Source organism: Astatotilapia calliptera, chromosome 2 (assembly GCF_900246225.1).
Source record: "Astatotilapia calliptera chromosome 2, fAstCal1.2, whole genome shotgun sequence".
Classification (NCBI taxonomy): Eukaryota; Metazoa; Chordata; class Actinopteri; order Cichliformes; family Cichlidae; genus Astatotilapia; species Astatotilapia calliptera.
Genome location: NC_039303.1, coordinates 36,796,624 through 36,940,802, shown reverse-complemented (window position 1 = coordinate 36,940,802; position 144,179 = coordinate 36,796,624). Strand labels below are relative to the sequence as shown.

Sequence of the window (144,179 nt, the reverse complement as noted above, 5' to 3'; positions counted from 1 at the left end):
TGAGCTAAACACCCAAACACCACCCAGTAAGCCCAGGATGTCCTCTGTTTAGCACGTCCTGTCTTAGTAAGGTAGCTCAAATAAGTTGAAAGGTACAGACCAAAAAAAAATTAATTAATTTTTTAAATTCCTAATCTTGCCAGAGTTTATCCGGATGCACTGTGCTTCAAACCCAGACTGGTGGATGCCCTCTGAGGAGCAGATCAACAAAGTGTTCAGCGATGCCGTCGGTCACGCTCGTCAGGGCCGAGCAGTCGGCACCTTTTTGGGCAGCAGCGGCAGCAGCACCAGCAGCCTGTACATGGACGGCTTTGACGGACATCTTTCACAGGATGAACTGTATTTAAAAAGCTGCCAGAACGGTCAGTCGGATTGAAGTTTAAGGAGAAGTTAAAGACAAATGCCTGAAATGTAGCTGTACAACAACATATCCCAAAACTCTGACCTTGTCACTTTACACAGTGAAGAAAACATTCCAGAAGACGTTTAACATATAGACTACAGTCCTCCTTTTCAAATAGTTTTATAGTTTTCCCCATTTTTATACCTAAACCCTTTGTTTAGTGAAAATTGGACTCTTGGAGGTTTTAAATTGAACAGGTTGAGTCTTCCATATGCTCCTTTTTTAAAGTTTGAGCAGTTACATCACTGCCAGTGGAAAGAAGTCACTTCAAGGAGGCTGATTTCTTTTTCTTTTCTTTGTTTTTACTTGTTTTTTTACAATCTACATGTGCATTTAGAGTTCATATGGAAGTTATTTATGTTAATGACCCAGTTAGAGACTTGTATGTATGTATCATTGACACCACTTATAAACTTTACCATGGAAAGTAGCACTTAATATATATTTTTTGTCACTGGTGAAGCACCTTTACTTGCAGCCCTTCAACAGGAGTGCCTCTGAGAAAATCATGTTTTGTTATTTGTAGTTTTGCACTTTGAATCTCTTTATTTTTCCCTCATTTAATGGAAGGAAAAGTGCATTTAAAAAGAGAAAAGTTTGTGAAATGACTTTGAATCCAGCCTCCTTTGGCTGGAAAATGTTTCAGTCAATGCTGCGTTGCTCCTAATCTTCATGTTAGGAAGAATATCGCAAGTTAATCAAAAGCACTATATTGGAAATTGCTAAAATGTAAAAAGTCAGTTTGGTTTTGACCCAACTTCCATTTTTGGCTTGTAAGAATTCCTCACGTCTGCAGAGGACACATGACATTTCTTGTTTGAATTACTGTGTGTAGCAGTGATATAATACTGATGTTTTTTCCACATAATAAACAAAAATTGCAGATTTAAGGAAAAAATGGAAGCCTGGGAAATGTTAATCAGGCTGTATCTTTTTATTTGAATGTTTGCATTTTTTACATCAATGTTTTTTTTCCTTTGCATTCTGAAAATTTGGAATTCAGCTAAAAGAGAATTTGCGGTATTTCGCGAGCATTCCCTTATTACAGTGTTGCCGTACTCGAGCATTTCATGTCGGCATTGATCAAGACATCTGGTTTAAGGCAGCTGCCATATAATAATGCCTTAAACTCGTTTGGAGACCACCACAGTGTAAAGTGTTAAAGATGTGTGTCAGAAATCCTGTAATGTGTTTCGTTTGTGTGTCGGTCTAAAGTTTCTTTAAACGTCAATCCAAGTGGAAAAAATGTGATCACTTCATCGTTTTCCTGCAACTTCTCCAATTTGCACCTTTAAGTGTCTTACTGTAGGCAAGGCAATCCTAAAGTGAGAAGTCCACGTGCAGGATTCAACCACTTTTATTCTTTTGTGCTTATTTGACGCTCATTGACTTCACCTCATGACACTGTTTTCTGCGTTTGAATGTACCAGATTTCTTAGGTCAGTCCGCCAAGTTGACAGTGCTGTGTAAATGTGTAATATAAAGTACAGTTATTGTGTGAGGTGTCTTTGAAATACCACTTCTCCCTCTTTAAAAAGCCAAGTAGAAAAGTGCCACAGAAACCTTAAACCAGTCGGATTCTGTTGTTGTGTTGCTGTTCTGAATGTGAGCGTTGGTTTGTATTTACTCCTTTACCCTCAAAGTGGCTGTTATCAACACTGTGAAACATCAGTTGGGTTTTTACAGATATAGTTTCTGTTGTTTTTTATTTATAATAAATAAAATAATACCTGAATCCTATCTCTCTATGAAACAGTATTATCTTTGTGACATTAAAGTTTGTCAAATCCATTTTCTAATAGAGTGATCCATCTGCTGGATTAATACTGTATGTACTTGTTAAAGACGGCCTTTTGTGCCGGCTGGGATCTTGGCAAGAAAAGCAAACATTATACATTTAATCCAATCACAGGTCATTTCACTATACCAAAGCAACAAAGAAGGAGACTAAGAGCATTCATCTTCAGTATTAACTTCTTATGTTCTGCCAATCAGAGATCTATCATTGACAAATACAGCTATTGTTAACAAATGTTAATGTTTACCACATAACTAATAATAAACCAGCTGGTACATAATTTAAATACATAAATTATCCTAAAAAATGTTGAAAGCATTATAAATGTTTGACATTAGTATTTTTCATATGTGGGTCGGAGACTGTAAAATTTCTTAGGCAGGCTGCTTTTTACTTGTTTAAAAAAAAGACTGAATGAATAATAGAAACACCTGTTACTGTCCCGCTCCTTAAGCTATAACACTACATCATATTTTATATCTTAATTTTATGAATCGGCAGTGTAATTAGCTGTAATATATGTGTAGTAGAAGAAAAGGTGCATAATTCAGACGAGGGATGAAATAGAAGTCTTGTAAAATGGAAATGTTTAAACAAGCCACAAAATCCTGTGGGAGATACTACAGAAATACAAAACTGCAGGGACTTCATGAAAATGATTTGGCTGAAAGGGAGTCGCTTAAAAAAATACAAAAAACAAACAGTACGTGTGCACAATAGAGTGGTAAGCTTAAAAACATCATCATAGCTAATCTGAAGAAAAAGAGAGGATGACAGGATGTGTTGTGTGCTTGTGCACAGCAAAACCAATGTGTGGGGCGATCGTGGCTCAAGAGTTAGGAGTTCGCCTTGTAATCAGAAGGTTGCCGGTTCGAGCCCCGGCTCGGACAGTCTCGGTCGTTGTGTCCTTGGGCAAGACACTTCACCCGTTGCCTACTGGTGGTGGTCAGAGGGCCCGGTGGCGCCAGTGTCCGGCAGCCTCGCCTCTGTCAGTGCGCCCCAGGGTGGCTGTGGCTACAATGTAGCTGCCATCACCAGTGTGTGAATGTGTGTGTGAATGGGTGGATGACTGGATATGTAAAGCGCTTTGGAGTCCTTAGGGACTAGTAAAAGCGCTATATAAATACAGGCCATTTACCATTAATTAATAATCTAGGTAGGGAATGAAGGCAGGGTGGGCAGGTCATTTTTCCAAAGTGTCAGGTGAGAATCTAGGGAACCACGTCAGCTGTCATTGACTGTATGGCAGAAATGTCCTTTTAGTCCGTTTAGGTGTTTGCCAGGTGACTTCATATCATCTTATTACACCAGATATATCATAACATTCATGTTTTGTTTTAAATTTCTTTGCTGTCAAATTAAAATATCCTTTCCTAAGGTGGGGGACGTTGAAGTTCATAAACTTCAGACTTACTCAGCAAGGAAGCAAAAAAACCTCCTTGGACAGTCACGAACATTTGGCTATTGTTAAACAGCCTATATGTTAATATTTAAATCAGTCATTTGTGATTCAATGGTTTATTGTAGCTTAAGGGACATGATCACCTAACGTAATATTATATTAACTTTTTTCTAGGCACAGTAAGCCAGGTAAACTTCAGCTGCATAAATATGAGAGCATTTTTACAACAATGAAATAATGTAACCGAGATATCAAGGAATCCGTTTGTGGTAAACAGCGCATAAAATTAGAAAGTCTACAGCGTCTGAGTTGTGTAAACTGCATGTATGACTGACCTGTCTCTGAAGTCCACTAGATGGCGCTGCAGCTCCAGGATAATGTCCTCGGGAAAGGATTTTTTATCCCAACTAATATCATTTTTTTTAATTATTGTTGTTGTTTTTTATTTTTGATATTAGGAAGTAGAGCTCTCACAGGAAAAGCAGCTAGCAATATATTTTCATACATTAAAAAATGTTTGATCACTTTTAGGAGTATAAATAGTTAAAATTATACGGATCAGTTTTCATTTGCCATTTACAAAACCCGAGTAATTTGTGACCTGGAGGCCCATATAACTGATTTTACATTCAGCTTGCACTCAAATTAGACCTGAAGTCTGGTTGGAAACAACAGGCGAACACACTAAAAGACAGAAAAACAGGATGAGCTGCAGAATATTTGGCTTTGACAGAAGGTTCCGCCCAGAAACTTCAGTAAATCCATTTCCCGCATATTAAGCGAAGCTGCTGAAGCTGGTCTTTCTGGCTCAAACGCACTGACGTCGGCTCTGAGCAGAGCTTCTGCGCGTCGGTGGATCTGATGAAGCTTTGTTGGGTGTTCCTCTTTAATTCTGCGGCATCTCTCTGGTTGTCTGCGGGCCCGTGGAGGAGGGCGGGCCGTAAACGCTGGGCAGATCTGTGGACTGTAAACTAACTGATGCGACGTGAGCCGAGCATGGATGATTTGAGCACGCAGCTCACCTAACGGGATTTGCATTTATTGAGTCATGGTAGTATGCGAAGCTGGAAGTTGAGGAGAAGCCGAGTCTGCTGTCTGGAAAGTGACCTCGGATAAACCCTCGGAGGCTTGGCCGACTTTGGACATTTTCTGCAGAGGGTTTTTTTGCGCAGCGCGGAAACTCCAGCACAGCGTGAAGGGGGATGATCTCCTAATCGACTGATAAAACACGCCACTAAGTAAATTAACGACTGCTGTCGCACACGCAGGGCCCCTTTGTAGCGGTGCAAGATGATGTCACTGATAGATCTGGACGATGATCAGAGATGGGTGCCCACTCATGTGAATGTCACCGTCCTCCGCGCAAAGGGACTGCGAACCAAGGGCAAGCATGGCAGCCGCTACCTCTACACCATCATCCAGGTGGGGAAGGAGAAGTACACCACCGGCCTCGTGGAGAAGGCGGAGGTGCCCGTGTGGAACGAGGAGTGCTGCTTCGAGCTGCTTCCCGGGATCCTAGAGGATGGCGGCCGGAGCGCCTACCCCCCGGGGAGCGGGGACCTGGTCCTCACGGTCATGCACCGAGTGCTTATCGGGCTGGATGTGTTTCTCGGTCAAACCATTATACCTCTTGATAAGATATTTCATGATGGAGTGTGTCCAAGAGATGAGTAGGTTGGCTTTTTATTAGTGCAACTTGCCTGCCAAACGTGTTGTTGTTTTCAGTTTAGTGCCACAAAGAAGTGATGTGTCTTTTTCTTTTTTTGTCAGACTATGACAAGATTATGTTAAATATGTTTTCCAGGAGAATGATGTGCAACTTTCAGGTCTTCATTAAAAGCATGTAGTTCATGAAAGCTCTTGGGAATAGTTCCCATCTCACGCAGCAGTGATTATCAGTCATGTGCAACATTACAGCCCAAAAGGCAGCAGCTCCTTCCACGGGAGACTTTAGCAGTGGAATCAAATGTGCTGTTTTTGCAGGATGACGAAGAGGTTAGAAAGCTGCCAAGCCTTTAAAACTCGTTACACGCTGGCTCTTTGGCCCCCTGTCCCGATACAGAGATACTCCAGCAGCAGTTCCCACAATGCACCGCAGAAATATGAGATGAGATGCAGTTTTCACTGAGATCCATTGTAGCCAGAAGACCTCCATCTTTATCCCACATCATTTCAAAGGAGACATTTTCTCCAACTTGTAGGAGAATAAAAACATGACCTGTAAATAGGTTCCCATTAAAGAAACCCATTAATGCTTATATTCAGGATAAGATAAGAACCAGTTGAAGTAAAAGGCCAAAATATTGGCCAAACAAGACTACAGTTGCTCTAAATGAAGTGTATCGCACTAAGCGCATTTGTTATAATCAAACCCACTGTCTTTCCTGGCCAAGCTGGAGAATCTCTGCAGGACTTCTGCATCCAGTTGTTGGCTGTCAAGTTGTCACAAAAGCTCCAGTATTATTTTATTTTAATGCTTTTTGCAGATTATTAACTCTGGCTTCCTTTTTTAAAACAAAAGCTGTTTATCTTTACTTTTTGTTTTTCAGTAATACAGTTGAAGAAAAGACACCAACAAAATGTTACAGGCTAGATTCTCCTCCCAATCCAAAGGGCTCTGGTTTTACTTTAAATTTAACCATGTGAGCAGAAGAAGGTTCTTATCTTTAGGTGTTACCCACCTTCATCTTTATATTCCGTCATTCGAGAGCTCGGCTGTGGCACAGGTGGCATAACTGGATGCATGACATTGGTGTGATACTCTTCCACTATTAACACTGAAGAGCAGAATGGAGTAAAGCAATACAGCACATCTGGCTTTAATTGTGGCTTCTCCGCCCTCTCGCCTCTCTCTCTCTACGCTCTGTGAAACTCATGCTGGATTCCTGCTGTTAGTTTTGGCTCTGTAACATCTTCTCTGGTCAAGTCTCAAGACTTTAGGAGGCATGAACAGAGGAAGGATTTTATTAGTTGACCTCTCATGTTGTCCATGTCTTTTTGTCCATACGTGCATACCAGGTGTAGGTGGGTAGATCTGGAGGAATTTGAGTGGTGATCTGCTGTCTGAGGCTTACAAAACAGTTTTTCCCAGGCAGTTTGACACAATCCCTGAACCAGTATTTTCAGGTTATGTAATATTTCGAAGGGCTTGCCAAAAGGAAATGGTTGTTTTTGTTTTGTTTTTTTGTTGTTGTTGCTAAAGTTCTGATTTCACCTTTAACCAGATATGGTAACAGTATCCTGCTCACGTGCTGTATTGTATTTCTGTTTCTTTTACTTCTGCAGGTGGTTCAAGCTCAACTCGAAGGCAGGAAGAAAGGAGAAGGAACGTGGCCAGCTCCAGATAACAGTCCAGTTCACCCGCAACAACATGACAGCCAGCATGTTCGACCTCACCATGAAGGACAAACCTCGCTCTGCGTTTGGAAAGCTCAAGGATCGTGTCACAGGGAGGAAGAGGGGGGACGTGGAGTCTTCATCGGCCATCGTGCCGGGCCGTTACGCCGCCCTTTCGGGATCCCTGGGGCAGCCGTTTGGAGAACAGAGCGTAGGGGTGGTGGAATCGCGTGATGTGGAGGTAGCAGAGGAGAAGAGGAGCAAGATGAAGGATTTCTTCAAAGGCAAGCTGCGGAAGTCGTCGGACACCAGGTCGTGTTCGTCTCTGGCTTCAGAGAGTAGTTTGTCTTCCATGGCCAGTGATAACCTTGGCCCTCCACCCAGTCTGGATCTGCTGTCAGACCCTCCCAGTTCCCCCATCTACACTAGCAAAGTGAGGGTTGACTCTCACTATGGGGAGACAGATTTAGCAAAAAAAGGTAGGCTTTGAAATAGTTCAAGTGCATAACGCAGAGTTAAAGAAAAAACCAAACCTTTTTTTCTGTTTTCTAGCAGCCATGCTACACAAATTCCACCTACTCTAACATCACAAACATTTTATTTTTATTGAATAAAAGTCAGATGAAAAAAATCACATTTATATGAAATATACAGCATATTTAGCAAACACGGATTTTCTTTAGATTTGTGTGCAGCGGCTGTACTGATCAGGACATAGGAGACATCAGGATCTGAAAATAGTTTTGTTTTGAATGACCTCCATATCTCATCATGCATCTTAGTAATCTTTATCTCTCCTCATAAACGCGGCTGTTTCTTTGATAAAAAAGCACAAAAAAGGGAACAGACAGTTATCTCTATGCCATCGCTACTTAGAAGCTACACAGCCCAAAGTTTCCCTGAATAATGGTGCAAACGCAAAACTTAAGATATTTGTTGACTGGCTTCAAAGGCAACTCCAACTATGTATGGACCATCGTCTAGATATGAGCAATGCCCGATATCAGCATATGATTAAATACAAATAAGTATTTGATACATTTTTTGTATTTTTCAGTCTGGATTGTGAAAAACAATCTAGCTGTCATTAAAATGCAACCTTAAAATTAATTGAAAACCTGACTGAATTTTAAATATAACAGTTATTTTTAATAAGTGGAAATAGTGCAAATAGTGACCCCCTTAAGTCCAATACCAACTGATGTCACTAAGTGCTGCGTTTCCTCCCTTGAAAGGCTCTGCTGGGCCTTTACTGGAGCTGCCTTTAATCACTGCTGGTTTGTGGGTCTGTCTGCATTCAGCTCTGCATTTGTTTATCAAACTGTATTCAAGAAATATTCAGTTTCTTTGCCTTGAGAAACTCTTGGGCTCCTGCTCTTCTATCAGCAGTCACATCATCAATAAACAACAGTGACACAGTCCCAGTGGCCAAAATACATGCCTGTTTAACAGGTGATGGTATGCTTCAGATCACGAGTCCTCTCCATATTTTTCTCTGTCCTTGGGTTTTCTTTTCACTCTCTCTGATAGGTTTATTTAAGTTTTTCAACCAAATGATCATTTCCTTCGCATTCATCAATATCTCAATCGAATTCATGATGAGAGTTCCAGTTGAAATTATACCAAATGCACTTTCAACACTTGGAATTAACTCCGGATTTCTTATCTGCTCAATTTATGATAAAATAACAAGAGAACAGGCCTCAATCGGTCATGTAACTGCTTGTCAATCAACTGTCCAATTACTTTTAGGCCTCAGCTGTATCAGGAAGTAAGAAGGCATTTACCATTCTGCTTACAGTTTTTTCTGATTGCTTAAGCACATTTTTTGTAACTATTGGCTAATTTTGCAAAACTCTTCACACAAATAAGAAAACCTGTCACCCAATCATCAAAACATTTTAGTTCTCTTGCAAAAGCAAACACAGCCAGATTAACTCTCCACACCTTCGTAAAAATGGTGTTTCCGTATCAAACAGTACACACAAGCCATCATCTACTAAGCACACAATGCGCCAACTGCACACTGATGGTATGAATACAAAACACATCTGGCTTTTGCTTTCTCTGTGCACAAGGTAGGCTATGTCAGTGTGAGCTCATACTTCTGTCATAGATCCATAAGCATAGAGGGATCCAAACTTCAAGTACATCAAAACAAACACAAGTGTTTATTTCCAAGTATAGGATTATTTGCAGTCGCCATAATGACTCTATGGGTTACTTGGTCTGCAGTGAACATGCTTCCTCTGCCCCCAGCATCTGGTCATCTAGCAATTCTGTAAAGTAACAATTTCAGTATTTTTACATCAATGGTATTGGTGTGTTTCTCATTGGCATATGGCAGTGCTACAAATCTTTGTGCGAAGTGACTGTACTCACCGATTCTCATTTCAAGATGTCCTTATGGTGCTTGATACAGTGTAGCGGCTCGAGTTAGGCTGGACCCGTTGGCCAGCTACCCTCAGGGTCATTCCACGGTTGATTACATGGTCCACTATTGTAGCTCTGATGTCATCAGCAATTCTATTTCTTACTCTTCCTACCCTTCCTCTCCCCCCTCCTCATCTTCCTCTCCCCCCTCCTCGTCTTCCTCTTGCTCCTCCTTGTCCTTGTCGTCCTCTTCATCCTACTTCTTCACCTCCACGTCCTCTTCCTCGGCCTCCTCTACTTCTCACTCTTCCTGCTCCCTCCATTGTACTCCGCACACGCAGCTTACCTGTATTATAGTGCTTAGGCTGATTGCAAAGTGAACTAATTATCTAAAAAAGTTTTCACATGTGAAAGTGTGCCAGACAGTTGGCAAGTTAGTGTTAATGATAGCCATACATGTGTGTACTTTTGCTAGGAGTGTGTTGGAAATTTGGTAATTGAGTGTTGTGCAGTGAATTGTGCCTACAGTTTTGCAAAGTGTGTGTTACAAAATTGCAAACTGAGTGCAAAGCAGTTTTTGTGCTTTTAGTTTTGCAAACTCAGTGAGTGGTTTTGCTATAAGTCTGAATAGTTTTAGAGATTGTGCTACAGGAATCACAGTTAGGGTTTAAGCATCCAGAAAAAACTGTAAATGTTCAGAAATAGTGTGATCTTTGCTGCCCCTAGTGGCAAAAACTCAAACATTACCGCTTCAAACCAAAAAAGAAAAAAAAAGAACCAAGGATCCTCCTCAAAATACAGATTCAGATACATAGCCTTATACAGACACAAAGCTTTGTTTGTCTTCAAATAAAAACAAAGATGTATGAAAGAAGTCCTTATTTAGTTTTATTAACCTGTTTTTCCCATCTTTTCAACAGTGCTCACCAGTCAGCACACCACAAAAGTTCTCACTCACAAGCGCGCCTTCAGCGATGAAGCTAGTAAGATCACAACGGCCTTCCCTCGAGCCAATCCTGCAGTCGAGTCACTCAAGGGACAGACCATGACTCAGTCCCAGTCATCCTTGTGTATAAATGGAAGCCATGTCTATGACTCTGAGCCATCGACCCCAAAGGGTTCTGGAGCGCTCTCGTCCAAACTGGTTCTGCTGGAAAAATGCTCCCCGCTCTCTCGCTCGCTGCAGAATCTCACCAAAAGAAGTGAGGACAAAGCTTCCTTTGCAGAGGGCCGACGCTGGTCCTTTGACAAACTGAAGAAAGAGGAAAAAGAGGAAGAAAAGGATGCTCAGGCATCGTCTACTTCTATTCAAGAAGCTCAGATAGGGGGTTGCCCTGTGCAGGCAATGACGGTCTCGTCAGCTGCTGAATCAGCTGACAAAGGAAAGAAGCTAAGAAAGACGTTCTTTTCTGGAGGGAGGAGTGATTCTCTCCCATCTAAGTCAGAACTCAGCCATGCTGGTTCCACATCAGAGGGGAGGCTCAGAGGCTGGTTTGGCTCTAGTGAATCCCAGAACAAACCAAGGTGAGTTGGGCTCATTTACGACCTCGTGTCTGCGCTTCAGACACTTTGATGATCCAGGCGCAACAGAGGCCTGTGCTCAGTTGGGTGTCCTGGGTTCAGCCTTCACTCTTCTGCCTGCTCATTTGAAAATGGAATTGATTTAAATCATAATTTTTTCCATCTTACAACCATGCTGTGCCATCACCTCATGCTATATTTTCCACAAACAGCACTCCTGCATTGCCAGTTTTTCTACCCAGAGTGTGTTTCTTTCTGTGAGTGGTTTTGAAAAAGGATGTGAAGAATATCATTCCATGTTGACACGAGCTCACCCAACAGAATAGCTGCCAGTGCAGTTGGTGCTTGAATGGCTAAGTGCGATAGTTACTTTTCGTTGCTTGATTATTTTGCAGATGTGCTTTGCTTCTTTGTTTTATTTTACGTTACTCTTTCCATAAGTCTGTCATGAACCTCGTGAAGTTTAAAGACTGACGTTAAGCGGGAATATCCCTCTTTTGTTGAGGAATATCAGCTTGTATTCTGGTTATCTTTTCTGTTTTTGTACCAACAATGTTCCCCATCTGGTTACCTGGCACATCATTAACTAAGAGGACTATTGTGCCCTATTTCCTTCACAGGCTGGAAGTTTCTCCTAAGGTAGAACGCAGCTCAGATGTACCCCCTCCCCTCCCTCCTCGTTCCCCTGTTCCTCCTCAGTGCTCCTCTCCCTCTGCCTCTCTCTCCGGTCATGTCTCACCCGATGACTGCAGTCACATCAATGTCTTCACCCCTTCTTCCTCTCCCTCCTCAACCCCCATCTCCCCTTCCAATCCTTTCCTCCCACGTATGCAGCGCAATCCCTTTTTTGAGGAGCTCATAGCAGGAGAGTTGCAGAAGTCTCCTCCTTTTGAACCTTGCTCCTCTGCTGGCTCATCCCCCTTTCATTACACCACTCTACCTGCCCAGCCCCACACACCCACTGCTCCTCATGAAGTTAGCGCCACAAATATGGCTTCCATAAAGCGGGAGCGCCCAAGGGCAGTAGCTAGGCAGATATCACTTCCTGCATTATCGCCCAAAGTGGCCTCACCAAATTCTCCTAATCACTCCGCCCCTTGCTCCAGGTCAGAGAGTACAGGAGAATGGGAGGACTCATTTGATGCCTTTGCCTCTAGCAGGCTCAATTCCCCAAAAGTTTGTCCTCCCCAAAAAAAGCTGACAACCTGCCCGGGTTCATCTCGTAAACGTAGTTATCCCCTGGCCAATAACAGTAACTATGCACAAGAACTGCAAACATGTAATGAGGAGCCTCCACCTTTGCCTCCAAGGAGACTTTTAAGAACATCAGTGAATGAGATTTATTCTGATGGCTGGCTGCATAGAGGTCAGGAGCTAGCTGTCCATAAAGAAGCCTACCTCCTCTCTCAGACCGGTGTGGCCTCACTACAGCGTGGAAGAGAAGGAGAATGTAAAAGAAACAACATATCTCCTGACCCGCACACGAGCAGCGAGACCAGCGAGTCCCTCAGCCTGAACTCCCAGTCGCACACAAACGTTACTTCTCCGGGGCTCACGCCAGAAGACAAGCTCAAAAAGTTCAAATATGAACCTCTGGAAGACGAGACTGATTGCTGGGGGGGGATGTTGTTCGAGCAAGACTTGTACGGACGTGTGTGTAGAAGAAATTATGGACAATGCAAAGTAAACAGTCATCGTTTATCGCTGAACGCCGAGGAAACTACTGGAATTGAGATCACGTCTAAGAGCTCAGGGCCTAAAATGCTTCTTGATAGTGAGATATCCGTTGCAGAGCTTTTGAAAATGTCGCCCACTACTCTCTCACATGCAGATGCCAAGGCGCTAGGTATTTCTCCCACTCCAGGAGAAGACATACTGGAAACGAACCTAGCAGAAACTCCCTGCACCAACAATAACATCTCTTTCTCGCTAACTTTAGGAGATCTGAACATGAATGTGAATAATACAGACTTTGGTTTTATTGATTCTGATGGGTCTTCGCACTCGGAGGTTGGCGATAAAAGTGGGACTTTACAGCAACCGCTTGAAAATTCACAGGTGGCCGTGTACCATTTGGAAACCAAACCTGAGGAAATATTTACTTTGAAGGACACTTACATCCCCGAGATGAATTCGTCATTTGAAATATCTTCCAATAAGCTGTGCAAAGTAGCTCCAGTCAGCCAAGACAATTGCCGTGATTATCGAAACGAACTGAACAATGTAGCACCGCTTGGTCACTCCAGGGTAACAAGCCGAGAAATGACTGCTTTGATGTCTCAAAATCAGACCAGTGTTTCACCAGCTGCTGAATGCAGAGAAGAAAGAAGAAATGACTATGATGATTTTAACCAGACGCAGAAGGACTTTGATGAAAATTGCAATATTCAAGCAGAGATGGGTAAACCTAACCAGCCGGAGTCATTTTCAGGGGTAGTTAGTGCACGTTTTAGACCAAAGGCAGTGTCCCGACAGAGCAGCAGCGACAGCCCGAACAGCCAAAGCAAAAGTGGAGACAGAGAGTTTGAACAGTTTTTATGTCTTGTGCAAAACATTTCAGAAATCAGTGAAGGACCGTCATCATATCAGCCCTCTAAATCAATTCTTTCTTCCTCGTTTGATTTCGATAAACAGGCAGGTTTGCTTGAATGTAGCAACAATGAGCAAACGTGTCACAGAGACTCAAACACAACATCGGCTCTATCTCTAAAAGGAAAAACAGCAGCGTGTCTTAAAGAAAACAGCGTTACAGGAAAACCTTCTGAGATCAGTTTTGAAGACCTCCACGCAAAAGTAGCGCCAAACTCGAGAAACCCTTGTGAGGCAAAGATTGGGCAATCTTTGCACGAACCCCCTTTTTCTCCCTCCATCTTGTCTGCACTCTCCCTGTCAGCTGATACACCTGTCTGCTGTCCGTCCATACATCCCTCAAGCATGGGGCCAAGTGCTGGAGCCAGCACTACGCTGGCCGTGGCCCCCTACACCTCCTCCTACTCTACCACCTTCACCACTGACCAGCCCCTGGTCGCTGCACGGCACTCACTTTTGCCTGAGGAGACACAGACAGCTAGCAACCTGCCCCGTCAGGAGAGCAGGTGAGAATCCTCACACTAGGACATCACCTGTGTAGCTATTTACAAGCTGTACTAAATTAGAAGACCTGACAATAGCCATGATTTGCACATATGTAACTGGGATGTGTTGTTGTTTTTAACTCTTTGGTTGCTGTGATAGTTTTGTTTCCTGCTGGTCCGGCTTGCTTCTCGTTGAATGCACTTGCATATATAAGTTCTGCCTTCTCATCCAAAGCGATTGGATGATTACTGCTGTAGTGCTCTTGGCTTTGCTGCACATTTATGTTATTCATCTCATGTTTCAGTTTGTGGTTGCCTATTGTATTTCTTTATTTCTTTATTCTCTTTTTGCTTTCTCACACTTTGCTGTGCCTAAATTTAGCCAGTTTTTCTGCTAAAGAGTCACATATGTAAACAGCACCAAAAAAGTGGTAAAATATGCATTTTTTCTAACCTTATTCACAAAAGTATTACATTTTTGTACTTTTGTCATGTACAAAAGTAAGGCAGGCAGCCAGAATCGTCATTGGTGTTGAGCATTAAACGTTTATGAGACTCAGAAATCAAAAGTCTGTTTTGTGTCCCAGCTGTTTTGGGGGTGAGGTTAGAATTTTCAGCGGGACTCAATGGAGCTCAAAGAAATTACACTGAAACTCGATCTGGACAGCTGCAGCTTTTCATGCTGTGCTCCAACCTTTATGTTAAATGTTCACATGCTGCATATCTTTCCTTCAAAGAGTGAGGTCTCAGATGTGTTAAACCTCTCTAGGAAATGCCAAGCTATCATTTGACTTGGACTTGGAAAACAGTTAGAAGCAGTTATGCTGAACCGGTGTGGAAATGCTAGTGCTCACCCCTTTGTTTTTCAGGCCTCACCCAGTGAAGCCAATAACCTCTAGCCAATCAGAGAAGAAGGAGGGTCGTTCAGTTCTGGAGAAGCTCAAGTCGACTATTAACCCTGGACGCAGCACTCATCAAGTGACAGCTGAACCTGAGAAGAGTCAGGTACTGTGAAAAATACTTTGTAATCTTACTTTGTCCAGTGATGATTATTAATTAAATAAATTCTCTGTCATATTGGGATGAGGAACTCTAGAGCAGCGGTCTCCAACCTTTTTTCCGCCACGGACCGGTTTATGCCCGACAATATTTTCCTGGACCGGCCTTTAAGGTGTTGCGGATAAATACAACAAAATAAAACCAGTACCGATACCAAAAAAAAGATTATTCATAACACACGGGAAAAGACCCAGGGAAACCGAATTAAAGATAAAAACGATAAAAAATAATGCTAAAAATTGATAAAACCCCTAAAAACCATAAATTTCACACCTGAGCCTCAACTCTCGCGGCCCGGTACCAAACGACTCACGGACCGGTACCGGTCCGAGGCCCGGGGGTTGGGGACCGCTGCTCTAGACCGTTTGAATAACACATCAGGGCAACACAGGAACAGTGCACCAGCTGCTTCCTAACACCCCCCTGTTAAACTGAAATCGCCTTCAACACTAGGAGAGAAATACTGATCCCATTACGCCTTCTAGGTGTGGCATAATTCTTTGACCTAGATAAGCATAAGTGTGGAATTAATTTCATATCTGTAACTACTTACACGAGCATATTATTTGTTTCTGCAGGAGAGCTGTTCTCTTTTACATTTCTGCATCCTGTTTAAGTAAATATGAAATGTTTCAAACTGCAGAGGATTTAAAATCACAGTTGTACTCAAGCATTTCTCGCATCGGTGAAACTTAACTAGCAAATCAGCAATATTGTTTTTCTTTTTTAATATAACACTGGATAATGTCGCCCCATGTGTGGTCAGTTGTTGGTCAGAACTTGGCTCATAACAGTTACATTAGTTTCTAATTCACCATTTCAATTTTCAAAACACTGCACGAGTCTGACTTTGTGCAAACAGTGGAAGAATTAAGTCATTAACCTGCCATAGTAAATCACAGAAAGCCATTAGGTTTGTGACTGTTTAACGCTTCCATGAGCATTTATTGGCACCAGCAGTGCACGTGGTGCTAATAACTGCACTGCAGGACTGTTGTGATGACCTCACTGTTTCCTGTGACTCATGTCATTTTTTTTAACCACCTGCAAATGAAAATGTCCCCACTTTAACTTTTTAACGCAGGGATCTGTCAATCATCAATCGTTTCAATCACATTTGGCACAGAAAGAATAGTTCGACTTTCTTTCTGAGATGCTTAGAGAGCGCTGCCTGGAAATGTTTAGGTTAACGTAAACACAGTGAATCGAGTTCAGACTCTGACTTTCACTCTTTATGCTAAGCTAAGGTAAACACATTTGCTGTCACGCCCAGAAAGAATGTGAATTAATATAGTTATTTCCTCTAAATATGATTGTTTACAGGTATTTTTCACATATGAAACCTTATTTTCCTTTGACCTGTCTTGCAGGAGGTGATGGTGGACAGGTCAGCCCAGTACCAGCACCTGACTAACATGGAGCTGATCTCCTTGCTGCTGCAGCAGGAGATGGACATGCAGAAGCAGCAAGCAGCCTCGGAGCAGCAGGAGGCGCAGCTGGAGAAATGCGAGGCCGAGCTGAAGAAGGTCAAGTCACAGGTTCGAGACCTGGAGGACTACATTGATAATCTGTTACTGCGGATCATGGAGCAGACGCCAACGCTGCTCCAAGTGCGTGCTAGGCACAAGTGAGGACAGTGCTAGTGTGTGATTGGTGTGTTTCAGGCCTCTAGGATATTGCATTATTGAAAGTTGTTATTTATGGATGAGAGTACGTAACTGTTCTGGAGGCAGATCTCCACCAAATCCGATCTCACAAACATCCAGGTCTTCTCACTGCTGATACTGCCCTGTTGATGTAGACACGATATTACCCAACATGCATGCTGGTTACTATCTCAATTTGGTACAAACAGAAAGCAGACAAAGCAGAAAAAAAGCTTTTATCAAAGCAGAAGCAAAAAATTCTTTTACTCATGCTTATGCATTAATGTAGTCACCTGTTGTAAATTTAATCTTAAAGTCACTGCTTTCACATGTGCTTAAAATAAAAGAAAATAGGATACAGAAAAAAATTCTGGAAATGTTTTTGATGTGCTCTGGTCAAATATGATGTTAGCTTAAGTAACACTTTAAAAATGTAGGATTTACAGCCAATTCAATTTTGACACAAGGCTGTTTTATCAGTCCCGTGAAAAAAATGCATCCACAGAGGCTAACTTGAGCTAACACCATATTTTTAGATTGTATTTAAGAATAAAGATTGTAGCAACACATAAACTGCTGCTTCGCAAAGTGGATTATATTAAAAAAATGACTGTTTCTGCATTAACATTGCTGTATGATGACCAAAAAAACAGCATTTATGTTTGTGTCAGAAAAGACTGAAGAGGATAAAGACTTACAGTTTGCATTTGCAATAAAATACTCTGTTTCTTCAGTGCTCTCCCCCTCTCCTGGAATTTTACAGGCTAAAATAGTCAGAATGTTTTAATATATTTTTAAGCTTTTGTTGTCTGTTTATGTTGAAATTATAACATTTTACTGTAGGGATAACAGAGTAAACATTCAGTAAATAAGAGTATTATAAGTTATTTCTATCAAATAAAGTTTGTCATAATAACATCATACCTAATGCCACTCTAGTGTGACTGTAGCTACTTGCAATGCTTTACACGACCGCAGTACTGTAATATAATAAAATAAAGTGCACATGAGCCGAACCTTCCACACTACTTATGTTGTTTTTGCTACTGATCAAACTGCAGTAGGTCTGCAGAGTGACAAATCAATGCCGTCCTGCAAACTGTGCTGTATGTGGTAAGTCATGCAGCAATGCTTTTAATCTCCGCTAGAGGGCACTCCTGACTTTACAGCTTTGGTGGAAACCTGCTGGTTCAACAGGGACCTCTGCTCTGCAACTTCATTAGAAAATTGCATCCATGACTCCACAGACCAGGCAAACACATCCCTTTGCAGGAGTGACGACGTAATTGTGCTTCTGGAAGTGTTGGTTTCAGGTGGCTGGATTATAGTAAAATAAGAAAGCAAAGACTTTATCAGGTTTGGCACAGTTCCCGTTTAGAAGGAACAGATCTGTACACACAGAAAGGGGCTCACAAAATTTAGCAGATAAAATGTAATTGCAGTCAGAGAAGGGGTATCCTTATCTTGTCCTTATGTAATAGTAGAAGATAGCATTTAAAATCTTATTTTGGGGGGTATCTGATGCATATTAACAGTGTTCATAATTAAGTAACCCCAAAGTAACACTATAGGGGAAAAAAATGAATGCTTTGAAAGTGACGCTGGAAGTGTCATTTATCCGAATTTATCATGCACATTTCGCTCCATATGCCACAGTTGGCTTATTTATTATTTTTTCTCAGTTTCCTCTTATTTTTCTTCATATGTATCAGCGTTATAAGAGGAGAAAAAACAAAATCTCTTGTCTTTTTTCTTGGTGTTTTGAGATGGAAGTAATTTCCTAAGCGGCAGTGTCTTGCTTCTCTCCACAGAATGATAAGAGGTAATGAAAGTGTCCAATGCGCTGACTGATAACATAGATTGTCGCTGCTGGTTCTTTATTAAGTCGCTCCAGGCCGACCATTACTCCTTGCAGACATCCGGCCACGCCCCCTCACATTATGAGTAATTGGGTCTATCTGACACCTATGGTGGCATCAGCGGTTATCTCTCCCCAAGATCAATCCGAACAGTTATGCAATAGCGTTCACCTAATCGATTATTTGGGATGTGTAGTCATGCGCTTCAACTTTGCCAGCGTTAAAGCAAATGAGAAAACTACATCTCCCGGCAGGCTTAGCGGCACATTGCTTCACTAGTTACACATTGAATGTAGTTCGCTGTACTTGGAAATCCGTTCATGATCCAGTTCATTAATAAATAAATAGTTGAGTGTCATGGCGGAATCCGCAGCGTGTCCTGCATTCCAGCTCGGGAGACCCCGATACGACCAGGTAAGCCCCCCCTCTACCCTCCGCTAACCATCCGTTAATGGGATTTTGTTTTCAGGCTTTTCGGTGGAAAACAGCTCCATCCTCCGCCCTGCAGCCGCTCCGTTCCGGATGCTGAGGCAGTTTGTGGGCACAAAGTTGGCTTTGATTTGTGATCCGATTCTTCGTTGCCTTTATTTAAACCGCAGTAACTTCCAGCTGCTAGTGAACTTGGTAGAGATGGATGAGTTTTGACTTTATTGCGGTTTTTATAGTGGAAATGATTTCTCGTCGGCAGTGCCATATCAGTGTTTTATGAGATTCCACGCCTCTTCGACGCACGGTTATATCACTGTTCGGATCTGCAGTCAACACACTGAGAGCTCGCCGTCGGTCGTTTTCTCTCAAATCTTCAACTGGCTGTCTGAGTTTGGCTTTTCCTATTTTCACTTTTAATCTAGGCTTCAAAATCTGTTGGAACATCTTGTTCAATAATCCAGTCCAACCAAACTTTCTTTTTACCCCCAGGATGCTTCCTGCAGACTGCTGTTGCTCCCACTTTGTTTGACGTTACTGGACTTCCACGAATGTCTGAAGCTCATTACTGAATTTTCCCTCCGTTAGTTAATTTGCAGTGGTCAGGCCTGACAGATAACGTGTCCTTCACGTTGACTCCGATGGCACGTTGAGGACAAGTTAAACTCGCATCTAATTATTCTGTGGTCATTCCCATTTAACGAACAGCAGTATTAAGGGAGTTATTTACGCTGTAATGTCAATGCACAGAGTAAAGTCTTCATGCCTGGAGTGTAAATTAAAGTCACACTAAACTGCTTTAAATCTGATGTTCTCTCAACTCACACGAGCGACCAATACAGTTGTTATTATGCCACCATGACAGCAGAAAAAAATATTGGAAAATATGAAAATTTTCCCACAACTACTGAAGTGTTTTTGGGTCAAGTACATTTGATGTGACAGATCTTTACTGAAGAAATGCACAAAGAGACACAGAAATCATTCAAATATTATTCAGATATTATTCTATTATTCCATTCTATTTCTTAACTTGCTGTTCAGTTTAACCAAGAGGCACTGTGTTTTGCAGGAGTGACCTAACCTGGAGTGTTTTTCAGTACAGGCAGGAGCTGGCACTCTGACAGAGCACAAACACGAGGGGAACATGCAAACTCCACACCCAGTGGCCCTAAAACCAGGTTTAACCCCAGGACCCTCTTTCAGTGGTTCAGAAGTGCTATCGCTGCAAAAATTGTAACCCCCCCCCCCCCCCCCCCACCCAAAAAAAAAACAAAAAAAACAAAAAAAAGAAAACCCTGCAAAAATGACCACAAAAAGATATAAAGCAGCAAGTAAGAGTTACAAAAGGATAAGGAAGGGATGCAGCATTACACAAAATGACTACGGTGAGATGTAGAACAACACAAAGAGACACAAGATGACGTCAAAGAGACAAAAAGACCAAAAGAGACACAAATGAATGTTGTCTCTCGCAATCTGTCTCTCTTGATCTAATTTAGGAGGATTGAAGCACTGCATGCATGAGTGTGCCTCCAGATCTGTTTCATAATTCATTCATGGACGCACCAATTAGTACAGGATATTGCATTGTTCACAGACTGCCCAAGTGACAGCTTATTAACAGTCTTTGTCTCAGGATATTTATCTTTTTTTTTAACTGATTACCATCACCAAGGCTCCCCAGCTCGGCTCGCCATTAGTTTTTCATTGCTCTTTCCCCTCTGGTCCTCAAAAAGACGTTCGTTTTTCATCAGTAACCTGCAGTTCATGTTGGGCTGTTCAAGGTGCTGCAATACTTTTAGTTCTTTGCATCAAAGCATTAAAAATTAGGGCAGTCCTTGAATCAGCATGAATCTTGTTTGGTTTGTCTGTGCTCTGTGCCGCGCTCCATCTCTGCTAGCCTTGTTGTGTGTTCTCCAGGGAGCTGAAACTCATGCATAATTAACGCGGGCTCCTCACACAGATCCTCCCTTCGCCCCACTCTTACAAAACAGCACTGCAGCACATATGGCCTGTCAGAGGAGGAGACATGCGATGAGGGAACGAGGCAGTGACAGAAAACCCAGAGCAGTGATACGGATAGATTTATACACCTACGGTCTTTATAAGGACAGAAGGTTGTTTCCAGTCATTTCAATTTGAAACTGGTGCTAGAGAGGTAATGAAAATAGAGACGTGTCAGTTCCACTGTCATTCTGCTGTGTTTCCCTCCCTTCATCTCTGATAAATGTCTCTGACGGATTCTGATTGAAGCTGCCATGTTTTCACCCGTCTGGTTTGCCAAAGAGACTCTTGGCACAGGCTCCTGTTGGGCCTTTTCAGATTGCTGGCACACATACTTAGCAATTGGCATGCTGATGTAGAAACAGTGAAGGGAACAGAAAACAGGGCGCTTGACCAGCAGCTTCAAGTCTCACTTGGGAGGAACTTTTACTGGAGTAAATGTGCAGATTGCTGGTGCATTTCCCCCAAACTTTAATCTTAAAATACATAATTTGCTTTTACATCTCAGCATTATTTCCTTCCATATGATTATAAGAAAACTGCTACACAAAGAAGTTGTGAATTACATTTTGAAGTAGATTAACGTGATCATGTGTATTCATTTCAGTGTTTCTGAACCTTGGTTTTGACCTTGCAAATATTCTTCCGTCAATATAAAACAACAGGATGCAGACATGTGATGTTATGAAGCTATTGCTGACTCAGTGTAACTGTGAGGCAGATAAAACTGTTTATTATGATCACGAACAAGTCGAATGGAATTGGTTCTGTGTATTTGAGTGAAAACATGTTTTCCTGCTATTTTTAAGGATTAACTCTGTCATGCTGTCTTTCCCAGGGTTCGTTCTTTGGTCGACTGAGACACTTTGTAGACATCATTGACCCGAGCACTCTGTTTGTCTCAGAGGTAACGTTTTCTCTAAAACATCTAGATGTACAGACAGGTGTCAAACTAAAGGAAAAACACAACAAAGTCTCTTTGTAAGATGCTCAGCCATCTCGGGCTGCCAGGACTGCTTCAGTGCAACTCTAGTCTCTAGTAGTGAATCTCCTTTTTATGTTCTACTGTATTGAGAGCGGATGATGGTGAAGATCATGTCATACGATTCACATCATTTTCGTACCCATCAGCCAATTCAGGGTAGACTTGCAGTCAAGACCGCCTAAACCAAGACCAAGACAATACCAAGACCAGAGGGTATCGAGACCAAGACAAAGACGAGATGAGACCGAGAACGAGACAAAAAAGTCTTTAAACTGCAGCCGGATGCTGCTTCGTTTACAGGTGTCGGGCATATTTATGTGTTCTTGCAATGCACTCGCACAGCCCTCCTCACCGCCGTCTACTGTCTCACTCACTCACTGAGAGGACAGACGGATGCTCCACTTGACTGTCGCGTCTCTCACCCTCTCTGTTTTTCACATAATGATATTATCCTATATCCTCGCATGTGATTATGGGATTGGAGCATAGCTGAGCCACTGTGTGAGAGCTGAAAGGAAATTAAGTGAGGAGCGGCTCTCGCTCAATGGGAGTCGACTCTTCTGATTCACTACAAAGCGCTCTGTAAGCACGGCTCGTAGAGCTGATGCTTTTGTGCATGACACATTATTGAACGTTACGCTGTGCGTCGTGGATACTGTTGACTCCAAATCTCCCGACCACTATGTCGATCTGAGACAGGAAGACCAAGACAAGACCGAGACCAAATCCGTCAAGGCCAAGACAAGACCAAGACCACGTAAAAGTGGTCTCGAGACCAAGACCGGTCTCGAGACATCCAACTCTAATTCAGGGACCCCTCGTGTTCTTTGGATGGTGACCCTGGTATCCTGAGACGCCACTCCCACGAGGACAGAAACATTTTATTAGAGGATAAAGTTGAACATGGGACAAGTGGATTTAAACCATTCCAGGAAAACCCCCCTTCCACATCATAACTGAGCCACCAGGTCCCCTCACTGTGTGGGCAAGGGGCTCAGGGTTTTTCTGCAATTTCTCACCCTCAGTTTGTACAATAAATAAAACTCCATATATCTGTATCTGTGTGTCATATTTCACAGTGATATTCCTGATTCATGAAAACATTTTGTATTTGAACATCTTAAAAGGTGTCACAGTGGAGTAATAAAAACCCAAGAATTCAACTATCAACTTGCTAAACATGCCATGTGCACATGATGGATAGGTTTCTCATAACTCTACAACAAATAATTGTTAAAATGCCAAATTAATTACAAGGTAAAGCTTTTTTTGCAGTCTTAAATATTTTCCTGTCAAATGCAAAGTGATGTTCAAGTGTATTTTCAGATGGAAAGGTGCTGTATTGTGGATAAATTTGTTTATATATGTTCAGGTACAGCGCCGCAGTAATACAGAATTCTATATTCTACACAATCTTGTTCCTGCAAAAGGATAATTTCATTCTTGTTCCAATTTTGACAGAAACGGCTAAACGAATGCATCAAACTCCTCGATGACTACAAACATGGCTCACTCCCACCTGGAGTGTCTGACGTTCAGGTGAATGTTACGACATAATATTACACAATCTGTTCCTGAGAGAAATCACAACATCCTGGCTACAGCAAAATGTACATTTTCACAATATAGAAAAGGCAAACTCAATAACATCTTCCATCCATTTAAGGAAAATTATAATAATACTTCATATTTAATTATAGTTCTTTTGTTTTATTGCATTGCTCACATGTTCAGCTGTGGGAAGCACAGAAGATCAAACAGGTAAGTATTATATCGGACGTAAGTCGGCCCACGTTTACTGCCCTTTCATACATTCAAGTCTCTGGGCTGCTGGCGGCATGAGGAAGCTTTCATGCTCTCTGCACGCAGGCCATCATTCATCCTGACACAGGAGAGAAGATCTTCATGCCATTTCGAATGTCAGGTACGGCCTCAGATGAAGATCTTTGCTGAACTTGTTTGAGTTGATCCATTGTATCATCATTGTCTACACTGAAAATCATGTTTTCACTGTGCAGGTTATGTACCATTTGGAACACCAATTGTAAGTCACATATGAAAGCCATGCATTTCATAGAACACGGTCAAATTTGGGGACAGATGAAAGGAGATTTTGAACTTATTTTGTCCAAAAATAAGCTCCTATTCCCTGATTTCATCTAGGTCATTGGCCTTCTTCTCCCAAATCAGACTGTGGTGTCTACCATTATATGGCAGGTACTGTAAATAACATGCTTATTGTAAATCATTGCATTTATTGTCCATTTTGAACATCTGGTAAGTGCACTTTTACTGGGTACATGCAAAGCTTTACCACCTGTTATACACTGGGACATTGTAAAATAAAGTGCTGCTGCTCTGTTTAACACTACTCGCTCATCCTTTAAGCCCGGCTCTTCCCTCATGTCCTCCCTTCCTTTTTTCTTCAGTGGTTGAACCAGAGTCACAATGCCTGTGTGAACTATGCGAATCGTAATGCGACAAAGGTAAAAATGCAAATAAATACAAACTAAACTAAAAAAACCAACTATACAAATGTTGTGACACTGTTTGTTTTTCTTCAGCCTACACCAACATCCAAGTTTATTCAAGGCTACGCAGGAGCTGTGACGAGTGCTGTATCTATTGCAGTGAGTGGGTTTAAGATTAATACAGTTCGTCTTGTGGAATAACTTTTATCATGTTGCAGATGTTTAACTGCAGCACTGTGGAGCTGTATAAAAAGCTGGTTTTACTTGGAATTACGAGATTTAACAGATATTTATTCCATATTTTATAGGTGGGACTGAATGTGCTGATTCAGAAGGCCAATAAATTGAGTCCTGCCACCAGAATGATAATACAGAGACTTGTCCCCTTTCCAGCTGTAGGTAGGTTTTCAAAGGAGCCTTTGTTATGATGAGGGTGGGTTTCATGTGGCCCTCTGCTGGTTGATCTTACATCTTGTTTAAAAATGATTTCAGAGTTTTGTAATTGTGCTAGGATATTTTATGTATTCCTTTTATTATTGAACTTGTTATTCTCATGAACATCAGCAGTTCTACAGATTAATCCACGACATGCTTCTATTTTCTTCTTCTTTGTCAGCTTCATGTCTGACTGAACACCCTGGTACTTTGTACAAATTGGTTAACATCATTTCAACATTTTAATATCAGGTCATGTTTAATTTTTGTATGTTTCCTGAATGTTTCTAGCTCTGAATAAAGCTGTATGGGAAAGGTTTCTCATAACTAAAAGACCAAAAAGTGCTGCATTAATTCATTTTATATCCTAGAATATTAGCTAGAAACTAACAATCACACTACCCGCTACAAGCAAGCACTTGACAACAGTGGGAACGAAAAACCCTCCTTTTAACAGAAAGAAACCAGATTCAGGGAGGGGCAGCCATCCGCCATGATTGATGAAGAAACAGTGCATCATTAGAAGCTCCCAGCAACCGGACATTTTTGCAGTATAACTAAAGGCTGGTGAAGGGTCATCTACACGAGTATGAACTGCAAGCTTAATCAAAAATGCACATTTTAGGTGTAATCTTAGCTGGCTCCATAGCAGAGAGACCTGATAGCTGAAGGTTGTATCTGATATTCTGCTTTTGATAATGCTGGGAACCACTCTGTACATTCACTCAATTCTATTCTTGTAATTTAACCAATCCGGAAAAAGTAACCGGAAATACATAAGAGGAATGAACAGTGCTGAATAGGCCAATCACAATAGGTGCAAGCTGCATCAACCTGAAATGTAGTTACATTTCCAAGGAAGTGCAGGTTGGGTTATGCCGTAGGTGTGGGGTTTCAAAGAGGTTTGCAGTTATGACATGCCAATGGTGTAGATTTCCCACTGAAGCATAAATCCCTGGTAAACCTTCAGTCACAGAGCGATGCTCTGTTAGGATAATACGGTACTATGTGGTCTTTAAATGGCCTGGTAAAATGGCCTGCATTTGTATAGCGCTTTTCTAGTCCATAGGACCCCAAAGCGCTTCACACTACATTCAGTCATCCACCCATTCACACACACATTCACACACAGGCGATGGCAAGCTACATTGTAGCCACAGCTGCCCTGGGGCGCACTGACAGAGGCGAGGCTGCCGGACACTGGCGCCACCGGGCCCTCTGACCACCTCCAGTAGGCAAACACGGGGTTAGTATCTTGCCCAAGGATATTTGACATGCAGCCAGGAGGCAGCCTGGGATCGAACCACCGACCTTCTGATTAGTGGCTGACCTGCTCTGCCACCTGAGCTACAGCCACCCCATAGTCTTTAAGATAAGATGGAGGCTGATTATGTCTTTTATGAGAATTAAATTCTGATAACACGGAGCCAGTGAAGAGAAACTGAAAATGAAGAAATGTGATTTCTCTTTTAGTTTTAGTTAGCGCTCTCGCTGCAGTGTTCTGGATCAACTGAAAGTGTTTCAGGGACATTTAAAGTGACCTAATAATGCATTACAATAGTCATGCCTGGAATTGATACGTGCACGATCTTTTCAGCATCGTCATCACTCTGAGACAGGATTTGACAGTGATGGTAATGGAGAAAGTAATGGTAGTGTCCTGGTTTGGGCCACAGTGTTGTGGCTGCACAGACTACAGTCACAACGTCTGTGGCTGCAGTCGTTGTTTGTCAGTCTCTGCACAGATTCTGGTTAAAATGCATTATAATTTCTGAGCTGTCTCCCTCTCCCTTTCCAGCTAGTGCAAACATCTGTAACGTGGGCCTGATGAGACACAATGAGCTGTCCGAGGGCATCGATGTGCTTGACAACAACGGGAACATTGTGGGATCCTCCAGAATTGCTGCGAGACATGTGAGGGCTCTTTCATTTTTGCATGCATGATTCTCGTTTGAAATCCAAACGCCATCTGATTTCCTGAAAAATAAATAAATAAACTCAGTGTTTGAAATGGAGCATGTGCACAATGTTCTCTATCCCCAGGCAATCATGGAAACTGCCTTTACACGTGTGGTCCTCCCAATGCCAATCTTTGTCCTGCCCCCCATCATTATGTCCTACCTCGAGAGGTTTGTGCAGAAATACATTGTTAAGATTTTTTTCCTGTTAGGGTTGCAACTAGTGACTTACTTTTGTTGCTGTTAGTTGTTGTTAGTTGTTGGCCAGTTGGTCTAGAAAAGTACATAAAGCTGCTGCCAAAAGTTCCTAGAGCGATGTGGCACAGTTAAAACAGTAACAGCACAAACCTCAAACATGTAAAATGATCAGAATGTAAAATATAATGCAGTAAGTTTTCCAACAAAGCAAATCAAACAAAAAAGAAAAGCAAATGAAAAGAAACAAATGTACTCATATAGAATAATTACGTTTATGAATGCTGTTGTGGGTAATGATGCTTTTTATTCAACCTATAATACAAGAAAATGCAGCGACCACCCATTTAGTCAAAACTGAAGTAACACTAGTACTTAAGTATGACTGTGACTAAATCAAATCATGGCAAAAGAACAGTTGAAGCCTAAGTTAGCCTTTGAATTAAAGTACAATTTAATAATCTGGCAGGTGCAGGGCTTTGTATTATCAGCTTTGATGTTTTTGCCTCCTGATGGTTATCCAAAGTCAGACTCTAACACAATCAGCAATCAATAAATCCATTACAGTAGTTTGCTTTGTGTCATTGTGCAGCAAACTGGGACTGCTTTACCATTGCTTTAATTGTGCTCTTTTTTAGTATTGGCTGCTTGAATTTGTTCTAAAAATGCACAGCAAATACTACAAGTACTACTTTGTGTGTACTGAACCAAAGCTGGCATGTGTTGTGCCCCGAAGTGTTTACTAAACTATTCATTCAGTCAAAGGTCACAAGAGTAAAGGACAGACAATATAAGAAGAAATAGAAAAGTAAAGCAGATTTTGTGCCTTTAAAGAAGAATCTGCAGTCAGATTTATGATATTCTCTCACACACACATAAATCTCACACCCTCTAATCGTGCAGAAATAGCTCCCCTAAATCTGCACATGATGTTTTTCTCCAGATCCAAAAATAACTCATAGCTTTGCAGGAGTCATCTGGGATCGATCCACACAGCACGCTCACGTTTCTTTTTTATCTCTGCCTTGACTTGTGTAGGCTGCGATTTCTGCAGAGCAACCGCAGGCTGTTGCTGCCCATCCACAGCGTTGTGTGCCTGGTTACCTTTGGCCTCTCCTTACCCGTGGCCATCAGTCTGTTCCCCCAGATGTCTCAGGTACAGTACATACACTGTTAGACGGGCTGCTGCCTTCAAGGCCAGATGGCACAGGGAGCAGCTGTGCAAAAATTCAAATTACATGTGCACAGCTTGACATGCAGAGCCCCGACCCACATCCTTTTATTCCAGCGTCTAATTAAAACTCTAAATGACTTTCAAGGCTAAAGGAAGGAGAGAAGAGCTCAATTCTTACATTTGGTTTCATGGTCTTTGTTTTGCTTTCTTTCACTCTCTTTTTTTTGTTGGCAGATCGAGGTGTCTTGCCTTGAGCCGGAGATTGCCATGGCAACAGATTGCAAGGTGGTGACCTACAACAAAGGTTTATGATGGATGGTGGTGGAGTGGGAGAGGAGAGCAAAGGGAGCCAGGAGGAAAAGGAGGCTGCAGTGTGAATAGCTGTCAGGGAGTCTCAGCTGTAGGGTTCCTCCTGTCGACAGGTTTGGGAACTATGTGCTGCATTTTTATCACAGGAAAGACTGCTTTTTAAACTGGTTTCTGCATTTATCAAGATCCCAGCAGTTATTAAATCATAGTTTTCTGAGAGGTTTTTTATTCTGTCGTCTCCTTTTAAGAGCTCTTTGTATAGAAATGCTGATTTATTCTCTGTAAAGTCAGATTTAGCATCAGTTCATTATTTAATGCTGTATAAATAAGTGTTCCCTACAGATATGCTATTCTTTGTTGGTCCGACCGAGTACAGTTCTTCTCACTGCGTCATCCCTAACTTTGTCCGTCTGTGACTGGGGGACTGTGTATGCCGTGCAGAGCCAGTTTGTTTGAGCTTTTTGGTTTGAAACTGCTGCAAATGAACCAAAACAGTAAAAATATTCCTTCACTCTGTTTTGAATCTTGGGACAAACATTTGTAAAATATATTGAAAGCAAATGCAGTATTGATTATATGAGAGGAAATCAGCCCAAGGAGAGATGAACGTGTATAAGCTTATGAATCCAAAAATCGTTGGACAAACAGCGACGTGTATGTCCAGAGACTGTTCTGTGCACTGCTATTAAGCTGTAGCCACTTAATAGCAGTACAAAGACCAGTGTGCACAATTTCCACAGCCATTAATAAAGAAGAGCACACAGGTACCTAACTTCTTTAGTGGTGCATGCATGCATAAAGAGCAGCACCATAATCCAATAAAGTTAAAAAAGTTAAAGAAATGTTGCAGATGAAAGGTTTTCCCTGCCTGAAAGGAGGAATTAGATTTATTTCTAAAAAAGGAACCTTAATTTAAGTTGAGTGATGTTTATTCACAGTCCTGAGTTGCTTGCGCTGTGATCAGATTTTAGTTAGATTTTTAAGAGATTTGCTGCAGCAACCTCCTAATTACAGCCCTCATATGGGAAACACAGTTCTCACAGTGCCCATGCTGAGCCACATATATTTAAAACATTTTCTTATTGTTTACTGACAGTAAGGAATATGGCCATGCAGAATAAGTCTTTTATATTGGATAAGACAAAACCCGATACCAATATATTAGGATCATTATGAGCCTCTTAATATAAAAATGTATTTATTTTTCCTTGTACTGGCTCCTATCCATCTGATGACTCTGTGGAGGTAGAGGCAAATATAAAATTATATATATATAAAATATAAAACTACAAGTAGTAAGTATTTTTCATCAGGTTCATTAAAGACATAAATCTACTGTATTGTGGCTGTGACATGTAGTGAGTGAGATGAAAACATCTTCTGAACTGCAGCTGATAATAATCTGATTATGGAGATGGAAAGGAGTCAGCTGCATGCAAACTAAGTTGTTGAGTGAGACTCACTCGGACGAGGGAAACTTTCACTATGAAACAATGTAAAAACGTGAAGCTCCTGTTAAGTAGCTGCACTCTCGATGTCTTATTGTTTATACAAGTTTTAAACTGGCAGTTGATACATGCCAGTGATTTTAACCCACACAATGTGAAAGAACTGCTAAAACATGGCATTACATTTTCTTGTATGAAGGTCATTTTGCTCCATTACTGACTGTTGTCAAGTTACTGTTTTATTATTAAAGAATTGCTTCTTTTGTACACAATTTGAAATAGAACCATAACATATACTACACAACTGACTGTTTTTAATTCTTTGTGTAAAACTTCCACTGATACTATTGCAAATGTTTGCCAGTCAAACAATGTAAACCTGATATTATTTTACTATATAGCCTGTAATAAATACTCTTACTGTATGTAAAGTGTCTGCACTCTTTACTTCATGTTGCTACAGGATGCTTTTCCACCCTTTACAGTAAGGCTTCTGTATTATGTTGGTTTCCCTGGTGAAAAAGTAATTGGCTGTTATAATATGAATGAACTCTGATTAACCATAACTTTTTGGAAACCTGAGTTCAGTTTCACTAGCTGTGCCCCAGCCTGATTATTGCCTGTTGAAGCAAGAAATCACTTAAATAGAACCTGTCTGACTAAGTGAAGTAGGCTAAAATGCCACAATCTAAAGAAACTCAAGAACGGATGAGAAACACGTTAATTTGCATCTGTCCGTCTGGAAAGGGTTACACAGCCATTTCTAAAGCTTTGGGACTCCAGCAAACCACGGTGAGAGTCATTATCTATACATAAAGAAAAGTTGGCATAGTGGTGGACCTTCCCAGGAGGGCCAACCGACCAGAATTACCCAACGACGGGCGCTTTCCCGCGTCAACGAGGGTCGTTCAGGTTAACCCACTATGAGATCTTGCCTCACTCTATCATGTAATCTATTGGGGTCACCTGAAGCAAGAGGCGAGTGGGTGTTAAGGTTCCTGGGAAGGGATCCTAAGACTGCATTGTAGGTGGCAGACGGTGCTGCAAGCCATCCCCTCTGTTCAACATGGCCTTTTGTAGTGGACATAGATGGTTTCTTTCACTCCTCTTTCAAACCATCTGTCTTCTCAGTCCAAAACGTGGTAAGTGAGGAACAAGCCTGTCACTGGGGAAAGTACTACAGCTGTGGAAGACCTCCTGCGTGGTACCAGTACCAAAGACCTCCCATCCTAAGGACGCAAGCAGCTACAGTCCAGTAGCCCTGACATCACATCTGATGAAGACCCTCGAGAGGTTGGTTCTAAACCATCTGCGCCCCCTGGTGAGGTCTTCATTGGATCCGCTACAGTTTGCCTACCAGCCTGGCATCGGGGTGGAGGATGCCATCATCTACCTCCTGCACCGAGCTCTGACTCACCTGGAGAAGCCTGGAAGCTCTGTGAGGATCACGTTCTTTGATTTCTCCAGTGCTTTCAACACCATCCAGCCACGACTTCTGAGGGACAAGCTGGAGCTATCAGGAGTGGACGACCACATGTCCCAGTGGATACTGGACTACCTCACAGGACGCCCACAGTATGTGAGGACACAGAGCTGTGTCTCTGACACGCTGGTCTGCAGTACGGGGGCCCCACACTGTGCTGGCACCGTTCCTCTTCACCCTCTACACCGCAGACTTCTCCATCAACTGCCCACGCTGCCACCTACAGAAGTTCTCTGACGACTCTGCCATAGTCACCTCATCACAGGTGAGGACGACTCAGAGTGCAGACAGTGGACTCTGGACTTTGTATACTGGTGTCAGCAGAACCACCTGCTGATCAACGCCAGGAAAACCAAGAAGCTGGTGGTGAACTTCCGGAGACGCTGACCCACCACACTGACACCGGTGAACATCCAGGGAGTGGACATTGAGATAGTGGACTCCTATAGGTACCTGGGTGTTCACCTGAATAATAAACTGGACGGGAGCCACAACACTGATGCTCTTTACAGGAAGGGTCAGAGCAGACGCTACCTGCTGAGGCGGCTGAGGTCATTTGGAGTCCAGGGAGCGCTTTTAAAGACCTTCTATGACTCTGGTGGCATCTGTCATTTTTTACAGTGTGGTGTGTTGGAGCAGCAGTTTATTGACAGCTGAGAGGAAGGACTGTGGCCAAAATAACATCTCTGATGGACAGAGTCTCCCACCCCATGCATGTAAATGTTGCTGAACTGCAGAGCTGCTTCAGTGACAGACTGCTGCATCCTCGATGCATGAAGGAGCGTTTCTGCAGGTCCTTCCTCCCTGCAGCTGTCAGACTGTACAATCAGAACTGCTCCCAACAAACGTGGATGTTTACATCTGTGCTGTAACAACTTCTACTGTTATAACTTGCACATTACTTTTTTCAGTTTATATACACACTAACTTATTGAAAGTTACATATCTACTTTTTAATGCACAGGTACAATCACACAATCTGCACTTTTCTAATTATTCTAAATATTCTCAACTATTTAAACATCTTTCAGTATCCTGCTCTGTTTGCACACTACAACCTGGGTTTGCCACGTATCTGTAATTTAATTTTAATAACTGTACAGTGCTCTGCTTTCGTAACTGTTGTCCATGATGTAAATATGTAAAAATTGTGTTTCTGTTCTGTGTCCTGCTCTGTTTGTATATGTGTGTTTTTTTTGTTTTGCTGCTGATACAACCAAATTTCCCCTTGTGGGAAAATTAAAGGATTATTCTATTCTATTCTATTCTATTCTATTCTATTCTATTCACTTGACTAATTTGTCCTTATGTCATCCGGGGGAAGGGTGGATTTAAAAAAAAAAAAAGTATTTATTTGAAGTTGCATGTTTTGCTGTGTTCCCATGTTGAGTGTTTTATCTTTGCAGTATTGCATGCTTTTATTATATTTACTGTGGACTTGTCCCGGGGACACTTCTCCCCTCCCCCTCCTGATCACTAATTGGACACACTCGCTTTTTTTCGCTTCTAAAAAGTCGACACTTTAATTTTTTTTGCTTTTAGTGGCATCCAAAGTCCCCTCCATAAATCAAGAAGACAAAAAGGTTTTTGTCCGAATCAGTCTGCGCATCTAAGCTAACTTCATGGCCAGATATCATCAGTCCCAAACACCGTTAAAAACGTCCGTCTGTGTCAAGACTGCGTATTGTATCTGCTTAATTTCGACTGTTTTCAGATTATTTAATAAACAAAAACAAAAACTCCCGTTCATTTCAAAGCGCATGATCTGAGCATGCGCGGAATGTCTTACAACAGCTACCCAATCGCAGACCCTTCTCAACATTTATGCAACTTTCTGTTCACCACCAGAGGTCGCTGCCGCCTGTCTCACAAATAAAACGTCAACGTCAGAGTTGAAAGGTCGTCTGAAACATGGCTGCTCCCGTGGATGACATGTTTTCCTTCTGCGTGGACCCCGGCAAAGTGTCCAGCTGTGTGGAAGTCAGATTTATCGACAATGTCAAGGTCAGAGTTGTCCGTGATTTTCATATTAAATGGATTTAGAAGAAATCTGCGGCTGAACACAGATTTAAAGCGGCGGTGCTGTAGTCGCATGTCGGCTGTCAGTGCGGATCACAGCCAGGCACGACTGGCTGATGTATGACACACAGTGGAGATTGAATGATTGTCTAAATCCTCCATGAAGGGTTTGATTTCTATGTTGCCTTCAGGAAAATTTAGGACAGCAGCTTCCAGAGACCAAAGCTTAGCTCGCTAATATCACAGTATAAGAACTACTAGCTGAAAATTACCCCTACTATTCATGTCCACTAATAATAATAACTGTGATAGAGTGCTAACAAGTTCACGTCTTTAACTTGGTCTTTCTGTGCGTGAGTGTTTTTTTTTTTCTCCTCTTCTTCTTCTATTAAGGAAATTCTTAAATAGACAAATGTAATCAGTTCTCTTGACACGTGATGTTGCAGGCATCATGACGTTTTCCACAGCTTTCAGGTCACATCATCTGTGAATGAGAATGGAGCCCCTGGTGGACCTGCCTTCTCTGGTGTTCTCTGGAGGATGACAGCCTGTGAGCACAGGTCCCGCTAAACCATGTTGGGTTCTCATGGAGTCTTTTTATGGCACTTTAGTCAGTAACATGCACAGAATAGCCCTTGGGGGTCATTTTGTAGGCCTCTTCCATCGCTCCTCCTGTCCCTCCTTGCACAAAGAAGCAGTTTCTGGTCCGCTTTTCATTTGATGACCTTCTACGCCCTGTCCAGCTCACCTACTGTAACAGCCAGATATCTATCTATCTATCTATCTATCTATCTATCTATCTATCTATCTATCTATCTATCTATCTATCTATCTATCTAGAGATATCTCTCAGACACACAAAATTGAATGAATTTCTGTAGGACAAGCTAGAAAGGGCACTTCTGCCATCTCTTCTTTACTTTGTTACTCTTCATTAATCAGCTGTTATAAATGCAAATACCAGTGGATTGTTAATATAGTCGCATTAATAAACTGAGTGGACTCTAAATGGTGGTGCTTGTTTTTTAAGTGGTCTGTCTGGACTGAATGCAGCAGTATGTTATTCCTCCTCCTTACAGTTTTTACTCATGTTGATTGGTTGATGTGTGATTGGTGGATGAAAAAATGAAAACAACAACTTACAATTTCTGGGGAAAAACATGTTTGGGCTGCAGCAAGTTATGAGTTTTCTTAAACATAGTGATTAAGAAATGAATCATTTTAGGTCCCACTGTGATTTACATTTTAATTTCTTGTAAAATGTTCATAGTCTATAACTTTTCTGTAGTGACTGAAGGCTGCAGTAACAGTTAGTTATTCATGTTACAGGGCAAGGGTCTCTTTGCCAAAAGGAGCATAAAGAAGGGAGAAACCATTTTCATTGAGCGGCCTCTCGTCTCTGCCCAATTCCTGTGGAACACTTTGTATAAATATAAAGGTGAGATGTTTGATGCACATATAGAGAAGCACTTATAAGACTTATAATTGCATCTTTTCATTGATTATTGAGGTTTTGGACTAACTGGACAAAATAATCTGCATGTATACTGCATGTGGATCTACAATGAAACTTATCATCTCAATGCTGCCCTGCTGTGATGTCATCTCTGTTCACCGGCTCTACCATCATGCCCCCTACAGCCTGTGAATACTGCTTACGTGCTTTGGAGACTGCAGAGGGGAATGCGAGAAGACTTAGCGGCATCCCTGGACTCAGCCTTCCTCATCCTGAGCTGTGCCGTGTACGCCCAGAACAGCATCAAGCATGCCCTCAGTGCCAGGTAAATCTATTTTAGTACAGTCCACTACCAAAAAGTATAACTTGCAATTTTTTGTGAAAGTAAAACCCTCACAGCAACTGGTGAGGTCAATATAAGATACAAAACATTGATTTTAACCTGGCAGTGGTTAAGGAAGAGCTTCAGCTACATCAATGGTGGTTGCTTGCTAATCAATCTTTAGAGGCCACTACTAACACCCAGTCAATAAGCCAAGCTAAGGTCACATGAAAATGTAAATACATGCCCCCCCCCCATTACTAGAAGAGCATACATTTAATCCTCTTTTGCAGTAGAGGATCAATGCCTGTTCGAGAAAGGGCTTGGTTATTATTTGGATGCGAGAATTTGACCACAAAAACTAAAAATTCACCAAAGGATGAGTCAAAAATACAAAAATGGAGGGTTTTTGAATGGTGTAGTTGGAGCACAGATTTGAATCTCTTAAGCGATAGAGCTGAGGAGTCCCGAGCACTTAATGCTGATCATGTCATTAATCTGTATGGGGGTGGTCACCTTGGAGGACAGAAGACAGATTGTAGTAACGTCACTTTTATATGACTTTGAATGTGGAAAGGTTTTTGGTGGCAGGTGGGTTGGTCTATTTCAGAAAGTGCTGATCTACTGGAATTTGCCCAGACAACCTTCTCTAGGCTTTACAGAGACTGGAAGCAAATGGGCTTCGGCAGCAGAAGACCACACCGGGTACCACTCGGGAAACTAAAGTTACAGTTTGAACAACAGAAGATTAGTCTGAGTCTCGGTTTCTGTTGAGGCATACAGATTGTAGCGTCACAATTTGGTATAAATGACATGAAAGCACGGATGCATCCGTATTACATTTAACAATTTAGGCTGCTGGTGAGGGTGTAATGGTGTTGGTGGTATGTTATGGCATTCCTTGAGCCCCTGAGTGTTGTTGCTGACCATGTCCAACCCCCTGTATGACCACAGTGCACCTTTTTAATCTTTACCACAAAGAGTTCAGGCAGTTTTGAGGCAAAAGGGAGTCTATCCCAGTACTAGCAAGGCGTACCTAATAAAGTGGCAAATGAGCCTGTACAGTACCTGCAACAAGCAAACAGGCAGGCAACGCTTAGACTATATTAAAGTGAACTAAACATAATTTCATGCCGTTCTGCTTTGGGGCTTTTGAAGCGCTACACCTTCACTTTTAATGCTCACTGCTTTCTCAGTATAACCGAGTGCTGGATGCAGATTTATCAGATCTGCTTTTCAGAATGGATGATGATGATGTTCCAGAAATGCTTTATGTCCTTTATTAACTTCAAAACTGGCTCCAGTAAATTTCATTCTCCAGAAAGTCATAACTTTCCTGATTTCTCCAAAGGAAACTTAAACTCATAAATGGGGATTAAAGAGTTCGGTGATGAATTTATCCCCGGAGTCACTGCGAACTTGGTAAAAGCAGTGATTTAAAAACACGAAGCCATAGTGCTTTACTCAGCCCCGCAGATTCAAGAAATTATAAACCATAAACCCAGTTTCCTCATTAGTTTAACATTTCGAATGTTTTTGTTTGGGGTCAATCCCCCGGCCTCTGCTCCCTCTGTAGGTGATGTACTGCAGCAGCGAGTGTCGACAGGCAGCGGCAGATCAGTACCATCAGGCTCTGTGTCTGGGTCCTTCTGAAGAAGATCCTGATCACCCCATCAACAAGCTCAAAGATGCATGGAGGTGAGGAAGCATTTTAAAAACGTTCATCTTCTGGGAGCGCTGACTTTCTAATTCACCCCAATAACCTACTGGTGCTTTCTTTCAGGAGTATGCATTATCCCCCTGAGACCTCCAGCATCATGCTTATGGCCAAAATGGTAGCTATGGTAAAACAGGTGAGACTTTTGATTTACAGCTTTGAAAATATTCAAGTGTTTGTACTTATGCTCAGTATTAGAGATGTAATACAAACGCTTCTCTGTAAAGGAACATGATATGCTGCACCTGATTAGATTTTCCTTTTTTTTAAAAAAAACTCTGTGTTGCTAATGTTTCACTTTTAAATGAAACTATATGAAATTATTGCTGGCTTGAAATGAACTTTGCTGCGATTCAGGTGCTGTAAACAAGAAAAGCTACATGTTAACTTTTGAAAGGTCACAGGGTCACTAGACTAATGTTTGCAGACTTTCCTCTTTTCACCAGACTGACAGAAAACAAATCACAGTGTGATGTATGTATTCATTTTAAAAGTCCTGGTTATTAGTTTCTGAAAACTCTAAAAAGTGTTGACTTCTGTTATAGGATGTTAAGATTACTCGTGCAGGTTTGAATGAGTACTATCGTTTAACCCTTTCAAAAAACACCCCCAAAAACAAACCATGCAAAACACAAGTAGGTGTGTGGGAGATATTCAGTAAGTCACAAAACATTATTTATGTTTTCCAGGCCAAAGATAAAGCACACTTGCAGAAGCTGTTTACTCACTTCTGCAGCCGGACAGCCAACGAGGAAGAGGAGATCGCCCATAAGCTCCTAGGAGAACAGTTCAGAGTGAGTTACCTTCTTCTTATTTCTGCCTGACGTGTGAATTCATTGAGGTACAAAAAGTCCAAAGTTCAAATTCAAACACAGTGTCATGCTGTTATGGTGATCTTAGCTCTTCACAGCTCGAGTAAGCAACACACGCCAGGCGTCAAACATACAAGTGATGTGTATTTTCTGTTATGTAAAATATTACATGAAGTTATTTCAACGTCTTTTTGTAGGGGCAGTTGGCCTTGCTGCACAGCCTTTTTACAGAAGCACTTTATGACGACCGTCTCGGCCGGGTAAGTATGTTCTGTGAAGCCACAGCACACGTTGTTTCCTCTTGTTTTCAATCCAGCGTTCATTCATTTTTTTAGAGAATGCTGCCAAAAATATCACAGAAAGCGGTTGTTGCTCGAGACAGCTAATTAAAGCTGCTCACTGGTGGAATTAGAGCTGACAGCTCTGATTTATTTGGCCGCCTTTGCCTCCTTAATATTGTTCGACCTATTAAATCATTTTTACAGGTTATTTATTTAATTATTTTTTTGAACACATGAAAACCTAGTGCCCAGTGACTGTAATCATTATTATCTCACTTGGCAATCACAGGAAAATTGAGAAAAATGCCCTCACATGCTCCCAGAGCCCAGTATTGGTCCAGATGATGATGCTGGACAATACTTCAGCTGCTTAAGATATATGGATATTTTATTTAAGCTATAGGACAAGAAAATACTATTTATATCCTTGTAGTCTGATGTGGCACAAACACTTTCACCATAATACGATGCCAGTGTGCAGTACTGCCCGCCTTCATACTTGGCGAGACAATCCCATTCGCTTACAAGTTTTCCTGCAACACTGAGACACAACAGTGGTCCAACATTAAATAATAATAGTACATTAATTTGTGGAAACGACAAAAAGAGAAAGTAATGAACTATAAATACCTGCCTGTGTTTTTGGGTTCAAAATGTCTCAAAAGAACATGACAACAGTTTCAGCATGAAACGGCTCGTTTTCTGTTTAGACTTCATAATGAAATGCATAAAATAGTTTTGATACGTTTCCTCACGATTGACCTTTTTGCAGCTTTCCTTCTTGGCTTTAGCCAGAGCAGATTTGTTCCTTTCAACCAGCTTATTTGTCACAAATCTTCAATGACCATAGCATGGATAATCCTCCTGATGATTTACAGAATAGAATCAACTCTTTTATTGAATATGACCTGAAATGATAAAGCCCAACGTGTTTGCAGAGGTAGAAACAGAATGCTGTTTTTCACTTCTACAGGATCAGAAGTCCTTTTTTTGCAACCACAGCTGTCGCCATCTGTTAGCTTTGAGATAGAATGCAGGTTCAAGGCGCTTCCTGGGTTTGGCTTAACTTTTGCACCTTGAAGCTACCTTCATGTCTTTATACCGTCTTTGTTTGCGGCCTTTGTAAGAACTGTGAAGCTCCATGTTCACTATTGGTCATATGGAGCAAACCCTTCCCTGTACAGGTAAATAATGCCATAGCAACAGAGTTAGGCTGGAAGAAAAGAACGTACTACTTGGTTTAGCAAGTTGATGGTTGAACTTTATCAAAAACAAGTAAATAAAACCATGTCCTTCACCCTACTTGTATGATATGAGTCAGTTTGCTTAGTTTAAAGAAAAAGACTTAAATTATGATTACGTCATAATTTCTGAGTAATCAAAATCTGGTTTATTCCAACGGACGCTCAGACTTTTTCTGGGAATTCTGTTCTTTGATCGCAGCTTGTCAAATGTGAGGGGTTTCTTCTTCTCCTCATTATAATTGTTTGTATTAGTTACCTTGGGCTTGAAGTGAAAATCTGACTGCTCTATTTTCTTACAGTTTCTTTGATTTGTATAATCAAAGAGGAAAAAAATGTATTAATTACCAAAAGAGTTACTAATTTGCCAGCTCCCTGCGTGGATGATTAACGGTGTGACTGTATTGCAGTGGTTTGTCCCTGAGGGTTTCCGTTCTCTGTTTGCTTTGGTGGGGACCAACGGACAAGGCATTGGCACCAGGTAAATATCACTGCAACCTTTAACCAGCTTAACACTGGGGCTCAATATGGTTCTAACACTCCACTGTCTTTATGTTCTGTTATCCAAACGTAGCTCTCTGAGCCAGTGGGTTCATGCCTGCGATGCACTTGAGCTTCCTGCCCAGCAGAGGGAGCATTTGGACTCTTTTATTGACCAGCTGTACAAGGACATTGAAAAAGGTCAGTTTTATCTCAGTATTGCAGTATTTTCTACAATAAATTCTTTTTGTCTCAACTGAGCAGATTTGCGACGGCTGAATTGTCTGAGTTAGTTTGTATATGTGTGTTGACCAATGCTGTGGTTGTTACATAAACCCGTGCGTATCCAAGCAAAGGTCAGAAATATGCATAATTTGTCTGTTCTGTGCAGAAACCGGAGACTTTCTAAACTGCGAGGGGTCTGGACTCTTTCTGCTTCAAAGCTCATGTAAGTGCTGATGATGTCTCTCTTATGAAAACTGTTACTTCAGATTAAAGATGCTGTTGGTCTGGGCTAAAAGGCCGTATGATAACCTCCCCTGACACACACACACACAACCATATGCTTCTTTGACCTCTGCAGGTAACCACAGCTGCATACCCAACGCAGAGGTGTCGTTCCCCGACAACAATTTCCTCCTTCACCTCAGTGCCCTCTGTGACATCAACCAGGGAGAGGTGAGCTGACACGTCTGGGTTTTGAGTGATAAATTCTGGCCTGAAATAGACTGCACAGAACACTTGTGTGCCCCCTTGTCAGGGGGCATTAGAAGGCTGAGACTTTAAGGATTGGAGCGGGTTAGTCAAGCTGTCAGAAAGATTGAGAAGCCTTGCATCCGCGCGGCACAGTAATGTCACAGCGGCCGTGCTACTTTCACAGCAAAGATCTCCTTTGAATGCTGGCGAAGACTGAAGCGTTTTGTACAAGGAGAGCGAGAGAGCAGGGCAGAGCGACCTCCTGCATGATGAAGCGACGGCATTTTGGGAAAATGTTTTGTGCAAAATCTGGAAAAATTGCAATACGAGTAGTTTGTAACTGTTATGGTACAGTAATATTATATTGATGTTGGGATTCTTCAGCCAGTTCAGGAGCGTGTATGTGTGTGTGTCTTTTCCATCTTCAGGAGATTTGCATCAGTTATTTGGACTGCTGTCAGCGGGACCGAAGCCGACATAGCAGACATAAGATTCTGAGGTAAACATCTGTAATCCCTGGGATACTTCACTTGAACGGGGTCATACTCTTATGAATTCCATCAGGATCAATAAAAAGCCTTCCAGGCAATAATAGGATGTCTCGAAGCAGATAGGCTAGTGGGTCTGATGGTTACTCCTGTGCTCACTCTGCTCATTGATTAGCATGATGGTGTTAGAGCATCCTGTGTTAATTCTCAGTCTCGAGAAGGTGTCGTTTCATTACAGGATGGTGTTGTGGTCCGGAAGTATTAATTACAGTGTTGAACAGTCGGTTGCTTTTGTGCACAGAAGCCACTTAAAAAGCCAAGATTTTCTTAACAGCAAAGTGCAGAATGGTTCTAATTAAAAAGAGCTGTTATCAGAGGTGCAAACAATGTGACCAGTGGGACACTTTCTTCACAGGGAGAACTACCTGTTTGTCTGCTCGTGTCCAAAGTGCGTTTCCCAGATGGATGAATTGGATGTGACATCCGAGGAGGAAGAGGAAGAAGAAGGTGTGGCAGAAGGTGAAACAGAGGGAGATGAGATGGAAGATGAGATGACAGATGTCTGATGAAAGACTTGACCATATTGTTCTCAGCCGCCTCCCATTCCTGCCACCACGCTCAGCACCCATGAAGCCCGGAAGATTTAACGACCAGTCCAGACTATGATCTGCATTTCACTGGTGTCTCAATGTGTGTCGAAAATGGCCTGTTGGCACACAGCGCTTATTTTAGAGATCAGTCACAGAAATTGTGTGATGTACGCCTGTGTGTGTGTAAGACTGAGGTTTGTTCTTTTTTTCACTTCAGCACACTGGTGGTTTACAGTGGAACAAAGAAAGTGCGTGCCATTCAAACACACGGGGACTTAAAACTGTCAAATTGATGTTTTGGAGCTCCTTTTAAAATTATTTGAACTGCACGGTGATGGCTTTTTATTAAGTGTTGAGTGAATAATGCTTGGCTAATTGTGCAAGCAGCAGTAGTGTAACATGAATATTTCCTGGATTTCTGGTTGTCCACAGGGAGGCAGAGAGAGAAGCCAGCGAGGGAACTCTCTCAAGCTATTTTATATGGACAACTTGTAAAAATACTACTACTCTCCAAGGATAACTATACCCAATCCCAAATATTCGTTCTACTTGAAGAAAAACGAGTAAAGATTGAAACCTTTTAGTTTTCTGGCATCACTCCAAATCAATACAAAGTTTTTCTGGGTGGTCACCTTTGTCCTTGGATTGCAATCCTGAAGTAGGTGATCTATTCCAAGGTGAAAATCTACCATCCTCAGGATGCAAGAGGCACATATTGCTGCCCTCACAATCAGCAGGTCTACACACACACACACACACACACACACACACACACACACACACACACACACACTGGAGAGTTAGAGAGCACTTGTAAAACCATCATCAAAACACCAAATGATGGGATGCCGTTTGGAAGAATGGCTTATTTTCCTCCAGCAGATTTCCAGGAAGCTGGAGAATTGAACTGGAGTTCTGGCAAACATTCATTATCTGTTGTTGTCAGCACCGCTGTCACAATAGAAGTTTCATTCACCACCGATGTATACAGTAAGAGGATAAGAGCAGCTTTAGCACAAGGTCAGGTCTATATCCTATAGTGTAGGTATTTTGTCTGTAATCCGTTGTGTTGGGAGTAAAGAGCCAAAGAAAAACTGTTAAAATTGGCGTTTGCAATGTGTTTGACATGTAAGTTCACTTAATGTAACATTTGTTTCTAAAGACTCTTAAAGAAAACAAAGCAGTTCAGCAAAAGTCAGTTGGTTCATAGGTGCTTCTGTTTTACCTAATATATGTTTCTTACATGACTATGCATACAGTGTTGTTCAGGCTTTTTATTTATAGGCCTAATTACAGCCTTGTCATATGGGAGACATCCAGCCGGTGAATATATAGTTTGGTTTCCACCTCTTGATCTATTGGGTTGAGTTAAACCTTACTTAATGCATTATGGAGACCTTGAGTGGAAAATTGCTTTGTCAGTAACTGTTTGCCCTTTGTTGAGAACTGTATTTCAGACCACGGTTCCATATGAGTGAAATCGCTGCTGCTGCTGTACGTGAATCAATATTACAACAATGACTGTAATCACAAATCGCAGTGTTTTCAGCTGCTCAACAAAGATTGGAAATATTGAACGACAATTTTCTCAGTTAGCAATCAGCGCAGTGGCACAGGAGAACATGGCTTTGTAAGTCGCATGTAAAATTTAAATATAACAGGAGCCTAGCAGTTGTCATTTTTACTGCTCTGGCATAAAGCATTGAAATTGGATGTTTGTTGAGTCATTTATTTGTTTTACACGCCTCCTGTCTTTGCTGCTGAAAATTGTACTTGTAAAATATTTGTTCAGTCCTTTTGCATTAACTTAGTCAAATTGTCTTTCTCAAAGAGGTTAGGTCTTCAGCAGTTGTCTTTTTTTTATTTTTAATTTTTATTTTGGGCCCTTTTATCCTCGACAAATTCCATTAAAGGTCCAAAAGCAATGAATTGATCCTTCTGCAAAGTATCTGCTATGTGTCTAACACCACATTTATCTTATTTCACCGTGGTTAGAGCTCTATTCTTGTCTAAAAACTATTGAAAACACATCAGTGAGCCACAGCAGCTCCAAAGACTAATAATGGCAATCGCTGTTACTGCCACTTGGAGATTTTTTTTAAAGGATTTTTTGACAATGAGAGAAATATAGCAAATGTTGTAGCAAATTATGTTCTCAAATTATCCTTCAATTAGTAGTAAAAACAAGCACAAAAACCCCCAGCAGTCAATTATGGTAATCTACTGCTGACTGCCTGTCACTCCATCACTATGAATATGGGCACTAAGAATCTAAGATGCTAAATAACAATGAATTTATTTGAAGTGTGTAGTTCTAAAGTTGACTATATTCTGTTCTTTCCTCTGTTGGTTGTACATGGTTGACATTTCTCCATTAACAGCCTGTGTTTACTCCAGTATCTGCTCTTTGCTGCACTTACATCAAGCGCTTATTCACTACGGATGCATGTAAGAGAAATGGAAAATAATAGAACGCATTATGTCTGTGAAACGATGCACACCTGGGACCTAGCACCGTATGAAGTCGGACCTCTGGTCACATCCTTCAGTTGAAGCTCCCACACCATCAGCTGTCACCCTGTGAAGCGATTCCAGAAACGCTGCAGGAGCTTTGTAGCTGTGAAATGTCGTCTTTGCTGTGGCAGCCCGCTGCAACGGTCAATCCCGCGCAGCCAGGCATGTAGTTGTAGGCCTCCACATCACAGAGCCTGGCTGTTTCAAGTAAAGAAAGCAGAGAGGTCACAGTCTGCTGTGACAGAAGTTGGGCAGATAGAGGCTCATTTCAGGACTGAAGGAGTGGGAAGTGACAAAAGTGTTTGAGGAAAGGAAAAAAGGAAGTGGGAAAAGCTTTATGAAAGGCAATTGTTACTATTCAGAGAATGAGTCTCTTATTCTGACAAGTACAAAAAGCCCCTTCAAACTAAAGACTACAATGATATAAAAGCAGCACATTTCTTTATCCTGCCTTTGCCATATTATGCAGATACAAGAGGGAGAGTACTTGACTTTATTTAAAGAGATAAAAGATGGTACATTTTACTGTTAATGTTATGTGTAGGGAACATTCAGTCTTACTTGAAATGGCTCCACATTTGTACTGCAGAGGTTTCTTTTCTCTCAGCCTGAGAGGCCATGCAGGTTTGTACTGCTGCAGTCTTACACAGAGGTGCATAAATTACAAATCTGGACAAAAGAATACAGAATAACTCAAATGGTTTTGGAGATAAAGGTATACCCCAGTGGCACTTACTGTGATTTAGATGTAACGTGTTGAAATGACTATGACTGAGTTATTTGCTATTCTATTAGCTGCAGTTTTGCCTAATTTCATACAAAGTATCTTAATTCTTATTTGGCTCAGTCTGGGATGTTTCTGTAAAAAAATCTGATTAAGTTTTATAATTTAATTTCTCTGCCTTATTTTGCTACTTGTGTTCCTTAAATCAATATTTTTATATTGATTTATGGAACACAGCTGTCATAATTTTACATTATTTTTCTTAAGTAATGTATTATTCAGCTTTGAAAGTAAAGGGTTAGGTAGTTAAAACCTTAACATTGTGAAATGTTTTGGCTACCTGTCCGTGATTTATACGCTAAGGTTAAAGGTCGACTGTTTTGTTTATGACTGGTAGTGCGAAAGTTGTTTCACATCGCCTGCTTGAAGTGGTCAAACTATGAAATGAAGCTGATTTTTAGACCCCGTCAAAGTGACTCTGTTTGAAATGGACCCCATATGGAAACAATCTCCAGCCTACATTAGCACTGTCCAGATTGGTTAACCCAATGGATACCATTGCTGCCTTGGAGGGCTACACCACAACCTAGCTGATGAATGACTGCTCCATGTGAAATCACCCGACCTGAAGTAAGGTTATAGCACTTTAGCTCGCCCTCCATTAAAATAAACACGAGAGAAACACAGTTTAACAACACAAACATCGCTGCTGAGTGAACTGTTGGATTTGATCAGTGTTTGAGATTTATGTGGTTGAGTTCAGCTGAAACCATTTCCTTGGTTAAAGTCAAAATAGTACAAAGTGTCAGCAGTACCTCTGCCATGTAGTCATCTGGGAAACTTTTGAAACATTGTGGGGGAGCCCAGTAACCTCACATTCATCTTCAGGGAGAAACGTTAAAGACCTCCACGGCATCGTATAAATCTTGCTGTGCAGCCTGAGCCTGTGGAATGGAACATGAAGAATTGAGTTATGAATCATCCAAACGGAGGTTTTATGAATCACAAATGTTACAGTACGGCAAGACATACAGTAGAAATAAGACAGTGTTGTGACAGAAGAATGGAGAGCAAAACCACTTTATCAGCAGACTCTCCGGTTCTCTGCTCTCTCCACTGGCTCCCAGTTGCCTTTAGGATTGATTTTAAAATCTTATTGCTGGCTTTTAAGGTTTTAAATGGCACTGCACCTTCTTACCTGTCAGAACTCCTTAGAACTTATCGCCCCAGGAGATCTTTGAGGTCAGCCGACCTGATGCTTTTAGATGTTCCCAGGTATAAATTAAAGACAAAGGGAGAGAGGGCGTTTGCTGTGGCTGCACCCAGACTGTGGAACAGTTTACCTCCTCACGTCAGACTCTCCAAAAGCCTAGAAACTTTTAAAACCGCTCTTAAAACTCACCTCTTTTCATTGGCTTTTAGAAAGGTTTAATTTATTTGTTTTATATATTTTTATTTTATTTTTATCAGCGAGGTGTTATTGCAAAATTGTGTTCTATTGTATTTTTATCTGTATTTACTGTACAGCACTTTGGTCAGCCTTGGTTGTTTTTAAATGTGCTCTATAAATAAACTTGACTTGACTTGACTAAAACTAGCTTTGCTGTGAGGTTAAAGTTCCGGCAGTCGTACGACTGCAGTAACACAAGTGAACCACCAGCCATGGCTAATGTTTCTGAAACTCATTGATTTAAGCGTTCTTTGTGAATACACTTAAAAGATCTGCAGTGGATTCAGCATTATGAGGTCCCATATTGTCTATTTCATCTTTTACTGTTTGAGTGAAAAGGCCAATCGCACTGTTCGGGTTAAAAATTTACTGCATGGTTAAGATCTACAGAAAAACAACCGTAAAAACTGAACAGGGAAAATTCCTTCAATTTAAACACTGCACAGTTTTGTTTTATTAACCTGTCCAGTCCAGCAGGAGCAAGGAGACTTTTGGTCTGAATGCTTTGTTGTGCCAAACATATTTTGCTTTCCCAAGAGGAGCACCGTAGACTATCTGTAGGCTCCTGTTATTGTTTTTGTTTTATTTATTTACTTAATTTTATTATTTAGATTATTGTCCTGTGGATGTTATCCTGATGGAGACAGGGGTTAAAGGTCAGAATGGTGAAAGATAAGAGAAGAAAGCAGGGGAGAAAAAAAAGAGAAAAGAAGGGGGGGCTAAACAGAGGAAGGTACACCAACAAATATACAGTTTTGCTGTGTTTGTTTCTCTCTCTCTCTCTCTGTTAGCGTTTAGCATAGAGTGTACTTGAAAAATGAGGGTGAGAGTTTGCAATAATGCCATCCCCCCCAAGAGCCAGCGGCAGACATCGAAAGACCCAGGAGACCCCGGCCATCCACGGCAGCCGAGAGCTAAAGATCTGAGGCCAAGTATCCCGATGACAACCAAGTGTCCACCCTGGCCGTGAGAAGAGGGAGGCCCCGGACGGAGCTCTAACAGCCAAGGGAAGGGGTGTCAGGAGACCAGAGGCAGCGGGCAGCTGACCCTGCTAGAGGCCAGCCACCCCAGATCTCTGAGAACCGCCCGAAACCCGGCAGAGCCCCCACCACATGATGAAGAAGCCTAAGCCAACCCCAAGAGAGCAGGCCAGAGCACAAACTTAAGCAGACATTTCAAAGAAACTGTAATAAGTCATTTTATTTATTTGTTAATATGGTGTGTGGTAATTTTAGTGCTGTTTACTGTGCCCAAATTTGATGATGTCAAGTACAGACGCTAGCAGTAGTACATGTCTGCCACTGCAGTCTTATAGGGTTGCTGATGTGGTTGTCAGATTTTTGTATTTCTTCCTAACAGAAAACTACAGCACATATTTTGAGGTTGAATGACTGTTTCCTGGAGGTGTTTTATGGACGTCTAGTTGTGGTTGAGAAATAGCTCCAAAAAAAGTTTGTGTTGAGGAATTAGACGTTTATTGATAAGAATCAAATGAAATCAGTAAAAACATCAAAAGACTCTGCGCTCCAGGGGCGATCAAACCCCAGACCTCCCACTCTGGATCAAAAACTTGTATTATACATGGAAACAATATGCATCCATTTACAGTTCAGTTCCTAACAACAACAACAACAACAACAACAATCTTTATTTATAGAGCACATTTAAAAGCCTTGGGCATACCAAAGTGCTTTACATAAAACAATAAAAGGTTCAAACATTGATAACGGATAAATAAAAATAACGAGTTATGTTCATAGATAAAAGCTACCAATAAGAATGACTACAGCACATGGGTAATAGCAAGATAAAAGCTGTACCACCATAATAAAAGACACCAATAGAAAGATAGGAGGGAATTAATACAAGAGGTCAATAGGTCACAGCAACCAAACAAACAAACAAACAAACAAACAAACCAGCAATTAAAAGGTGGAGAAGGCAAGTTTAAAAAGATATCATCATACAGAACCACCCAAGAGATAACGTTGCTCTTTCAGCCCTGTTTGCGGGGTCTGCATAAGTTGATGAAGTGGTGCGAAGACTTCATGTAATATTTTGTGTCAGCATTTGTTGTTCTGGACAATTTTCCAAGCACAGCAACCCATTGTTGTTTTGTACTTTTTACTCTCCGCAGCTCGGGTTTGAGGCTAATAGGATGTGAATTTTATATTTATAGTTCCTGCAAGATTAAGACTTGGACAATTAAAAAAAAGATCATTGTGCTATATGTGAAAGAGGTCAGCTGTGAATGCCTGGATGCATTCTTTCTCTAAGGTCAAGCCAGACATTCCCACTGAGACCAAACATGGTCTGACTCATGTAGTGCAAATGAGGCATTTGAAACACACTGGCTATTCAGCTTTATCTCATCTTATCTTATTTTCATATCTCTTGTAGGACATTCAACACATCGTTGCTGGATGAGGCTAATACTTTCTTTTGGCTGTGGCATTTCAAAGTCTGGGATGCAAAAGCAGCAACAATATTCAATTATGTGCAGCTTATTCTCGCAAGTCAGAACCACAAGCATGGTAGTAAGATGGCTTGTCTAGATAAGACACTTTCCAATATCAAGGGCTTCGCTCACATCCTGTGGGCAGCTGGTTGATGGACTGTTCATCATTAAAAAGGTCACATTTGTGAACCAATTACAATATGAAACTTTCACAGAAAATTGGACGTGAATGAGATCAGACACTTCTGTTATTCAGCCAGTTTCACTTAGTTTTACCAAAGATGATTGAGATAAACAGCAGCATTCACAACAAGCAGATACACGAGAATATCAAATTGTTATATAGCTGCTTTTTTTTGGCTGAGATCTGTGTGAAAATCATTGATGTAAATATGTAATGGACACACAGTATACAGTATAGGTGAAATTATCATTTCAAAAAGCCTAAATTTTTTTGACCATCTGTACTTACAGCCTTTATATTATAAGAAGTTTGTCGTTCCATACATCTCAGATGAAAATGTCTGCAGAACCCTGTCACAGTGAGTCTGTTAAGGTGCTTGATCTCCATGTTTCAACTTAAAGAAAATAGTACGTTAGCTATAAATTTAGTGACTCTCTCCCAAACGAAATGGCCTGAAAAAGTGAAAGTGAGCCCACCCATCCTCCCTCCTTCATTACCATTGAGCCCGGGGACATGCTTTGACCAGCATATGGGTCAGGGGTGGGGGTCCTTATTTGAAGTCCTCACAATTTCCATTGATTACACATAAAAAGAGCCCATGAGAGGCTTGGTCTTGTAAAGCCCCGTCATTATGATTTCAGGGTGAAATAATCCAGCAACTATTTTCTTCATACACACGTGTTATATTCACAAATAATTGCATTTGTAATTTTAGAACGTACGGTACACAGACTGCATTTTGTATGCAAAACGACACTTTTGGATTTGTTTTCCAGGTGGATTTGAAATTAAATATTCTAGAATCTTTCAAATTTATTTCACATCATAAGCCTTGTGCAAGACGGGGGAGACTTTTATTGGAGGAGTTATTCTTAGGCATCAATATCACCTCAGGACATAATCTAATTACTAAGCAACGCCACGTCTGGAACAAACAATAAGTATATTATCTAGCAGCAGTTTTCCATTACATCTAATGTTTGTTAATGAAATGAACGGATAAAAAAGAAAAACGACTAAGAGCATGTTCAAAGCTCAAAACATGTGCACCGGTGTCCCCACACAAGTCAGAATTTCCCAGATGACTCAGTGTTCACATCACATTCTTGCACAAACAAGTCAAGCACAGATCAGTTGCTGCATCAGGTGTTTCTGTTTATACTAAGATGCCGTAAATGTCTTATTCTCCAGATGGAAATGCTTCTGAAAGCCTGTGTTTACTGAAAGCAGACTATTCCAAAAAGTTTCATGATTGAGCTTAGGGGTGCAAAATCCACCAGGATGGAAAGTTGGATCCGAGCGCAAGCTGGAAATGTGATTAAGGCCTGAAACTCCGTGGTACGTGATCCACCCAACAAATCCCACACCCTACACTGTAATTCTGCTGTGGTTCCTCAGGAGGCATTTAGCATTTTGTTAACATAAACCTCTTTAGTGTGACATGGAATGAAGGCCCCTGAAGTGACAGATGTTTCTCTTAAATGTGATGGGGAATCAATTTTTAGGGGAGGATGTGGGGGTGGTGCCAGTGGGGCACACTGTGTGGTTGAGTAAGAGAAACTCAGATTGCTTCAGGCTTTCTGAAATCCAGTGTGGATCCACTCTTTCCTTTTTTCTTGGTGAAAGGTCTGCATGTTGACATGGACGTCTAGCTCAGAGCTAATAAAGTGCACCCTTTCTTTTTCTCTCTCTTCTAGTCCACAGGTTACAAAAACGACTTGGTGTTATTTCAGACACTGGGGAGTTAAGGGCCATCGTAGATCCAGCCGAGGTGCTCTCAAACTCAAATTGTTTGACATATTCAGTAAGTTAAAGTAAGGGCTGCTTTCTGTCTTTTGAAAAAGGACACTAATATGCACCCTGAAATTGGTTTTAGGTTCATATAGGCAATTTCTGTTGAAACTTTATTGCTTGTGGGATTTGTGAAGACACTTCTTAGCCATTAAAATACCTCGGATGAAAATAGCCCCGCTCCATGTTTCAGATGATGGACCATCTTCATCTTCTAACTGAAGGAATTGTATCACAGGTTTTTCAAACACTGCAGTGTTTGTTCAAATCTAATAGGACGGCTCAAGCATTGTAGAGGAAAAGAACAAAAACAAAGGCCTCTCTCATGAAGCTGGCGCTCTGTTTGTGTGGCTAGTAGAAGAGTCTTGAGACACCAGAGGGAAATCCACCAGACCTTCAAAGAGACAGCGCAGTGGGGAGTGTTGGCAGACTGCTGACTTGGACAGCTTGCACACCATGCAACACAACTTCAGTTAACAGACCAGCTCCCACAAACAAAACATCACCCACTATTGTTGATGAGCAGGGTTAATGCATTTAAACTTCGAAAGTGATTATTGACAACAGGCCATGTTAGCAATCCATCTGCTCTGCAATGATGCACATGATCGCTGCAGAAGAATACACCACTAGTGGTTATTGTTAATACATGGTAAATTCAGTTATATATATATATATAAATTTAAATTCTTGTAATTTTCCTATATGTAAGGTTTATTTCATCATCCGCCTGCAAATGTGATGTTACATTCTCTGTGTTTCTTTCATGTCACTTTGAACGTATGTCACCTGCATGTAACTCAACAGATCACATTTGTGTACTCTACAGAAGTCGCCACTAAACACACTGTGAAAAAATTCAAAAGGTATTGCAGGACGAACAAAAACTGCCTCTGGGGCAGCTTTTGGATAGTATCTAATAATAAAATATTTGGTACATGGTGGCCGATGTTGACAAAGGTGAAGGTGACAGGGCTGCAGGTAATCTCAGATTTACAGCATCAGAAATGCTGATATATATACTTCTAATTCAGTTAAAGGTGGATACTGTGTCTCTATCTATAGATATATATCAGGCATATGTGAATTACTAAATGTGTTTTCATACAACAGCACTCTCTCTGACATACACAGGAAGCCACTGAATTATAGATGCAGAAACAGGAAATTCCTCCCTTTGCCCTCCGTCACTCAGGCTGCGACCTTGTACTAAATCAATTAGTAGTGCTGCAGGCAATCAGAAGACCTCCCTGGAGACGTTATGAATGTTCCCTTAATTCATGAGGGCCTCTTGGACCTCTCTCCACAGTGACTACCTGATGGGTGGCCACGGCTCCTGTTCATACAAACAGGGCTGTGATTTCACGCTGCGCAAATCAAAGAGCAGCAGGGGTGAGATTGTTTTGTTTCCTCTACAGTGCAGCATCCTGTCTTGTCCATAGAGGGTCCTCTCATGTGTGGTTACTGTTTCCTGGATGACCACTGGATGACCACTGTGAAGGTTCCTCATTTTGTCCACAGCAATTTGCAGTATCTGCCTCCTGGTGGCTTTTGTCCTTTATAGCGATGGCTCAAGGTAAGTGCTGATATAAAAACAATTTATGGTGTGATTATCTTGGCGAAAAATGCCAGAATACATAATGGTGATTACTTTTAGAGCCCAAGTAGAATTAAATATAAGATCTCAATCGTCTTTAGTGCTGAGACAATTAATCAATTAACTGATTGATATCAACAAGCAGTTAATTAATAGTTATTTATTTACACTGAAATTAAATTATGTATAAAATATCAGATTCTAACAGCTAAAATGGATCTACTTGTTTTTGTTCTGTTAAATAATAGTGAAAAATCGAAAAACAAAATGTTACCCAACATTTTTCAAAAAAAGACTTGTTATTATTGCTATTGCACAAAACACTCAGGACACAGGACCACATGGTAAAAAAAGAAAAAATATGTAAAATATTGGCAAATAGCACACATTAGTTCTGCTAATTTGACATGCTCCAGGCTAATCTGCAAATTTTACATTCATAGCTCTGATCTTCCTCCCAGCCTAGCTTGGTGTTTCCGTTTGGGAAACCTGACACTTACTCAAGCTTCCAGCCATTCAGTGTTTTTCAGCAGGATCAATGCTGCATCTGTGTCTTTCTCCCCATGGGACCCTGTGGGATGTAGTCCTTCTCCAGCCCAGTGGATCCTGAATCTTCCCATTCACTCTGGCTCCCCCGAGGACACAAGGGCACATTTCCTATGGACTTGAATAACTCTGCATTTGTGCAGTGTATTGGAGAATGGTTGTATCATAAGAAATGCCTTAACGCATATGGTTTCAATCACTATGTTTTATCATGAACAGGGCATGTATTTCTTTAGATAGTAGGACAGTGGATTACTCATATTACCCTCAGTGTGTGTGGGGTAACTCATACTCGTATAGCACAGAGTTAGGAAACAGATCCAGACTCAGATCAAACAAAACGCTGGGGTTTTCTGTGATTAACTGGGACTTTGCATTGATTTCCCTTGGTGATATATCTGTAACATCACTATGAATTTAAGATGAGAAACTCCTCAGGGGCTTACAAGCTGCACAGGAAAATAAAAACTTAAAGGGCTTTGCCTGTACTCATACTCACTCAGGAGTTAAGAGTATGTAACTAACGAGGCTTGGAGAAATTGAACATGAAATTTAATAAAGCAAATGATTCAGATTTAGTTAAGCCTTTTTATTCATCACACAAGCTAATGACTAACACTGTGGAAAAAGGAAGTTATTCATTTTTTCAAGTGGAAAAAAGTGTGGTATGGATTTTTTCCCCTTTCATTTTAAACTTTGCTGGGTTTTATATATAAAAAGTAAATTAGTAGTAATTTCCTCATTTGGTTTGACCCATTGCAGTCACCAGCCTTCTTTCAGTTCTCAACAGCATAATGAGAGCAGTTATTACTTCAGCTAATGGTTATTGCATAATTATCTCAATCAGCTTTGATTGTACGGCTACTTTTCAGCACTTGTAACAAGCATCTCTGTGCTTCACTCTGTGAAGGTGAAAAGAAATGAATGAATGAATTTTTACAAGTTCTTAGCTTTTACTTACCGATTTTTCTAAAGTTGCAGATAATCATGGACACAAAGTGTTTTCCCACCTAACTCACTCACCTTGGCTGCTATGTGCGAGTCCTTTAAGTCATACAGCCAGGGTTTAAGACATGCTTTTACCAAGTGTAACCACTGACTCATTAAAAGTTGCACATCTAAAATCTTCATGAAATTTGAAGTGTTTAAAATAAATAAATGCCAGATCATAATTACTATACCTTCATGGGAATCGATTTAAGAGCATGCAAATGGGTGATGGTAAATGGTTAGAACCTGCTTATAGAGTAACAGCTGGAACCTGACTTACTCAAACCTCAGATATTGGTCGGTTGTTTTCTCTGTGGAAGCTTTTGGTGTCATCAGGCCAACACTGAAAGAGCTCTCTAAGACCAGGATCATATTTGGTTGCATACACTATAGATTAGCTGTCGTTCAAGCCCATTCTCACTCCCAGGGCATCCATTAGTGCAGTTCTGTCAAAATAGCTGGCGTCACTCATTTATGCACAAGGTGTCTTTTGGTGTCTGTGTCTTGATGCACTGGTTAATGCACTGATGAGAAGGATCAGGCCCTCTCAGCCCTTCATTTGTCAACATGAGTGTGTTTTAAGTGAAACAACGTTTTGCTGTACCTAATCATTTTTCAGTCCATACCTTACCAAGATGTTTTCAGAGCTTAAACCTAACTATTGAATGAAAGCATGAATAAAAGCATAAAATATAAAAGATTCCCAGAAAAAAATAATCCCCTCCCTGAGCCTGGTTCTGCTGCAGGTTTCTTCCCGTTTAAAGGGAGTTTTTTTCTTTCCATCGTCGCCTAAATGCTTGCTCATAGGAGGTCATATGATTGCAGGGGTTTTCTCTGTTTCCTTTATGTTATTGTAGGGTCTTAACCTTAGAATATCAAACACCTTGAGGCAACTGTTGTTTCAATTTGGGGCTATATAAATAATATTGAATTCAATCTGTTTCATTCAGGCTATTTTTTCTTCCATTTGACAGATAAGCAAATATGTGTGAAATGTAATAATCGCAAATGTAAAAAACTTCTGTGACTCTTCTTATTAAAAAAATATAAAAATAAAAATCATACCTGATCTAACTTTAGCCGTTCTTGTACTTCAAGCATAGCTGCTATTTTTAAATGTACCTTTAATTCAATTGAGTTCAGTTCAGTTTAATTCAATTTTATTTATATAATCACAGCTGATGTCCCCATGGACCTCAACCTTACACAACTAGGAAACATGAACTGACCTGTCGAGTGTCTTTACTGTAGTGAGGGATGTTCTGCTCAGAAGAGTCCACGGCGTACTCAAAACAAGTTTCAGCTCAACAAGTATTCTGTATCAGTTAGGCTGTATTAGACTGGAGTGACGAAACCCCACAACACTGCAAACTGTCTGTTGCTTCTTGTACAGAAATAAACTTGAAAGCCACCAGAATTTTGCTTTGTTTACACACTGTGCAATTTCTGATGAAAAGGTCAGAAGAGAAGGAAAAAAGAATAGTTTTAGTGAGCCTATATAGCCTAGATAAGGAACTGAAGGTGAGTGAACTTTGTAATACAAAAGTACTCTGAGGTTTGAGCTGTTCATTCATTGGTATGTCTGCCTCGGATGACAAAGGTGACGTCAACAGCGGCAAATGTCAGCTGCAGTTATACAACTTTTTAAACAGGCTTTCTGATAATGAAAGGAGGAACTTGGTCTGAAGCACCAAGTTGGTAAAAAAAAATCCAAACTATATGAAAAAAGAGTCGGTGAAAACTATCAACTGGTAACAGCTTGCAACTGTTGAAAAGGCATAGTTGGCCTGTTTGAACGGTTACAGATTAACAGCTTTGACGTATGTTTTTGACGAGGCACATCAGTTAATCTTTCTGCTCTTTCAGTAAAGAAACATTCATAACTTTCTGATCTTTGTCTGTATGCATAAATTGCAAAAATGCCCGAATAAGCAGCTGTTTATTCTTTGCAGTATATCATGCTGATGTGATGAACCACCAGAGATAAATGTCTTAAGGGATACTGGAAGACAAAGAAGAGCTCAACAGTTCTTAATTTCTCATCTTTGCAAAAAATGAAACGTGTAAAGCATGTTATATTGCAGTGATTTCCAGTATAACTATGAAGTGCAAGCACTATGAGATCTGGGGACTCATAGTTGCAACAGTTATTTATTAAAGCAGGAGGGGATGACACCTACAGCAGATTGCCTTATTATTTATAATGCTTGCTGCACATTATGTGAGCAGTTTTACAATGACAGCTTATGAGAGCACTGCTGTGAAGAGAGTTAAGCTAAAATCATGACATAACTTCTCTCGTAGCAGTCACTGACAGGTCATTTATTTAAAGTTTCTAAACGATTTATGTAAGTTTTGCTGTGTATGCGGTAAATGTACTGAATTTTACGTTGGAGCTTAATAACGAGCTTCACCACTTATAGCGTCCAGAGAATTTTATAATGAAAACTTACCTTCATAATAAAGATGTATATTAGACCGATATCATTGCTGTGCTGATTGCATCGAAGTACTTCTGAAAACTTCACCACTTATAGTGTCGAGAAAATAATAACCCAAGATAATTGAATTAAGAGTAACTTACTTACTTTTCATAAAAATGCTGCATATTATGGTCATAACTTTGTCTCCACCGTGTTTGAAAGACAATGTGATATGTTTTAGATCACAAGCTGCTTCACTTCTTTTCCGGACTTTTCTCTTCCAATCATTCTGGTAAAAGTCCTTCTTGGTTTCTGGTGCAAAGATTTTTTTCAGAACTGTGAATACTCTTTCGAATGTTTTACCAACTTTACATCAATAAGATTCCAAATTAAAAAATGATAATAATAATAATGATAAATTTGAGCATGACGTTTAAAGAACCTTTGCCTACCTGATATTGCCTACCAACCAACATAGCCCTACTCTGTCTAAAGAATCCTGAGATAGATTCTTCTTTGCCCATTATTGTAAACCGTATACACTGCATACATAGTGCTAGATTTGAAGGTTGAACAAAAAACAATAAAGATGGAACAAGATTTACTTAAGCAGTAAAAAAGGAGTAAAAAAGTTTAAAAAAAAGAACAACTTAAAAAACCAAACACAATTAAAACGACTCTTTATATGCGACTGTTGTTTTTGGCAAATATCTTTGTTTGCCCTAAAATCAGCAATGGAGATCACACTAAATGTGAGGTATCCCTCTTCCATAACCCCTATCTATAATTCATTAAGTAATGGGATACACGGCACACAACATGGAATTCACCATAGAGCATAGTACTATGCAATATTCATGTAAACCTCAGGCCAGTATGAGGAATGCAAGGTACTGAAAGTCATACAGAGCTGAATACTGCATGACTTGAAGGATAACATCGAGTTACCTTGGGGCCAAAAGATTGAATCACTACTTGACGTAGGAGCTGTCATACTCCTTACATACACCACAGATGGTGAAAAAAAATAAAAATTATTATCGCATATGTTGCCACAGCTTCCCAACAAATCCTCTCACAAGCAGCTGCTGCATTCCTTGTTAATACAAATCAAGCAGCAGCAGTATAACAACAGCAAAACTCCACAAAAACAGCTTGCAAACTGCTGTCTGGATTTTTAAAGTTGCACCCCCCTCTGCACAGCCAAACAGATCATTTCACGAATAACTACTTGCATAGATGCAGGGCTCATCAAAAATTGTAAATTCATTTTTTTCCTGCTTGAAGACAGATACGTGGCTTCAACCACTCACTCTGCAGCCTGTTAAGTAAAGACACAAGGTAAATTGTTACTTCAGCTTGTTTGAGGGGGAATGAAAGCAGTGAGGACTTCAAAGGGTTTCTGAATACATTATGGAAATTATGTAAAATGTTCTATGAAGACAATTATAAACCGTGAGTTTAAAAGAGAAATTTGGGCACGTGAACATTCTGGTATGTGTTGATGTATGTAGGTGTTAAGCGAGTGACGAATAAACACAAAATAACAACCTATGTTTATATGTGAGGTTACTGTGCGATAACTGCAAAGGTAATTGAGCTGGCTGAGCTGTTTGGCTTAGAACCACTATGGAAAACAGCTTTGGCTCCCATTTTGACCTTTGCCCTCACCAGACGCTGCCTTCTAATTTGGCTAATTGTGTTTTTCCCAGGGGATCCATATACACGGCTGTCAATGAATGGGTGTCAGGTCAGTGTTAAAACATAGGTCACAACACAGACATGTGGAAAAGAGTTCCATCTTTTACTGTCAGAGTAGCATTAAAGTATTAAATCTGCATACTGATTACGATCTCCACTTTATACTGATGTTTTTATGTAATTACTAAAACCCCTAAAAGGATTAGTAACTGTATGCATATCCTGTATGTTTCGATGGCTGTCCCCCACCAAGTACAAAAAACATTTAATTTTAACCAATGAGCTGCCAGCATAAGTCTGCAAGAATTCATTCCAGTTTATTTGTATTCTCACAAACTGAAATCCATCCATCCACACGTTAATCTACTTTACAACTTATTCAATGGGGAATTGAGCATATCCAGCAGAAACCCACGCAAGCACGAGGTGAGCATACAAACGCCAACTGACTTGGTGGTTAAACCGCTCACTATGAGGCCAAAGTGCTAACCGTTACACCACCATGCCACCACAAAGTGAAATGCCCAATGCTTTAATGTAGCATTAGTCATGTACTGTATATGCAACTTATGTGATGCAGTCATTGTAAATAAACAATAATAATAATGATAAGGTCAGTTCCTTACAACCTAGTGAGCTCAAATACTTTTCTGGGCTGGTGTGAGGAGCATACAGTTGTTTCTCAGGTATTCAACGATCAGATGAACACATCCATTGTTAAACTATAGTCTCACTCTTGATTTGTTATGTTCTGGTAGTTGCTAAGGAATCCCTTTTCATCATATTTTAATGAAACCCGTATGTTCTGACACACAGGGATACCATTTCTGTGCAGATTTTGAAACGCGAGGAAGAACAAAAACCCATTAAAGCCCACATTATGAGGTAGGAGGGCTGACAGATGGCACAATGAAACAAGCATTGTGGGGAGTTTTTGTTTTTTCTTTGGCACACTTGTTGTTGTTTTTAACTTTATCTTTTCTGTTAACACTTGGTCAGGTTTAGGCATTAAAAATCGATGTTCGGGTTTAGGCACTAAAAGGTTAAATCTTGCGTGTGTTTACCTGCGTACCCCTGTGTGTTTGCGGGGTGTTGGTGGGGGTTAAATACGCATTCAAAAGCAACTGCTCTATGCAGATGTTCCAAACTAATGATCTGTTTTCAATCTAAACAAATTCCAAGTGTCTACTAACGCACACTCACAAACTCCAACACAAGCTTGATCACTCTCGTCTCAGACTGACATGTAAGTTCCTTCTTTGTTTAAACTAAAGATCTATTGTGTGTAATTGCATTGCATCACATATAATGTTTGGTAGATTTTCTTCTCATTTGTGAAGAACTTTTTCTTCTATTCTGTTCTCAGACTTTTAAAAATAGCATTTAAAGAAGTGCTAACTTGTGATTTGAATGATCAGCAGGAAGATATAGGTGATACTTTAGTTTATAATTTAAGATGCACACATCGTTTAACTGTGATAGGCATTAAGTGCAGGCTGAGCATAGGTATTATAGATATTATCCCACAATAACACCTCTTTTTTGAAGAGTGTCATCATTATATTAACCAACTCCAACAAGGTGGAGATCTAAAAGTTTCTTGTAGGACTATTTCACTGAAATAAAAAAATTTCTGTACGAAAACTTTTGTACCTCATTAACTTATTAACTAAATTTGGGAAACTACTATATACTCTATAGAGAGATTGGGTGGAGCAGTTAACGCTTAACTGCTTACACAGTTACACAAGCTGTTGGTAGTCTACCTTAAACCACCTACCAGACTAAAACACACACACCGGTATACCAAGTTTTCAGGATAGATACAAATACAGACTGGGGTCAATTCAGGGAATTCAGAATGACACACTCAGATTTTGTTGTCCTTGCCTGACTGGATGCTTGGTTTCTGTCGGTCTGCGGGTGTTTATCACAGCATGGGTAGATTATAGTTCAAAATAAATGAACTTTGACCGCAGTGTATGTGCGCTTTGCTCGGTGAAGCGGCAAAGTTTTGTAGTGGAAGCCACTGGAAATAATGGGCTTCATAGTGCAGTAGTACCATTGTTGCATCATGACTGAAAACCCTTTAACACAGCACAAGCAGCAGCTGAAAAACAGTGGAACAACACATCATCCAGATGTGGTAGCATAAAGGAAGTCAGTTAAAATAGAGGGTCCATGTACTACTAAACTGTAGCTTATCATCCTGGATTAATAATGATATGTCAAATGAATCTGTTGATTCTAAAGCATCACAAATACACAAGTTAGTCAAAATCTTACTGTTATTAGTACACAGTGATTAGCTGTAGAAGACTATAATCACCTGAAACCTACGAAGCTGGAAGGAATGTAGGAAGTATTTTACAATTCAGCATCCCAGCAGTGAAATAAAACATCATGACTAACCTCTTTTTTCAACAGCAGCATCTCTTCCTACAAACATCTCATAGAGATATCTGTGATAAAGACCAAAGAGAGACATCTATATACAAGCAGAAAACTTGGACTGGCCCACTTATTTTGGTGTGAATACTTACACATGAGAGAGGAGTTGTGGAACTTAAAACACAGAGCTGTTGATCCAGGTGCCATCTGATTATTTTTGGCCACCGGGAGTGTCAGGAAATCAGTGATAGATGTTCTCGGATAACCTTATCACCCCTTTAGACCTACCCCACAGATAGATAGCCTGTACTGAGAAAGCAAGAACTCATGAATCTGTCACTGCCAGTGTAACTTGATCTTTTCGCTCTACTAATCTTTGATTACATGAGTGATAATGGCTGAACTCCGAGGTGAAAAAGAAGGTTTAAAGTATGAGAAAAGACTCAGTAAGCATGCTGTATATTCTAAATAAAGTTGTTGGGGAAAAATACCTTCAGTCTTCACTGAGGCATTAGAGAACTATTACCTTTGTATCACTTACTGATTAATTAATTCAATAGTGCCCTCTCTCTTCTGTCTCTGTGCAAGTGTGTGTGTTTGTGTCTGCACCTGTGTGGTCCAAATGAAGTTTAAGACACAAGTAGGCATCTAGAGAGGAGTAACCTTCCACACACCATGCACGAGACACACCATCTGTTCTAGTGAGAGGTAACAAAGTCACCGTCTGTGCAAATGTTCGCCATGGAGTCTGGCACCAATTGAGCATCACTCTATTTGGCATGGTATCGGTGACACGCTTGCCAGGTTGTTGTGACTACATACTCCTAAATTTCCTTGCATGTTTAACAGTACAATAAAATTGTATGGTGCAAAGTTTAAGCTTTAAGCTTTAATAAACCACATTACACTTCTTTAACAGAGAAACACAATTCTGTTACTTAAAAGGAGACGGTCTAAGCTGTTTCAAATCTGTCCTTAGTTCATTAAGGTGCAAAAAAAGGGAGAAGAGTGAGAAAGCAAATGTCTCAAGCGTTCACAGAGAACAGCTACTGTTCTGTTTGCAATCAAGTACAGACATGATGTCACTATCCTGGGAGCTGTATGTATGGGATCCTTTTAAGTCAACGCTGTGAATGTTTGAAGGTGCAGAGAGAAGCCACCCCCATTATTGAACACTAAACGTGAGCTTTTGCTTCCAGTTCTAACCCACCGTCCACCTTAAAACAAGTGATGTGTTGTTATTTATTGTGTTTGTATGTTGTTGTATGCAGTTTATTTACGCTCGTCATGAACATGAATACCATGCTAACTGTTCTTTTTCCAGGGTGGAATGATTGCACAGTATGCATCTTTAATTAATCCAAGAAGACTTGGGTGCTGAAGTTTGAACGTATGTTTATGTGACAGGTGAGACCTGAGTCTGGGAACCGCCCCTGGTAGGCGGGGCTAGGTTGTTCCCTTTTATAAGCACAGGTGCAGTGTAGTTAGTCCATCTGTTGTGTGAACCTGGAGCTGTGTGAATACCTGGTCTACGCTGTGCTATTTGGCCTTTTTAACTTTTCTATGATAGCTTGGTGTGGATTGCATAGCCTTCTGTTGGAGCAGTAGGTCACAGAAACCATTCTGCTTGAGTTTTGGTAGAGGTTTAAAGTTATTTGCACCCCTGTGGAAACTTGTAGTGGGCTCCCACCTCTTGGATGTTGATTACCGATACTTACTTTAGTTACCTGGACACAGGTAACTGAAAAACGGACAAAGTGGCAGAGATATTCCTTCTGAGGTAAATTCTTCAGTGTAATTGATGTCCTGTTTTCATTTACAGCTTGCCAAGCTGCTGCTTTGCCAGGGTGGATTTCTGGCTGTTGGGCCGAGGTCCTTATACACTGCTGGCTGTTGTAATTTGTTTTAAAACTGGTTTAACTTGACAGTGAATAGCTGATGACAATTTTAATGGGTGTTGCTGTTTATTTGTTTATTGTTATTTCATTGTATCAGCAGGCACCAATTAATGTATTGATTGTGGCTTAATCCTTATCATTGCAGACAGTGAAGGTGCTGCGTGGAAGATGTAAACCTCTGATCACAACTGTAAATAACCCAAATATGTTAGAAATGAGTACGAGAGAAAAGGTAAAGTAATGCGTAAGTTCTTGCTGAGCACATTTTCCTGCTGGGAAAAGTCAGATGATCGGCAGCAGAGGAGAACAAAAATCTTCAACTTGGGCAACAAAGTAACAAAATTAAATTGAAAGCATTGTTTGCTGTGGTGGATCATCCACCCTGGTACAGGTTCAAGTGAGTGTCATTTGTTTACAACAGCAGAGAACAAAATGCAGTTAAAGCTTCTTCTCAAGGACAGAAAGGTCTGATCTCATATTATGGTAATAGGTATACAAGAGAAGTGATTAGTACAACATAACTGAGAACAAACTGGCAGTAATTAATAGCAAAGTCACTATTTAAACATTATTGCATTGTGCATATAATGTTTCAATTCAGTCGTTGTCTTGTGGCTATTCACTTGGCTACTTTATCCTTAGTATGGCCTGGGGGGGGGGGGGTAAAGGTTGCTGTTGTGGTGACTACTTAGAGCGCACATGTGTGAACTACTGTAAATGGCATGCTAAGCTAATGAAGCCTGTGTGTAAGTTCAAGAAGGTAGCTGTGTGATCACTGATCTGCCTGCTTCCTGTTTGGCTGCTGCTCTTATTGTTTCAAAAAACGCTTTCACATCTTTACTCTATTCCCATCATCTTCGTGTCAGCCTTTTTTCTGGGCCAGTCATCCTCCACAATGCGTGCTCTGTCAGACTCTTGTGTGATGCTATCCACCCCCCAACTCACCCCCTTTACCACATTCATGTCACTCAGATCTCCATCTTCACCTCCACCAGCATCTACACTCTGGTGGGTCCCGTTCTTAATCCAGTCACTGCTGGGATTCTGTTCTGCCATAAGTTGTCACTGGAGTCTAAACACCACAATGATTAATTCTTTATCTCAATAAATCACATTTAAGTCATTTCAAATGCTTTCCTTATTGGAATATAGTGTTTGGGGATCTAACATTAATGAAGATAACAATATCCAACCAGCTGTATATGTTACAGAGTACATACCCTCACATATGATTGGGCATAATTGTCTGCTTGAAAAACTGATCCATCCTAATCCCCGGCAACCTCCTCCAACTCATCCAGGACAGACACCCAGACGTTCACGTGCCTGAAGTGCCCAGGACACATCCTGATCAGATGCCTGAAGCAGTTTAACTTGCACCCCTAATTCCCCCTGGAATGATCAAGCTCTCCACCCCGCTCCAACAGAGAAGTCAGACATCTCCAGAGGAAGTCTACGGCTGCTGGCTGCATCCACAATTCCATCCCTTTAGTGCCTACCCAAAAATCATTATGTCAGGAGTCTTCCTCACCTGTTGTCTGCATCAATATACCACTAGACAAATCCATGCACCAAGCTCTTGCTCTTCTATCCAAATTTTAGTTTTAGGCTACTAGATAGCCCTGCGACAGACTGGTGATCTGTCCAGGATGTACTTCTTGCTCCATTGCACCTGTGATGGGCTCCAGCTGCATCCCATGACCCTGTAATGAATAAGTGGAAGAGAATGGATGAATACGACATCTCTCTGAGCTAAACTAAAGCGTTTTAATGTAGCTCTCTAAATTCTTTGAGTAGTGAAAAAATTCTTTCACACTGTCAAGTCCTCTTTTTGTATCAGCTGTAGGCCTTTCTTTTACTTTTGAACTCCTGGTTTCGCATTACGATAGATGCTCCTCGGGACAGTATGGTGTATTCTTCCTTTGTTGTACATGCTGCCTCACTGTTGTACTGTCATCAGCAATAAAATTAAACTACAAAGTATGGCACAGAAAAACAATTAACTAAACAAATAAAAGTATCCATCAAATAGGACACTCTAGACTAAAGTAAAAGACAATGAGGATAAAATGCTTTGATTTTTCAAGCAGAAATCAGCCTGCAGTGAATATGGCTGCTAAATGGTTTCAAGAAATATTTACAAAGCTTCTTTTCATCACCCAGTTTGGTGATTTTGACATTAGTGATTATGGGTACAATAACTAATCCCTCATTAATGTTGTCCTCACTGCTCTGTGTCACAAGGATAGGAAATCAATGAACCTTCGCCTGAAGCAAAAACTGAGAGCTGTCCATCTCCCACCTTTAAATGGCACCTCCTCTCCAAACTGAAAGATCGTTATAGAAGTAAGAAATTCTGGATCTACTGGCAGTAACTTAGTCTCTAAAGGGCAACATAATCATGTTTACCAGGCAGGTCCATCTACAAGAGAACTCCTAGCGGAGGGGATTAGGATGACATTTGGCCCTAATTTGAGCATAAAATAGACCTTTCTGAATCCACGATAGACTTGGAAGGAGCCGGAGAATAATGGGTTATGAGAAAACAGACATTTTCTCTCTAATTCTTCCATTTACTTGGCTTTTTCATTCTTCCAAATTTAATGTTAATTTGAATTACAAATGCAGATGCACATTGCAAATATGTATGAAGAAATCCCCATGGCACTGAGCTGCTCTTTAAAGATTCAGAAATTAGTTTCAGAGCCCATCTTCCCATGTTTAAGGACTCCCAATGGAAATGTTAATGTATCGTTCCAGAGATTCTCACTGCAAACTTGTTAGGGAACTAAAATTACAATCGTTGAGCCATAAAGACATTTTACACTTTTTCCAATGTGAGACTTCAGCAAAAAATAATAAGTTGAAACAACTAAGGCTCTGAAAATGTTTAAATGAATGTTGCTGGCTCATGTAAGTCCATTGAAGCACTACAGCACAGCAGCCACAGGCAGTAAAGATAATACTAACAGGCGGAAATGGCCCTTCCGAGGTCTTCATTCTGTCTTCCATACACAGCTGGATCATCCTTTTGGACCCTTGGTTGCTTTATAGACACAAACACGTGCACAAGTATACAGTAAAGCATACACACTGAGGCTGATCCAATACTGTGACTCTTTTGTTATCTGCTCCTCACCAGCTTTGTTTGCATGGATCATCTGGAAACTCTATTTGTTGCTGCCGTTTTGGAGATGCACTAAAGTGGTCAGTCAACAAACTCTAAATGCACATCCTGGTCCACTGATGTTCTCTTCCCTCTGAACCATAAAACGAACAGATGGTGCGAAAGTTGAATTCTTAACACTAAAGAATCAATAACTGTCTGTTTCAAAACAGTGAACAGCTCTGAAAATTGAGCATTGTGGGTCAGGCTGTCAGTACTGATCGGGAACTGCATCCACCTCTCTGTAGGGGGCAAGCATTAAAGGTTTTCCGTGAAACAAAAGAGAAAACTTTATAGTTTGATAAGACTGCAGTGTATTAATATTGTTTGAAACATGTGACTTTCACACTGGTATCCAGGTGTTGTCCTGTGATTAGAAAAATGATTTTTCTGTCTTCAGCCATCAGATGGCGTCTCTCGTATTTATCTTATGTGTGTGTCTATATTAGCTATCTCATCAGTATCTTCTAATAATGATGTTAGGTTAGCATATGTCAACTGTTAGAGCTCGTACAAAGACGCCTAATCAAACAGACTTCTGGTTGAGAATGCCCCAAATGTGCCTTTTTTGAGAGTCGGTATTGTTATTAACCTTTTGTTCGGCTTCTTTAATAACATTTGGGGAGCTCAAACACTTTCTTTATTAACTGGCTGCAAAATCTCATACTTTTTATTATATAAGCAATTTGAATGGCAGGTGTTAGGCCTTGAGGTGATGAGACAGGACAGGGAAGTGAACAGTAGGAATTATAAAAAAGGGAGCTCTTTATCTCTTAATGTTTCATGGAATTCAGGTAGCGTTAAAAGTATAGAGTCAACTGCTTGAAATATTCTGCATTTTTTGGGTTAGAAAATCAGAAACTGTAAGGAAAACACGAGATGCTCAATAGTATCACAGAGTAAGTGAAGACGCAGTTAACTACTTTCGCCACACCGTAGGTCCTCTGAGTCATAACATTATAGTGTTTCTGTGAATTAACGTCTCATTTTCACCGCTAAGCACTGACCACGTAAGCATGCGGTTTAAAATGTCCCTTCCTACACAAACAGTCCCCCCTCCTCCCCGTCGTTGGCAGTGGTTCTCCCCAGCACTCTGCATCTCTCCAGCAACGGACTCAAGGACCTGTGTGACCACCTCGACGTGCAACAGAAGGCTCTCTGACAATACCGGACCGTACAACGCACTGGACAACTTCCCCTCACAATATTACGCATGGCTCTGCCTTTGCGCAAAAGCGCGACTCTAACAGCGACTTGGAAGTAACTGATGGGATTGTAAGACAAAAAAGACAGGGGCAACTAGAAAAAGACGATTTGAGGATTTTTCAAGAGGTTATTCTCTTTGCGCAAATAATGATCTCCAAATGCATAAAGGGGCACTTCATTCTTACCGTGTAATTATCCTGCTGTAGGTGTAGCTCCGACGCATAACCAGAAATTCAAATTTGAAACGGAGATGGATCTGTGGGGAGTTTATCTCTTTCATCTTATAACTTTGGGTGAGTAAAAACTTGTCTTTTCTATTAGAGCACCAATTAACCAATGTCACCTGTCCTCGCCCGGGAAACAAAGTAAAACAATCACGGTTCGGGTTTTGATTGCAAAAAGCTGATGAAATGAAGTTGGAAGGAGTTCATCGGTCGCCCCCTCCTTGAGCCTTTAGCACGGCTGTATGATCACAACTGTATTTCAAATCTTCCCGTAAAATGGCATTTAATTAATCAACAATAACTCAAGAACGAGAATGATAAATTAGCGCTCTTCCTCAGTCTGTGTGGTCGGCTATGCAAAACGGATATGCCTACGTGCACGTGCTTATTTGTGAGCGCCCGTGCGTGGATGCTTTTGGTGTAGGTGCATTTTCCCACTACAGGTATCGATGTGTATAGTATCTTTGCCTTAACCTTTGCATTTATACGAAATACACCATGATACATATCCACGTGACATGTGTTCATATACCGAAAAACGTTAAATGGCTCTATCAGTCAAAATATCCTTAAATATACATTTTCAAACTTTAAATAGCAGAATTTCTTCTTTTTCTTTTCAAGTAAAGCCTCTAAAAGTGACCATCAGCAGCAGTACATCAGTCATTGCTGTGAGTGTCACTGAGGTACCTGCTCTCTGTGTAATTGAATGGAGCTGGAATATTGATTTTTTTTTTTTGTGGTAACCGTCCACTGTCTTCAAAGAGAAGAGCAGCTTGTTGTTGGGTCTCAGTGTCTCTTTGTCATTATACACAAATGTGTCAATCTCAGTCCTGCTGCCACAGTGTTAACTATTATGATTATACCCACTGATGGCTGCAACACAAGGCAGCATCATGCCCATTTTAATTGGCACCAGGTTTCCTGCTTAACAAAGACAGTAAAAAGCACTGTATCCAACTCCTTTATTCATTATTAATATCCACATTGGAGGTCTTCATTAGAGAAATGAAAGAAGATGCCAGTAAGAAATGCTGAATGGGAAAACAGTTTGCTCAGCTTTTCTCTCCATATTGACCTGTGATGAAAGCACTTTATTTTGGCATGATCTGGCTGGTAATGGATAACTGGAAAAAGACAGATATGACCATATGCCTTGTAGCAACTCCCAATTTATATTTCACTTCACAAACCTGCATATTCATGTTAAGATTTGAATATTTTTCATAAAAAAGCATGTCTTTATTCAAAAGAAAGTCTGTCTAAGTCTGCTTAGCCATCTGCTTAAATTAATCAGCCAAGATCCAACTGTAAAAGGTCAGAAAATACAGCCTGGTTGGATGACTCAACTCATTTAGTCAGCCTTGTGGGCAGAAAAATAAAATCACACATTACCAAGCTCTCCTAACTATTCCAGATACCTGCAAGTCAACACAGAGTGATCTCAAAATGACCACAATTTTGCAAGAAAGTGCTCTTAAACCGAACACCAGGAGACGTAGTTCTCAGCTGGGAATTGGGCCATTAGAGGTTGGCGCTGTCAGATTATTCCTCTGGGTTTGTTGCCTCACTTTGCTGTGAAATCAAGTTAGAACGGTGAAAGATTTTCGTTCCAGCAAAGAACCACACAGATTTACACCATATTAGGATGTAGTAGGGCACTTTGAGGCATATGTACTGGAGTGCGCCCTGTGTGAGTGTGTGTGTGTGTGTGTGTGTGTGTCATTTCACTTTTATTGTTCCCTTGATAAGAACCAGACGTGTTTCCTTAGGGGCTGAACTAATGAGTCAATTAATTGGATAGAGTTAGTTGACAGCTTTAAACTCTTAAGTCTATTTTCCCGGGAACATGCATGCTTTCAGGTTATCACAATCTAAGCGTTTTTATCCTTTGTTTTTTCCCCCTTTTCCTTTCAGACACTTGGCAAAACAAATCTGACAAGCTGTTTGATTTTTAGTACAAATAAGTGACATATTTTTCAACGATAATAATAATAACAAATTAGTTGCAGCTTTATGCTTGTTGGCTTGGTTAAAAGAGCTCTGGAAATGACTTACAAATGGTTCCATTGGTGCTTTTTCATTAATTAGCTGCACCTGGCGAAATCTGGTTGGTTGGTCTGTGACGAGACACAAACAGTGATGATGTTCGGTCCAGACCTGCAGGTACTGAGGAAGACATTAATCTCGGAGAGGGTCAGTTTATGCATTCGGAGGACTTATGGAGTTCAGAGTGAATCAGTCTTGCCTGCGCTGTTATGGAAAGCTAAAATGAATCTGAGGCTAGTAGTTGACTGTCCGAGCTTTGATTTTATCGTGCGTGATAAATGTGCGCTGGTGTTCACTGACGGGTCCACACCGAAGCTCAAAATTATATAGAATTAAGCACAATTGTGCTGTGCAAGTCTTTTTAAAGGTTAGATAAGCTTTTCTTTTAGTATAAACTTGAAATGGAAAATTGTATGCCACAGTTACATCACAGTGATTTCATATCAAGGTGCAACTCCCAATTGCAGGACAAGGTGATTGCATTTAATATTAGTAGGTCTAACTGAGTGAAAGCATCAGAAGTGATCTCTAGTGGCACTCAGACTAGTAATAGTTGCAGTGAAAACTCAATATCAGGTGACAAGAATGCAAATGTATTTCTCTTCTAACATTTTTCCTGATTAAAGCCTGTTACAGCGTTTTAGTTCATCTTAAGAAGAAAGTGCACAGAATCTATCATTTAAAAGCACCTTCTTCAATCACAGCTGCTTCAGCACCCGGTTTAAGCCTACCATCATGCTATATTCTCTGATTTAATGGTTTTGACATTGTGGGATATGACCTGTGTCTTTAATGGAGATAGATAAGTACTGCCACGCATGCTATTACCTAGCATACTGGCCGGCCTCTCGTAGGGGGATTTGTCATGAATCTCATTTGAAGCAGGTAGTCCCCATGGCGAAGAGACAGCCCATCACAAGCTTTCTTCTATCCTACGTGATGAAAGCCCATGCTTCTTCTTAATGCCACTTTAACAAAGAAATCCCATGTAGGACACAAGATGCATGTGAACCCTAACATCAATGTCACGTAAGGGCTAAAAACCCTGTCTCCATTCCCATTCTGGCTAAAACACAGATTATATAACACCTTATGCAATTTAAAGGGATGTTGTTTCACTGCAGCTAGAAATTCAACAAATTTTATGTTATGTTTAGCAATTGTTTTATCACTCTATAAAGAATTAGCTCATTAACAGCTTAGCTTCCACAGACATTTATATGGACGTCTTTGATTGAGACAAGAATAGTTTATGTCAGAGAGCCTGAAATTTTCATAGCACTTCTCTTAGTGGCCCCTTGGTATCCAAATAACATCCAAGAGAGGAACATTTTCACTTTCTGTATTTCTTGGAACACAGAGTCTGTTTCACTGTGTAATTTAGTACTGATTGTAGGGAAAATGTAGCCTGGTTCCAGAGCTCATCACCACCCACACCTCTGATTTGTTCAGTGATTCAAATGAAGTGAAATAAAATGGGCAGGCAAGGGAAGATCAACTATTCAGATGGTAGTAAGCTAAACACACACACATTATAAAGCCAAGTATCCATTCTAAACTCTATTTAAAGGGAATCAACAAAAACGAGTATACAGACTTTTCCACATTTCCAGCTCATAACAATAAAAATAAAAATAATAATAATGGATTGGATTTATAAAGCGCTTTTCCTAACATCAATGACACGTAAAAATAGTAGTTAGTTTACATAAAAATAAACTAATACGAAAAAATGACTTGCCAGCATAATGTAATACAGCAACACTGTAAACTGCACTACGAATTTCAAGCTGACCATACATCTATACTGGTTTAGTTTTAGTTGGCGGTATTGTACTTCATCTTATGTTTTGTGTATTGTGTCTATGCCATAAAAATAATATTCAGTTTTTCCCTGTGAGTTTTGATCGTCCATCCATACATCCATACATATTCTTCCACTTTTCTTTCATGTCAGTGTCACAGTGGGGCTGGATCCCAGCTGTTATAGGGTGAAAGCCAGGTCGCAGGTACCAGTTTGTCACACAAGAGAGCCATTCACACTCAGTCAGTTTACTATTCCCAATTAACCTAGTGTGCATGTCTTTGGGCTATGGGAGGAAGCCAGAGTACCCTGGGAGAACCCACGCAAGCTTCTCCCTCCCAGCTGGCAGATTCAAGTCCAGGACACTCTTGCAGTGAAGCAACAGTGCTGACTGTACTGCCTGCAGTTTTAAAGACCATTTAGGAAACTTAGTGGCAGCTGTTAGCTTTAAAATTATGTCCTCTTTTATTTCATTTTCTTCACTGCCTGACTGTTTAACCAAAGCCACAAGACAGTTATAATTAGGGGTGGGTTTTTATAATCGATTCATCGATTAAAATCGATTCTGGCTTGGATAACGTAAAATCGATTCATTAAAATCCTGAATCGATTTTTTAAATATAAATTTATTTTGCCCGAAATGCCAGAATCTCTGGTGACATCTCACAAAATTTCAAGAACCACCAAACAGTTAAGACAGTAAATGAGAGCAGGAACACGGATTCTGCACATAGACTTAAACACACAGCGCGACCCGCGGATCAGGATCAGTGAGATGTCGCCTTTCTCACGGTCGGGGCTGAAAGCCGACAGCTCGCTGATTCTGATGTTTCGGCGGGTCGGCGCTTTGTGTTCACGTCCTTTATGAGCCGATTCTAAAGCTGTTAGTTTGATCTCTCTCCAAACAATATTGACCGAACCAGCAGCAGAAGAAGATCCAAACTACGCTTCACATAAACATCGTCATGAATTCACTCTGACTTTTGCTGTTTTGCTTCCACTGCCATGCACAGCTCTCTCCCTCTCTCTGTACTTCAAGAACAGTTTCGCTTTCTTCATTATTCGCTTGCTTGTTACACAAGTCTACTGTTGCTTACAGGCTGTCGGCCGCTGTTTTTTTTCCCTTTTACATTCTTCCGAAAAGAAAACCTAATTTCTGCTGTTCAATACTGAACAAATTTAAACTTTTTAAAATTATTCAAAATGCAAAACGCTTAACCGTGTCTCTAATAAAACCGCTGTAACGTCAGAGGTAATGTTCATATGTTGATTAATGGTTTTCTTTCGTTTTTGATGTACTGCAGAATATTTTTATAAAATCCAGGCCAGGAAAATCTCCTTCATGTTTTTCTGTTTTATCCTCAGCTACTTTGACACAAAGGCCTCTGCTGTGATGCTCACACCTGTGATAAAGTCTTGCGAGTGTCAGCTTCCTTTTTATTGATACAAAAATATGTAAATGTACTGATCTGAATTATAATATTTCTGACTGTCAAAATTTCCCAGATTTAAATCGAATCGAATCGAATTAAATCGAATCGTGGATCGAATCGATTCGGGACCTTGTGAATCGGAATTGAATCGATTCTAGAAATCAGTGACGATACCCAGCCCTAGTTATAATTTCACTGTTACCGTTTAATTTTAAATGTTAATATTAAGCACTTACCGAAGCGATAATCATTTGGTTATCCAGTAGAAAAAGGACGTAAAGTACCATTTTGTACACAAAGCACTTTTTAATATAGAGCAGCAGGTGAGGACATAAAGGAGAATAAAATTATGGAATTCGGCACAAGTGAAAGTTGCATTAATAACTTAATGCATCTGTCCTAAATACACCTTTGCTGAGCTCTATATTATTAGACATCAAGAGTTAGTGTTGCATCTAGTGAACATCAGTCTACAGAATATAAAATTATAAAAGATGCGAGTTTTCATCTATCAATACAGTACATTTGAGCAGCGGTCACTTGCTGGCAGAGCAGGAAGCTAAACGCTTCAGAGACAGAAAGGCTGTTACACTTTTCCTGTGGGCTGCTTCTCTTCTCCTGCTATTCTAGGAGCCCTTTAAATGCCTTTGTATTTAATTATTGAGGTTTCAGAATCTGCTGTTAAGCTGGCACATTGCCATTCATCTGATGTCAGTCAGTCTGATGGCTCCGACCTTTAACGGGGACATTATTTAATTTCTCATCATCTTCCTATAATATTTAACTATGATAACTTTAAACAGTACATAAAGTTTGAGAGTAAAAGAGCCACTCACCGTTGGACTGTCTAAAAGTCTGAGACAAGCTGGGGGAGGGTTATTGCGAAAGACATGCCATTGATTAGGAGTGATGTATGTGGGTGAAAAATAAATGAGTCTGAGTTTAAAGCCCTAATCCATTATTATAGTCGGGTGCCCCGAGTTATATCACTGGTACCTCATTACCAAATGTGTTTACACTTTAAGATTTATGTGATTGAAGACATTCTATTAGAGGAAAATGACCAACAACAGGTAATTTGGAGACACAGTATACAATGCCTGTCTAACATTAGCGGTCTCATTTTCCTGTTTTCACAAATCAGTCATGTCTCATTTGGTTATGTTGTTCCCTAGTGTACTGAGATCTTATTAGGTGTTTCAAGCTGCTGCAAGCAGAATTTTTATATTAACACCAGGTCAGAAACAAATCACTTTTGTATATGAAAAGTTTTTCTTACTTTGTTTGTGATGAACACACAGATAACTCAGACAGCTCTACAGACTCTTCCTGCAGTTCTGCAGAGCATTTCAGCAAGGCATCATTAAATAGTCTAACAGTGCATTTAAATTACACATAAACAACACTCTAACCCAGCTTTAACTCTTCATGTGTTATGTAAACTTATAAAAAGCTAAAAATGTAAGAACATGAGATGCCAAATATGCCTGTAGTAGCATCATTTTACACGTAACACAATGATATTGCATTTGGGTTTCCAGCCAGCAACTAAACAACAGACAAACAACATTAAGCTACTTGCATGGTGATCACAAAGGATTGCTAGTATTACATATTTATCCTTTTATGATGCTGGAAACCAGTGCACAGGAAAAAGGAGAACGAGCATTGGAATTAATTATGTTGGGATTTGCAAATACATAAATTAATCTGAATTTTGTAGGTGTAGTAAATTTAGTGAATGAGTAAATATCCTGAAATGTAAAAAGCTTTTAACGATGCTGTAAAAATCTTTAAGAGTTCTCTCCATAATGTGATGAAAGCCTTTTATATACCTCTTGGTAAATTCAGTGGTGCCACGTTCGTTTTTCCGCATTCTATGAAATAAATCTCAGACAAAATGTATTTTTCCAAAAGAGAATAAAAGAATATTCATCCAGGTGAACTGGTTTATAAATTAGCTGTAGAGGTGAATGTGAGCATGAATAACTCTCTCTTGTTTTTGTGAGCCCTGCGACAGACTGACAGCCTGTCATGGTTGTATCCTTCACCTCACCCAGTGCTAGAATCGGCTCAAACCCTGTCCCCACGGCCCTCGGTTCAACAGAGCTATGAAAACAGCCATAATTAAAGCGTACTTGAATACAAGTCAAAGGTAAAAGAAAACTTGTCATTCATGATTTTCCTTCTTTACAGTTGTGATATGAAATGGACTTTTTCTAAATGATAAAACCTGATGAAACAGACCCCACACAGTGGTGGGTTCAGCTGACAAGTGAAAAGTCCAGTGTTCACACAGCCAGTTCTTTGTCACTCTTCTTATGTAAGATTTAACACTTATTGGGAGGCTTTTATTGCACTTACAGTTGATCTAATTCATCTTCACTTTAACTGTCACTTATATGCTCCATTATATGTGTATGAAGAGAGACAACGAGAGAGGGAGAAATACATACATACAAGTGTGTGTTTTTCTCTTTGTGTTACTTACAAATGAATCCCAATGCTGTAAATTGTAAGTACATATACTAAATGCAGAGTGTCATGTTACCCAGTGAATGGTAAAAGTAAGAATGTAAGGATAAGAATAGAATAATCCTTTAATTGTCCCACAAGGGGAAATTTGGTTGTGACAGCAGCCAAAAAGATAAATATACAAACAAACAGGACACAGAGCAGAAACATACACAATTTTTCTTACATATTTACTTTAAGGACAATGGTTACTATATACAGAGAGTACTGTACCGTTATTAAATTAAATAAAAATAACTAATAAGAAGAAGAAATAAGAAGCTTTAGGATTATAATGATATTAAAACTGTAGACATTTGCCCCAAAAGTTGATTTTGTTCATCTGGATGTAAAGTTTTCAGTTCAGTTTGCTTATTAAAAAAATAAGGCAGCATTAGCTTGTTTAGGCGAACTAGCCAGGGAGCTACTAGTCAAAACTAACCAGTGCTCTCTTCATGGCTTTGCTGTCTTACTGACTCAAGTTTAAAAAACAAACCTAAAATCTAAACGTAAAATAGATGTTAATATTTTTATAGCCTAGCCTATACCCAGTATAGGTAACTAACAATCAAGCGACACAGCACAAATGCTAACTATTTGTTTTTCTTTTTTCTGTCAGCATTGGCACCACAGCTTTCTGTGATTACAAACTGATTGGTTGAGGTAACTGTTGCCCCTGGGTTTGATGCAAATGTTGATCACATAACAGCATCAAGTTGGGAAAATCAGGATGTGCATCTGCATCAGTATCAGGTCTGAACAGTTAGGATAGATGGATGCCTGGACACTACATATACAGAGTTTATTTTCATTTTTAAACTGTTAATCTACCATCTGAGTCAGTCTGAGCTCTGCGTGGAAACCTCATGGAACAGTTTTCACACACATTACGCAAGACTTACAATTCTTTATATATTTAAAGAAATCTGGTTGCAAAATGTTTTTAAAGTACAAATAAAATGTACAAAAACAGAGAGCTATGCTCCTAGGTGCCAGAATAAGACTGGCTTTCCCTCCATACATAATTACAAACTGAGATGCAGCGGCTGCTTTATAACTGACTTTGTTATATCAGTCCAGGATCATGCAACGGCAGCCACTAACAAAGGTCTGGGCAGGAAAATCACTGCGGTTTAAGTTGGAAGAACATTCTAGCTCATGGATAAATGCTTTTGAAGATCAGTCTTACATTTTGTTTTGTTTTACCGATATGTATTGTTGAGCAAGCAGTTTCTTTTAGTATGAAGTAAATTTGTGAAGAACCGGTGAGGATTTAGTAAAATAACACACTGTTTAAAACAGCTATAGAAGACTATCCATCCATCCACGCATCCATCTTTGGTTGTTTATCCGAGTCTGTGGATAGACCTCGCTCTCTCCAGCTCTGAAACCAGGATTTATGTCGATGGAGGCAATTTGTTCCTGGTAGGATCTCTTAAGAAAAACTGGCGCTGGGTGAAGAACTGACGTGCTTCACAAGAGCTCTGTGGCAAAAAACAACAGGCCATGTTACCTCACTCAGATTGGGATTACTAAACCAATATCCCAGTTGGTTTAGTAACTGGGATATTGGTTTGGTATAGGTGAGCATCTGTGGTCAGATCTTAGCCCACGGGGTGCGGTCGCGCACAGCCCAAATGAGCCACATGAGCCAACACGCCTGCCGAACCAACACCTGCAACGGCTGTAGGGGCCCACTCCAGTGTGGATCAGGTGGCAGCCAAAGGTGGAAGCCTCGGTGGTCTGGTTGCTGTAACCATGTGGAATTATATTTGTGGAAAAACTGGTGTGTGTTAAAACGTAATCACAAGCAAATAATTCCATTTTAGGGGTGTAAGGATTTATTGCCACTTGTTCAGTTAAATTCCTCATGTGTAACTTAAAAAACCCACAAACTCGGAGCCAAGCCCACAAACTAGCCATCATGCATGTAAGAGTATCTGCTTGGCAAGAAAACTCTTGATAGTTTGAAGGGTGGAGCAAAGAAAGAAGGGCTCTAATGTGATTGGTCAGTTTCAAAGAAGTGGCACCACAAACTCTAGGACTGGGAATGATTGACAGTGTGAGTTACGCCGTGGCAGCAGTATAAGTGGTGTTTTACACCATGTTTGTTAACAGTTTGAAAATAAAGTTCGACAAATTAACTATCAAAAGTTAGTTTTTGCTGTGTAAAAACAGATATACTGTTAACTGTCAATGGATTACGTTATTGCTGAAGAAACTGGAGGGTTATGAAACCGCTGCACTCCTGAGATAAAGACACAATAAATTCAACCGTAGTTTGAAGGCTTTATTTTCTTTACTTTGTTCTCCTTTTAAAGCTTTAATTGCCGACTGTCATATTTAGCAGAATTAAATCAGCTTGTAAATCATGGTATGATTTTGCTTCAGTGAATCAGCAACTACTGAAGGGCAGGATTTAGGATCCTTCTTTCACAACTGTTAAAAGTTGACAATCAGTGGTCACTGGTAAATCAATGAGGTCTGATCCTTAGAGAAGATAAACTCTATTACACCTCTTTTCAAAAGAGAGGCTAAGAAGCACTAAAAACACTCAGGCGAAATATTACTTTTTAAATTGAGTAACAGTGATACAGCTGCAAAATGGATTTCTTCAATCTGCTTAATATGAACGCTGAAAACTGCTGAGGATTACAAAGTTTAGAGGCACAAAGTGAAAACGATACGTAGACCTGATCTGACTAAAAGGTGCATTAGACCCGTTAGCAAATTCAGAAGATGGCTCTGAGGTTATAGACATACAGTGGCCTCTAAGGGCCAAACAGAGGCTCATTAACTCAGAGTCTGTCAGCGGTTATCGAGAGAAAAAGGACTGTTCCAGACAAGTAGGCATGGCCCCATTATGACACAGTTTCAAATGGAGGGCTTAAGCTCCATTTTTTGCTTTCCTCTTGCATTTCTGGGCCACTGCTAGATCTATTTGGGGTGAGTGAAGTTTCACGAAGATATATGGAGGTGAATACTCAGGACAAAGACCCAAGACATACTTTTTGGTCTTCGGTAGTTGTTTTGTTTTATTTAAATGTCTGTAAGCTAGCCTTAAATACCTCTGAGTCATCAAAAATACATTTTTATGAGATTCAGAGTGGTGTAATCCTCTTACAAATTATAAGATTAGCTTATGTGGCTTTCTTAATAACATTGATCTCTCTTATTTTGATTAAATAACCTTGAGTCTGCTTTGGAATTTATTTCTGAATAATATAGTGAGTTTTCTGTTTCTTCTTTGACTTCCTGGCATTAATAACGACAGAGTGTAGGCAGTAGTAATCTATCCAGTGTTTTTCCTCTCAACAGAAATGACAGCTGCTGAAATTCATTCCCTTATCCCCTTTCCAATTTTACTGTGGTAAAAGCTACTCTGTCATACACTGGTCATGTTTTTTGAAAAGACTGTATCCAGCAGTAATAGTAATTACTGCTTAAATCCGCATACTATGAAAAGGCCAAGAGAAAGTGTCTTAGGTTTGATATGTATGTTCCCCTTTCTCTAAATTAACTTCTTTTCACAACTGCTGGCCTATTATATTGGCCCAGAAGATTTAAAATATGTGGCAAAAAGTTTAGAAACCAAACTCTAATCCAGAAAAGGAGCTCAGACGACATTGCTTGCACATGATGGATGCAGCTTCCTTGTATCATTGTTGCCTAAAAACAGGTTTTGTGACAGGCAGGATGAACGAGCTCAGCAACGGGACTATTTGATATCTGTAGCCGCGCATATGTGTTGTAGGCTTATATGACTGCTATTATTCAATTAAAATAAGTGCTGCATCAGACTTTATAGTATTTAATTACCGTTTCGTTGTTTGTTTACAGGCGCAGGCAAGTGAATTACACTACAGTTCAGCCAGCAAATGGAATTGTTTCTTATCAGCGTTCCCAGACTAGACCATACAGCAGCCGAGTTACGACACCAAACAGTTTTTCACTGAAATTAATTCAGCATCTTTTATGCCTTAGGAGGATCTCTTCAGTTAATCAAATCAGCAAAATCAGTTTGTGCCCTTATTGTAACCACAATAAAAAGAAATGACTGGAAATTCTCGTTTGCACAGTATGAATTGAATTATTGTCTTGACCGAGAAACATGAAATAGAGAAAATGGCACTAAAGCGATTAAAATCAGAACCTACCAGCAATCTGCGGAGCCGGTCCTGTCCTCAGTCTGATCCATATGACTCAAGTTACAGTTGTAAAAGTACTGATCCTACCTTGGAGCTTTCCAGGAGATGAACATCTATGCAATACTAACAAAGACAATATTAAAGGTCACACAAAAAAATACTAAATTACCTAGCGATATAAATATGTATGTGTGTTAGCTATTAACATTTACCTGAATTTCCAGGAGGAGGTGCACTCATACGATACGGGCAGTAAGTCTTAATTTATTAAAACAGACATGGATCAGTTTTCCAATAATTTTCATATATCTGACAAATAAAGACGTCTGTTCTTGTGTGCATGAAACACCACTGGATGAAAAATACAGTAGTATACATTTACCTTTGACACTTGGTGAGATGCTAAAAACATCTGCATGCAGGAGAAACCCCATCTATCTATTGAGGCTCCCCTGAAAGGTGCTGGTAATGATCGCACATTCATCCTTCAAAAATACACATTCACACTGACATTATAGTTCTCAACACCACCAGCTCAGGAGGACAAATAGTGGACAAAGTGTTTCTTGTTCTCATTTTGGTGTGAGCTTTTTCTATTTCCTTCCACAACCCCAAAACACCCAGGACAAGTGAACTGGAAACTACATTTCCCGTGGCTATAAATGCAAATACGCTTGCTCCAGCCCACTGTGACCCAGCACACAAGTAAGTGAACAGATGCTTTGAATGTTCCACCCATAGCGTCACATTTCTAAATAAGATTAGACAAAGACTGACATAAGAGCTAAACATCTTGAAAATATCTCAGATATAGAATCCTTGAAGCTGAAGTTTCAAAAAACATCCAAAATTTGATGCATTTACTTTAAAAGGTTTTTCAGTGTGTGTGTGTGTGTCCTTGTAATACTCAGGCGGCAGAACACAGTTACTATCCTCTGAGAACCCCACTGGATTAACTGGAATTTATCTGACAAAATAGGGACTCTTGAGCAAACTCAATGTATATCTCAGACGCAATGCATTTTATCCCACAGAGCATACTCTTGAGGTGATTAGTCATCTCATGCTTTATTGTACAACCTTATAATAAGTAGATGATAGAGGTTAGATTGAGTGTTGTTCAATTCCTCCAGTGTTCCCAGAAAGGAAACAAACCATTACCAAAGCAGCAGACAGGAACCGGCTGGAGGGCACCTGTCCTCGTGAGCTGCATTGGATTTACAACATCTGCTCCGTGCAGCCGAGGATGCCGCCTCCGTTTACCACTACTTGATTAATTATTTCAGGCACTGGGTATGACACAGCCAACAAATTGTAAATTGCATGCATAGAAAATCACCATGTTAGCATAAGCTCAATACTTCTCAGGAAAATAAGTTATTAAATATTCTGTTAGGACTGTTTGGTTTCCTCCACATTAGTTTTAGCACAAACGTCTGATCTGAACATGAAATTATTCTACATTAATAGTGAGACTGGTTTGCTTTTCTACATGTTTATATGTAGACGGCTTCATGTCTCATTAACAGCCACGGTGAGATGGATGGTGGCCTCATTTGAAGGCCTTTGATTCTGTCACCACCCTGTAGATCCAAATCCCTTTCCACTCTATGGCTTATTAGGTCCTAATTAATTGGATCAAGTGAATGCCACTAAGCATTTGACAGCTCTCTGTGAGTGATAACTGTGAAACCAGAGCCACATTCCCACGTGAATGCCCCCGGAGAAGAATCCCTCCACATTAGGTCCACTGACTCTCTGCCACGCTCTTCCTGAGGGATCCAACCCTGCTGCTGTGATGATAACACATAAGAACCACGCTTTGAAAGCTGCAGTGTGTTTTGAAGTTATGTAGTAGTGTCATGATAAATATAGCTTCATAATAGTTGGTGAAGTCGATCAGCTTATAAACAAAAATAGTTTGATCAAACATAATGTTACATAATCATTGATTGATAGACATGTATGAAGTTAATATAAACTTACTTAAACAATCAAATTGTCATTTAAAATTGAGCCATAAATTCCATGTATTCATTATATTTTTATTTAATCAAAAAAAAAAAAAAAAAATCGAAACGCACTTTGCACTGTCTGTCAATGTGAGCGCTATAAATGAATCATTAATCCTCTTTTTGGCACAGCACAGCACACTGAAAATTCAAATACCAATCTTAGTTTAATTTCCCATACTGGTAGCCTCATTAAAAATACGCCTCTGCCTCAGACACCTTACATAAAATAATAATAAAATAAAAATATATTTTATGTATGTGGATTTTATGCATGCTGCTCGTCTTCCTGGTGTGGTCAGCAGAAGCAGAGTGCTGTGGCATCCTCTCTCTATTAGGTGTTCGTGGTAGCCTTGGGGTGACTTGTTTAAAGCGCTCAGATCTTTAGTCCGATCTTTACCGTTATAATTTTAATCCGAGTGGAAGGTATCCAATCCTCCGGTGCGTGCAGCTCAGTTAGCAAGATGGCAAAGAATTACCAAGGAATTCATATTATTAAAAAGCCCATGGCTGAAAGGGATAAGCACAACATTACATTAAAATGCAGAATTTTGCAGGTGGAGAGGCCCAGTGAGCAGGAGGTGCTACGGCTTTGAAACACTAACATGTGTTAGTGCCATCCAAAGCTGTCAAAGGGGAAATTAATGTATGTCTTTGCTGTTTACACTGTGAATAAGCAGGAGATGCTACTATCAACTTGATATGTAATGTAATGACGTACAGTGTTCTCACACTATTTTATCTGCACTACAGATAAACCCCAGAAGCTGATTTCATTTGACAGGAGTGATTGCTGTGTGTTGTGGCCCGGGACACTTGAAGAGACGAGGCTAAGCGTCATTCAAGTGGATTCGGGCACAGTAATCATGTTGCATGATCTCCAAGCGTGGAATTCCAGTGTTTCATCAGCTGTTAGGTAATTACCAGATTTAAAAGGCGTGCAAGAGGGGAGGATTTCACTCTTTCCAGAAACTGCCCCAAATAAGTCATGAACCTCATGGTTCTCTCCAAGAGAGCTTCTCAAAAACAAGGAGAAGAGTCGAGATGCTGGAGCAAACTGAAGCATACTTGGGCTCGGATCATTAAGTGCAGTGGGATTGCAGGCCAATTTTGGCGTGAGGAGGGTGGGCAAATGCACACTCTTAGAGTCAGATTGTTCAGAGGCAGATGCACGCTCTCTGGGCAGTGTAAGCTCTGTGCACAAGGAATTGCAACGGAAAAGAAGACATTTTTAATGTTGGTAATATTTTTGATGAGACAGTAAAAGAGTGAGTTACAAAGTGCATACAGGCATCTGTACTGTAATTAATTCAAGGTGTCGACCCCACTCATAGCCACAGCTGTGTATCGTGGTCACGAGTAAAAACCGCTGCTCTGCTGCAGCAGGAGAGCCGTGAGATGTGACACAATCAGTCATCTTTCTTCCTTGTTGTTTTTGTAGTGAGCGGTTGGGCAGGTATTACTGCAGTTATTTAAAGTTACATTTAAGGGTATTTTATAGTAATTTGTGGCTAACTTTGAGAATAGCAATAAGACCATATATTTAAGCCCCTTTACACAGTAACTGACATTTGGAGCATTTTCATTTGCAGGTTTCTTTATAAAGTGCAGCTTTAAATATATCAGCTTTATATTCTTTAACCTCCTAAGACCCAAACTCTTCCATGACATGCATTTTTAATTTATCTTTGCTATTTGGGCTGATTGGGACCTGAAGAATGTAAAAACCGATTTATTTATTTATTTTACCTGATTTTTGTTTCTGAGAAAAATTAGATCCACATATGAGAACATTCGTTTTAAATTTCAATAGAAATTTAAAGTGGGTATATAATGATATATATAATGTCCTCGTAAGTAGATATCAGGTTCTTGTAGAAAAAAAAATGTAGTATTTTGGTCTAGACAAGCGTCTACAGTCTACAGTGCAATGTCACTTCAGCACAATCTCTTCTAACTATTTGGGCTTAAAAACACATAATATAATGTAAAAGGTTACGTTGCTCTCTTAAAATCCTGAAGACACAAAGCTGCCTTGTGAAAAAATAGGTAGTTTCAGGATTAATATCGAATCTAAATATTGTTAAGCCCAAGAATCATAGACACTAAACTTCTTTGACTAATTACAATCATAAGTAAGTACACGTGGAAGTCTCTTGTTAAAACTAATTTGGGCATGTTACTTTATGGCATTTCATATATTGAAATTATAACAGAGCAACCTTTTGGAAAATGACACTAAAGTCAGCTTGACATTTACAAGGAACATTTTGAATAAAGTTAAAAAAGGAAAAGAAAGGGAAAAATAAGTAATTCCAAAACTTATGGCGTGATGCGCTTTATCTCTTCTGTGAATATTTTCAGGTCACGTTGTTTCCATTTTCATTTCAGTCTTTACAAATATTTATCTATCAGTGGGGATATTTTTTTTATTAAGGTGGAAAATCTCTTTAATGTGACTATACATACATTTTTGAACAAATTAACACTAGGAGACCTTGAACAAGCTGCTGGGAAGTGGCACACACTGCATTCACTATGAGCTAGCCTTGACAGTCTTGGTATTCAGGGACAAAGGAAAGGCAGAGAAGCAATCTATGTGATTATCATACAAATGGTAATGGAGCACACACACTATAACTGAACCATATAACCTAATGTTGGTGAATAGTTTTATATTCACAGAGAAGTCTTCATTTCTCTTTGTTCCCAACTGCTAATTCAGTTTCTTTTGTCTTCTCTTCCATCAGTGTTCCACTGAAACTCCTTTCATATTGGAAATGCATGTATGATGTGGGTCCTTTCAACGTGCACTCGACCTATTCAGAAAAGACAGCTGTCATAACTTAATCTCTGGTTGTCACTGTTGGCTGAGACGTCTGTTACATAGTTCCATAGACTTCACGACTAAACTATAAATTAGACTGAAATACGCTGAAACCACAAAGCAGCGTCTCAGTTCTATTTAATCTTGGACAGGTGGGAGGTTGATTCTGGAAAGATTTTTCCCACATTTTCTAATTTTTTTTGTCTTCATAGAAACATTCATGTATGATTACTGCCACCAGCTGATTTAGTGCTTTGATTCAGTTTGGCATAAAAAATAACTCATGAGCTGCGACTGTGATTAAGTGAAAGCAGACTCACATAGAGTCATGTGGTACAGGGCAGATTTTGCAAAAGAAAGTAAAGCAGCTCGATGCTGAATTAATACAATCTGAGAGATTTTATTTATGTTGTCAGTTTTCTAGCAATGAATCCTGCATAAATTTAGAATTCTTTTTTGTTGCCTTTGCAGAAATACAGCAAACACAGTTAATGAAGCCACTTTTTCAATTATACTTCAGCCTCAGTCATGTTTGGCCCTGCAAGCTATAATCCCGACAGTCTGTTTGACTAACTATGAATTTCAGAGCTGAAATTAATTAGGACATTGTTATGGTTTATTGCCACTGGAAGTTAAATTGAAGTGACTGGAAAAGAAAATTGTAATCATCTCATACAAAGTGCTTTTGTTCTATAAACTGTGACAGAAATGCCTAATGGGTTTTTTGTTAGAATAAGAGATAGCTGCTTCAGTCACTCAGTGTTCCTGTTTGCAGGAAAAATACGAGGATAAATCTGTAGAAAAAACACAAAACAGTGTTGAGGATCTGAAGAAAAATTTACTTAAATATAATTTCATATTACACACAGTCAGAGTCGATCAAATCAAAAGCATGAAATGATACTGAAATCCCAAAGCACGCCTGTTACACCCCGGCCTAGGCAACCGGCGTGCAACGTATGAAAATAAAAATAAGGCAAAAACACACGACAAAAAAACCCCACTAAGGCTCTCCACCAAATTCCCAAAACAGAAGTGTCTCAAAACGAAAGTATTGACCAACCCATTCACCACTATTTACAACAGACTATTTATTTACAACAAGACGTCAAACTATTTACAACGGGGGGGAAGAAGATCGCGACCATGATCAACTGACACACAGGGCTTAAATACATGGAGGGAACAATCAGGGAATGGACAACAGGAGGGAAACACAGCTGGGGCAAATCAGAACTGACGAGACAGGGAGAACGTAAACTGAACACACTAAGATGACACAGACTTTCAAAGTAAAGTAGGAAACACATAACAGTCACGCAAAAACAACACATTACCAACGCCAAATCGTAACATACCCCGGAGGAGCACCTAGACACTCAAATCCACACACAATTACGGTCACAGTCGTAACAACGCCCAATTAAAATGCACAGTAATGTTTAAATAACTACCTGGTTGATTAGCAGTCAAAGCTTTTAGAACCATGCAAGGCTGCATGGTATGTTATGACTCACTCCTGTGACATGCTAATGAGGAGAGGAAAATGCTGAGGCTTTGCTGTCATCCTATCTTGACTGTACTCCTAGTATTTTGAAAGACTTCAGCATCTGACTGTAAATCACAAGTATCACTAACAGTGTTGTTAAGCATGATTGACAGCTCTGAAGATGACAAATAGCTGCCAGGTTTTAGATACTTGAGGAATGACTTTCACACGTCCTTTACAATTCAACTCTGTCCATAGTCTAGCTGTGTAAACAGCTCTGTTTTAACACATGCGCTAGTTAAAGAAGAAGTTTGTTGTTTAGCAGTGGACATTTCCAGCCTTGTTGCATCTTTATGCTTAAGTCTGTGCTGACTAAAGGCCTTTTGGTTTGTCTGATCCCTTTGTGACCTGTCATTTGAAGCTTTAAACAGTGAATCACAAAGGAACTCAAAAAGATAAGATAAGAGATAAGATAGAACTTTATTAATCCCTCGGGTGGGTTCCTCTGGGAAATTCGATTTCCAAAAAAGCACAGCACCGACAGAAGTTACAGAGTTATACACACACACATATATATAAATACAGAGACAATATAAATAAAATATACGAAGGGGATAAATAAAAACTCATGTAACTGAGATACTGCAGATGAATGGTTTCCACCTATGGGTCCTGCATGATTGACAGAGTCCTTTGCTCCAGACTCTACTCTAATAGCTTAACATCTGGTCACACTGACCCACATTTCACTTTTTGTCATCATAATGTTGTCTCTAGGTGAATGATAATTTCCCAGTGCAGACTTCTCAAAGAGGTTGGAGCATCTGTGAAGATACCGATTACTCAGTTACTGAGGAGATGCAAATCAAATGGGGATAAAATGGCATTTTGTAACGATACACATTTAAATGATGCACAGCTGAAAGAGACTAGATTATTGTTTTATATCACCAGTAGAGTGTGTCAAGACCCATGTAATTAAAAAGTAGAATAAACCTGCAGGATTTCTATACATCTTGAATCACATCATGCCACTGAAAATGTTCCACCCGTTTATGACAAGGCAGGTGAAGGCGATCGGCTGAACAGCCCTATCTTAAGATTCATGTATGACGTCCTGTCAGTGTGGCTGCTTCTGCTGCACTACACAGTGCCAGACAGGTCTCAAGGACTGGAGGCATGCTGAGAGTCTGAGGAACACAGACGACACAGAGCTATTAAGGAGAGGAACTACCAGACCCCCGTCATCAACGAGTGCCCAGTGGAGAGAGTGGACAGCTTCAAATACCTCGGAGTTCACATCACGCAGGACCTGTCATGGTCCTGTCACATCAACACCGTGGTGAAAAAGGCCCGACAGCGTCTCGACCACCTCAGACGCTTGAGAGACTTCCAACTGCCCTCCAAGGTGCTCAGGAACTTTTACTCCTGCACCATAGAGAGCATCCTGGCGGGAAACATCTTAACCTGGTTCGGGAACAGCACCATGCAGGACAGACGAGCTCTACAGAGGGTTGTGCGGTCAGCTGAGCGCACCATCCGCTCCGAGCTCCCTGACCTGCACTCAATCTACAGCAGGCGGTGCTGGACCAAGGCCAGGAAGATGGTGAAGGACCTCAGCCATCCCAACAACAGACTGTTCTCTCTGCTGAGGTCAGGAAAGCGATTCCGCTCCCTGAAGACCAACACAGAGAGACTGAGGAGGAGCTTCTTCCCGCAGGCGATACGGTCTCTCAATCACACCACCACACAGTACTGACCCACACATACAGTTCTTACACACACACTGGACTTTCTGGACATTGTTTTCACTTCATCACTTAAATCACGCTGCTGTTATTGTGTATATATTTATTTATATTTCTTCATACATTCTTATATAGTTCTATATTGTGTATTTTGTTGTACAGTTATTTTATTTTCAACTTTAATTTATATATTTTATCTTATTCTTCCCAGTTAAATTTACCCTTCATTCTAATTTGTGTTGTACAGTTATTTCATTTTTAACCTTAATTTATATTTTATTCCTTCCTAGTTAAATTTACCCTTTTTAATTTTTCATATTTATTTCCTTTCTTATTCATAGTCTTTTCCTTTTTTGTTCTCTTTAGGTCACGAGCAGTTGTCCAAGCATTTCACTACATATCGTACTGTGTATGACTGTGTACGTGACAAATAAAATTTGAATTTGAATTTGAGTCTCATCAGTAAAAGTGCCCATCAATCATTGTACTGGAATTCATGGCCCCTCGCATATCCTGTTATGACTCTTGAGTGACAACCACAGCTGCCAGGTGTTATGGTCTTGCCACAACATCAGACCTGACAGTGTTAACACTTAATAACAGCATGAAGTCATCCAGCTAGTATTCTATAAATATTTTCTTATGACTTCCAGAGAAGATGCTCTTACTCGGCCCTGTCCTCTCATTTCAGGATATCGCACAGCCCATTTCTCAAACAGTGGTGGTCCACTCATCAGCAGTAGCTTGGCATTCTGTGATTGCCTTAGGCTTATGTTAGTACTGGTTGTTGGGCCTGCTTTTTTGGGTCCTCCTTTTTAGGTCCTAATAAAGGAAATTACTTCACCTTCCTGGAAGCCTTCAGAAGGCTGTCATTCAGACAACCAACAGATTACATTTGCTTTGGTTGCATTATATTGTAGTTATCTCTAGTATATCCAGATGTAGCTCATAGGTTAGCACCATTTTTTTTTGTTCAACTTTCTTTGAATTATTGACTTTGTGAAAATTATTACTGTGTGGCTCTAACTTCTTAGTTACATCCTGAATTAGCTAACCATAGGAGGTAAGGGCACCTCCACTGATAAAATCTAGAAAAGCCTTAAACGTTTATACCTGCAAAATAAGGTTTGGGAGACCCAGAGTGAAGATTTTTCTTTCTTTCTTTCTTTTTTGGGGGGAGTGAGATGTGTTTGGGTGGTTGTAACTGGGTATCTTTATTTACTTATTGCTGTCTGACTAGAGCATTTTTGTATCCCCCAACAGTTATTTTGTTGTTTTCAGGCCTCTTTGTTATTTTTTGAGTTGTCCATGGGGTTGAAGAATTGGGAGCAGCTTGGAGTATTGGCTGAAACATTCTGTCTTCCCTAATACAGGAAATTTAGACATGCATCAATACCAGCTGCCAGTGTGCACATGACGACAAGGGGGTGCATAAATTGGGGGTTTAAACCAAAACGCTTCAGGTTATGGAGAATAATTGTGTGTTTGGTTCCTCACATTGCCTTGTGTTCTTCTTCTGGATTGATCCTCCTTCATTCTTTCTAGCCACATAGTCTAAGGAAACTGCCAAATATGGATACTAACCATAGTAATGCTTTGATCTTTGTGCATCTGAAAAGATTGTCTCTCAAAACGTTGGCTTAGGTTACAAATGCTGGTTTGGTTAATTCAGCAGTAGACTTGAACTGGTTAAAAAACTGAAAAAATTTCCCCAAAAAGGCCGACTTAAGGAGTATTTTTGAGGTGTGTAAGTATCAACATAACTAAACAAAAAGCTAGCAATCCTGGCTCCAGTGACATTGTTTTAAAAATTATTTAATGGGTCTTTGTTATTTGAGAAGGAGAAAGGGAAGGATAAAATAAGAGTTAAGAAGTGTTACAGTTTGAATAAGACCACGAATGGCTGATGGATGAGGCAGCATTGGGAAAGTTGAGTGCAATAGTGGAACAGTTAAAACTGGAATTGAGAAATGAGGGAAAAACAGATGAGCCCCCGACTGTTGGGAGAAGAACACAATCTAGTGGTTTCTGTGGTTTAATGTCAGGGAAGGCTTGAGCCATGAAATTTGATAAAAAAAGACCCACATTCATTTGTCACTCTTTCAGTATGACGCTGGTTTATTCATGAAACCTTGATTTTCCAATGTGTGCAGTTTTCTGGTCCTAGCATTTAGCTCTGTCCTTAGTGTTGATCCAGTTTTTTCTTTTTTGCATGTATGCATCAATTTATACAGTGGTGCACGTCTTCTGAAACAGAAATATGATGGTTTATGTGACCTTACTGCCTTTGAAGAGTTTACTAGCACTCTGCCTTCTCACCTTGCTACTTAGATTAATGAGCAGAAGGTTAAGACGCCTTATTCTTATTAATATCAGTAGCATTATAAGCCTGTTGCTCTTATGGTCGATGAGTATGTTTTGAAAATTCTAGATTTAGGCCAGGTGTGTCTCATGAGGCTTCTCATAGTGCTGTGAGAGATGTTCCAGGTCCAAACAAAGTCTGCTACTCTTGTCAAAACGAGGGACACTAGAAAGAACTGTCCAATAAGCAGGCCTCCCTCCAAATGTACAGACTCCCCCTGTGTGTGGTCAGCTGGGCTTATGCCAACAGTAAAAAGCTGAGACTTATCTGATAAAACTAACCTTCTTTCTTTAAAGAGCACACTATTCAATTCTGTTCATGTAACTCATGCGCTTTTTAGATGGTTTTGTATCTTTAGATGGAAGGGAAAAAGTACCACTTAGTGCTTTATTGTGGAGTGTTTTACCTTTCTCAGCCTGCACTTCAACTTAAATCTTCTGTGCTTGGCATAGGTTTGGTTCCTCTGTGGATGTCCTTTGATACTTTCAATCTCTATTCCAATCTGATTTGAAGAGAGGCGGTACCTGTCCCCAACACCTGTCCTTCTGGGTAATGATTTAGCTTTGGAAGGTTTGGAAAGAGAGTTCATAAATCTTTTATTTTGGTCAACCCTCACAAGAACCTTAGGAATCAAATGAATGTCTTGGCCAGCATCCTCAACCAACTCTTCTGCTATGACACATGCAAAGTGTAGGACTGAGAAATTTCAATCCATCATGCTTTCACTCCATTTGAATGTCTAATCTTGTATTGTGTGGGTCCATTACCAAACATCAATGCTAGGAATTACTATATGATGACTGTAATATGTAAAAGTTCTCATTATTCTGGAGCATTTCACTTGCACTCCTTCATGTCAACTTTTTGTGGTCCAAACTGACCAAGAGGGCAATTTCACAGCTCTCAATTTCACACGAATGATAAAACAGCTTGAGGCTTAAACACCAGGTGTCAAGTAGCCTCAAGGAGCCCTACAACATTTGGACGAGACTTTAAAGTCTATGTTATACTTGCAATGAGGGAACAAGAAAGCACAAACATCAGTGCTAATGAAGCAGTATTTGGGCACACAGTATGGGGATAGCTAACTGAGTTAGGTGATGAATTAAAGAATGTTGTGCCATCTTATATTGCCTGTTGCCTGCTCCACTGCTAAGATGCAAACTGTCAGTTTACCAAGAAACACACAGCCTGTTGATAGGAAAGCTGAAGCACACATTTTGAATCAGAAGATCAAGTTTTGTTGCTTTTGACAAACTCACCTTTTCAGACTGGGTTTAGCAGACTTTAAAAGCCGTATCTCATTTGATACTCTAGAAAGGAGGAAGAAAGTTCAGTCTTATGAAGTAAACTATTAAAGTCCTATCATGCTGCCACCTCACTCTGAAGTAAACAGTGATTGGTGGGCTAGGAAACTCCTAAGTTGGAAACTTTAGGAACATTTGTCACAGTGGGAGCTTTGTCTGCTGATTACTTAAAATTTCCATCTGGACCCATTCTAACAGGCAAATTAAAAAAATTCTGAGTATCTAACACATTTAAACAACCAGTTGGGTTTTCTGTCAGATGTTCAGCAGTCAGACCTTGTGAAGCTGTTTCAATAACACTCATCTCTCTTAACACACTACACACACCACACTAATTGAGCATGACATAAATGTGGGGGCTGCTCAAGCCATTAAGCCAGCATTTTTATGGGATGCCTATGGAAAAGTGCAAAGTGATGGGAAAAGAAGCTAAATACATTTGGAAAATGGGACAGCTGAACAAGCAAGCTCTATTTGTGCTTCTCCGTGTCTGCTGGCAGATAAGGCTGATGGTTCTGACAGATTCTGTACTGACTTTAGAAAGGTTAATGCTGTCACTGAACCTGATTGTGCAGTGCTACACATGAAATACTTCATTGATTGGGTTGGAAGTGAAAAATTTGTCATGAGACTAGACCTTTAAAGGGATATTGGCAGATGTCAGTAACGGCCAGGACTGAAGAAATCTCAGCTTTTATTACTGATTTCCTGCAACATTTCAAAGCCTTATGAAGCCTTCGGCTAGTTTGACAGGCTGTGTATCCCATTTAGACGATGCTTTGGTTTATGGTGACATGTGGGAAAATCATACTTAGTGTGAAAATTTATGTGGCACAGCTACATGAAAATTTAACAAGGAACTGAACAGATGTGAGTTTGTTAAAGCAATAGTGACCTGTCTTGTCAGAGTTATTTAACAGCGTGATGTCACGCTCCAGGATACACTGGAGACTACTTTAAAGATACAGGTTGATGTGCAGGTTGATGTGAGATTGGTGCTAGGCTCGCCCTTTCCAGAAAGGGAGGAGGATTTGAAGTTGTTCATTACATTCTTTTTAAAAACAAAAAAATAAAATAAAATTTGAAAACACAAAAGAGCATGCAAGTTATGTAAGATAAATTAAAAGAAGGGAATTGTTAAGAGGATTATTTTTACTTTTTTCTTAAAACCACTACAAAAAAGACGGCCAAGTTGAAATCACTAATTAATCTAATATTCATATCTTTGGACTCTGGAAACACAACCAGGAGAAAATACACACATGCAACTCCACACAGAAAAACCTCTTATAAAAAAGAAAATGAATGAAATGCGCCGGCTCCAAAGGACAACTTTTTTGCATCGTGTAACTTGCTCAGGCTGCTCTGTATCTTGTTAGGATTGTGAGGCGCTGAGGACGAGGACCAGACTAGAAATCTTGATAGACGAATGGCAACCCATCCAAGAAGTTCTGGTTAGCCTTGTGCAATGTGTAGCTGTTATTTTTCTGTTCAATTGTAGGAGAGAAAACAGTGAAGTGAGCAGTGAAGTTAACGGGGGTTCAGATTCAAAATTCTCCAGCCCTGATCTCATAGTTTCTGATTCTACTGTGTGACAAGGACTCCTTTTAAACCTTCATCAACAGTTACTTTGTGCCTTGTCGATTTGATACCCACCTCTCCATGCTTTTGGTGTCTCACATGTCCTCCTCATAAAAAGAAAGCAATCAGCAAATGCTGATCAAAACTAACCAAACTTCTCATTTGGTTTGATGCCATCAAAATAAAGCTTTAGAACATTTTTATTTGTTTTTACATAATAAAATAATGCAACATGAAACAGGGAGTTAATTGCTGTTTAAAATTTAGAGTGAGTTGTACCGCTCTTTTCTCCACCACATGCATTAAACATATTGTAAATGTTGCTCTATGAACACTTCTAGACCAGGTGTTTAATCTGCAAAAAAATAATCAAGTTGCCCTGACAGTGAGAAGATGATTCATAATGAAGCTTTCAAGGCTGGTGTTTGTTTATGTAACAGAGAAAAAACTGCCAGCCATCTTGTAGTATGCCCTCTGTATTTGAGAAGCCTCATCATTTGTATGCCTTGGTTTCTTCTTCAGTGCTGCAGACAGCCAACACTTTCACACTGGGAGAAAAACCTGATGCGTCACGCTCTCGCCCTCTGCAAGCAAAGGACGATGTTCTGATAAGTTAATTGCAGCCATTACATACCAATAGTCGACACACTCATAATGTCACCATTTCCAAGTGGAGATAAAGCAGTCTTTGTTGTGTGACATTGAGACTGAACCCTGACAAGGCTTCACAGTGACACACAAATTGGCACACACCCACCTTCGCTCCTCAAGTCTTGCCACTAAATAATCGCAGATGAGAGAAAAATAAACTAGTTTATTTTTCTCACATCTGGGAAAATGTATTAAATGTAAATGTTTCCAACTCAGTCTGATGGAAACTGCTCTGCATATCAAAAGAAAGCATTTCATAATTTCCTCTCTCATTAAAAGTAACAAGTTGCATCTCCTCCTTCCATGTAAATGCTCGAAGCTGCCTCTTGGGTTATGACTGGAATATATAGGCTCTGCAGCAAAGGAAGTATGAATAAGTACTCTAAGCATTTATTGTAAAAACCCCAATAATATCTTTCACTATCACACAATTTAAAACAATTCAATATCTGCTTGCATGTTTACTTTTTCTCCAACAAACAGAAAAAATGCTATATTGACAAAGTACACGATGGCTCCTCAGACCATCTCGGCATTAAAGCAGATACAAGGTGTTAATGGATTTCTACTTCGGCCTTCACAAAAACTTTTTCACACACCCAAGTGAAAGTTTTAGAGCAGTTGTGACTTCAGAGAGACTTTTTAAAATCAAATAATCACGTCACATGGTAAAACTATTGTCTCTATTACAGTATGTGTATAACTTTAAAAAACTGAGAACAATGAAAGTAAAGAAGGAGAACATTTGTCTGCATTATTCATTTGTCATGGAGTGACCTCAGTCATCCAGGAGCTGTGTTGTTTCCTTCATTAAGACCTGATCCTTGTTGGGCTCACCAAAATGACTGGCATTATTTCCAGGTTACTTAATTAGGTACCAGGACAACGAGCCAATCCCAGCCAAGTGTTTTGTAGTCCTTCTTATGGTTTAATAAGAACATACCATGCTGTGGATTAGTAGTTGTGGTTGTGTGTATGTTTCAGCAGATGGGAGGTGTTGCACTGGTTTGCATGTTGGCACCTGGCCCAGGGCTTCTAGACCACTTCAGTCTGCTGTTGATACAAGCCTGATGATTCAGATACACTGTAGAAACTAAATGAGGAATAGCAGGTGAGGATTTTTGTGGACTAGGTTCCTTCTGTGTCACTTCAGTAACAATAACAACTGTTTGTATTGTGTGTGGGTTTTTTTTTTTTGTGTGTCCCGTTTGGATCTTTAGCATCAGAATTGTTGTCTTAAGGCCAAGAAAGATGCCAAGCGGATTTATTTTACCAAGTGGATCATCATGGCCTTGCCATATTGGTCCATTTGATTGACCTTTATTATAATTATGAATTTATTTTATTTTCAGTTGCTACAAACGGGACAGACATGACTGGGGGATAGGACAGGGAGAAAGAATGAAAGAAAGAGAGGGAGAGAAAGAAAACCAGAGGGGAGAAGAGACGGTGAGAAGGGGGGAAGAAAGAAAACAAACAAACAAAACACCTGGATCACCTGTATGGAGAAAAAAAACAGAAGAGAAAGCAAACAGCAAAGAGCAACATAATAAAAAAAACAGCACCATCACAATAAACTAGCTAGCAGTAGATATCAGTAGATACTAAATAATAAACGATATTGTGCAGCACGCAAGATAGACAGCGCACAATGTGCTTTGAGGCAGCAGCCAAGAAAGCTGTAGTCTGCGTCTGTGAACACCCGTGTGTACACCTGTGTGCACACCTGTGTGGATCAGCACGCTTGCATTCCAAAGGTTTCTCCATGTAACGATCTGCTAGGGAGTGTGGGGGGGCCACAGCCCCGTCCTCCAGGGTATGAAGCAGGTATGGAGGAGATCCAGGCCCCAGATATCCAGAGGCCTCAGAGTACAAGGACCCGAGGAGGACCACCAAAGGGGGGGGGGAACCGTGCCACCCTCCTGGGAAGAGCTGAGTAGAGCCCCAAAGGAGAGGTCACCCCGCAGCTACGGAGCAGAGGCCAGAGGGGGTTGCAGTGGCGTGCCCGTGGGCTCTGCCGGCAGCCAGCTGTGCTAGAGAGGACCGAGCTTCAGGCTCAGAGGCCTGAGGCCTGAGGGCATCCCACCCCCCGGAAGGAGCCCAGCCGGGCCACAGGCTTTTGTTTTTTAAGATCAAATTTGAAGACAACTCTATTTGCTGGAAGACTGGATTTGGCAAAAATCTTTCTTGTGTCAGTAGTAGCCAAGCAGACTGCGTGTATGCTGGTCTCCTCCTGCCATCTTTAAACCATTAAATAAGAAGACTGCTAAAGTAGGACTACAGTATCACACTGATGAAATCCTCCATAAAAGACCAGAGCAAACTCTAGATTCTCGATTGTGGCTGTAGAGTTACAGCACCTGTTAACCATCGAGCAGTGATCATCAAGATTTAGAAAGGTAATGATGATGATTCGATGATGATGATCGTGTAGTTTACAACTCTTGTCTCAAAAGAAGGATAGAAAGTACTTCACAGCAAACAAGGGAGGAAAAAAATGGAAGAATATAACCAAGCACAGTTAGAAATCTGCATTCCTGGAGGAACAGCATTTTAAAGATGAGACAATCTAAATGAGTAATGGATTTAGATTCCACCTCTCATTTCATTTTTCACTTCTACTTCTTAGTCATGTGGTATTCACATTTATTCATTACATATAAAATCTGTTTAAATGTATCTACTGGATCTACTAACAGCAATGCTTATTGTTCAGTTGATCAACTACTTTATCAAGTCGCTCTGTTTTTCATGGGGGGGACAATAACTGGCCTGTTCATGCAGTCGGTCTCGACAAGGGATAGCCCGTCTTTAACAGTAAAGGTGAAATGTGAACATACAGGCTGGAGAGCAGGAATTGCTTCTCAGCCTCAACACCCCAATGCATCTTTGTCTTTTTTTAAAACCTTTATGTAACTGCAAAGTAAAACTCTTGATATTTAAAATCTTCCTTTATTTGTACTTGGCTGACATAATGACTCTATGAGGTTGACATTTGTAGCTTTTTGCAAAACTTCAAAAACTCGCAAATAATATTTTCATGTGTTTAGTGTTAAATATTCAGTAAATACATTCACAGAATCTTAGCGTGCTGACAGATACATTTAAAATCTCTGATCTTGGTATTTAAGCAACAGACAGTGTGCAATGTGAGCGAGATAACTCTTAGAACTGACTCTTTGGACATAAAATACTTCCAAAATGTCTCCACACTTAGCCTATGGCGATTGGCACACTTTATCCAGACAGCTCTCATGTGACTTGGGCTATATAATTCTTTTAGTGTCATAAGTTACTTAAGGTATCTTTAAACCCCAAACGCCTTAATCTCACATTTCACTTGATAACACATTTTCATCCAAGACCAAAGTTACGGCTTCTCAAAAGGATAGCAGTTCACATTGACACAGAGCTAAACAAACATCAGTGCTAGGATACTTTTGTAGCTGTGCCAGTCATTTTTGTTGCATCTAGCCCTTAGATCAAACTGACACGGATGCTCAACTGAATCAGGAATTCAAGCCATGAATAACAAAAAGCCTCTTTCATGCATTCAAATATAATCTTTTGTTTAGGATTTGTTCCCTTCACACAGCAGCCCTTGCATTATAGGATCAATTTGTTTGTTTGCTTTTTTCTCTAACTGCATAGCAGGGACGAAGAATTCTAAAGTATACAACTGGCAAAATGGAAAAAAAGACTTAAGTACACACAGTTGAAAAGAAAACTTGTCTGGCAAGCATATGAATGCTACTGCTTCCAGTAACAGTAATTTATAATAAGAATATTGAAAATAAGAGCTTTGGCAAAGATGTGAGGACATGCAGCATCACAAAGAAGGATTAGGGTTTATTGATAATTATAGTTGATCCAGAGTAGCAGACACGTGTAATTTTGATATTTTTAAGGATGAGTGTGGTATATATTTGTTATTCACACAAGTGTTTCAGTGCAGTGTTTTTGTGAATCTTTGGATAAGTGAAAGGAAGAAGAGTCACTCCTTTTGGGCTGAAGCTCCTCTGAGGGAAAGCATTGATTAAAGACGGGGTCGTTCATGTTGCTGGAGGAGAGAGATTGTTATCAGGGAACTAAATGGTTTCTATCCAAGACCTGATGCAATCTCAGGGACCTGAGACGTCATTTAGAGGAATACAGGTTTTTAGTGCTTGCTGTAACAGACTTCTGTCACTCTGTCTCAAATAAGATACTGCAATTGCAGCTGCAATCTGATTTCGCTCTGCACACTGCGTGAAAAGTTTAGCACATGGCCGTGAGGCACACTAAGGAGTTTGTTACCATGGTGAGGATTTGGAAGTGTGCAGTTCAATCACTGCTCCTTCATGTTTCTCTAAAATGATCCATATGGAAAATTTAAAGAGAACAATTTTGTTTGATAATAACACATGGTGGATCTTAATATTCCATTTATATCACAGTGTGATTTCTGTCACTATCAAAATAAGAGCCAACTCAGTCTTCCTGTTGACTGCTTTTAATGTGATGCAGCTGCAGCAGGAAATATTTTGTTAGAATTACTGTTATCTTAGTAGAGCTCTGACACAGCTGGGAAAGTGAACAGTAAACAGTGAGGCTGATAGCCACAAGTTAAATTACAAACTAAAATGCTGATTACATGCATGCGTTGTTTCAAATGAATCCTCTGTGAGTGTGAAGGTGATTTGAACCCAGTGGGGGAATAGCAAGCTATTCTGCTACCAAGGAAAATAAACATACAGAATGTAAATACTTTAAATGGCTGTTACAGAGAAAATCCACCCATCCATTAATTTTCTTAACTGCTTATCCAGTTTAAGGTTGTTGAGGGGTGGGGGCCATTTAAAGCCTATCTATAGCTCATAGGGCTAGAGGCAGGGTGCACCCTGGGCAGGTCATAAGTCTATCACAGAGCTAACCAAGAGAGAAATCGACAGCTATTTAAGTTCACATTCACACCTGTGGCCAGTTTAGAATCACCGGTTCTCATTACTATCTGCAGTAATTTCTATTTGGCAGTATTGGTTTATTCTAGGACCACTGTGGCCTTAAATCAATGGTGTGCGATACTGCATATTTTTGTATTGATCCTATACCAAGTAAATACAGGCCAGTATCGCCTATAACGATATCAATATTTTCAATAAATAAGGTGGATGCGTCATTTAATGACCTTGAGTTTTTTTTTTGTTTTTGTGATGTTTCCTTTTTTATTATTAAATAGTTCAAACCCAGGAGATAATTAGGACAAAATTTATAATTAAATCAAAAACGCTTTATTATTGTGGCGGGCCATGGTCTGCGATGCCGTGCAGGTGAGATGGACTCACCTGCACGGCATCTACAATCATGCCTGGCCGGCTTAAAACCTGTGCTCTGCTTGTGCTGTTGTAGTTTTTGGTGGTGATGTGTACAGCTGGCAGTGGGAGAGCTGCAGCCGTTGATGTAGTTTTACAGCAACCGAGTGATTATTGTAAGAGTAAATGATGCTGGGAAGCATGAAAATTATCAGGTGTTTTTTTTGTTTTGTTTTAAAGTGCACGCAAACCAGTAAACAAATTCAAACAAACAGGTACTGTTGAGAAACTATAATACAAAAATTACAATTAAAATTCTCAACAAAAACAACTGGTGAAAATATGATTAATATGTAAACAACTTAACAACCCCCAAAGCGTGTAAGTCACGTGACAGCACAACACCTAAACACAAGGGGGGCAAAATGTGCCTGGTCTTCGCTGACACAGGAGCGGCGAGTCCGGCGACCTGGCTGTTTCGTCTTTGCTGAAAGTACACCATTGCAAACAAGAGCAGAACTTAAAGTAAAGAATCGATCTCACCAGGCTAGTATTGATCAGATACCGATGCCGACTTGGTATCGATACAATCGATATTTGGATCGATCCGCCCACCACTACCTTACATGTACATGCGTGGAAATTTGTAGACAGACCACAAGCAAGATCTCACCACAGACGAGAAGTGGGTTTCAAAGTAGCTTGCAGAAGTGAAGCAACTGGGGACAGTAAAGCAGCTTAAACAAAACATCTGCAACATTTGCTCTGATTCTGTGGTCTGCCTGAACTCCTGCTACACTAAAAAAATCTAATCTCCTAATATTTATATATTTATATCCTAATAATATAATATAAAAGAATGAGAGTAGGTTATTGGCTGACTGATTTAAACTAGTGAGACAGTCTTTGTATTATAATGAACTCTTTCACTGTAGCCCTTCATGCTACTCCTGCTGTCAGGCATTTATTTCATCTTTCATTGGTTGTCCTTTCATCACTACAGCGTCCTATAATCCTGGTTCTTAAGGCCCAGTTTTGGTGGTGCTTTTTAACTGTGCTTTAAGTGCTATGAATCTTATGTTTGGGCAAATGAGCTCACCTCAAAAATAGCTCCTTCATGTGTGTGTCTTGGACTTGCTATTGTACCTGTTCCTGGTAATGTGGTCGCATATTTGCACCGAAGCTCTCAGTAAACAATTTATATGATGCTAAACATTTTCCTTAGTAAAAGTGGGAAATATCTCTTGTTGGAATGGGATCAACTGAATGGATAATATTTCTAAACTGAAAAGAAATATGTGTGTAGCTCATAACGTGATGTATTCTGCTGAAAGTCAGACTGCTTTCAAAACTTTGAAGCTAAATTACAGGCCTATTTAGGTCTTCATGTGCTATTTGTTTGATGTCTAACATGAAGTATAAGTGCAGCTGACTTTGCTTTATTCTGAATGAAGATGCTATTTTGCGGCTTCATTTTTCCAAATTCAGTCTACTCTGCTTTGATGTCTGAAGTTACTAATTTTGTGCTATGAGTGGAAATAATGTTGCCTTATGCAGAGCATCAGACGGCAATAAGTTATAATAGAAAGGCACAGGCTACATCTCTGCTAAGAAGATTGATACACTGGAAGAACAATTTACGCTCACTAACAATTCATTTAAATCATAACCTCGTAGATGTCATCACTGAAAAGGCGGCCAAATTTCACAGAACATTAAGACTTAGATCACATTCACAGGAAGTTGAGGTTCACTTTTCTCTCAGAGGTAAAATGCCAAACTTAAGAAGTTCATTGTGACCATTTGTAGATCAAGAAGGAGTAAGAGCAAATTTCATTTGAATGTTATTAAATTATGTCATGTGGAACACTTTATATGTTAAGGACTTCTGATGTGTGAATTAAAGTGTTAAACGCATTTGTAATAGTGTCTTTCTGGTTTCTCTCTGAATTGTCTCAGTGGTTGTCTGTACTCGTCGTCTAGATAAAATGATTGTAGCCCTGGCCCCTGTATTGTTTCCTTCCCCATGTTCTTCTCTGTGTTTTGTTCTTTTATCTCTCCGGTCCCAGTGTCATGTGTCTTAATCAGGGTCTTTTTGTGTGTTGCTTCTTGTTTTTGGTTTTTTTTTGGTCTAATGTGCTAGAAGCTACTTTCAGTTCCTTCCTTATTCACACGATGCTATCACCGCAGGAAGCTCCACATCATGTTTGGAGGTGGATTTCTTTTTTTCTTTCTTCTTTTTGTGTTTTTATGCCAGATGGCCTCCTTGATGCAATCCCAGACACTGTTTAACTATTATCAATTACCCAGATGTAGACCTCTGTGTTGAATCTTTGTAGAGTTTACTATGTAACCTACGTAAGTGGCCGATGCCGTTGCCAGCATTCATGCTTGTGTGGTGCATTATATGTTAATTACTTTGCTGTTGGGTTTTATATGTGGTGATAATTGAGATCCTAGGACTTTTTTCCTTTCTGTGCCCCCACTGTTTGCACATTACCTGATACCCATCCCAATAGTTTCACATATTCTCTGATATCTCTGATTTCTTATATTTAGGCCATTAGGTTATTCTTCCTTTTATGGACTTGATGGATCCGAATGATTGAAAAACTTTGGTTAAAAAGTAGCCAGACATGCTTTGGAAGATTTGTCAATACTAAACTGAGCAGTCTCAATAGTTTTGCGCTGTGGCAACATAAAATATATCTATATTACCAGGGAGGCACTAGTGAGGTATGATAAGCTTTAAATTATGTCATAGGTTACTAGGGATGGGAATTGATAAGAATTTAGAGATTCTGGTTCTGTTATCATTGATTCAATTCCTTATCAATTCTCATTCGGTTCTCACTGGCTCTGCTTTGAGAGTCACCACCATCTCTAAGCAACGTATTAAAGACAAAACCTTGAAATATTTCTGCTTTTTGCTATTTAAAAATATCTTGAAATTTTTAGTTAATACTTAAAATTTAATATGTTATAAATACATGATAATCATGTTGACTTTATTTTGACACTATGTGAAAGAGCTTAAAATAGCACTGTCATTGTACACTGTACATATACTTATAAGTACATAAACTACAATACATTATAGATTATCTTATTAATTTATTGTCATTTTTCCTTCCATGGTATTGAAAATGGCAATGGTTATTGGTTTTTTCTTAGTTATCATATCAAGATTAAATTCTAGTATAATTAGAATCTTAATTTATAGGATGGATCATTTTGTGGTGCTACAGGTACACCAGATTATTTATCATTATTTATCTTTAAATCCTGAACAATGGTAACACAGAGCCTTGTGATTCAATGAAATTGCTGCGTTGCCACCCATGTGAATTAGTAGAGCCCCTCTCGCAAATCATATAATCTCTGCTGGTCTGTAATGACTACAGGTGTTTAATTAACTGCATAGACAGACTGCTCACTTATCAAACACAACGTCAGTATTGACATTTCTTTGTAACTGGATCACACTTTAGTGGATTGGATTATAGGCAAGAATCTTCATCAGTTGCAGAAATAAACTGTATTTCAGTGCACACGCCACTCTGCAGTAGATGGAAAAAAAATGGTAAAATAAATTATTAATTACAAATTACAATATTTGCCCGTGTATTGCGGGAGCTCTGCAAGTGCCTTGGCTTAACCACAATTGTTTGGTGGCAGAAAATGACTCAAGAGCTCCCAAACTCCCTTTGTCTCAGTACAGGTTTAGCGCTGCAAAATAGAGCAAAAATAGAGCCACAATTGTGTTAAATGAGCAGTTACACTACAATGGCTTGTATCACGTTGGCTAACACCCTTGGCTAAGCAGTCATATAATCACTTTAATGTGAGGCTGCTAGTTTTAATCCAGCTATCCAAGATAATTTACAAATTCTAAAAGCACTGGAAAAAAGACACTCATTACATGCACCAGTGTGTTGCCATTTTAGCCCACAGCTTCACAGCTTTATAGAGACATAGGAGTGACGGTAACATTCCAGCTGACTTCATTAAGTTTCATTTTCCATTTTATCTCTCTTGAAGTGGACGATTAAGCTGGCGCACGAGGGTAACTGATCAGCTAATCTGCCTGTGATTTATGTGGCAGGGAAACTGAGGACTTAACTGAGCCTTGGAACGCATTGATTACTGACATGGTTAATTGGCTAACCCTACTGGTACATTGAGACAGGCTTATTGGAAATGTCAAATCAAGTGGCTAATTTGCATTCATGATGTATGGTGTCTATTCCAGCTTCTGCCCAGGCAGCACAAACTGACAGACATAGCTGTAAAGAAAGGCTTGGGATAAATTTGCAACTGACCATCTGGCCTTCCAGGACACTGGCATTGGCTGCAACTTTTCCCCAACCCAGCATCCACATGTCTGCGCTTAGCTGGTATGTGATGAATAGAATATGAGCGTATGCAAAACTCCTGATGTGAGTGAGACGCAGGACACCTGTGGGGTTTGAGTAAAGCTCCAGCTTTGGAAGGAGATGTAATTGATAGCATAGTGCTGACTGAATGGAAAATTATTTGTTTTTTAATACATTGTTCCTGAGTATGCATATATGTTTTAGAGATCAAAACGGTAGCTGAGACAATGTTGCCCCAGAAATACCCGCTGTGTAAGCAGATGAAAACAGCATGAAATGGAAAAATGTGGTTTTAGCTGATGGGGTAAAAGATTTCATGTGAAATGAAGGTGGTATGATTTTTCACTGTTTGAATAAAAAGATACAATTGGTTTCCTGCAGGCCATGCTAAGGAATATGTTTACAGAATTTCCCTAAGATACAAATGTACACAAGGAGCATCCTTAGAAATGGCAGCACTTAAAGGGGTTTGTGACTTAAATAGACAAAAACATATTCTGAGAAATCTGACAAAAGTGGACAGAATGTTAACACAAACAACAGAGCCCAGTTGGCTGTAGAAGAAAGAAAAAAGCCTTTTGCTTGGAGGTTATTTCACTTTATTCTAAACCTTAATTAAAAGCCTTTCTTCACCAAAGCAACAGATGAATGTGTGTGTGTTCCTCTTAATCAATAATGTTCTTAACATGTTCTGTAAATGACACTCATTGGAGGTTCAAGAACCTCAGCATATTGAATAGAATGAGCTTGAGTCATGCAGTACAACTGTAGGAGTCCAAGCTACTCGGGACAAGGTCTGGCAATGAATTGTTAAGGACATGAATTAGCATCTGTATAGGTCTGCCATTCAAGAGGTTTCCCACAGTAACTGAATAAAATACATGCACATTTAATATGTAGAGACATTATTTTCATATCTTCATCCTTGAAGCTGTTCTCTTCTCAATAAAGCAGCAAATGCTGTAGCCTGCAGGGCCATTTGCAAGGTACTGAATAGTCCAAATACATGTCATCCAGTTATCCACTGAATTTGAACAAACCTATAAAGTAATAGGTTTGTTTTCAGAGTAGGTGTGCTCAGTTCTTCAGTTCGTACTTTTCTGACGTAAAGAGAAACTCTGTGTGAAAGAAATACTGAACCTCAACAAAAAGATCTGATATACTTTATGCAAAACTCTATTTTCCATTTCTGGACACAAAGACGTATTAATTCATGCTTTTAACTATCAAGACTCCTTTTCTCCTCTTTGATGTGTCGACATATCATGTCCATTTCTAGGTTTATATTAAATTATTATAACTCAAAGCTTAAAGTCTTCATCTGTTATATTTAGTCAGGTCTGAAACATGCTGATTCATTAGGTGATTTTAAGTTCAATATCAACCGACTGCTGTCTGGAAATAATCTCTCATCAAACTTCAGTTGGTTTTTTACTATTGTGTCTTCTCTTTTATCATGTGGCCAACTGCATATTGTCCAAAAATGTTCCGCTGCCCTATTTGGCTCATAGACCCAACCATGAGAAGCAAAGCTCATTTTTCTAGGTTTTGGGGAAGTTTTACAAACAAGAAACCACAATGGAATAAAAATTCATAATGGCAAGAGCAAAGAGTGACCTTGTTTGCAGGTGGGGGTTTTCCATCAACAGTTGCAGGGGATTTGTTCACTGTAATTTTGCAGTGGTCATTTTAGGCATTTCTGTTAAAATATTAATGGAAGCTATGGAAACAAACAGAGTAATAGTTATATTTCACTTGGTTTTAGAATGAAATGGTCAATATGTTACCACACAAGCATGAAATATACAAAAGAGAGTAAACTTGTTCATTGTCCTGCTCACCTCAACCATTACATTGGCAGGATTTCACAATAAAATCTCCGGCTGTTTTAAAATTCTGTACTTTTCAGAACACTTTACAATTTATTCAAAGTGTCAATTTTTTCCTTCCCCTTTCTTCTTATGCACTATTGGTCTGCATTAGCATGGGTCTTTTTTTCATCTCATGATCTTACACATTAACTGCTTTTTCCAATCCCCTCATGTTTCTACATTTCTCTCATTTTTTCCTGAAACAGCTCTGTTAGAGGTTGTACATGCCAGTAGAGACTGCTTGGTGGCCGGAGACTCGTGCTCGAGTGATGAGACTTGTAGTCCACGTCTTCGTACTTTGCGCCAGTGTGTGGCAGGCAATGGCAGCATGAAACTGGGCCCGGGCGCCAGGAGCCAGTGTGCCAGTGCAGTGTCTGCTCTGCTGTCCAGTCCTTTACATGGCTGCCAATGTAAACGAGGAATGAAGAAGGAGAAGAACTGTCTAAGCATCTACTGGAGTCTGCACCAGTCTATCATACATGGTATCTAACACACACACACACACACACACACACACACACTCTATCTGAACCAAAATGTGTTTCTCGTTATATGTATACATTTTACAGCGTGTAAACTGGTGGCTTTGCCATTTTGATGGAATAAAATGAAGGTTGGGCGTAACAACCATTTGCCTGTTTGTCAGGTAACATGTTTTTAGCATACATTACCTATGTGGAGCAATGAAATACATTTATGTTTGGAAGCCACCCAGGCTGTGTACATGCCCTTGTTTATAGACCTACGTATGGCCAGAATTTAGTTTCTGTCGCATGAAAGCATATTCTTACCACCTGCAGAAACAATTGGTTCTTGGGTTTTTAAAAACACAACATTATGATGAAGCAAAGAAATAATTAAGAAAATTGTCAAGCATTCAAAGTCATACGTAATTTATAGATAAATTAGCATCCAGACCGGTTAGCTTAGCTTATAGAATATCACTTAAGCACTTCAGCCATTTCATTTTTTTTTCTATATTTTTTAAATGTTCTTTTTTTGCTGTTGTTTTTTCGGTTGTCTACCATTCTCAGGCAGAGACAGTGTCTCCCAGGAGGTGGTGATCAGAAGTCACGACTAATGATAATAAACACTGTCAGCATTGATGTATATATGTACATGAGAGTCCATTGATAAATACAAAAGAATGATCAGAATAAAAGAACAGGCTTTGAACAGATTATCTTTGGCTAAAATGGATAGCAGGAATGTATATGTGGCCAGTATGGACTATGTCAGATTAGAGCCTGACCAATACTGTTTGTATGGGTGCATATGCAGATCCAGAGCGTTAAAAAAAAAAAAAAAAATTAGTAATCATACACCAGCCAATACTCTGCTACCCTCTTGACACCCTATGCCCTCATATGGACCTTACATTTGGTTTTTCTGCACCTTATAATTCATTCTACTCAGTGTTTTATCATTTGTTACATTGTTACTTAAAAAACAACAACAACAATTTACGTTAATGCTTAGTTTCAATACTTAACATATTTGGAATAGCTAGGTGAAATTTAAAATGCGTTGTGAAGCAGAGCTCGGGTCACAGGCTGTTATACCGGATAAACACAGATCATGTTAAAGTTACATTGAAGTAAAGGGAAAATAATGAGATATTTATTAACTTTAAAGCAATGTTTTTGCAACCTAATTGGCAACTTACTACAAAGACACTGCATGACTTTTCACCACCGTCCGCTTTGCTGTGATAGTATCGTATGTGGTGTGGGCAGTGCTGAAAGGTACAGCCAGCAATAAAGTCGAAGGCACTCTGCTGGGTAACCTATGAGAGAGAAATTTTAAATGAAATGCAATTTATCAACATTAGATTCAGTAAAAAGAAAAAACAGACATATTGGATAACATACACACCGATGCTTATTTATCTGTGAAAGGCCAATAGAGGCTCATATATCAGTTGCGCTGTTCATCAAACAACATGGCACAGCAGAAAATCAAAGCAAGAAGCAACAGGCTGAGGAGGATAACAGACAGAGGAGCACTCTCCTACTGAAAGGCTGGTTCCAGTCTTCTCATGGCTCCCCAAGGAATACTTTGTCACTGATAATAGATAGATTCCAGACATTTGTAAATAAAGTGAACTGTTCTCAGTGTCAACCTAAACAATTAATCAAGAATCAGTTATTTTGAGGCACCGTTAAGAATGCAACTAGTGTTCATATTTCATGAAAAGGTCTACAGGAAGTGTGTGGCGGAAAATTAAATTGTGGCCAGAGGCTGTAAGCAAGCCTGTATAAGAGGACTGGATTACTGGGGGATTCCACATGTGGTGTACAATAAAGTATATCATTTGTTATTTATGTTCATAGACGTTATTATACTTACCCCCATTCTATTTTCTGAAAACAAAGAGCACCATGAGTGTTTAAAAATACCGCAATGTCGATATAAATATAGATATGAAACCCTTTTTAGGTTGAGAAATGTTTGGATTATACATGTGGCTACAGAAACGTAAATGCCAGCATTGGCGAGTGGGTTGAAAATAACACAATAACCCTGACAAATGAATAATAAGCTGAGGGAATGTGTGTGTAATTTATGACTGAGTGAACTGGAGTCTCAGTGACTAAATAAAAATGACTACATGCCATTATTTGTGTTTCTTGAGATTTAGATAAACTGTAGTGCCTACTGAAGCCTTTATTCCTAACTGTGTGTTGTTTTTTTCCCCAGGACTCAAGCTGGTGGAGAGTTACCCTTATGAGACAGTGGAGAGGGATTACAACTATGTCCGCTTGGCCTCTATTTCTGCTGGCAAGTTCACCAACCTTCATTAACTTTCACCATATTGTAAACCCCTTTACCCTTTGAAGATGTTTGTGTTCTATTAAGTATACAACATTACGCCAAAGCCTTTTCACTGTAAACATGCCCAATATAAACATTCACATCTCAGACTCAGCTGAAATAACATAATCCATGAACGTCAAAGCATACTAATGGAGGCATTTTTTGATACTACTGTCTTAAAATAAGTGACTATTCCAAATCTGGCCTATGAAAAGAACATACTAGCTTAATATAACACCGAATGACAACAGACTGAACTAAATATCCCTTATCAAATGAGGCAAAGTTTTATTTAACAACAGCTGAAATCAGGTTTTGATACTGATATGGTCATTGTTATCAAGAGCCAAAGCCATGTTTTGGCTCTACATTATATGAATCTGCTGGGAATGGGACTGGAACCAACACAACAAAACCAAATTCATAAATAATGAACACAAGTAGCAAATGTTTATGTTAAAAACTGGGACCAAATATTTGGCATTTAGCCCAAAAAAAGAACTAAAAATAAATCAGTTATTAAAATATTGCTGACTTTTCTCCGTTGACATTTCATAAACTGCACCGCTGTCTTCATCTAGTTTGACCAGAGGACCTGCCAGCTTTAAAAAAAATATATATGTAAACAAGCTTATCACTCATCTCTGAAGTACACAACTCACAGAGGTCAGCTCACTTCCACATTTCCCAACATAAATCCCAAAGGCTCATTCACAAATTGTCACAAAGTAGCAAAAGCTGCAATCACTGTGCTGCTCATTTCAGTGGCAGATCTACACAGAAATATTTGATATATATTTATTAGTTCAGTCGTCATATATTACGAGCAAAAAAAAAAAAAACACTCTTCAATAATAATAATAATAATAATACTAATAAATCACTGAACAGGCTCAGTAGTCCCTATATTTATGCCCCGCCTATATTCTTATCATTAACAAACATCAACAAACAGAATAATGAATTGCACATTTTTATGCACATATTAACATCATTCCACAATTTAATCCCAACAACAGAAATAAATCTTTGTTGAATCTCTTTCTTTGCTTTATTATAATAAAATAGAAAAAAAATCTCTCAAGTCAAACTTAATCTCCCACACTGAGAAAAACCTTCACACGCAGTTTGAGAGTACCTTAGATTTATCTTGAACTTAATTAGCATTGTTTAAAAAAAAACAAAACAAAACAAAACAAAAAAAAAAACACACAACAACAACAACAACAACACATTTCATTTGTTTGCATTTAATTTAAACCAGTTTCATCATATCGAACCTGAGAAACAATGGCTCAGTGTGATCATAATATCCAGACTTGTTAATGACCCCTATTACTCTTTTTTTGTAACATAACTATTGGATTTATTGTTTTGAGGGTCATTCCCCACAGTTCCACACAGTAAGAAAAAACAGGAAGTATAAGTGAACAGTAACTTATATGCAGGACATTATAATCCAACACATCCTTAGTTAAAAAAACAAACAAACAAAAAACTCCTAATGATTTTGATATATTTTACCTATAATATAATGAAACATGTTATGTTTCATGTTAATTTATAATTAGTCATGACATCTAAAATTTTACCTCATAGACTCTTAATTTTAGATGTCAAAACCTTTAATTCAATATTACATTAGTATAACAATAGTGTTCTGATGCAAAAGATAACTTGTTACAATAAGTTTGTGTACCTGTGCTATTGGATGTTACATACGACTGAAGATTTACAGTCACCATGAAATAAGAAATGGAAGATGAGATCTTGTAAAGTAAAAGATAAAAAGTAAGTAGTTAAAAGTCTGATAGTGAAGTATTTTAGCTGTTGACAAGCATTTCAGTCTTGTCTAAAGCAAAGGACATGGCAACTCAGAAATCACTTTGCATTTAATTCAGGTTTTTTTTAAGCACCAAATCAGTAAAACAAATACTCCAAGGCGCTTTATGTCGTAAGTTAAGGACTCTATAATAATACATTAAAATTCTTTACTGTTCTCTGGTAATACCTTCTTTAACCTACTTTGTGGAGGTGTGGGTAAATACATGTAAACGTTCTGGTGTACATTCTGCAGAAAAGTAACAAGAATTGCACGTCTTACTGGGTTTTGTGAAAGCACAATTTTTCTTTTCTTACTGTCATGTTTAAATTCTGCGACCCTGTGGAATTCAAATTAGAAAAAAAGGAACAATTGAGTGTTCATAATTTTTCTGTTGGGCTGGGGGACGGGGTACAATTTAAAAGGCAAATTAAATTCAAAGATTCACAATATTCAGATTAAAGGAGCGCATCTCAGTTATGATAGGGCCAGAGGCAGGGTAGACCCTGGACAGTTCTCCAGTCTGTCACAGGGCTAACAGAGTGACAGACAACCATTCACACACTCATTCATATCTATGAGCAATTTAGACAGACCAGTTAACCTAACCCTACTAGCTGCATGTCTTTGGACTGCAAAGGGGAGAATCCAGACAAACACAGAGAAACATTCAAACCTCACACAGAAAGGCCCTGGCTCGATTCGCACCTTCAGGACCTTCTGATGTGAGGCAATAGTGCTAATCACTGCGCTCTACCAAATATGAAACACTTTAAAAAAAAAAAAAAAATTTTCTCCAGTATAAGGTCATAGAGGGGTGTTAAATATGTTAAGAGTTGAAATAAAGCAATCAACCAATCATTCAAAATTATGACATTGTGCTATGTTCAAAGCACTGAAGGCCAGACTCTTCGTCTGATGCTCCTTTTGTTTTTCTGATAGTCAAAAACAAGTCCCCCATTTTTTGTTTACACACACACTTCCTCCTTAAACCTGATGTTCAATTCCAAACTCCTTATCTGATGTTTTAACAACAGGAGATTACATCTCATCAGGATGAATTGGTAAACTAGTACATGCTTATGTTCTCATTCACATACACACAAAACCTCTCGATTAGTTTTCTGTTGAAACCTTGTCACTAACCTTACTTCCGTCCACAGACTCTGATGTTGGCATGACAACTGTGAATCGCTGCCTGGATGCAGCCAAGGCTTGCAATGTGGACGACTTGTGCCAGAAGCTCCGCACAGAATATGTCTCGGCTTGTATCAAACCCACTGCCAAGTCAGGCCTGTGCAACCGGCCCAAATGCAATAAGGCCCTGCGCAGGTTCTTTGACCGTGTTCCTGCTGATTATACACATGAGCTGCTCTTCTGCCCATGTACGGACACAGCCTGTGCAGAGCGTCGAAGGCAGACCATTGTGCCCAGCTGCTCGTATGAAACGGTGGATAAACCCAACTGCATTGCACAGATGAGGATCTGCAAAGCTGACTATGTGTGCAGGTAGGAACAGAAGTAAATACGTAATAATAGACTAATAACAGACTCCACTTGGCAAATGTATGCATCAAAACATAAAGGAGGTTTGCTTGCATCCGTAAATTATTTATATAATATCAACATGTTATTGGTTTCTCCTTACAAATATAATTTTTCAACAGTTTTTTCAGTTTTTGGGAAATAAATAACCAGCAGATATAATCAGACACCTCCCCAGTGAGGTCACGGTTGTACTTCTTGTTCTGCTTTGGAGCCAAAACCAGTTTTTCACCTGCTACAGGTTCTGGCTAGAGGGTAATTCAAGCCTGAAGTAAATTTTCCAGGGCAGAACAAGACTAACATCACCAGCTACTGAAGTTAGAGTTTCTCTCTGGAGAAGGTAGCTGGTGAGAAAGCAGGAAACGGAAAGGACTGAACAGCAAAAACGACTCTTTCAAAGTAAGAGCGAGGGTATTACCAACTAGTTAATCAATTGCAGATGGCATTTTCTCCCAGAAGAAGAAAAAAATTTCTAAATGCAGCCTTCTTCAGCAACCTGCATGAGTAAAAGTTTTTTGTTGGAAAGCATTTATCACTATGCATCTTATTTTGATACAGCAACACACGGCACTAAGATAATTGTTTACTCCAGCTTTGATATTGCTAAATACTCTAGTTTCTCTTGTTTTTCTTGGATATAGATTTTACTTGTATTCTCCATACATATTTAGGCCAGTGCTGTTCAATCGTATGGCTCTTTGAAACTAAATAAACAGCCACTCAATCAACAAAATGGCCTGCTGTTTTACCCTAAAGCTTTGTACCACCAGTGGTTAGAACACCCCAGAGAGCCTGTTGGAATAACACATTAAATATTTAGCACAGATAAAGAGCCAGATGGATCAGAGTTATCACTCATTGCTATCTCTGGTCATGGCCATTATTTTTCCACAGCCCCATTAGACTCAGAGGGCTTTACTAATGATCCCAGGTCTGGGGAATGAAATATATTACTCTTTCTATCACTTTCACATTACAGCTCAGTGCTTTCACTCTTCACCATGGCCTGCAATATTTCTTTAATGTTGGAGCAGCAAACTCTTAATTAAATGACTGAGTTATAACTTAAGTTACTTAGAGTAAGAAATGATATGTAAAAATGAAATCAGCAAACCTTTTAGATAAAAATGTAGAGTTCTGTTGTGTTCTTCCTAACTAGTATGCATTTTGTGTTTTTATAGGTCTCGTCTGGCACAGTTTCAGTATGACTGTGAACCGTCCAAAACATCTGCCAGTGGCTGCAAGCAAGAGAACTATGGAGCCTGCCTCCTTGCCTACACAGGGCTTATAGGTATGTGAACATCTGGAATGTAACACGGAGAGCGAAAACACACAGTCGAAAACATAAAATCACCACCTGTAGGAGGAAAAAGACAGTATGTAAGTGACGCTGTGTGGCATATGTTGGGAGAGAGAAGGAAAGAGAAAACTGTGCAGCCTTAAATGCACCGGAATGAGCAAAAGCTAGCTAGAAGCTAAATTAATAAATACAGAACAGGTTAAGATTGAGTGGGAGAACGAAAAGACAAAGTTCAGCTTGGTATAAGATGGTATAAGTATAAATATCTCTCATTGCAGAAAAAACTGAAGCTCTTTATGCAGAGTGAGGTTTAATCTGTTTTATAACAGGTGGCAAAAGAAAAGGAGCAGGTAGAGCAGACATTTCTTTTCCATGCACTGGAAAGAGGAGCTAACCTAATGCATTTCAAGAATCTCAAATGGTGCCCCTCAGCACAAACACACACTTGGCGTTTTCATTCTTGTCTTGTATTTATTAAAGTACTTGAAATCCCACCAACACTATGTTGGGGGGCGCGGGGGGAACAGAAAACAATCTCAATGCCAGAGACTTCTGTGACCTAAAAAAGAGAAAATTGGAGCATTTTTCAGCATCACTCTATTATATAATATGACTGCAGCTAATCTAACCTGTGGTGTTATAATATTACCATGCTTTTACATCAGGTCAGTGTATAGAGAATGCAGAGTCCATTAAGGCTTCAGAAAATAATGCATCATGATTACAGTGTAACAACTCAAAAGCAATGCGCATTTAATATTGATTGACGGCTGGCGCTGTCTCTCTGCAGGAAGTACAATAACTCCCAACTATGTTGACAACTCCACGTCCAGCGTAGCCCCATGGTGCTCATGCTCAGCCAGTGGGAGCCAGAGAGAAGAGTGTGAGAATTTCCTGGGATATTTCACAGACAACATCTGTCTCAGTGAGTGCTACCTTTTTACTCTAATGTCAACAAAGTAGTGCACAGACTCAGGTTTTTGTTGTAGGATTGTGTTCATTTAGAGATATTTGGGAATAAATCATTAGACTATGCTGTTGGCAGCCTGTTTAACTGGTGATATGTGGTTCAAAAGAAAGGGTTAATGCGCCTTTTTTGTAAGTTTTGGTTTATAGATTAACCCTTGCCTGTGTAATGTCAATATTTTTGTTACTCTGCCAACATTTATTGTGTTATTAAATCAATACAACCACAACCATCCATCCATTCTCTTCCGCTTATCCATGTCAGGGACTTGCTGGCGCTGAAGCATTTCCCAGCCGCCACGTGGCGAGACGCGGGGTACAACCATAGCAGTTTATGGATGTTTACTTTTTCTCAATGGCAAGCATTGGAGACCACATGTATGGTTAATATTTAGAATTTACCGCTGTTAAAACACACGTATGTACAGAAGTGATACTCGTGACAAAATGTAATGAAAAAAGAAAAATCAATCATAATCAAGATATACTGTAGGCAGAAAGAAATATGTTTATCTTGAACAAATATAAATGAAGGAAGGTTTTCTGGTAACTAACTGTTTACTTCTGTGAAACGGACTAGATTAGTGCCACTCTGGAAAACAAATAGCCCGTGTCTGCTGATCTATATGACACATGAGGGACTATTTTGCTGGGTCTTGCATATGTATTTCCTACACTTGATGAAAGTATACTGTGACTGCCTGCCCATTTTGTTTTGTCACACATTGCAGCTCTTATATATTTGTTGTCACTGGATCTAGAACAGAATTTAGAACAGGGAACATTTCTTGATGAATTTTAGTGGCATCTGGGATGAAAAGTTCTTAATCAGATTTGAGGTCCTGGTCATGGTTGCACCATGCTGGCAGTTCTGCGGGGTCGCTCATTCCTTGGGGAAGAAGGCCAATCAATTTCAACAGTTTTCTCTCCTTGCTGGTGTTGGGCTTGTTCTTGGCATAAATTATGGTCAAGCTCATCCTTGTCATATGCATTGCTATACCTTAAACCAGGGGTGCCCAATCCCGGTCCTCGAGAGCTACCGTCCTGCAGCTTTTAGATGCATCCTTGTTCCCACACACCCGAATCAAATGAATGGCTTGTTATCAGGCCTTTGCCAAACATGATGGCATGCTGGAGAGGTAATCAAACCATTTGATTCAGCTGTGTTGGAGTAGGGATGCATCTAAAAGCTGCAGGATAGTAGCTCTCGAGGACTGGGATTGGGCAGCCCTGCCTTAAACGGTTGAGCACAGGGGTGTAATTTCCAGGGGGGTTAGGGGGGTTATGACCCCTCCAATATAACTCCCTCAATAAAATTACGAATTATTTTGCATAAATAGGCTGTTGATTTTCTTTCCTAATTTCAGGTATTACCAGCAAAATAGTTGCATGTTTAATCATCTGGCAATTTACCCAGATTGTTACACCCCGGCCTAGGCAACCGGCGTGCAACACAGGGAAAATAAAAATAAAGGAAAAAAACAAAACAAAAAAAAACTACTACGGGTCTCCACAAAAAAATCCCAAAACGAAAGTATCGACAACTATTTACATCAAAGCAAACTAAGACATTTATTTACATCAAAACACCAAACTATTTACAACCGGGGGGGAAGATCGCCAACCTGACAAACTGAAACACAGGGCTTAAATACATAGAGGGAGCAATCAGGGAATGGACAACAGGAGGGAAACACAGCTGGGGCAAATCAGAACTGACGAGACAAGGAAGCGTAAACTGAACACACTGAGATAAGACAGACTTTCAGAGTAAAGCAGGAAACACATAACAGTCACGCCTAAAACAAAACACTGACAACACCGAATCGTAACAAGATTTATTTATTTATTTAGACAGAGAGTTTGACTCTGCCCCAGACCATTTCCTATGGGTTACCCCCCACACACATACACTCCTTCCCCACCCTTCTAACTAGAGTTTACACTGTCCTATCCAATAAAAGCAAAAGGCCTTGCATTCATTATCTTCCAAATTCGCCTCTCTTCTACAATTTCTGAGTTCAAAATCTTTTCACTGTCTTGATGGATACACAGTAACACAGGCGAAGTGCTGCGTTCCACCACTGACTTGCAGTCGATTTGAGTAGTTCCCAAAAAAGAGGGTAAAGTGTGCAGGATGTACAGGATGACAGGTGTAAGTGCATGAAATGTAACACTGTTGGGAACTTGTGCAGGAAAATCAGGAGCAAAGATGAAAATGGACATGCATGCAGGTACACATACACAAACAAATACACCCTGCTCCATCCACCCACTCAGTGTTTACAGAATGAAGTTAGGGGTTAAACTTCAGGGAGACTTACTGGGGATATTAACAATTTTGCTCATTTATATTTCATATTATATTCACTATATAGTACATTACTTTATGTGAAATTGAACTGCATCTGGCACAGGTAAAAAGACAGAGCCTGCAACTGTAGAGATGAAACAAATCCTGTTTTCCCAAATTGCTGGCTCGCTCTGATTTCTGTGGTTTCACATCCTTCCACTTAACTCCTGGTTGAGCAGTGTAATTTCATTTGTAAGATAAAACAGAAAAAATGAATTTTGTAATCAGTATAATTTTCACTGATAACCTGTAATACAGGACATTCAAGGGGCTTGATATGAAAACCAAATTAAGCTCCATGGCAGGCATAATGATAGGATGGAGCTGTTGGGATTCAGTGAGAAAAATGTTTTCCAGCATACTTCATCACTGGCACAGAGAGAGATGTGTTTAAATCAAAGGTCTCTTTGTAAAATTCAGAGTGTGCTCTTTCTCACTCCCTCTGGTTCATTCTTTCATTTATGAATGAAACAAAACACTTTTTTAAATGTTGCACGATCATTTGCACTTTATGTGGTTTCTTGGTAATTCCACCTGCTCTTTCAGACAGTCACTTCTAACTGAATTATATGTAAGCAACCCTGTAATTATTAGCCTATTTAAAACTTATCATATCTTATTTAAAGAACTGATGGAAAATAAATGCTGTTGAAGATTTTGGAAATTTTTTAATTCCCCAGGTGTGTTAAAGTGATCAAAAAAGAGATAAATGTGCAAAAGCACTGTCTACTGACCAATCAGTGCTCAGGAAAATAATCACACCATTCTTGGAAGATCCCTCAGACCTTGGTGGGTAGGTAGAAAGACGCTTTTCTTTGCAAGCTCCTTTGACTACAATGACCTGGATGACTGAGAACCTTCACAGACATAAGATATCAAGGTCTAAAGAACAATAACATTACTTTAAAATTTCTAGTAGCCCAAGAGAAACAAACAAACAAACAAAAAAAGGGATAAAAATTGTGTCTAAGAATTTGTTTCTTGCTCACCTCTGAAAGAAAAAAAAGAGTTTAGAAAAGGAGTGGGCAATTAATTTTCTCAAGGGGCCACATGAGAAATTGGGACTGCCCCGTGTGTCTTATGGAAGCTCTGGAAAACTAATAGTCCTTTCCTGCTTTAGATACTTGTAAAAACCTCTTTCTTAAAGAGAATCTTAAAGATTCTTTAAAGATCTGATTGATATCTGATCTTTAAAACAGAGCACCTATTTGTACTATACTATCTATACTATCAAATTAGCAAGTATAGGCTGCATTTGAACTTTGGTTTTATGTTTATTCTTTTAACTTATTCTTCATTGTTAATTTAAAGGTATTTTACACACATCTGTACATGCATTTAATCTGCCAGGTTCTCCTGTTATTTAAGAGGGAAACAATGCTGATACGTTTGTTGACTTACGTAGTGAGCATTTTGTTGTTTACCTTTATAAGATAACATAGGCCAAACTTTATTTTTATAGTGTTGCTAACCAAAGTGCTTGAAACTGTTAAACTAAAGTACACTGACACACTCTTTGATTATCTGTAGCCATGTAACAAGGATGCTACAGCTTTCCTTGCAGAACTTGCTGATATTTGTTGAAATGTCTATATACAGGGAGTGCAGAGTTATTAGGCAAATGAGTATTTTGTCCACTTCATCCTCTTCATGCATGTTGTCTTACTCCAAGCTGTATAGGCTCGAAAGCCTACTACCAATTAAGCATATTAGGTGATGTGCATCTCTGTAATGAGAAGGGGTGTGGTCTAATGACATCAACACCCTATATCAGGTGTGCAGAATTATTAGGCAACATCCTTTCCTTTGGCAAAATGGGTCAAAAGAAGGACTTGACAGGCTCAGAAAAGTCAAAAATAGTGAGATATCTTGCAGAGGGATGCAGCAGTCTCAAAATTGCAAAGCTTCTGAAGCGTGATCATCGAACAATCAAGCGTTTCATTCAAAATAGTCAACAGGGTCGCAAGAAGCGTGTGGAAAAACCAAGGCGCAAAATAACTGCCCATGAACTGAGAAAAGTCAAGCGTGCAGCTGCCAAGATGCCACTTGCCACCAGTTTGGCCATATTTCAGAGCTGCAACATCACTGGAGTGCCCAAAAGCACAAGGTGTGCAATACTCAGAGACATGGCCAAGGTAAGAAAGGCTGAAAGACGACCACCACTGAACAAGACACACAAGCTGAAACGTCAAGACTGGGCCAAGAAACAGAAAGAAGTCTGCATCCTTCAAGAAAAACATGATTGTCATGCAGGACAATGCTCCATCACACGCGTCCAAGTACTCCACAGCGTGGCTTCAAGAAAGGGTATAAAAGAAGAAAAACTAATGACATGGCCTCCTTGTTCACCTGATCTGAACCCCATTGAGAACCTGTGGTCCATCATCAAATGTGAGATTTACAAGGAGGGAAAACAGTACACCTCTCTGAACAGTGTCTGGGAGGCTGTGGTTGCTGCTGCACGCAATGTTGATGGTGAACAGATCAAAACACTGACAGAATCCATGGATGGCAGGCTTTTGAGTGTCCTTGCAAAGAAAGGTGGCTATATTGGTCGCTGATTTGTTTTTGTTCTGTTTTTGAATGTCAGAAATGTATATTTCTGACATAGCTAAAACTAAAATAGCTACAACTAAAAACTACTTCCAAAAACATTCAGCTTTGATATTAATGAGTTTTTTGGGTTCATTGAGAACATGGTTGTTGTTCAATAATAAAATTATTCCTCAAAAATACAACTTGCCTAATAATTCTGCACTCCCTGTATATAATGTATATAATGCTTTTTTTAAACTGTAACTCTCAGACACTCTCAGCTGACACAACATAAATTAGTCACCATTGCCATACATGTATTTGCATTATGTCTTTCTCTAGTCTCTTTGTTTTCCATGCAAATTTTTAAACTTCCTCTCTTTCCTTCATATTTTTATGACCTCTGCTCTGGAGTGTGAATAATGAATGTCCTTATTACTGACCCTGGCAAGCATATATCTATCACAGAACCTGTACACATTGAGAAAATCTTTGGTATGTGTAGCGAGGTGAATCTTTGGCCAGTCTTTCCTCGGGCCCCCTGCCTAGAAAAGATACAGAGACGTCTCACAGTTATTTGGCCAGTGCAAACGGTCTAAGTGTTAATGAGGTCGATGTGGAGAGGCAGGTGCAGTTTGGATGCTTGAAGAGAATACTGAGTATTTTCGCCTTTCTTTTTTCCTTTTCTCCTATGCTGTCCAAATCCAAACTGGCCTTGGCCTAGGAGAACCTCTTATGCAAGATTTACAACGCAGAACAGGAGGCATCTGTCATGACTGAATAAGACATGAATGTAACTCAATGAAAACACCAAGGTGCTGCTGCTGAGGAATAGTAACGTTTTTTACTGCTATATCTAATGTTTCAGGTAATGCGTTCATGATGTTTGGAAGGGAATCAGACCAACAGCCGACTCACAGCCAGTACAGCACAACCAGCCAAGGCAGAAGAGAAAACAGCAGCACCACCTCTCCACCCGGAACCATAGAAACTATGAGGAACATTCTGGATACAATAATACCAACACAGGTGTGCAGTTTTCTCGTCATTCTTTTCTTGCATCTCTACAAAATCCCACGTTTAGAAGTGAACCATTTCTGGCAAAACAACTTTCTCAGATGTGCAACATTGTAGGCTTCTGAAATTATTTTGTACAGGACCGAGACAACGACAGTGAGATTTGTTGCTGTCTGTGTTATTGTTTCAGCTGCTCATTTTCCGTATTCCAAATGGAATTTGTCTGCTGAAAAATGACATAAATCGTGTTAATATGACCATTTTTTTTAAGGTATAAACATTTGAATTCACCTCCAAAAGTTGATTCTGTTCATCAGTATTCGTCACTCATCAGTCTGAAGCCGTCACTTGGATGAGTGACGAAACGTTTCTCCCACTGAAAACGCTTCGTCCAGATGAACAGGATCAACTTTTGGAGTTTTACTTACCTGGATGATTGAACATGCATCAAGACATTTGAATTCACCCTTATATAGGACCATCATGGGACACTTTTATAACTAATACTGCTGCTAATACTTGCATTAGGCAACACAATACTAGCCAGATAATACCCTAACCAAGCTGACACGGGGTGCTGATTAGGAAGTCTCGAAATAAGGTTTACCTTTTTGTTAATTCATTTCAGTGCAAATAAATATGTAGTGCATTTTAACTTCTGCATACACATACAGCACAATAGCAAGTTCACTCTCTTTATTCAGAATGAGAAGTATAAAAAATACTGTTTTCATTGCCAAGTGATGATCTGTGGCGCCTAGGTTAAATTTTATTCATAAAAATGTAAGTTGCACACATAAATATTCAATGGACCACTGCAGCTAGTCTTTGGCACATCCATGTGCAGCAGGCTGCGCATGTTCAAGGTCCAATGTAGCACTGCAGCCAGCCATTTTTCTTGGGGAGGACATTAAGTATAATACATTACAATATAATATATTACATTTTTGACTATGATCACCTAATCTGACACAGAAACCATTTCAAAACGCGATTGTGTGTGTGAGGGTCTTCTCACTGCATTTCAGCAGTGGAAGCAGCTCTTGCTTCCACTTTAGCTTTACTTCAGTCCTCACGGTGAACCACAAGCAAAGCTAAATTGTCCTTTTTATTACTTTTGTGAATATAGCCACATTACAAATCCCTAAACAGGTACAATAATAGATAGATTCTAGTTATAGAAAGATTTTTGTACTTATGTACCATTAAGCTCTACATTTTTGCTCACTTGTCTTTAGGCTGAATCCTTTTCTCCCTTTCTCTATGTAAAAGCAAAGTTTAAAAGTATCATTAAGTTTGTCCTGTGATTATTGGTAGCAGCAGGAGAGAATGGCCTGGTACTTACAGCGTGTCTGTTTGAGCACTCAGACTGCTTTCTTACTACAAGTCTCATTTAGCCACAGAGTTATGCAGCACTTTTATCTACGCCTTGCATACACACACACACACACACACACACACACACACACACACACACACACACACACACACACACACACACACACACACACACACACACACACACACACACACACACACACACACACACACACACCACTGTCTGTAGGAGAGTCCCAGCTGATAGGGTTTTTCACGGTGCAGCTTTAAACACATTTTTCACCCAAGTTGCTGCCTGTATTTGCATTGGGAAGTGCAAATTTGGGCTACATTGCTTCACTGCATAGCTTTTGTATACAATGATGATAACTAAAAACTTTACTTTGAGTGTCTTGTTGTGAAATAAGAAAATAAATATGTAAAAATTCAATGGGAGTGGAACAAGATGGATTTAAGTTAAAGTGGTTACTGAATAGTTTATATTGAGATGTACTTTAGGTAGAGATGTAGTACAGAAGCTGCAGACGACTGCTGAATAGCAGGTTCCAATACAGACTAGACCAGGAGGTGGGGGGAAACAATCAAATGAGCACATCAGGTATGAACCACATTCTTTGAAATGTTTGTGTAGCTCCCACAAAGTCCAAGTATTTTAATTTTACTGAAAATGAAAAGAGAAATTTCAAAGGTGAAAGAGATAAATTTGTATTTGACAAGAGATGACACAAGGACATTAATTCATATCTGTGTTTGGCACCTAATCACTAATCTGCTTTTATATGAGCAGTAATGACACATGAAACTCAAAGCGTTTACAACAATTAAAGAGATTGGAAGTCATGAAAAGATGAAAAGACTAACTTCCCTGTCTCTTTCCAGGTCTTGGGAAATGAATTACTGGTGGGCCACTCCACCATGTCATCTAACAGTCTCCTAAACGCTGCCTCACCTCACAGTCTAATGCTTCAAGCTGCCTTCAGCCTTCTGTTGCTACTCCTTCAAATCCTTATCAATGAACGCTAAAGAGCACAGGGGGCATGCCAAGGATTCTCCTAGTACCAAGCAAATGGGAGCACCTGTGCAGTTCAGAGGAAGTGGACCGTGTGGCGCTATTCCTCCCTCTAAATTTGTACAGCGATTCTGTTCTTCTATTTTTCTCTCTAAATAGTCCGGTTCCACCTGTCAGAGTTCTCATTCTGAGTGTGGGAGCCTTTGACAGACAGATGCCTGTCTGTGCATTTGTATATTATTGTGATCAAGCTGAAATGAAGTCAAGGTGCTGCTTCTGTGGACTAGCTAAGTTTTCAGCTATCTCTGTGTATCTCTATTCAGTTATATTATAACAAATGTGTATGATATTTAGACATGAAGTATGTACTGTGAAGATTTGTATTATAAACAGAGGCTCTTGTTTAAATATGGTTCTGAAAAATGACTGGAGCAAACTTTGTATGTGCTCTGTGGATAAAGTGTTCAGAAAGCTGCTGTCTCTTCAACTGAGTGAAAGAGGACCATTATACCTGACCAATACTGGAACTGTCGAGCGACCAAGAGACAACAGAGCTGCATTTCACTCAGACATCCTGGACTAATGCACTGATTCCAAAAATGTCTAGCACAACTATCAAGAAGAGATGTGCCGAGAACATAAGAAAAACCTTGACATCATCATCATCTTTTCCATTGAAACTGTCCCTTTCTCAAACTCCCCAGCAACATTTCACTTTTTATCGCTAAAACCTCAGAAGCTGTTGATAGAAAATAGAAGTCCTTGGTCTTTATCAGCGAAGGTGACTTCTGGGAATTGAAAGGAAATAACCAGAGAAGCTGAGACTCTTTACCTGTAGCTGCTGTGCTTTGTGTTTGTGAGTGCAATGGCCCTTTGTTTCTCATTGTGTAAGTGACCATTTCTATACAGCGCTCTGAATTTTTGTGCCGGAGAACAAAGGGAATGGTTTTACTTATTGAGGTGTCACCTACACCAGTAGGGAGCCTGTTAGAGATTTGACAGTAATGAATGATTCAGTATTTCCTGTCTGGGAACATGCCAACCAGAGGAGTAGCAAATAAAAGTTCTCCGATCATTATGAATACATTTTGCTATTATTCAACCTTTTCTAATTAAATTAGCAATGTTTAGTGCTGTTGAAGTTAACACTATTAGGTTACAATTTCACTCCATATTTTTTACACTCACCAGAGTTTGAGAACCACTGACAGCTAAACTAACAGTCATAAAACCTATGAGGTACTATCAAGTGATTATTTGAAGTAAGAATATAACAGGATTTACATAATAATTCAGCCCTTTTGACAAAGTCTGATCTGTCTTAAGCCGATAAATTGCTTCATATTGGAGATGCGCTTATATCTTGCTTCGAATTCCTTAACGGCTATTTGAAACTAATTTTAAAGGCATTCAATATATTAATTATACATACTTAAATAAGTTAATTATTTGAAAACTGTATTGATTTTTGCTGCACTTACTAGCTATTACCAACAGTAGATACAACTAGTGCTACATGTTACTGCCAAAGACTAAATAAGACAATACAAAATTCACTAATTTACTATACCATCATAGCTGAACATGTTGCAAAACATATTTTTTTTTTAAAGGAAAGCCCTTATTCATAAGAGGCTCAACAGAGTAAACACACACACACACACACACACACACACACACACACACACACACGAATTGCCGTGAAATGACTATCATGAGTGATCCTTTTTTTTTCTGAGAATCCTGTATAGCTTTGAAAACTGGAACTGCTGTAATGCTCAGCAGTAAAAGTAAAATCTGGCTGATTTGCTGATTCCTGCAGATAGTCACTATAAACATTCGTCCTTTACCAGTATTTACATTTTGCATTTGGTTTAAACAGAAAATTATCGGTATTCAATAAGCTGTGACATAAAATGCTGAATTATCTTGTTGTTAGCATTGTAAAAATTGCAAAATGAATGAAATTTGCATACATTTATGGAATATAACAAATGCCAACACGTTTTGGGGTTTTGTTGATTCACTGCATACAGCCGGCTAAATGAATGCCTGTTTGCTCATAATTGTGTGCAAAATGAAACATTTCCAAACACTGCCATGATAAAATTCAGTGTGCTTTTTACTAACACTCATGAGTTTAATCTTTGAATGGAAGTAAAGATCATTTACATCTAAATTAGAGACAAACTGATTTTTAAGACAGAAAGCAATGCCAATATTTCATGATGTTCTGATATAAATGAGTCAATTTTTTTCAGACACATATAAATGCTGATAGATATTGGTTAAGCAAATTGCTAATATCAACCAATAAACTGTTGTAGGCCTAATCCAGCTATTTATGTAAAAAAGAAAGAAAGAAAGAAATTAGCAAGATTAGAAATATTCATTGTGCCTGTTGCCAAACCTCTTCAACAAACAAGACAACTTCAAATATATAAATAGCTATAAATTGAGTTAATTGTAAAGTTGAAATAAAGGTCATTCGACTGAACTTGCTATGGTGTAACTCTGCTTGCAGACAAAAATGGAGCTTGATAATCATTAGCTCAAGCTGATGATTATCAAGCGTCATGCACCATCTAACAAATTGTTAGTGTAGGTGTTGGAAATGCAAATATTATTGTTGCAGTTATATGTGGTAGTAAGTCCAAGACAGAATCAAAGTTCATAGTCATCCCCTGACTAGCTACTAAAAATAGCAATGGACTAAATTACCTTTGCAAACATTGCAAGCAAGACTGGGTACACACACACACACACACACACACACACACACACACACACACACACACACACACACACACACACACACACACACACACGTAGGTAGTATGGTAGCTTTTATTAACCTGTATATGCCTCACATATGTCTACTTATTATTTTGAGGATTTGTTACACTATGACTAGGATAGTTCTGCTAATCAGAAGCTTGGTGGTTGGACCTCTGGCTCCCTTAGTCTCGTTGTATCTTTGGGTGAGACAGATGATTGAGGAAAATGATTCAAGTGCTCAAAAGAAGTAGAAAAGTAATAGTTATATATGATATTAAAATTCCAGTCTATTGGCCATTTTGGCTCAAAAATATCCCTTTTTGTCTGATAATTTGAAAACGTCTTAATGGCAACACATATTGTATTAAACAAATCTTTGGGAAAATTGTCAACACACAAAAATGAGACTAACTACTTATTTGACTATTAAACTTTCTTTGTGTTGTTTTGAATAATAAATGATTATTACTCTTAAAATGATACAAAGTTACAAGTTTAGTTATCCCTAATGCGCTACTTTTTTCTAATTAATAACATAAAAATTCCCAAAGATATTAAAGATTAACATTATGGTTTGCAAAACCTATATGTCAATATTGACCCAGAACACCATTTCAACAGAGATTCCTAATCTGAAGAATTTTACTCTCTGATTAAATACAATTTAAAAAAACAGTCACACATAGTAGAACTGCTGTACAATGTCATGTTTGCCTTTTTTCTACAGCACTTTTGTCCTTTTCTATGTCTTCTATGTCAGTGTTATTTTAAATAATTAAAAATAAACATAGCAGTTTTCCCTTAACACAGAGATAAAAGAACGATAGGCTGGAAAGTTAACAAGGAGAAAAAAATAATCAGGTAAATCCAATTTATACAAGACTCAGAGTTATGACTGCAGATGAAAGTCCCCACTTATGATAAAAAAATGTGGAGCCTACAAAGCTCTTTATCAGAACTAAATGAAGAATACAACACTTGTTTGCATCATCGTGCAGTTACACCGTAGGAATGTATAATGAAGTCAGTGGAGTGACCTCCAACATAATGCATGGCAGTGAGGAACAATGCTCATTTTAAAATTAATGTGGATGATAAACAGATTGCTGTGATTATATCAGAACTGCTCAGCTGATTTATACCAGACTCATTACCTCATGAGTGATGCATTTTCATTTTCACTGTGCAGCGTCGTGGAAAAAACAAACCCAGTTTAGAATCATCTCTTATCCCTGATGACCCATAATGCAATTTGTCAAACTGGAACTTTACTTCTTGTAATATTGGTCCTTTAATATCCACGAGAAAATTAAAAAAAATCCTAAAGAAAGTTTAATGGAGCTCTGGAAATGTCAAATGCACACCTCCACATGCATAGAGCTTGCATGTTTACTCTTGCTGAGTTTGTCACAGAAAGGTTTTGCTAATAACATTGTTCCATATAGCATAGCTTGTTTTGCAGTCAAAAAGATGGCGGTTTCCATAAATATAAAGCAGTCCTACATTGACTTAAACACAATCTAGGATCCCACCGACAAGACCTTTCTGTGTAGGCAGTGAATAACTGAAAACTTATTATTGGACACTTTTATTTTTTTATTCGTTTATTTTTACATATAAAGATGGATTTTAAAAAAACAACTAATAAAAGATATTCAATGTATTTTGACAAATGCAGCCCACTTTTACTTTACACATAGTGTTTTCTATGTCCATGCAACCAAGGCTTGCTGGAAAGTGGCTGAACGTCAATCCCACAAACACTAGAAGTTGGCTAACTGAAACCAGAACGTTATAGTAGAGTGCTGCAGTGTGCAGTATAATAGAGATTAACTATAATTTAAATCATTTAGCATAAAAGTATAACATTGCTTTGGATGTTTAGCGTTCAAAGCAGTGTTTTATATTAAAGCATTCAAATCTACAAGTGGCCAGCTGTATCCTCGGGTGGGACGCTGGGAACTATGGGAACAATGGCCTGTCTGCAGCTTGTCAATAACAACAAGTGTTTAAGTGTACTTGGCACTAGGAGACCTTAGGTAACAGGCTGATGGCTGTTTGTCTTAATTGTAACATTAGACCTGAATTGGAATCAGATAGCAGAGAAAAAGACTGAGAGGTCTGCTTGGCAGACTGGGATGTCCTCTCACCTCTGACAGAAGTCGTACGCCATTCCAAGGGAGGCGGGAGACACTGAGTCTGGCTGAGCAAACGGAGGTGGTTTGGGCATCATTCTCGGATGCCTTCCATGTGAGCCATGTCCATGGGATGAGATGCCAGGATACACTGGGTAGATTGTGTCCTTCAACGGGACTCTATTCAGTTACATGAAAACCTATGTCCACCCTTCCTGCTTGCATAGGAATTAAGAGGGTAAACAGCAGACAGGGCTGCTAATAAAATGGATTTGATCAACTGATTAATCAGCAAGTGTGACCATAGTCCTCCCAGGACTGGGCACTCCAGCAAATGCTCAGAGAAACTGCAGATAAAACCCAAGAGCAAAGAGCTACAGCTCAAACTATACAGGCCTGTATAGCATGTTAAATGTTAAAGTTCATGAAAAGCTTAGAAAAAGCAGGTGGCCACATGCCACATGGTCAGAGTGTCAGAGTCCAGCCTGTGACCCTTTGCTGTGTGTCTTTCCCCTCAATAATGTTGTTTTTTTTTTTTAAAAGATGAAAACTAAATATAATATTTCAGCTGTAGAGTGGCACAAGGCAGAGCTTAAAGATATTTTGCCTACACTTGTCTTCACTGGTATTATCAGTGGACAATCATGACAATGAGATGGATTATCTGATATCTGGACAGACAACTTATTGAAAAACACAATGACTTTATCTTAAATAAACTCCACTCTAGAACCTCTGTAGTTTACTTAAGTATTTAAATTAATGTCCATACTTTTAATTTAGGACATAAAAGTGATAATGAATTACTTGCAAATTAATTGTTACCTTTTTACACCAAGGAATTCATATCATATTCATTATTACCAATTACAGCAACTTGATACATTTGTAGTATGTGCTAAAATCCATTTGCTGCTCACTTAACACATTTCCAGGACCCCACTTGTGCCACACAGTGCCTATTGGAAACTAACATATCCCTCTCACTCAGTGTTGGGGAGTAACGGAATACATGTACCGCCGTTACGTATTTAAAATACAAAATATGAGTAACTGTATTCCGTTACAGTTACCGTTTAAAAAGGTGGTATTTAGAATACAGTTACTTTGTTGAAATAAATGGATTACACTGCGGTACTTTCCTGTTTCATATTGTGGCGGGTCAGGACTGTTTGGGTTTTGTTTGACAGCTACGCTCTGTTGTTCCAGGCGGCAGTGTTACGGTTGCCATGGTTACAGGGTGACGTGCTCTCCCTGTAACCATGGCAACCGTAAGCATGTAAATATAATAATAACCACTGCAGCCAAGAAGAGTGCCTGACGAGCCCAGTTGTAAGTAAGCTATTAAGACTCGACTGTGTTCGTGTTTTCCTCCGAAACAATAAGTTCCGTTGGAGCAGCCTTTCAACGCCTCTCTCTGTCTCAAAGTTGACCCACACAACAAAGTAAAGCTATTTTTCAGCTACAAGCCGACAGGGACCCCGCCGTATTAGTCAGAGGTCCCTTTACGGTTCGGAGCCGCGGACCTTCAGTAATAGTAATAAATCACAGCAATAGTACATTCATGTAGTTGTAAAAAGCATGATAATATATTAAGTAATCCAAAGTATTCAGAATACGTTACTCTCATTGAGTAACTTAACAGAATATGTTACAAAATACATTTTGGGGCATGTAATCTGTAATCTGTAGTGGAATACATTTAAAAAGTAACCTTCCCAACACTGCTCTCACTGCCTGTGAAGACAACATATTTTGTTCACTATCCTGGTTTGAAGATTTTTTTTTCAGATTAAATATAAATTTAGCATTTGGGTCAGTAACCCATTTGTGGTATTCAGGTTAGCTTCGCTAGATCGAAAATCTGCCTTATAAATTGGGCAGGTAAAATGATCCTGAAGCACAAAACAAAAGAAGAAATATGATGTTTTTCCCTCTACATCTAACCTCATTCCTTTCTAATATATCTGTATTTTTCTGTAACTTTCATGTGTTTGGGACTATCACTTGGATTCATTCACCTCTTTTGCCCTTCCCCCTCCGTACACTGCAGTTTCCACCCAGTGGTGGCTCTGAATCGAACAGCAATCAATAACAACAATCAAATTCTGCCCTAGGGTGTTAAAACCTCTTGCCATTTACCAGTGGATCATTTTACCTGCATCAAATCAACACAAAGTTTCACTTGTAGTATTTTCAAACTCCATGAGGTTACCATGTTATTTTCTGGTGTGTTTGTCTTCTGTTTCCAAGGTAAAGTGAGATTGCTACCTGCAACTAACAGCTGTAAACACAGAAGAAAAATACGTTAATAGCTCACGACATTATCATGACAATTTTTAGCCTTTCAAGGGTATAATGACTTGTTAGCTTCTGTAATTTTACTTCCACAGATAAATGTAACAAAATCACAACACTCACAAAATATACTCATTGTTCTTTCACAGAAGTATAAATGTAGCTGTGTATCCACACCTACTGCTAATTTCTAACCAACATGCTTGTCTTTCAAGCATGTTGGAAGACAACATGCTTAAAAACACCAGACAAAAAAGCCTCAAGCAAGTACAGTCCCAGAATCTCCTGCACCCCCTATGCCCCCTGTACATTGTGTTCAGATTTTTAATGAGTCGGACTCAGTATTACTAATCGGTCTGAAAAGCATCACTGCAAGAGTCACAGCAAGAAAATCTAATGCAGGTTATTATTATACTGGACTGTGACATTTGCCAGCCAGACTGTATGACAATGAACAGACACTTTTATATTTTATTACCATGATATGAAAAATACACAGATTTTCTTCCACCAGTCCAATTCAGGGTTAGGTTTGTGCTGGAGCATCTGCCAGATGTCATTCTATTGATACAGATTTAGTTATTCTGATTGAGATGATTTTATGAGGGACTGGGTGTTCATAAAAAATAAGTAAAACTTAAAAAGTAAAAAAAATAGTTTATCTATTCTTTTTGAGGGTGTTTCTTTTTTGGAAATGTCCTTAGGCTGACTTTGGCAAGTCTGGGCAAAGAGTGCACAGATGAGGAAAAGTAGCTGCAGCATGAACTGCTTTGGCAGCAAGTAAGCATTCACGTTCCAAACCACAATGATAGGTCTTAAATCTCTCCAGACCATGGACACGTAACTACGGATAAGTTTATTATACTGCATCATACAAACAGTACACAAAGTAGCATGTAGTCAAATGCCAATAGATGACAAGGCGAAGAACAACAAAATGGCAAATTCAGGTTTTGTCTACAGACCAATCAGTATCAAGTAAAAGGAGCCCTGAGCATAATTTGTGATGAGAAGGCGTGGGCAGGGATCTTATATAATTGTGACATGAAACCAAAACGAACTGAATTACATTTATAATGTAAAATGTGAAAAACGTGTCTTCATAGGTTAATAAACAGTGTTGCACAGCTCCTCCAATTCCATGTGTATATTCACTTTCATCCACTCGTATCTGCGCTTCAATACAAGCCTGCTTATTCATGGCTATGTGTGTAAAGCCTGTAGGTGTATGTCTGCAGACATCTGTTTTTTTGTGTAATTAAATGTGTCCATGTGAGAATGCATGGACAACTACAAAGAAGTCTAGTAAATGTAATTTTTGCTTCGATTTCTACCATGTTTTCTGATAGAAGGGAATTCAGTGTACCTTTAGCTGCATATCTTATGGGGTTATAGATGCATGTAAGCGTTTACACTTAAAGGTTCACTATGTTGTAATGTGTTACAGTTGCCAGCAGCTGCACTGTATTAGCTGCATTCAGGTCCTGGAGCAGAACAGCATCAGAGGGAGAGCAGCTGGACAGTAATGACTGCCCACTATTCACCAATCCTTCAATGGCCTTTAATCCTATGGGTCCAACTGAGTTCTCATGGGAGCTCACTAGATTCCTACATACTTAAAATTCTCCCTGTGGAGGCCATTTTCTGAACAAATGCTCCTTCTCCTGAGGCAATTTCACAGTTACTGTCTCAGTATTTCAGGTGAAGCTGGTTACATTTTTCTTAACCTCTTGTTTTTATTAGTGAGTCTCGGCTAAATAACAGAAACAGATCTTTTCATTTACTTCTTTTTACTTCAAAATGATCATAAAATGAAACTAACATATTTACAACACTTTTAAAAAGTGTTTTAGGTCGAATCTTTGTCCAGATGAGCTAAAAATGGAAACGATTGACTTTAACAATGATTACTTTTTTATGAAAAAAAAAAAAATCTATGGCCCATGTGATAGGCAAATGTACACTGGCTTCATTTGATCTTAGTTTCATCCACCCCCACCTCACCAAAACTCTCCAACTTTTAGCCTCTTAGTTTTAATCTCTGGGGTCCAGCAACCCTCGAAAATATTTGCTCCTCCCTGTCCTCTCTGTGCTACTGTGGTTTTAGAAATGGTTGAACTAGCAGTGAACCATGCCTTTCCTTTCCTGACTTGCCTCTCATGTGTAGTTGTGATCTTTAGATGGCAGATGTCTAGGGCTTATGGGAAATAATGATTGTTAAAAGCGAACGACTGAATAAAAACATGAGGTTGTTTTTCTTTTGAAAACACAGTCAACACATGTTTGCAAAAGGTTCCCGTTCAGTTCCAGTTTCAGTGCAGCTCTTCATGTAAATGTAATAGGTACATTGAGAAAGGCCCTATAAATAGATAGCCCAAGTCAAGTTGAAGTGCAATAATTAAATGAAACTCTTCACCCATGGTTATTTCTATTCCCATGGGATTTAATTGGAGGAAAGTGTGTTTTCGGTTTGAAAAGAGCAGAAGCAACAGAAGCATAGCCTCCAGTGCAATTAATTGGATGACCCAGTGGTAAAAAAAAAACCTCACTACATTTTCAACAAATGACTCTTGAATGGCAAAGCAAGAACTTCCAGAAAAAAGGGTTTGAAATTAGATAAATGATCCCAAACATGAGATTTTCCAGAGCAAACATAAAGGTGTCATTACACACGATACTCACAAATGATTATGCATATTATTTGTTAGTAAAAGTTGCAGATAGACACACATTCAAATTAGGCCAAAAAACATATTTTGGCTGATTCAAAATCTTGACGCTGAACCAGCGCACTGACATTAATCTTTCTGAGCATTTCTATCTGTATTTCTGCTCTACTGCTAAATGAGACATTCTGAAGGCAACAGTCTGGTGGGCTGAGTGTATGAGGATGTCAGTTCACATCCACTTCTGATACCAGCCATGCCCTCACTCAGTCACTATCATTGTTGTGAAGCCAGTCAGATTAAACCGAGCAGCTATTTGGCCTGAAGAAAAGTCTCTGCATGGGCAACGATATGGGCTAGAGGCTGGCATGTTGTCTGCCTCTTCTTTTTCTGCAGATTTACACATATTGCTGGGTAACCTTTCAACATCTTTAGCTCCAGATGTAAGCCAAGTCAGCACCTGTCCATTGGTGATCTAGTCAGCCTTTATGAAACCCACGCGTGCATTCTCCATCTTTCCCTTAACAAGGAGTGAATGTTACAACAAGCCTTTTCTACACACAAAATCCAGAAGTTCAATCTCCAAGAGCCTTGTTAATATAAAAAACTGTTATCAGTTATCAAAATAGTATTTTTTATGAATCTACTCGATAGTTGAGCCAGTAATTGTTGCAATCATTCTAATTGTGACCCTTATTTGTCTTTTAAAAACACTCTATAATGAATACTGACCATAGCACAACTACAGTGTAAGTGTGGGTACGTAAAGAATAGAAATCACTAGGAAAGATGCAATTAACAATCAAAACACAAAAGCAATCAGTCCTGGAGCTGACATGATCAACAACACTAAAAAGATTATGCTTTGTAAACCTCACAGGAATATTTAATCTCATCGCTGTTATTTTCTGTATAACATTAATTAATTCCTTATATCAAAACTGAAAAACAAGAAAATATTATCTGTGGTTTTTCATTTTTGAGAGACTCAGCTGGGTTTATACTGCCCTCTAATGGGTTTAAAGAGTAGTACAACTCCCGCTTCTCCAGACTTTGAAACACAAAGACTCCATCACTCTTAGTGATAAGAACACAGTCTCATCAGTGCTGGAGTCAATGAAATGAAGCTTGTTGTATATACTATCTAAGAGTGATATTCTCACACTGCTGCCTCTTTGTAGCTCTGATATTTCAGAGCATCTTAAAGCAATCTGCAATAATTAAGGCTCTGCAGTCATGGCAACCCCCAGAGAAACAGCCTGAGAGTCTACACAGGTGCTCAAACATACTTATATAGAAAAGTCAAGTTTCACACAGACCAGCGAGGAATGCCATTTGAAAATGGCAAATGCAAATGCCATTTATTGAGCTTTCCTAACACATAGTTTAACATTTGTCATACTGAAAATAGAAGGAAACAGACACAGTAAAGGATTATGACAAAATATATCAAGTAGAATAACAAAACAAAGTTACTCGATAATGGAAATACTTTTAAGCTGCAGTCTATTTAAATATGTATGCTTTCACACAATTATGCGAGTTGTGCTTTTCCTGACAGAGACTTATTAACCGAGACCTTGATGCAAAGGTGTTATTGAAAAGCCGACAGGGAAATTATATATTTTCTCCTGTGTGTTATGTGCAAAAACAGTCTTACGTTGCAAAGCTGGCAGAACTTCTTCATGTGCTACCTTGATGCAACCTATCCCTGTCACCTTATTAGCACTGCCTCGATGCCAAAGGTCTGTTGAGGCATTGAAGCAGAAAAATATGTTACCTATCTGTATTATTATGTCTGCCCTTTTTGTAAAGCTTGCAGTTCACTTCTCACCATGGTTATTATAGATAGCTAACACCTCTGTCAGGGTCAAAAGAAAACAAGGTCACTAATTACCTAATTGTTTGCTCACTAACTCCAAAGCCCTTATGACCTCTTCATACCAGTCTTCCTTATCACATTTCAGGCATGAACCAAGCAACAATGAAAACAGATTTCGGGCAGCTATGTGAGCTTTCGCTTTGCATTTTAAAGCACTGCTAACTGATGTTCATAGTGCATGCACTCTTTGTGGCCTCCAAAATAACGGACTAATTTATGCTAGATCCAGGTTTTAGCTTTGTCACTGACGTTAATTGATCTGAGAGCCATGAAAGTGTATTGTTTTATCAACCAACCAGCAGGATTATCCACGTAAATTTATTTACCAAAATGTAAACACAAATAAGACTTTAGGATCTATCTATCTATCTATCTATCTATCTATCTATCTATCTATCTATCTATCTATCTATCTATCTATCTATCTATCTATCTATCTATCTATCTATCTATCTATCTATCTATCTATCTATCTATCTATCTATCTGAAAAGAATGTTCGAATGTTTTACATGGTATATACCCATGCTTTATTTTTAGTTGTTTGGTCTGTGATTTTCGTCTGTTGTTAAATGGTTGTTAGGCAACATGATGACACCATAGTATATAACTGAAAATTCAAATGTTGTGCTTTTCTTAGGTGTTATACATCGGTGCACATCCATAGGTGTTATATGGACTAAGTGCTCCAAATGGTTAAATTTAGCCTGATAGAAGGTGGGTGCTAGACAACATGAAAATATGTGACCTAGATGAGAACCTTCAGGCGCTTAACATGTATGGGTGTTGCATGTTTGGTTGCTGAATTCCTGATGTGTAGGGGCAGTTCATGTATGCTGGTGATGTATTATATGCACGAGGTTCTGGAAGAGGCAAGTATAACGAGTAGAACGACAGGACTTAGAAGAAAGTATGAATGCCTGGAAAGGCTTCTGTGTTAAAACTGTTATTATAGAATGTTATTATGTGAATGTCCAGGTCACGCAAGGCTGCTTAGTTATAATAAACTTATAATAACAATTGTTTTAGATTGATTAACAGAATTACTCATTGACTTTATTAAAACATAGAATTTATTGCCTTGAATTTTATTTGCAGTTCAAATGCAAAAATTAATAACAAAGAAAGGGATTAAATAAACGTGCCAGAGGCTGGTGGGCTGTTTATTTGGGATTCCAGCAAATGGCAAAGGTAAAGGAAAGTGGAGGGACTGAAAGGCAAAGATGTATTGCAAAATTTGAAGTGATAATTGTGTCTCTGTGATGAAGTTATTTGCATAGCTCTACTGTCATGACATGTCAGCTTATTTGTTATCAGCTGTGAGGCCATATTAAAATGCTCCACATACATTTCTTTTTTGTATTTCATTTCTTTAAAAATGTACATAAGGTGATGGATTGCCCAGATTTTAGACACATATTGTAACATAGTGTAAACGTATAAGCAAAAGTGGCACAGTTCTGTTCTGGGTCATTTTGACCGAGCATTTTTAGTTTCTTGTATTTTGGTATTATTCTGTGATATGATTTATATTCTGATTCTCTAGTTGTGCTGTTTTGATTATTATTATTGTCCTATGTTTCAGTTTAATTCTGGTTAAGAGTTTAGTTTTAGGTTTTGTTCTTGTGCCCTCGTGTTTAGCGTAGGTTTAGTTCGGTGTCAAATCTGTGCCTGTCGTGTTTCCTGTTTTACTTTGAAAGTCCATGTCTCATGTCAGCGTTTCCGGTTTTGCTTCCCTTGTCTTGTTAGGTCTGATTACTCCCAGCTGTGCTCTCTTCCTGTGTCCCATTCCATCCTTATCTCTCAGCGTATTTAAGCCCTGTGTTTTCCTTGCTCTGTGTCGTGTTGTACCTGCTTCGTGCTGTGTTTTTCCTCAGTGTTTCTGATAATGTTCAAGCTCACTGTTTCCTGGTTTTGTTTTCTAGTTTCCCAGTTTTCTAGTTTAAGCTTCATGTTTTGAGTTTCTAGTTTACTTCCCTGTATTTCATGTTAAGGTTTTTCTCCAGCAATAAAGCTGCTGCCTTTAGTTTATCATTCAGTCTCCAAGTCCTGCATGTGGGTCCTACATCCTCCTGCCACACAGCACGTCCTGGCAAAAAGTCTTGAGCCACTTCTCATTTCTTAATATTTTGCTTCCAAGGATCCAGACTTTAATTTTTTTAAAGTGCTCTTGAGCAATAGTTTTCCAGTTTGTCTTTGAACATTGAACATGAATTTCTGCCCAGTCCTTTTACTTGATCATTTAAGGAGCTTTTTTTGTTTGTTTGTTGAGTCCTAACTCAAGAAATGAACCAGTTGTATCTAAATATAACATACAACTCAACATAACACAGTTTTAAGTTGCATCTTAAGGCACTGTCACAAAGCAGAAGTCTTTTTCCCCATTTCTTTAGGCTCAGAAAAATGCCAACGACACCACAGTTCGACCAACATAAAATGCTGTTTTTGCATCAACATAGTGATGCCCAAAGGGAAAAACCTGTAATTTGGCATATGCCACCATGGTGTGCAGTGTGTCCTTAAAAATGGATAAGGGGATGAAAAAAGCTATGAGCTATGAACACACAAAAGTCGTTTTTTTTAATCCACCATACAATACCATCTGGAAGCATCTAATTGGCAACAATTCAACCTTTTCAGCATGAAAATGATCCCAAATATGTTGTCAATGCAGTAAAAGCACATTTGGATAGAAAAACATACAATACAACACTATAAGTCATGGATCGGCCTTCCCACAAGATTACTGAAGCAGTATAGGGTTGTCTTGATAAATGGACTGGTACTTATTTAGCAGCTTTCCACTCTGACTCTTGAACGCACTTTTCACTGCAACCCTCATTTAACAAACCACACATGATCATTCAAGCATGTTTTTTCTATACCTTGTATACCCAACATTCATTGACATGTTCACACTACAATGGAGCAGCGCAGAGTTCAGTATCTTGCCTAAGGATACTTTGACATGAAGCTGGAGAACCAATCCAGTGACCTTCCACTCTTTTGGTCCAAAGAACAAAATGAAAGGCACCCAACACCCAAAGATGAGCTTTGGACTGTCCTTCAAAAAGCTAATTACAAAAAGTGTTGGAAAACTAAGATGATCATACCAATTATAGGCTTTCAGGCTTGTTGGAATAGTAGTCTAAGGAGCTTGGAAAGAAAATGACTGCACTTCTTGGGCTGCTTGGAGAAAATTCTCCTGTGTTTCTTGGATAAACCTGCTACATAAGGGATAAAAATGTTGTTTCGTTTGTCATTCTGTTTCTCCCAAGTTGGTGTCTCACCTTCTTTCCTGTCTAGCTTTGCTGATTCAATGAAGACCCAGTTGGGATAACCACATATTTTAAGAGCTATCTGATGATGTATGTATTCCTTTTCTTTCTCTTCTGGCTTTAGAGGGAACGTTTTCTGTCCGGTGACAGCTGATAATACATAAGATGACATGTCATGACAGTAGAGCTGTGCAAGTAACTTCAAAACAGAAACAAATGTATTACTTCATCAAAATATATTTTGAAATACTCTGTCTTTGCCTTTTAGCCCAAGGACAAAACTCCAAAACACAACCTAAACAACATAGTGTATGCTGTGCAGTGAGGATGCTCAGACCTGTACATTGGAGAAACCAAACAGCCACTCCGTAAAGCATGTCACAACATAGCAGAGCCACCTCGGCAGGACAAGACTCAGCTGTACATCTGCATCTAAAGGACAAAGGTCACTCTTTCGAAGATGCCAGTGTTCACATTTTGGACAGAGAAGACAGATGGTTAAAACAATGAGTGAAAGAGGCCATTTATGCCCACCGTGACTGTCTTTGAACAGAGGCCATGGCTTAAGACACCAAATGTCAGCCACGCAGAATGCAGTTTTGAGGCCCCTTCCCAGGTGCCCTTAACCCCTACTCACATCTTGCATCAGGTGACCTCAACAGGTCACATGACAGGTTTAGACAAGGTCTCACAATGGTTCGACTTGAAACCTCAGCTGATAATGACCCCCGCCCTTTTTGGTTCATGTGATGAGGCACATGATCAATGGTTGGTCATTGACCCTCTTAAGGGACAGCTCCCTTTTTTTTTAACTGAAGAAACTTCTCGAATGAGAGTTAAAACATCTTCAAGAATTTTAAAGAAGTCCAGTCGCTTTCTTTCGAAGCTCCTTAGACTACCATGACCTGGATGATTGAGAACCTACACATACCTGTTGGAATAGTACAGTCTCAGTTTTAGCCCTATACTTATACTTCATTTCTTGTATTTCCATGTATCATTGGACCTATTTCAAATGAATGAGTGATAGCTCAAAACACTCTGCTCTGTTAGTAAAGCAGGTGGATGATTTGAACCCTGGTTCATCCAGCCTACATATCTGAGTGTCCTTGAGCAAGATAGTGATGAATAAAGGATGATGAAGACATTGTGTTTTCCTGACAGTTAGAAAATGCTTAAAAGCATAGAAAATAGTGCTGTATGAATGTGTGTGCTCAGTTAAAGACCAACAGTGCTATAAGTACCAGTCAGACTCAGACTAAGTTGTGACACTGTCACGATCCTGGGTCTTATGACCCAGTGTTTTGAGTTTTAGTTCATTTTGATGTTTTAGTTTATGTAAGCCCTTCAGGTTCCTAAGTTCATTTGTTATCATGCTTAAGTGTTTCTAGTTCTTATTATTTCCCCCTCGTGTTTCCAACTATGGTAAATCTCCCCTGCTTTTCATGTGTTTCATGTCTGTGTCTTACATTGTGAAGTTCGGGTTGTCATGTCTACGTCTCATTATGTTTCCTGTTTTATTGTGAAGAGGTCTGGTGTTTCTGTGTTCATCGTGTTCAGTTTTACTCTTCCCCTGTGGCGTTGTTATGTTCATGTTGATCTACTGTGCCTTTCTGTTCCATGTTTCAGATCCCTATGTTCTGTCTCCCCCAGTCTGTTAAGTCCACATGTCTTGAGTTCCGTCAGTGTGTTTCCTGTTTTACTTTCACAGTCTGTTCTATGTTAATGTTTCTAGTTTTGCTTCCCTTGCCTCGTCCTGCTTAATTACCCTCAGCTGTGCTCTCCTCCTGTGGCTCATTCCCCCTCGTTACCCCTCAGTGTATTTAAGCCCCATGTTTCTCTTTGTCAGTGTTGCGTCCTCCATCATAGCTGTGTGATTTTTCCCTGTGGCTCCTTGTGCTTTAGTTTTTCCCAGTTTAGTTTATTTTGTATTGTTTTTCGTGTCCCACTCCACGCCAGCAATAAAGCTGTGTTTTTTGAGTTTAACTTTTGACTCTGTGAGTTTGCGTTTGGGTCCTTCTCCTGCCTGCCACACAGCCGAACTGTGACAGACACCTGGCTTTATTGCTACTACAATTGTATTTCTAAAATATTTCTACATAAGAAAAGGTCATTTTTTTCATTTTACAGTTTGTACATGTATGTATGCATGTTGGCAGACATGCACTTTAGACTTCCTTGAACTTTTTTGTTGTTTTTTTTTTATTCAGGCAGTTTTGATGTAAATAGCACTATTCTGCTGCAATCAAATCATTCTGGATAATTTGTAATGTAGACTCAGCCATGAACAGCAGGCAAGTAATTGGATAACTTGCTGTGAAAATGCTTTCCTGAAGCAATTTGAATAGTGTTAGCAAGTTCAAGCAACTTTGGAAGAGATTTTTTTAAGTGTCCTCTTCATTTGCTTAAACGTTTGTCCCCCACACAGAGGAGGTAAGAAAAAGACTTGAAAAATTAAGATAATGTGGAAAAAATGTAGTTAGTACTCTGTTTTATGGATCTGAGGTTTGTTTGAAGAAGCTCACACAATAAGTTACAAATTACACATGACGGTAGATGATTGCACTAAATTTAGCTCCATTGGTTTAGGAGAAGAGCTTGTAAGAGGTGAAGTCAAGGATATTTGCTCATTTGGTCCTTTTGTTTGCAACTTTGGATTATTGTGCCTTGTCCGTCTCCACTGCTTGCTTAAACAGCTCCCAAAGTGTGGCCACGAAGAGCTGCTGAAAACTTGGACTAGACTAGACATACACTACTCTGAATTTGGATAATATGGGCTACGGAAACTATTTCCCTAGTAACTGCTTTAATTAGTTCACAACAGTGAGTAGCATTTGGCACAAAATTATTTATACGGAATTTATATGTATACTTAACATATGCAATAACTTTTTTTTTCTTGGATTACAAAGATTATGAATATAAAAACATGAACTAACACATGCCAATATCTACAATAATAGAAACCTTTAAATAGTGCTAATGAATGCAGAAGTAGAAATCCTTGGTTTGAATGCCTGTGATGTTGTAGTGAATCATACATATAAACACTTCACTGGGGAAAAAATAGTTTGAAGTCACTGTTTAACAGCAGTAAAACTTTTACAAAGCAGTCATGTTGAGATGGCAAAGAGTCCCAGTTTGCGTTAAAAGTAGTTTCATTAAATATTCCACCTTCCACATGATTTTATGCACTTAGAACCAACTCGTCTCTGATTGGCAGAGAGGGCATTAAGGTGCTATGTGTAGTGACCCAACTCTCTTCTACCTGTGGACCTGCTTGCAAGACCATTCAAGCTGCAGCTCTTAAAAAAACAGCAACATCTTCCAGTTCTCCTTAAGTTTTCTTTGCAATATCATTACCTTTTCCTGCATCACAAGAACTAAATGAAGAGCAAAAAGGAAGAACGGGAGACGTCAGGAGTCATCGTGAATCAGTTTGCAGATGGTAATGATCATCAGACTGTATGTGGATCAGAGTTTTATGTGTGTTTAGTACTACTACTAGTACTCTTTGCTTCTGGAGCACCAGATGATGGGACATACTTGGTAAACTTTTTTATTTTCACGCATAATAATTTAACCTTAGCAGATACTATATTCTGGCTGTCATTATAATTTGATCAGTGAGAAATCTTGAATTTAGCATACCCAACATTTTAAACAGAATCCACTTATTTAGAAATATTATTTCTACCTAACATTTAGCAGAAAATAAAATCAGAGTATGTGATGAAACACCACTTATTCATTTTGCCTGTTTGGAAGGATGACGGTTTTTTGGTTCCAGACTCTCATTATTGTAAATATGTAAATGTTTGTATGACTTTGTTATGTCAATGGTGACAATAAGCATGTGATAATAACACATTTTTTATCTTTAAAACCACAAGTATTGATTAAAGGTCAACAGGAACAATACAACAAGAGACTGCAAATAGTACTTCATACGTGTGGTAGGTGTTACAGAATCAGCACGAAGGAAGTTTTCCAACACAGTTTAATATGCATAAACACACTCCACATGTGTGTCCACATGTGAGTCTATATTTAATGTTTGACTATTGCTCCTACTTTCATGCCTTCAGTTATACATTTATAGCTTTAAGTCAGCAAAATATTGTCTCTCATAGGCCATCCAGTACTGAATTATGAACCTGCTGGAACTGCTGTTCACAACAGGCATTTCTGTTCAAAGGTTTATCATGATGAAGCATTGTGCTTATTTCTGTTATAAACACTGTGTTTTTCGTTGAACAATGCTTATGTGTTTGTATTTGTATGTTTCCCCACAGTTATTTCCCTCAGGGTGCTTGTGGGGTTTGATTAATGGTTCACACTAGAGTAAGCCAAGCTCGTTTACTTGCGGTGAACCCCTTGACCACAGAACATTAGTTTATTAATGCAGTATTTCATTGCTTTCCTGGGTGCTGTGTTAGTGACTGTTAATGTGGTGATGAAAGGTCCACTATGCAGATCTTTCTTCCTTGAGCAGAAGTGTAAAGTGTTGAGGATCAGTTATTTAGGTAAGATGCAAAGAGTCTTCTGAGTAGACCTTATGAACTGGAAATAAGGATTTTTTTTCTCTGTGTTCTGATGTGATGCTTATTTGAATTGGTAAAATCTCAATAATATCACTTTATTTTGCAGATTTTATTTTGCAAATATGGCATGCGTGAAAAGTTTATTCAGTGCATAACTGATATAGATAATTGACAACTGATTGTTAAAGGCAAGGCAATTTTATTTAGAACCCTTGTTTCATACTCACACTACAGAGGCAGATTCATGGTGCTGCAAATGAACAACATAGTGCAGCACAGTTCAAAGTTCAAACAGCGCAGAACACAATAAAAGATTAAACATCTACTTATGATCAAGGTTTCAGGCCTTTGAGCTTAATAAAAAAACAACAACAAGCAAACAATAATCATTTATTTCCACATAGAAATTCAAATTAATTAAAGGTAGTTTGTAAGTAGTTGCAAAATAGCTTGTAAAAAGCAACAGTATGACTTTAGTGGTCAGGTTAGACATTAACACTTGAGAATGAATGAGGAGTACCCTCTTTTAGCCACTTCTGAGAGTCTCAGTCCTTTACAACATGCAGAATTCAGTTTGCTATGAAATCCCCTACAGAATCCCAGCCTTGTTGCTGCCATGCTGCTTTAACACCAGACTCTGCTGCCATCTCAAGGCAAATGAGGGAATCACTTCTTCTTCCTAAACTGAACATTAGTCTGAAGCCAAATTCAACCAAGAACACAACAAACAAGTGATAGATATTAGATATTCTCAGAAAACATCGAATCTTATATACAGCTCATTACAAAATATACATCTCAATATAAACGTTATTTATGATTTTGGAAACGTTCATTGCAAATACATACTATAAGTGCAACTTATAAATATTAACTAAATATTCACTCTTATTATTCCAAATTCTGCATCTGTACAATGTCAGACAAAGGTATTCTATTCTATTTTATATTTTCAAATATTAAGTTAATTACAGAATTATATCTTTTGGTGTCAAGACACTACTTTTGCATCATTCGATTTTATTTCTAAACTGTCATTGAGTATCTTCATTTCATAACCAGCATGCAAGACACGCTTTTAAATAACTGCCACATCTATCTGTGAGAATAAACATCATAAGTTGAGTTATTTTATACTGTAATAATATATAATATACTGTACTGTTATTTTATATCGTAAGTTTATAATATGGTTACTTAAACCTTAAAACGGTTCTTTTTCACAGCTTTTGCCAGGTCTGCTTGTAGCAGTTAAGAGGATTTCCCAGCAGTATGTGCATATAGATAATTAAAATAAAGATGTAGATCCAGAATAAAGGGTAAACAAGTAAACTTTCCCCTCAGAATCTACATTAAAATAATGAAAGTGATTCTTATAGTGTAACTAAAGAATCTTGAGCATATTTTTAATGTTGTGGATCAATAGTTTTAACACGGGTTATTTTTTTTAGTGTCTTCATGTTCTTGGATGTGCATCAGATTATAAGGAATAATTTGAGCAGGTGTTGTGGAAAGAAATACGGTATGCCAGTGAGGAATAAAACAGTGTCCTGTTGTTAAACAATGGGAATTTGAATTTCTACTGAGTCTATGACATTCAATAACAGATGTACAGGACATGTATTTCATTACCTCGGCTGCAAATGCGATATTTATATTTTACTGGTCTCTTTAAATGTTTCAGCCTCTTATAACGAACATTTGTTCACTTTTTCCTTGACTGATCTGTCAGAACCGGTTTGTGTACAATCTAAATATTCCCATTGTTTTTTTGTATTTATATGACATTTACAAAAAAAGACATGCTATTTGATGACTTTTGAATTGTTTATTGGTTTGAATGATTTAACCTTTTAAAGCTTACATCACGATGCTGAAAGAGTTACCTATGAAAATAACATACCAAAACCCTAAAATTGCCTTTTTAAAAGTTACTTGGAATATAGTCCATTTCATAGGCACAAGGACCCAGCAGAAACAAGCACCTCTCTCCCCCTCATGCTTTCCCTTTCTGCCCTCTCTCTCCCTCTTCCAAACTCGTGTGCTCCCAGAGGAGGTGCAGGGAGGTAACGTTACATCAGTATGTATGTATGGGCGTGTGTATAAAAGACGTGGAGGATGATTAGTAAATGCTGACGAGCAGAGCAAAGATAAAAGATTATGGGTTGAGCTTTGGAAAACAAATGACCTAAAATTTAAAAAACCCCTGGAGAAACATGGAAGACAAAAAGGTCCTTACTTTTGTGCCCTCTGGTAAGTTTTACAGGAGTGGAGTGAGGTGAGGAAGTGAAATGTGTCAAACATGTGGAGGAAGCCGTTTTAGAGTGTATGTGTGAATGTTTCTTTCCTGATTCTTTTCACTTGTGGTTACATTTTTAATGTCTTCTTGTTGTTAACAGTAAAACTACAGAATAGGAGAAAGATGCTTTCATTGCCCAGAAAGTGAAAAGCAAAGCACATGGGTCAATATTTACAGTATGGCAATAAATGATACACTCATCTGCCATGCAGTGCTTTAATAACAGACCTGCAAAAATATTTCCAGCACCAGTTTTAACTCTGTTGTGGCACCAGGAACAGTTCAAGAAAATTATCCAAGTTCTATATTTTTTCTTAGTGAAATTTGGCTTTTCTTTACAAAATAGTTTTCCTCTCTAATCTTGCAGAGTCTGTACATCATCCAGTGCCCTAAGATGACTATTATTGAAAACGGGTGCTATATAAAACATTTGAAAAGAAATCTACTGAAGTGTATGGGCTCATGTTAATGGTAACACAGTTCCACTGGCTGATCTGATTATTAGTGATTATTATTAATTAGTAAGTGTTTATTACAAGCCAAAATATGTCTAACATTAAAGGTACCAATATCTAAAATGGGACAATTCTCTTTGTGACCTGGAACTTACTTTCATCATTGCCATTAATATGTTAATTCCTACTTGAATTTTCTCAGGTCAAGGATTAAGAAGATTATCTGGTAGAAAAATGTCTAATGTTCTAATCTGGCAAATCTCAAGGTTTTCCATTCTCAGCTCTTCGTTCTGTGGTTGTCGTTGGTGATAATTTCAATGTCAGAAAATCTACCAACCTCAATAACACCCCTGATGCTCGACTTTAGATTATTACCTAAAGGCTTCCAGGTTTTCTATAATTCAGCAGAACCTTCTTGTAATGAATCAATTTGCTCTTTTAAGATTAGTACCACATGGCAAATAAATTCTTTTGAAGTGAGCAAAACCTCCTTTCAGTCAGATACTCAGGTTGGTATAAATTATGTAACTGTAACTGTACTGTTGGTTTCTAATGTTTGCATATCCAGCACATTCACTGTGCTGGATATGCAAACCGATAAAGATAACCTAATATCTTTATCGGTACCCTTTGAGGTGTTGATGTGGAATGAGCGCTAGTTCCTCCTTCCTGTTATTTATATTATAACAAAGCATATGTCTGCATTGTGAACCACAGTGTACACACTGTTCATGGTACAGGAGCGTGCATCCACCATGGTCAAATTAAGTCTCGATAAGATTTTGCTTTAGCAGCAGGTGTAGTAATTCAGTGTATTTTATTGAGTGGTGCATAGGAGGATATCATTAGCTGACCTTCTTATTTGATAGACAAGCTATTATAAGTCCTTACATGTGAACACCATGGTCCTTCTGCTTTCATAGTTTGACCTTGTGCAGTTCAGCACAGAGTTC

The 144,179-nt window shown here is 39.4% G+C and overlaps 6 protein-coding genes across 14 annotated transcripts in view; all 6 read left to right on the top strand.

Moving 5' to 3' along the window:
• bend4 (BEN domain containing 4) overlaps nucleotides 1-956 on the top strand; it is a 9,604-nt gene extending 8,648 nt beyond the window's left edge. For all 5 annotated transcript variants that reach the window (XM_026146697.1, XM_026146672.1, XM_026146682.1 and 2 more), the window contains one exon: nucleotides 144-956. In XM_026146697.1, the coding sequence (XP_026002482.1) occupies nucleotides 144-376 (233 nt within the window). In that variant the 3' untranslated portion in view covers nucleotides 377-956. The remainder of the gene's footprint in view (nucleotides 1-143) is intronic.
• Nucleotides 957-4,152: 3,196 nt separating this feature from the next.
• On the top strand, nucleotides 4,153-17,633 carry rab11fip5b (RAB11 family interacting protein 5b (class I)). 2 transcript variants are annotated; one of them, XM_026146565.1, is made up of 6 exons: nucleotides 4,155-5,273; nucleotides 6,889-7,418; nucleotides 10,233-10,836; nucleotides 11,454-13,928; nucleotides 14,777-14,912; nucleotides 16,337-17,633. In XM_026146565.1, exons 1-6 carry the CDS (start codon nucleotides 4,894-4,896, stop codon nucleotides 16,595-16,597), a joined length of 4,386 nt encoding a protein of 1,461 aa, XP_026002350.1. In that variant the 5' UTR covers nucleotides 4,155-4,893; the 3' UTR covers nucleotides 16,598-17,633. The 2 variants fall into 2 exon arrangements, with proteins under 2 accessions (XP_026002359.1, XP_026002350.1); XM_026146574.1 differs by lacking the exon at nucleotides 11,454-13,928 and having other exon boundaries at nucleotides 4,153-5,273.
• A 792-nt stretch (nucleotides 17,634-18,425) lies between these two features.
• sfxn5b (sideroflexin 5b) lies at nucleotides 18,426-28,664 on the top strand. Of its 2 annotated transcripts, XM_026146540.1 has the most exons (14): nucleotides 18,426-18,885; nucleotides 21,743-21,811; nucleotides 23,351-23,428; nucleotides 23,624-23,650; nucleotides 23,759-23,813; nucleotides 23,908-23,933; nucleotides 24,053-24,106; nucleotides 24,319-24,375; nucleotides 24,454-24,519; nucleotides 24,669-24,759; nucleotides 26,594-26,709; nucleotides 26,839-26,924; nucleotides 27,987-28,104; nucleotides 28,357-28,664. In XM_026146540.1, exons 1-14 carry the CDS (start codon nucleotides 18,829-18,831, stop codon nucleotides 28,432-28,434), a joined length of 978 nt encoding a protein of 325 aa, XP_026002325.1. In that variant the 5' UTR covers nucleotides 18,426-18,828; the 3' UTR covers nucleotides 28,435-28,664. The 2 variants fall into 2 exon arrangements, with proteins under 2 accessions (XP_026002325.1, XP_026002335.1); XM_026146550.1 differs by lacking the exons at nucleotides 23,759-23,813; nucleotides 23,908-23,933; nucleotides 24,053-24,106 and having other exon boundaries at nucleotides 18,427-18,885.
• Nucleotides 28,665-33,215: 4,551 nt separating this feature from the next.
• smyd5 (SMYD family member 5) lies at nucleotides 33,216-43,177 on the top strand. Its single transcript, XM_026146529.1, has 13 exons — nucleotides 33,216-33,366; nucleotides 34,711-34,819; nucleotides 35,023-35,162; nucleotides 36,736-36,857; nucleotides 36,943-37,012; nucleotides 37,566-37,670; nucleotides 37,886-37,948; nucleotides 39,621-39,691; nucleotides 39,785-39,891; nucleotides 40,082-40,138; nucleotides 40,274-40,368; nucleotides 40,815-40,885; nucleotides 41,290-43,177. Exons 1-13 carry the CDS (start codon nucleotides 33,274-33,276, stop codon nucleotides 41,438-41,440), a joined length of 1,254 nt encoding a protein of 417 aa, XP_026002314.1. The 5' UTR covers nucleotides 33,216-33,273; the 3' UTR covers nucleotides 41,441-43,177.
• An 18,566-nt stretch (nucleotides 43,178-61,743) lies between these two features.
• gfra4b (GDNF family receptor alpha 4b) lies at nucleotides 61,744-121,974 on the top strand. 2 transcript variants are annotated; one of them, XM_026146515.1, is made up of 11 exons: nucleotides 61,744-62,013; nucleotides 62,277-62,363; nucleotides 66,348-66,629; nucleotides 66,710-66,796; nucleotides 104,397-104,672; nucleotides 106,891-106,971; nucleotides 109,993-110,338; nucleotides 111,556-111,665; nucleotides 112,465-112,599; nucleotides 118,397-118,557; nucleotides 120,763-121,974. In XM_026146515.1, exons 4-11 carry the CDS (start codon nucleotides 66,754-66,756, stop codon nucleotides 120,904-120,906), a joined length of 1,296 nt encoding a protein of 431 aa, XP_026002300.1. In that variant the 5' UTR covers nucleotides 61,744-62,013; nucleotides 62,277-62,363; nucleotides 66,348-66,629; nucleotides 66,710-66,753; the 3' UTR covers nucleotides 120,907-121,974. The 2 variants fall into 2 exon arrangements, with proteins under 2 accessions (XP_026002300.1, XP_026002289.1); XM_026146504.1 differs by lacking the exons at nucleotides 61,744-62,013; nucleotides 62,277-62,363; nucleotides 66,348-66,629; nucleotides 66,710-66,796 and having other exon boundaries at nucleotides 101,232-104,672.
• A 16,952-nt stretch (nucleotides 121,975-138,926) lies between these two features.
• The window catches only part of LOC113008765 (sodium bicarbonate transporter-like protein 11), a 21,687-nt gene continuing 16,434 nt past the window's right edge, over nucleotides 138,927-144,179 (top strand). The window contains exon 1 of one of the 2 annotated variants that reach the window (XM_026146491.1): nucleotides 138,927-139,376. In XM_026146491.1, coding sequence (XP_026002276.1) covers nucleotides 139,316-139,376 — 61 coding nt within the window. In that variant the 5' untranslated portion in view covers nucleotides 138,927-139,315. Of the gene's footprint in view, nucleotides 139,377-142,338; nucleotides 142,726-144,179 lie in introns of those variants that run through there. The other variant, XM_026146484.1, reaches the window with a different exon arrangement.

What these genes read in the sequence shown, in the direction of transcription:
- smyd5 (XM_026146529.1), top strand. Translation starts at nt 33,274, where the DNA reads ATGGCTGCTCCCGTGGATGACATGTTTTCCTTCTGCGTGGACCCCGGC. An exon ending in CACTTTGTATAAATATAAAG is followed by an intron (nt 34,820 to 35,022) that starts GTGAGATGTTTG and finishes TGCCCCCTACAG; the next exon opens with CCTGTGAATACTGCTTACGT. An exon ending in TGGTAGCTATGGTAAAACAG is followed by an intron (nt 37,013 to 37,565) that starts GTGAGACTTTTG and finishes TATGTTTTCCAG; the next exon opens with GCCAAAGATAAAGCACACTT.
- rab11fip5b (XM_026146565.1), top strand. Translation starts at nt 4,894, where the DNA reads ATGATGTCACTGATAGATCTGGACGATGATCAGAGATGGGTGCCCACT. An exon ending in GGAGTGTGTCCAAGAGATGA is followed by an intron (nt 5,274 to 6,888) that starts GTAGGTTGGCTT and finishes TTACTTCTGCAG; the next exon opens with GTGGTTCAAGCTCAACTCGA. An exon ending in GACAGATTTAGCAAAAAAAG is followed by an intron (nt 7,419 to 10,232) that starts GTAGGCTTTGAA and finishes TCTTTTCAACAG; the next exon opens with TGCTCACCAGTCAGCACACC.
- gfra4b (XM_026146504.1), top strand. Translation starts at nt 104,324, where the DNA reads ATGATCTTACACATTAACTGCTTTTTCCAATCCCCTCATGTTTCTACA. An exon ending in GCACCAGTCTATCATACATG is followed by an intron (nt 104,673 to 106,890) that starts GTATCTAACACA and finishes TTTTTTCCCCAG; the next exon opens with GACTCAAGCTGGTGGAGAGT. An exon ending in CACAGACAACATCTGTCTCA is followed by an intron (nt 112,600 to 118,396) that starts GTGAGTGCTACC and finishes CTAATGTTTCAG; the next exon opens with GTAATGCGTTCATGATGTTT.
- sfxn5b (XM_026146540.1), top strand. Translation starts at nt 18,829, where the DNA reads ATGGCGGAATCCGCAGCGTGTCCTGCATTCCAGCTCGGGAGACCCCGA. An exon ending in CATGCCATTTCGAATGTCAG is followed by an intron (nt 23,814 to 23,907) that starts GTACGGCCTCAG and finishes TTCACTGTGCAG; the next exon opens with GTTATGTACCATTTGGAACA. An exon ending in CGAATCGTAATGCGACAAAG is followed by an intron (nt 24,376 to 24,453) that starts GTAAAAATGCAA and finishes GTTTTTCTTCAG; the next exon opens with CCTACACCAACATCCAAGTT.